Consider the following 144,179-nt stretch of genomic DNA (forward strand, 5'->3'; position numbering starts at 1 on the left):
AACAGAGCTTTCATAATATCGGGTTTCTTCCTCGATCTAGAGTGACTCGTGTTCATACCTCCAGCTCTACTGTGCTGTAAATGAAACCAAAGAAGTAATTAGGCCACTTGCCTTTTTAAACCAAACATTTGACTGAAAGAACTAAATAAACATGTGTTCAAAGTTTCACCAATTTAAAGTTGCCTCAACACGTGGTCTTTACTATGTACACAACTGAATTAGTCATTTACAATATTTAATAATGGTTAACGACACTAACGTGAACTTCAGTAGCAAAGAAAAACTGTTTCCAAAGTTCTCAAAATTAATTAGTTATTATCTTGATTATTATTATTATTATTATCATTATTTTTGTCATACTGTTAACCTGTTTCATTGTAACACGATCGTGTTCTTACTAATTCTCCACCGCATCATTTATCTAATGTTCATCATTAATATTTCAGAGTAATGATTTTTGATTAATTATTAATGACTTATTTTTACAATGTTTCAAAGCAATCATGCGGCTGACAAAATTTCTACCTTTGATCTTTGCATTTCATTTCTATTCAGATTAATCTTAAAGTATTTCAGATTTTTAGAAATTTACATTACCAACGTGTGAGCTAGTTAAATAAATTTTTCTTACAAATCGAGTGCCTTTACAAAATAACGAGATGATCTTTCCTTTTAAATCTCGCAAATAAAAATTAAATTCCTTCCTAGTCTTCCTTGACTTAATTTAATTAAACTTTCCCTTAAGGGCATGAAATTATTTCTTAAGGCAACACACAACGATGAATGTGATCCGCGTCACGGCGAGTGCGCAACCAGATCAAAATTAAATGAAATAAACATGGCACAAGAGAAATATACACATTTACACACACATTCACACTAGGGAAACACGTTTTATGTACACTATTTACAACGAATCCTGACTTGGCAATTTTAGTTATGATTTTTATCGATGGTCGGGACGCGTAATGTCTCGCAAAAATAATTCGTGCACAGAAATTCTCTTACATTAATGGTGGCTAGTGATCGAAGTCATGGGTATCACTTGATAGAAATATATTTCATATATCAGCGCAAGTTCATCTAGTTCATGAGATTATAATGGAAGATTCTAGTAAAATCCATAAGCACTACCATCATGTGGGCTACAGGTTGAATTTACCGCAAGCGTGAGCCTTACTCGCATTATTTTTACTTCCTACCTGTGAAATACACTCACAAACACGTGCTCCACTAATTATAATCTATCTTGCGCTCCAAGTACACAAGAATAAATCAATATCACCACTAATTCATCATTTACTCAATTATGCAACAAATATCCCTCAGGATAGGCCATATTCCAGACCCTTCATGAACAGAGCACATTCCAACTCACATTTAGGAATTCTACAGTAGTTTTATGGCTCACGAGCGTTTACTTCTGTTTTACCCGATCTTTAATCAACATTATTATTATTTTAGTGATTATTACATCTACTGATTCTCCTGGAATGTCGTAAAATTAGATGACTTCATTATAAAAAACAACAGGTGATTTCAAAGACACTAGGTTCGACCCTATTCACTCAAAATGTACACGCGAATTTTCCGTCCGGTAACTTTCAATATTACCAATAAATAGATTTATCGTGTGGTCAGTGATTATTAAACTTAAGCTCCTTAAGCATGGGAAGTCAGTCAAAGACAACCTACATGTCTACTCTAATAGATTCCAAAATCTCATTCACACGTACCTAGTCTACCATGACACCTTAAGAAGTAGGAAAATGAAACATTTCTAACTACAGCAAACTGATAGATCTACGACTTAAGAAGAAAGATCTCTAGTTGTACAAAAGATAGGACAGATAAATTAAATCAAAAAGGTACTCAAGTTTTTGTAGAGTTCGATTCCCGTCGACAGTCAGTTATTTCAGCATACTCCGGCCAGTCTTCTTCCAATTACCAGAGACGCCTTACATTTTTACAGCTCCATGGAGGCTCTGTGATGGATGTCCCTCGATGAAATGATGTTGGTAGTTGCGGAATTCTTCATCTTGAGATCTTCAATTCCAGGACGTCTTCGTTGATTGCTGGTCACAAGCTGTAACTGAGATGACAAAATTAAGTATTTTGCACAAGCACACGCAGAATATAAACAGCTCGTCTACACTGTCACACTTAACTTGGCTCCTAGGTGTTTTTATTCCACAGAATTCACTAGTTATCAGACTAAATTCTGGTAGAACGGACGTCGACTTGTCTTGAAATTTCTCCTTCCACGTGGTCCGGTGATGTGATGTCTCTCACAGCGAACAAGCATTAAGAAGAGCGTAAAGCGAAGAGCATTAAGCATTAAGAGAGCGATTCACTCGAAGCAAGGCCTTTTATAATTAGCCCAGGGAGGCGTGTTCTTCAGCAAGTACGGTAATTGGCTGATGATCACCTTTAATTTGCGCAGACTATTCCAGAAACAGGCTGAGTCGCGCGTGCGAAGGTAGTCACGTGGTTAGCTATAACCTTGACACAGTCCTGCCGGTGACGTATCGCACCCCTCTGAACGACAAAAAAAAACTCGTTCACGGCTCGCCACAAGTTCCCAAGTGATGTGTTGCGGCTTCAAGCAGACAATAAAATCTTTGCTTTCCACATGTTAAAATATTCGTAAGATCGCCAATTTTCACGGGGACAATATGGATGACATAATTCTTTGCACCCAAAATAGTCAGTGTTCCCTCCTCTTGTACGCTGACGACCTGAAAATCCTAGATGATGATCATGATGATTTTGGTTTTAAGGGGCCTAACATCGAAGGTCATCGGACCCTAATGGTACGAAATGAAATAACAAAAGTTTCAAAGGTATCCACTGACCAAAATAAAAATAAAATATGTCATGAAGAATGAATGGATGGACAGGAACCCAACAAAAAACAACAAAAAACTAACAAAAAACAGTGGATCAAACTCAAAACAGATCGAAAATAACATTATTACCGACCAAGAAACCACTTATAAAGCACAATGATGCTTGGTGTCTAAAGGCGTGCAAAATCCACGTCTAAGGCCCCACAGAATGGTACATGTCACGAGTAAAACAGAAGCATGGTATGTGTCATGTTGGGGTACTAATCAGAAGTAGCGAAGACTCACGGTGTTCCACGAAAGATGGTGCTACTCACAAGTATTGCAATACGTACAAGTAACGCAGACCTATGGTGTGTCTCACACAATGGCACAACTCATAGCCAACGCAAACCGAGAAGGTTCCCCACCTAGGTGTACTAAACACGGGCGCCGGTATTCCCGTGGTGTTCCTCACATAGTGAGTACTAATCACAGGCAACGCAGACCCACGGTGCTGCTCATATAGTGGTACAACTCACAGGCTACGCCCAGACCCGCGGTGTTGCTGACATGGGTACGACGCACGGGTACTGGAATCCACCAGGCCAGGCTTTTACTGCTACTAATCACAAACCTATCTCGTACCGAATTTAGTGGTACTACTCGCAAGTACAGGCAACCTACGGTGTTCCCCGCGTGATGGTACGATTCAAAATTAGTTGCATGGTTCTAATTCAGTCAGCCCTTGGTCGCCCCTTTTAGTCGCCTCTTACGACAGGCAGGGGATACCGCGGGTGTATTCTACATGTGCGTTCCCCACCCGCAGGGGGTAGTGTGTTTGGTCCGCGAGAGGTATTTTATTTCCCTCAAGTCCGCCGGCAAGCCGGTTAGGACCCCCCTATCCGCCACCTGGGGACGCGCCACGTGGGAGTATCACCTCTCCCCCTGCTACACCAGCGTAGTAGGTTCGTGGTGAAAATCCTAAGAGAAGTGTCTACGCCTGATGACTGTGTTGAAATACAGACTGTTCTCAATTCGTGTTGTGACTGGTTTAAGAAATGGAATCTTTCTCTCAATGTTAAGAAGTGCAATACAATCTCCTTTTCATTGCTAAAGCAAATAATGAACACTGCATATACCATCCAGGGAAATACATTGCAATCGGCTTCTCAGGTAAGAGACCTAGGTGTTATAATAGACTGTAAACTAACCTTCTCTGCTCACATTACTCTATAAAATCCCGTGCTATGCGTGCTCTAGGCATTCTTTACAGGTTTACTGAACGCCTTAAAATTATACTTTGTCTCGTATGTTCTCCGCATTATTGACTTTTGTTCCCCTATTTGGTCCTCATCTGCTATCACAAACATATCTCAACTAAATAGTATTTTTAACTTTTTCACTTTCATTGTTAAGACTCGCAATCCTGTTTTTAAGAACAAAACTAAATCTGACATTATGACCTATCCGGGTATACTTGACCTGAGGTGCCGTTTACAGTTCTCTGATGTATGTTACCTTCACAAAATAATCAATGGCTACACCAAATGTAATACTCTTCCGCCGTACTTCCCTATACAGGTTCCTCCCCGCCCTACACGCAACAGGCGCACTCATCATGTGCCTATCCGCGCCTAACTTTACAACAATGCTCTATCTTCCACCGTCTCCCTATTCTTCGTAACTCACTACCCGATATTGACATATTCAGACATTTTGCATCCTTCAAACAAAAAATTAGAAGATTCCTCTAAGTCCTCCCAAGATTTTCACTTCCTTCCGTCCCTCCAACCCTCGACCTTTCTTCTTCCTAATTTCAGTAATCGACACTTGCCAGTTACCGTTGTAATTGTTGTTACATTGTTACTGTTAAAATTCTTAATTTACTGTTCTTACATAATATTGTTGTTTATACCTATGTTATCTTTTATACGTATTTAAAATTATTATTATTAGTGTAAAATGGCCCTCCATAGGCTGTATCTAATAAATAAATAAATAAATAAATAAATAAATAAATAAATAAATAAATAAATAAATAAATAAAATACGCAACACAAACAAAAAAGAAGTCAATAGGATAAAAGCGCGATTGACACAAAGACACTAACAAAAAGGACATCATTACATACGATAAAAACAGACCAATATCCCTCATAAAGCGGATGACGAGGTCTGCTGACTGCTCGTCATCTCGCAAGATAAGGGAGATTGTACTCGGAAGGTTCAGACTACGGCGAAAATCGACCAGATCCATACACTCCGTAAAGATGTGTACCACGGTAAAATGATCGCCGCAGGTACACACCGGACGAGGTTCTCCTTTCAAAAGGTGCGAGTGAGTCATGATACCGCGGCCGATCCGAAGACGACATAATACCACGGTTTCCCTCCACACCTTCGTTGTTCCTTTTACCGCTCTCAGGTTATTTGGAAGTGCAATGGCCTGCCACTACAATCTCTCAATGGGACATAACCAGATGTCTCAGCTGAGTGCGAATATCATTTGCTGAAACCCTGAAAGGCAATGGGGGAAGTGTAACTGGCCCCTTGGCAGCCTAATCGGCTAATTCACTTCCCTCTACACCCATGTGGCTTGGAACCCAGTAAACTTGATTCTGGTGCCGGAATCCGAATACCCGGCCAGCAGGTCCTGGACCCGCTGCACCAAAGTCAGTACACAGAAGAAAGTGTCGGCGTTCATTGGACAGTGCGTACCGCAGAGCTTCACAGATAGCATAGAGCTCTGCAGTGTACACACTAAAGGTTTTTTGTAAGAGCAAAAAGAAACCTATCATTGTCGACAACGAAAGCACAGCCCACCTTCGTTTCTGTCCTTGAGCCGTCCGTGCAGACGACGATCGAACCTGCATAGCGGCCAACAACGGACAGGAAGAGCCTCCGATAAATCGAAGTGTCCGTGTTTTCTTTCGGGCCAGTGTGCAGATCCAGGATTATTTCAGGTCGTCGTACTACCCACGGAGGTACCCCACTTGATTGTCTGACAAGGCAAGGAACCGAAGGAAAGTAAAACACTCTGTGACTGCTAACCAAGCGTATTCCAACCGAGCACAGGCAGCGTACAGCAAACGGTTGCCATTGTTGAAGACGCAAGGATAGCCTGGATGAAGTGGCATCAATCGCAAATTAGCAACATAGGAAAGAAGCATTTGCAGGCGCCTCGGCAGTAAAGGCGGCACACCGGACTCAGCGAGCAGGCTATCTATGTCGCTTGTACGGGAGGTTGCCGTCTACAACCTTACCCCGCTGTGGTGTACGCTATTCAGCTTCGCAAGCACGCTTCGTCTTGCTGAGCCTTATGCTGCACCAGCGTAGTCTAACCTGGATAAAATGTGTGCCCTATAGAATCGCAGGAGCACCGCGCGGTCTGCTCCCCAATTAGTGCTACTAAGAAACTTCAAAGATTAAGCCTCTTTTAGCTCACGCACGTGTTGCTCCCACGATAATTTACTAGCATAAAGGAGCCCAAGAAATCGGTAAGTGTCAACTACGGGAAGAGCGACATTTCCTAGATAAAGTTCAGGCTGTGGGTTAAGTGTATGTTGACGACAGAAGTGGACAACAGAGGTCTTTGCGGTAGAAAACCGAAAGCCATGTTTTAAGGTCTCTGCTCCACCCAACTAATACCTTGCTGTAATTGTCGCTCCGCGACTGCCATACTACGCGAGCTATAGTGCAGAGCGAAATCGTCCACATATTGCGACGGTATTGCTGCTGAACCAGCAGCAGCAACATTACCGCTTATGGCAATCGCGAACAGAGTGACACTAAGAACCATGTGGGACTCCATTTTCTTGAACGTGGTATTGCGAATATGTCCTCCCTATTCGGACACGGAATAGACGGAGGGACAAAAAATTCGCAATAAATACCGGAAAGTTACCTCGAAATCTCCATTGATGCAGGACTGAAAAGATACCATATCGCCATGTGGTGTCGTAGGCCTTCTCTCAGTCAAGGAAAACAGCTACCAAATGCTGTTTGCGGATAAAACGCATCCTGGATAGAGCTCTCCAGGCGTACCAAGTGGTCAGTGGTCGATCCAGCGGCTCGAAAACCACACTGGTACACGGACAAGAGTTCTTGTTTCTCCAGACACCACCCAAGTCGGCGATTTCCCATCCTCTCAAATAGCTTACACAGGCAGATTGTAAGACAAATAGGTTTGCAACTTCCTGCATACTTAGGATCTTCGTCAGGCTTGAGGACAGGAATTACTCTGCCCTCTCGCCACTGAGACGAAAAATCACCCGCCATCCAGATTCTGTTGAACACACGAAGGAGATATAGGAGGCTGCCCTCACTAAGGTGTTTCAACATCTGGTTTTGGATGTTGTCTGGTCCACGAGACGCGCCAAGGCACTGCGGAGTTCCCACTCCGTAAAGGGCACGTTGTAGTCCTCTGACTAGCTAGTTGGTTAGCAATCGAGAGTGGTTCCCTGACGACACTGCCTGCAAGGGAAATTCCCGGTACAGGAGATGACCCTTGGATACGCGAAATGCGTCGAAGTTAACTCCACACTTGAGATGATGGAGTAGGTGACGTCATAGGCGACACATATCTCTCCTACGAAACTTTCCTACTTTGGCAAACAAGAACTCGCGCCTTAGCGCGGAGTTTCTTAAATGTTACCAAGTTGGCCTCAGTAGGCTGTCTACGGTAACGCTTATGAGCGCGACGGCGTTCTTTGATGGCTGCTGCTATTCCATCGTTCCACCAAGGAACGAGTTTACGGCGAGGAGTCCCCGAGAAGAACGGAATGAACTCCTCAGCAGCCGCAAGAATAACTTGGTTGATGTAAGTTATTTCCTCGCCGACAGCCCGTCTGATATCGTCATTAAAGACAGCTAGTGATGTGTACTTTGGCTAATCAGCATGTTTAAGAATCCATCGAGGAGGAGTCTCGACGGATTTATGTTTCAACAAAGTAAGGATGATGGGAAAATGGTCACTGTCACAGAGATCAACGTGTGTATTCCACCGAAACAGCGGAACCAACGTCTATGCGAGTTATGTGCCGTACACTGAAGTGAGTTGGTTCTCGTGTTCAAAATACATTAATCCAGCTCTGCTACTAATCTTTCCAGCTCTAGTCCCCGGGGGCAAGGCGCCTCAGAGCCATATAACGGGTGATGGGAGTTAAAATCTCCCTATAAGAGGAAGGGAGGTGGAAGCTGATCTAAAAGATCAGTGACATCATGTATGTTCAGAGGCTGGCCTGATGGAAAATAAACATTACACACTGTAGCGAACAGCTACAGCCTCAAGCGGGGTCCTTAATGGAACCTCTTCGCTGTAGGTATCGGAACGTACAAGAATGACAACGCCAAGAATGAAAGCCCGGTGAGCAGAATATCGTTCTGTCGAGTATAGTCTAAATTTTCTCAAGACCATATGATACCAGGTCAGAAGGTGGTCTCCTGAATACAGATTATACTCGCTGCGTACTCATTAATGAGCTGACGAAGCTCAGCAAGATGCCTGTCATGGCCGTTACAATTCCACTGTAACAGTGCCACAGTGTGCACTATGAAAGGGCTGTTAGGTAATAAGCGACAAAATGCTCACAAGCCTACAGACTATCAACATCTACATCCGTAGATGTAGATGACATTGCGACATCCATCCCGTCATCAACAAACGGAGATGCCGCCAAGAAGTACGACGCTTTTCAGGGGCGCGCAGTTCCCATACGAGGTGAGCGCGCAGGCGGTGGCATGGTTTCTCCTTCGCAGGAGAAGTGCGAGAGCGCTCAGCAAGTGCGCTGATCTTCGCCACCTTCTTTTCAGGTTTAGACGGGCTGGGAGACGGTTTCCCACCCTGGTCGACGATGCCACCTCCGCCGGCCCGGGCACGGCTTTCGCCGACCTCTTAGGCGGGGTGGACTCTTAGCCATCCCCCTTCCCAGCCGTCACAGACTTCTGGATGGTAGAAGGTGGGGTGGTCCCCCTCTTCGAGCTTTTACTCTTTGCGACGATGCTCGGAGGAGCAACAGTCGCCATGGGCGCAGCGATCAGCACAGGTGACGATGTAGTAAATGACGAATCTGGAAGACTCCGAGCTATCATGCTACAGTAGAGTGTACGGGCAGGTGTATTCGTGGAATTAAACTTACGACGCGCATCCTGGTAGGAAAGACCATCCAGGGACTTGATCTCCTGGATCTACTTCTCACTCAGATATGTCGGACAGTTTCGATCCCGAGGAGAATGAAAACCGAGGCAGTTAGTGCATTTGTACGCAGTTGTGCACTCCTCCGCGCTGTGAGCTACTCGTCCACATGTACCACATAGAGACTGATGCGAACAACGAGATACCATATGTCCGAATCTCTGGCATTTATAGCATCGCATAGGAGGCGCGATGTACAGCCTCACATCGCAACGATACGTTGTTAACTTGACTTTCTCTGGTAACACTGACAACTTGAAATAGACAATGGAGGCACCAGTTGCAGCGCCTTCACTGTTGCCCGTGCGCGTAATGCGCCGGACGTGTGTCACGCCACGGTTCTTCATGTCTTCCATCAACTCGTCGTCAGTGTTCAATATAAGGTCGCGGTGAAAGATGAATCCGCGAACCAGATTCAAGGACTTGTGCTCCTCCTCTTTGACGGGGATTTCGCCAAAGTGGTCACACTGAAGCAACTGATCAACTTGCACTCCTGTACGAGTCTTCAAATGCAAACTACCGTTGGGCATTTTCTTGAGGTCCTCAAGTTCGGCGTAGTCGCCTTCAACGTGTCTACTAAAAAGAATCGACTTTACCAGCTTAAAATCATGCCCATCGGTTCTGGTAGCGACCAGAAACCTAGGGAAGCTAGATGCCATTCCCTCACGCTGCGCGTGTTCCCAGAGAGTTGAACCTCTCAGGGAAGCAAATATTGAAGACTTCGGTGGGGGACAACCTTGAAAGGGCGACTTCGTTTGCTGCTGCTGATGATGAAGATGATGATGCTTGTTGTTTACAGGGGTCTAACATCTACGACATCGGCCCCTATGGTACGAAATGAGACGAAATGCGATGACAATTTAAAAATTTAAAAAATTCAGACACTGACCACAATTCAAAACGTGATGATAAGGAATGAACTGATGAATATGAATTTTAAACAATCAGTTGATAAGACGCGTAATGCCTCACATTCCCAGAAGCAGTATTACCGACCAAGGAACTGCTCCCAAAGTCCAAAACTGAATCGATGATGCTTGTCTACATGGGCCAATATCAATGACAACGATCCCGCATAATGGCACTTATCGCTAAAAACTGAGAACCATGGAATTTCTCAAGTTGCGGTACTAATCAAAGGTAGCGTAAACTCACGGTGTTCAAAACATTGCGGTACTACTCACAAGTATTGTACCTCGTACAGGTAACGCATACTTATGGTGTCTCTCACAGAATGGCGCCAGTCACAGCCAACGCAAACCGATGAGGCTCCTCACCTAGATGTAATAATCACGAGCGCCGGCATTCCCGTGGTGTTCTTCACATAGTGGGAACCATTCACAGGCAACGCAGACCCACGGTGTCACTCATATAGTGGTCCAACTCACAGGCTACGCCCAGACCTGCGGTGTTGCTCCCATGGGTACGACTTACGGGTACTTCAAACCCACAGTCCACACCTACTGCTGCTATGATTCACAAACCTATTGTGTACCTAATATAGTGGCACTACTCGCAAGTAAAGGCGACCCATGGTGTTCCCCGCGTGATGGTATTAATCGAAAATAGTTTCATGGTTCTCTGACAATCATCCCTTTGTCGCCCCTTTTAGTAGCCTCTCACGACAGGCAGGGGATACCGTGGGTGTATTTTTCCTCTGCCTCCCCCACCCACAGGGGTAGGGAGAGAGACAAGAAAGAAGGGATCCGTCACTTCGAAAAATGAAGTAACGGACGAAGATAGGCAAGAGCAAAGAAGGGCGTGAAAATGAAAGACTCCCTAGGTCTCGAATGCTCTAATAACGTCGGAGTCGGAAAAGAACAAGGGTTGACCAAGGGAGGGCGGACAGGATAGACGAAAGTGAGGAGCCTGGCACAAGTAAGTGGAAGCAATGCCAAGACTCAGCTAAGGGCACCGTGTTCGCCAACCCACGCTCCCAAGTTGAGAGCCCCTTGGGCCCCTGTTAGTCGCCTTTTACGACAGGCAGGAGATACCGCGGGTGTATTCTACATGTGCGCCAGCATAGCAGGTTCGTGGATATTATGTATTTGTGCGTGAGCGAGTGTGTGTGGTATGCAAGGTTACATGATATAGATATTGATTCCCATGGGGAATCATAATATTTGTCCCGAATGTGTAAATTTATAATACCAATACAAATGGTCCGTTATTGGACATTATAAATTTTCCAGCTAACTCATTCCTGGTTGCAAGTGACTAATCTCAATATAATTTTGTAATAAACTAAGTAAATTCAACTTACAACCACAACATAAAATGGTTTCATTTGATGTAACCAACATGTATCCAAATATACCGGTTATAGAAACTATCAATATCATCATCATCATATCATCACATCCTTAGACACAGTAAATTAAGTAAATGCGAAATAGAAGAAGTCATTAACTTATTGAAATTTACTTTAAACAGGAATTATTTTACATTAAATAAAAAGATTTACCATCAAACATGCCAGGCAATGGGAGACCCCACATCGGGTATAATGGCAGACATATATATGGACAATTTAGACAAAACAAAATAAAGACAAACATAGAAGGACTTTGTCTTTGGATCAGGTATGTAGATGATACTTTTGTCATAATAGATAGTCGAAAGCGATAGTGAAAAAACTCTAAATTTCTTAAATAATATTGACCCAAATATAAAATTTACGAAAGAACACGAAAGCAACAACTCAATTAATTTCTTGGAAATTAATGTAACACGAATAGGAGATAGGTTCGAATTTCAAATATTTAGAAAATCATCATACGCTCCTTTAACAATACAAAACGATTCACTCCATCCAAAATCGCATAAACAAGCAGCTTCTTTCAGTTTGGTTTATAGAGCCTTTAAAATTCCCCTCTCAGACAGTAACTTAAGAAAAGAGGTCAAATTTATAAAAGATCTGGCCTCAATTAACGGATACAAAATAAATATGATCAACCGGATCATCAATAAAGTAAAACAAAAGTTAGCAACTAATCTTACTCCCGAAAAAACTAAGGAGTCTAAAATCGCAACAGTTACATTCACTAATCCAGCAATTTATCAAACAACTAATCCTATTAAAAAACGGGAAGTTAATATAGCGTTCAAGACAAAAAATACAAACACCACAATAGTATAAATTCTAACAATAACCCTTATCTAAATTCTGGCATCTATAGATTAACATGCGTAGATTGTAAATGTTCTTATGTTGGCCAAACTGGTCGTAGCTTTCTCACAAGATACTTAGAACACGTTAACGCTGCAAAACACAACAAACATTCTGCGATGAGTGCTCAGATGAGAGAATCGGGCCACCATTTTACAACTACAGAAAAGGACTTAAAAATTATCAAAAATGCAGAAGAGGGAAAATTAATGACAGAATTAGAAAATATCTATATCCATTTAGACCAGCATTTCAATAAAGAAAAAAATTAAATGACGGAATCGAAATAAGAAATCATTTACACGAACAATTACCTAAAATTTTACAAACGCTTAATCTAGAAAAAATCAGTTCTGCCAAAGTTTTCATCACCAAAGCAAATAATAATCATGGAACATTAAATAACACAAACCCTCCCTGTGACCCTACTAGACATTCCCCATCCAAAACCACACCTATTAACAGTTCTCCTCCTACCCCTACTCCTTCCCCTCAACTCCTACCACCTCACTCATACAACACAAGGAGTTGACGCGGAACAGCAAGCAATCGTCATAAACCTTATCTAAGACCAAACTGTCAAACGGCCGTTGGAGGGGTAAGTAAAGTTCAAGAAGTACGCAATTAAATAATTGTTTAATAGCTCTTGAGTCATTGTTTACAAAAGTAACCATTCTTCGAGATTCAGATTTGGTTGATCCAGTCACAAGTTCAATATCAAATCGACGATATCTTTGAATCTTTATAGACTCTTATCCTTAAAATATACAAAACTTTTTTACCAAATCTCATTACAAAGAAACTTACAAATTTAGCTCTTAAGATTGAATGTCACCTATTTCAAGGATGATAAACATGCTACTTGTTTTAAGTGTTTTAGAATAACTCATTCTACCACAATTTTAATGTATATCTCCTACTAAGCCTATGTTTTTAAGGCATGATCAAGGTTTATGTATTTTATGATATTCTAATAGAGTAGATTTAAGTTTGTGAAAAAATGTTTCATTAGTTCTGGAGTCATTGTTTTCGAATATAACCATTCTTTGAGATTCAGATCTGGCTGATGATGCTCTGTAAGGGAACGAAGCATGTCCCACAAAAAACTTGTAAATTAATGAAGATATTTTAAATGTGACAACATTATAATGTATTGAACAGGTGGATTAGAATAAAAAAATTGTTATTATCATTCGTGGTTTGCAGCGTTTCGCTCCCGTGTGCTAGGTTGGGCTCATCAGTTGGTACCTAGCACATTTACCAATTTTTGGTAGCGAGACAAAGTCTCTCATAGTGCATTGGCACTGCCGATGGCTTCAAGTAGCCTACGCAGTGGCCTCGACGGTAAGCAGTAGCCAGGCGTCTTGGTAGGTGTGCTAGGTACCAACTGATGAGCCCAACCTAGCACAAGGGGGCGAAACGCTGGCAACCAGGAATGAGTTAGCTGGAAAATTTATAATGCCCAATAACGGGCCACTTATATTGGTATTATGCAAGGTTACAACCACTAAATGAACTTTTTCCTTGCCGTGCGGGTAGTAATCGCCGTGGCGATAGATAGAAACCTCTCGAAGGGAGTGTGGCCACTGTTCTCATAACACGAGCTTGGCCTGGACTTGCAAACATAGTTTACAGTTATTAAATTACATTTTTTCCTTGTTGTGCAACCAGTGTACGCCGCAACTATAATTAAGAGCCTTTCGAAGGGAGTGTGACCCCAAAGGGGCCACTTTCCTCATGGCAGGGATTGGTCGGGATTTGCAAAGATAGGTTACAGCTACTACCAGAGCTTTTTGCTGTGTTTTTATTTTGCGCGGTTTGGAAACTGAGCAGCGAGTTAGGACTTCTTGGAATGACGTCACATCGGTCAATGGCGCGTGAACTCTTTCATTAGGTTATAAAAGTAAATGTACCACTTTGGGCGGGGTGGTGGGTCCCCGGCATTCATAATGAACACATCTCTCCTCTAAAAGGATTTTAAAGGAAAAAATCATACATATTTCTTCGCAAACTTATGTGTTATATACTGGAGTGCCTACACTAGGTGTAAACATGACCATTGCAAGACTTGTTTCTTGAATTTGAAGGACACGCATGAACAGTGTGTAACTCTTGCAAACAATTGTAGCTGAGCTTGTGCTGCTTAACTAGAGAATTTCTGCAATCAGCATCATAACTTAAACATGTTTGGAATCTGTAGATTAGGATGCTGTTCCTTGCATGCCTTACATCATCATAAACCGCAACGTAGGAACTACTATGCGACAGTTGTTTATCATGCTTGAAACTATGTTGGATGGTACTACTTCGAGAATGTCTAGTATCCTTATAATCCAGTTGGACCTTGTGAGGAGAAAAGTCAATCAGTTCAAGTGTTTGCGCTACCATTTGAAGATATTCAAACAATTCACAGAAAGTAGCTTAGTCCTTGGATTTGTTACTAATCTCACACCCATTTTCTGGTACCTTCAGGAAGCTTATCTAATAGCAGTTGACTAATCAATATCTCATGGAGGGGTCCATCTCAGTTGAAAGAAATGACAGCCTTTAAATTGGACTGTATGTGTTTCAGAAGTATACATAAGCTAGATGCGGACTCCTTGTGGACAGCGTCAAGATAACAGTAACCTTATGGGAGCCTTCACTATCATTTTAGGATTCCTATATTTCTTGCAAATTGTTTACCTAGCTACAATAAAATTATCTGCAGTTATGAGCGCATCCTAATAAGTTGATGAGCAGTTCTCACTATAACCTAGCAACTGATTCTTCAAAATGAGTGAACCAAATTACAAATTAAGTAACGTCACCTGAGAATTTGGGTAAGTGAATCTTTGATAAGCTGGATGAACCCGTAACTTACAGTATTATTGTTTATAGGCTCCTTGTATTCACTGTTTTCAGGAGAGAAACTGGTACCCCGTGCACTGATTATCTGTTGTAGTTTCGCCCTAATTGCATCATGCTTATCTTCAAATTCAGCTCAGACTTGTTCATGAGAAATTGATTCATCCACTCTTTCTGACAGGCATTGAACTTCATGAAAGTCTATGACCCTAGCGCCAACGAAAGTTCGTTCTTTACATGTAACTATTAACTAATGCCTTTCTCTCCTCTTACGTGGACATGGTGAGGCTTGTTAACATGTACTACAAAGGAACGACAGAAATGAAAGGAATAAAGATAGGAATGTCTTTGGTAACTTGACTTACATCAGGTTCCTTCGCTAAGAGTGGACTCTTGTACACCTGGATACCAAGTTTGGACTGCTGCCTGGAACGGGGCAGACATTGCAATGCTGCGAGTGGATTCCAACAATGGGCCGCCGAATGTGAGTGGAATAGAACCACTGAGCTCCAGCTGCGAGATGAACTGGAACTGAGTAGAAAAGACGAAACACTGGATAATATCGGTTACAGGTTATGAGAACGAATCCGATCCACTAAATGTTACTGTAATATTTGCCCCTAATGGAAGATAATAATATTGCTTTCATTCAAATAAAGCGTAAAATCTGTTCTCTAGGAGGTGCTGGTAGAGCGCTGGCCTTCTTAGCCCAACTTGGCAGATTCGATCCTGTCCTCAGTCCGGTGGTGAAGGTGCTCAAATACGTAGTTAGTGGGACGTAAAACAAATGACATTATTATTGTGTGTTAATAACTTATATTTCTGAATATGTTTCGAAGCTCGTGAAATAATACAGTATCCCTGATCTGATGTACATTAAATGGGATGAAAGAGACAAAATGGTCGGTCGGTCACTTGCTTTCTTGGCTTACGCTGCGTGAACCGTCAACGATAGACCCCAAGTGTAAGCGTACGTATTGTAGAGCACAGAAACCTCTACAAAAAAGTCCGGGATGGTATATACCTATTTGCAACCGGTTGCCCTCTAGAAGCGATTTTATGTTATAGTCCGCGGTAAAAAAATAACTCCTTAAAATTAAATAAATATTTCCATATTGTCCTCGAATTCCTCACCAAAATAAATTGTTTGAACTCCTCCACTATTTCATAAGGATTGCAAAAACATTGTCAGGACATTATTTGCATGACTGGTTCAGAAGTTATGACAATTTTAGACTGTAGTGGTAATACGTTCCCTGTTGTCTGCTAGCAAGTTACCTCTACCTCGCCGCTAGAGGTGCTAGTGTCGCTCCAGCTGTCAAATGGATGTACCTTCCTCTTATTAGAGCTTCGCGACTGTATTGAGTAGCCTAGTTACAAACATGGCCAACTCCATCTTTTTAAAATCGGGGTCATGACCGGCTCATGTAGTAAATAAAATAATACGGGGAATCTAATTATGAGACTAGGCAGTAATAAAATCGGCCATAACAGTGTTAATTTAGCATTATGAAATCAACCTAAGTTACAGAAACGTCCATCTCCTTAAGGCATTCTTAACAAAATCGACCAATTCCACATCGATCAATCATAAGTTTCAATTTAATCACGTGACTGGCACAAATGTTTGTGGGAACTGGGAGTAAACAGTGGCTGTTGTTGATATTGAGTGATATGAACGATTGCTGTACTAGAAATTTTTGACAGTTGTTAATAGTTTTATTGTACCGTAAAGGGAATTAGGTAATTATACATCGAAAGGTTACTTTGTGATATGGAGAAAAATATAGAAGAGACTCCTCCCGATAAAAGCAGGAAGAAAGTCGCCAGACCAGAAGAATGGAAACGTGCAAAAGAGAAGAAAGTGAGGTTAGTAGTTTCATTTCTTAGAAAATTAATAATGCTCCACCTAACTTTTATTATGGTAATAGATTGGTAGAAACACGAGTTTGTGTCACTGTTGAAATTCATTGTCTTTTTGTAGGTATGGACCAAAGAAATTACCAGTTTTTCCAAGCTGTGGTCATAGAGGAAAGAAGAACTGCAGTCTCCTGAGAATGATGGACATAAAGCAATTCCACAGAGCATTTTGTGCTGTACTGACAAAGCAGAGTCAAGATGCGTTCATAACGAAGTACTTTTCGTCAAATTCTCCAGCTATACACCGACCAGATAGTGGGGAACGGGGTGAGAAAGGCTACACTTTTGAATAATTCATAGAGAACATGGCAGGAAATAAAATTCAAGTTTGCAGAAAATCCCTTTTAAGAAAGAAGGATGCCTTATACCCATTGAAACCCGTGGAGGTTACAGAAAGACTGACGTTTACAGTAGCAAAATTCTGTCACTGAAAAGTTTTATTAAACAGTTTGAAGGAAGTGAATCGCATTACTGTAGGTCAAGAAGTGCCCGTATTTATTTGGACTCTAATCTGAGCATAGCTAGAATGTGGAAAATGTACCAAGAAACAGTCTCTGATGATTCAAAAGTTAAACAATCGCTGTTCCGAAAGATTTATGTTACCAATTTTAATGCCAGTTTTAAAGCACAATCCACAGACGTTTGTTCTATTTGCCTACAACAAACCGAGAAAATAAAGCATGAAAAGGATGAGGCAGTATTGAAGAAACTACAGACTGATTTGACGTTACACACAATGCAGGCTAAAGGATTTTTCAAGCGTCTAAAACAGAAAACTCCTGGTGTGTACATCATATCATTCGACATGCAGAAGAATTTACCCATACCAAAGTTGCCTGATCAACTTGCATACTGTACTGTGAAGGACGTTTAATCTCCCCCCTCCCCCTTCCTCTTATTTTATTTGTTCTCCGTTTGTGATCGTGCTTGCAAGCTGTGTTTTAATTGTGTTCTTATTTGTACGTGTTATATTCTATAATGTATTTTTGGATTGCCCTTTGCTTCCTTAAATATAGTCTGGTCCTCATCCCCAAATGGCCTCAGGATAAAGGGAAATTTCTTCCCGTCCTGGGGTATATACCAGCCTTAAGTTGGCTATCTTCCTCTTGGCTCCACGTTCTGGTGAGAAACTCCCCGCCCACTTTTGGTGCGCCAACCAGAGGCAGGTCACCTTGCGCGTGCCTTTCCCCGGTCCGGGCAGGGTAGCGCTCACTTGAACAAGTCGTCATTCTGGATTATTAGCTCGTTCGCTACACACTTGCAGGCAGGCCCTGCCGCAGCCTCGAACCGAGTACTCACTAGACGTGGAGGTAAGACTTATAGATTTTCCCCTTGTGTAACTCGATATGAGGAGTTTGAGGAAGCGGATCGCAATCTTTAAGCTATGCATATGTTGAGTAGGTGTAAAGCCCCACTTAATGAGTTTTAAAAGGGTTCTTGGCCCGTGTATGCTTCACTCTTAAACATGGTATGGATGTTAGATTTATATTACGGTCTTACGACCTGTGTTTAGCTTAGCTATGTTGTCTCTTGACTATGGACAGATCACTTTTAATTGTTGTTTGTAAATTTAAAGTTGCAGAATGTTTTGGTAAATAGGGCGAATATTACTGTATTTTTTAATTCTAGTTGTAATGAGTTTAACCTATCTAAGCGTGACCTTAATAACGCTTCATCACACTTCACGGTACCTCTGGATTCAACATTACGAATATTTAGCTCATATAGTAGCTCCACCATTCGGAGCGCCCCCGGGTGGGGAACGATTGATTGATTGATTGAAGATTGATGTTTGTTGTTTAAAGGGACATAACATTGAGGTCATCGGCCCCTAATGGTACGAAATAAGATGACAAATTAAAAGTCAAATATCCTCCAACGACCAGAATTCAAAGCGTCAGGACGAAGAATGAATGGATGGATTGATATGAAGTTAAAACGATCAGTGGATCCGACCCACAGTGCCTAACATGCACAGAAGCTGGCACAAAACAATAGTAGTACGAACCAAGGGACTGATTCCATAGCACGATGCCGAATCGATTAGAATATGCTCGTTCTCGAAACGGGTCCAAAATCCAGGTCATCGGCCCTCATAATGGTATTTATCGCTAGAAAAGTAGAATCAAAGTATTTCCCATGTTGCGGTACTAATAAAGCGTAGCGTAGACTCGTGGTATTCCATACATTATGGCACGACTCACAGGTAATGGAATTCACATATGTATTACAGACCTAATGTGTGTCGCACATTGCGGCGCCCTTGACAGGCAACGATCCCGTGGTGTTCCTCATATAGGGGGTACTAATCATAGGCAAGCCAGAACCTTGGGTACCTTCATACCATGGTGTCGCTCATATAGTGCTACTAATCATAGGTACTGTAAAAGCCGTCGTGCGCACGTTTGCTACTAATCACAAACCTATTTGGTACCCAACATAGTGGTACTACGCGCAAGTAAAGGCGACTCATGGTGCTCCCCGCTTGGTGGTACTAATCACAAATAGTTTCATGGTTCTAATTTGATCATCCCTTGGTCGCCCTTTTAGTCGCTTCTTACGACAGGCAAAGAAAAAAGAAGGGATCCGTCACTTCGAAAAACGAAGTAATGGACAAAGAAAGGCAAAGGCCACGAACGGCGTGAAAATGAAAGACTCCCTAGGCCTCGAATACTCTGATTCCGTCGGGGTCGGAAAAGAACAAGAGTTGACCAAGGGAGGTGGGACAGGTTAGCCAGAAGCGAGGAAACTGGCTCAAGTAAGTGGAAGCAATACGAGGACTCAGCTAAGGGCCCCGTGGTCGCCAACCCACACTCCCAAGTTGGGAGCCCCTTGGGCCCCTTTTAGACGCCTCTTACGACAGGCAGGGGATACCGTGGGTGTATTCTTCATCTGCGTCCCCCACCCACATGGGGTAGTGTGTTTGGTCCACAAGAGTATTTTATTTCCCTCAAGTCCGCCGGCAAGCCGGTGAGGACCCCCCTATCCGCCACCTGGGACGCGCCACGTAGGAGTATCACCTCTCCCCCTGCTACGCCAGCGTAGTAGGTTCGTGGGGTAGGGAACGTCACGAGTAGACATTTTAAGGAAGGCTAAAACTCAAGAAACACCCGAGGAAGAAACTTCCGTACTCCACCCCTACACAAGGCAACTGACACAAGTATAAGTAAGGCCAGCCCCATTCAACCACGCTCTGCTAGCAGATCTTGTACTGGGTTTATACCCGGTAGCTTTTATGGGAAGAAGAGGTGGGAAAAGGGAATGGGGCGTAAAGGCACGTTAAGTTTGCCAGATCACAATTTATTACATAAATGGAAGCCATTGCATTACTTCGATACACAGTTTTTCAAACAGCACAGGGACATGCCCCATTTCAAAAGCCAATTTACTAAAATACTATAAACACATGTGTCTAGGACAATTTACTAGTTAACATAATATTCAGGAGTAACGGAGCTAGCCCTAAAAACACAAGACATTCCCTTCTCACAAACACCACCTTGTAGGGTTTCTTGTGTACCGTATCAGAGCCATGAATTAAGGACTCAGGCACATACATTCAAAATTTTATTAAAACATGTTCTGTATTTGGTGCGCGCGGATCCGAGAGGGGAAACGTGTGAGCACTGAAAGCCAGGGGAAGTTCCTGATGATGATGATGATGCTTGTTGTTTTTGTACCGGGCGGTACACCTCCACGCTGCTTATTTAAACTTTGCGCCAGTTGAAACTCCCCTACTGGGAGAAGTCTGAACTTTGTCTTATGTGTTAATTTTCAAGTTACCCTGAAGATGCCACTACTTGGAAATTTTGACGTTTCTGAACTGTGTTGTTTTCGATGTAATTTTGTTTTGCTTGTAGTAAGAAGTTTGAACTTTCTCTTCTAGAGGACACTACTGAAGAACTACAACGGTGCACCCTAGTGCGAAGTGAAAGAACTGTTTTTATTGAGAAAATTTAATTTCAAAAGTTTGTTCTTTGCTAAATTTCTTTCAGTCATTGTTTAAGTTGGCAATATTAACCCTTTCTTTCCCCTTGTTTTGAATTTAGCCAATCCCGAATTTCTCGAATTAATTTTCAACCAATAATATGTTTCTTCCTCGTATTGTGTAGGGGGTTTCTTGGTGAACCAATAAAATCCTTGTGGGAGGGTGTTCTCATTTCAAAAACGCCTCGAACTTTCCGCGAGAGTATATAAACTGCTGATTTTAGGGTCTCTGCGCCACTTCAGTACCATCTTTCAGTGTGTAAAGTGCATAGCAGGAGGCGGGAAGCGCCTCTTTCTTCGGGGAGCAGTTCAACACCAAGGTAATGGCCTTTAAATAACTTCTTTTCTTGCTAGCTCAGCAGTTTAACTCTCGGGGCGGGTCCGAAGCGTCTCTACCATGTAACTTTCCCTAAAATGTAAAGACTCTTAGCCTCTATTCTCTTTCGAAACTACATATTGGGATAGAGAGTGCTTAACCCTCTCGATCTCCCACTCATATTGTTCTGAGGTGAACTTATTTTTCTCAACCGATTCTTCCGTAACAGTAAAGTAAATTGTTTCTTTCTTAAGTCACCTCTTTAGTAGGGGATTAGCCCTTGCATTAGCGGCCTAGTGCCAGATTAGGGTTTTAAACAAGTGTATTAGGAGTGCAGATCGCCTCCTCTCAATTGTTATGTTAGAGGTCAAGTAATTAACCTTTTCTCACTTAATAGACCTCAGTAGGTTGGGTATGTTACCCCTGTGTATATGTCCTTCGAGGACAACTTGAAGGTGGAGTTTGGTGTGGCCTTTGATAGGCTTAAAGTTGAGAGCGAGTGGCTCTTTTTTTTTGAAAACTGAGTGTTGTATGCCTCGAGGAGGCTTTACTGTGTAATTTGGAGCAAGTGCTCCTGGGCTTGATTGGGGTCTTCTGCCCCTTTGTTGAATTCTGTATATCGTAAAGTTGGGCTAATTGCTCAGAATTGTGTGTCTGGCTCTCGGAGCCCAAATCCTGTAATTGTACATTCTCGATTAGTGGTTTTGCTACTCTGTACCTGCCATTATTGTTATGTCTTGTCTTTTTGCTAAGAAAATATAACCTTGTTAAATTTTACATTAACTTTAATTTCGTAGTATGAGACCCGTTCACACCCGCACCTTCTTTCACCTCTACCTACCACAAAAATACGGTACAGTTTTAAGGGGCCTAACATCGAAGGTCATCGGCCCCTAATGGAACGAAATGAATGGCATGAGACATGAAGTTAAAATTTTAAAAAGTATCCACTGACTAGAGTTAAAAAAATGGTGATGAAGAAAAATGAGGGTGAGATTAAAACAGTCAGTGGATCTAATACGCGATGCCTTATGTTCTATTAAAATAAGAGAAAGTACAGGAAATCGAAGGAATAAGGCATTACCCAGTAATACAGATATTAACACAGAATTTACGTTAAACGTTCAAATAACACATTAAAATGCGCAACACAAACTAAAATAAAGTCAATGATATAAAAGCGCAACTGACATAAACAACACTAGGACAAAGGACATCATCACACACGACAAAACAGACCGCTATCCCTCATAAAGCGGATGACGAGGTCTGCTGACTGCTCGTCATCGCGCAAGATCAGGGAGATTGTACTCGGAAGGTGAATACTACGGCGCAGATCGATCAGGTCCACGCACTCCGTAAGGATGTGTACCACGGTAAGATGGTCGCCGCAGGTACACACCGGAGGGGGTTCTCCTTTCAGTAGATGGGAGTGCGTCAAGATACCGTGGCCGATCCGAAGGCGACATAATACCACGGCTTCCCTCCGCGAAGCCCGAAGGGAAGTCCTCCATACCTTCGTTGTTCCTTTTATCGCTCTCAGCTTATTGGGAAGTGGGATGGCCTGCCACTCCATCTCCCAATGAGACATAACCAGATGTCTCAGCTGAGAGCGAATATCACTTGCTGGAACCTTGAAAGGCAACGGCGGCAGTGTAACTGCCTCCTTGGCAGCCTGATCTGCTAACTCGTTTCCCTCTATGCCCATGTGGCTGGGGAGCCACACAAACGTAATTCTGGTGCCGGCATCCGAACACCCGGCCAGCAGGTCCTGGATCCGCTGCACCAGAGGGTGTCGAGGGAAACAGGTATCAATAGACTGAAGCGAACTCAAGGAGTCAGTACACACAAGAAAGTGTCGGCGCTCATTGTCTAGTGCGTACCGCAGAGCCTCACAGATAGCATAGAGCTCTGCCGTGTACACACTACAGGTGTCCGGGAGAGCAAAAAGAAACCGATCATTGTCGACAACGAACGCACAGCCCAACTTCGTATCTGTCTTGAACCATCTGTGTAAACGACGACTGAACGTGGATAGCGGCCAAGAACGGACAGGTAGATCCTCCGATAAATCGAAGGGTCCGTGTCTCCTTTCGGGCTAGTGTGCAAATCCAGGATGATTTCAGGTCGTCGTACAACACACGGAGGTACCCCACTTGGTTGTCTGACAAGGCAAGGAATCGAAGGTACGTCAAACAATTCATAACTGCTTTCCAAGCGTATCCCCACCGGCCGCGTCGCACGAGGATGAGCAGCGTACAACAAACGGTTGCCATTGTTGAATACGCAGGGATAGCTCGGATGAAGTGGCATCTGTCGCAAATTTGCAGCATACAAAAGAAGCATTTGCTGGCGCCTCAGGTGTAAAGGCGGCACATCAGACTCAGCGAGCAGGCTAGCGATGGGGCTAGTACGAAAAGCTCCCGTCGCCAACCTAACCCCGCTGTGGTGGATACTGTTCAGCTTCGCAAGAACGCTTGGTCTTGCGGAGCCATATGCTGCACTGCCGTAGTCTAACCGGGATAAAATGTGTGCCCGATAGAATCGCAGGTGCACCACGCGGTCAGCTCCCCAATTAGTGCTGCTAAGAAACTTCAAGAGGTTAAGCCTCTTGGTGCATTGCACTTTTAGCTCCCGCACGTGTGGCTCCCACAATAATTTACTGTCAAAAAGGAGCCCAAGAAATCGGTAGGTGTCAACAACTGGAAGAACGACATTTCCTAGATAAAGCTCAGGATGAGGGTGAAGAGTACGTTGACGACAAAAGTGGACAACGGAGGTCTTTGCGGCAGAAAACCGAAAGCCATGTTCTAAGGTCCACTTCTCCACCCTCCTAATATCTTGCTGTAACTGTCGCTCTGCGACTGCCATACTGCACGAGCTAGAGTGTAGAGCAAAATCATCCACATATAGGGACGGTATTACGGCTGGACCAGCAGCAGCGACAATACCGTTTATGGCAATCGCGAACAGAGTGACACTAAGAACCGATCCCTGTGGGACTCCATTTTCTTGAACGTGGTATTGCGAATATGTCCTCCCTACTCGGACACGGAATAGACGGAGGGACAAAAAATTCGCAATAAATACCGGCAAGTTACCTCGGAATCTCCATTGATGCAGGACTGAAAGGATGCCATATCGCCAGGTGGTGTCGTAGGCCTTCTCTAAGTCAAAGAAGACAGCTACCAAGTGCTGTTTGCGGAGAAACGCATCCTGAATAGAGCTCTCCAGGCGTACCAAGTGGTCTGTGGTGGATCGAGCGGCTCGAAATCCACATTGGTACTCGGACAAGAGTCCTTGTTTCTCCAGACACCACACGAGTCGGCGATTTACCATCCTCTCAAATAGCTTACACAGGCAATTTGTAAGACAAATCGGTCTGTAACTTCCTGCATACTTAGGATCTTTGTCAGGTTTGAGGACAGGAATGACTATGCCCTCTCGCCACTGAGACGGAAAATCACCCTCTGTCCAGATTCGGTTAAACACACGAAGGAGATATAGTAAACTATCATCACTAAGGTGTTTCAACATCTGGTTATGGATGTTGTCCGGTCCAGGAGACATGTCCTTGCAAAGCGCTAAGGCGCTGCGGAGTTCCCACTTCGTAAAGGGCACGTTGTAGTCCTCTGAAGCTTGGGTGGCAAAACTAAGGTGATGAAGTTCTGCCTCCCGCTTCAGAGAGAGGAAATCAGGATTGTAATTCCCGGAGCCAGTGACATCCGCGAAATGACTGGCGAGATGATTAGCAATCGCGAGGGGATCAGTGGCGACACTGCCTGCAATGGAAATTCCCGGCACAGCAGATGATCCTTGAATACCCGAAATTCGTCGAAGTTTCATCCACACTTGAGATGATGGAGTATGTGACGTCATGGACGACACATATCTCTCCCATGAAGCCTTCTTACTTTGTCGAATAAGAACTCGCGCCTTAGCGCGGAGTTTCTTGAATGTTACCAAGTTTGCCACAGTAGGCTGTCGACGGTAACGTTTATGAGCGCGACGGCGTTCTTTGATGGCTGCTGCTATTTCATCGTTCCACCAAGGAACGAGTTTTCGGCGAGGAGCCCCCAAGAAAAACGGAATGGACTCCTCAGCAGCAGCAAGAATAACTAGGGTGACGTAAGTTACTTCCTCGCCGACGGTCCGCCTGATATCGTCATTAAAGACAGCTAGTGATGAGAACTTTGCCCAATCAGCTCGTTTAAGAATCCATCGAGGGGGAGCCTCGACGGATTTATGCTTCAACAAAGTAAGGACAATAGGAAAATGGTCACTGTCACAGAGATCATCGTGTGTACTCCACCGAAACAGTGGAACCAATGTTCGGATGCGTAGACTTAGGTAGATCCGAGAATACGTGCCATAACGTACACTAAAGTTAGTTGGTTCCCCTGTGTTCAAAATACATAAATCCAGCTCTGTTGCTAGTATTTCCAGCTCTCTTCCCCGGGGGCAAGGCGCCTCAGAGCCCCACATGGGGTGATGGGCGTTAAAATCTCCCAATAACAGGAAGGGAGGTGGAAGCTGATCTATGAGATCAACGACATCAGTTATATTAAGATGCTGGCCTGGTTGAAAATAAACATTACACACTGTTGCTATGACAGGCAGTGAAACGCGAACAGCTACAGCCTCGAGCGGGGTTCTTAATGGAACCTCTTCGCTGTAGGTATCAGAACGTACAAAAATGCCAACGCCACCGGAAGCCCGGTGAGCATAGTATCGTTCTGTAGAGTATAGCTTAAAATTTCTCAAGACCGTACGATGACCAGGTCTGAAGTTGGTCTCCTGAATACAGACTATACTCGCTGCGTACTCACTAATAAGCTGACGTAACTCAGCAAGATGCCTGTCATAACCATTACAATTCCACTGTAACAGTGCCGTAGTGTGGACTATAAAAGGAGTGTTAGGTTATGAGCGACAAAATGCTCGTAAGCCTAAACACTATCTAGTTCTACATCCGTAGATGTAGAGGACAGCGCGATATCCATCCCGTCATCGAAAGATGGCAGGGGTGCCGCCCAGAACTTCGACGCTTTTCGGGCGCGAGGGGGTCCCCTACGAGGAGAGCGCGCAGGTTTGGGAGCAGGAGTGCCCCCTGGCGCAGACTCATATCTCCCAGATGGGGGGCATGACTTCTCCTTCGCAGGGGAAGTCCGAGAGCGCTCAGGACGGACGCTCTTCTTCCCCTGTTTCTTTTCTAGTTTAGACGGGCTGGGAGATGGTTTCCCAGCCCTGGTCGACGATGCCGCCTCCGCCGGCTGGGGCACTAATTTCGTCGACCTCCTAGGGGGGGGAGACTTAGTCTTCCCCCCTTGCTGTGCCAGCTGGCAGTTCCCAGCCGGCACAGACTTCTGGTTGGTCGAAGGTGGGGTGGTCCCCCCCTTCGAGCTTTGACTATTCGCGACGTTGCTGGGAGCAGCAACAGTCGCCTTGGGCGCAACGGTCTGGACAGGTGTCGAGGTTGTGAATGTCGACCCTGGAAGACTCTGATGATGATGATGATGATGCTTGTTGTTTTAAGGGGCCTAACATCGAAGGTCATCGGCCCCTAATGGTACGAAATGAAAGAACAAAAAATTCAAAGGCATCCACTGACCAAAATAAAAATAAAATGTCATGAAGAATGAATGAATGGACAGGAACCCAACAAAACACAAAATAAACAAACAAAATCCAGTGGAGCGGACTCAATGCAAATAGAAAATAACATTAATTCCGACCAAGGAGCCACTTACAAAGCACAATGATGCTTGGTGTCTAAAGGGGGTGCAAAATCCACGTCTAAGGCCCCACAGAATGGTACATGTCACGAGTAAAATAGAACCATGGTATGTGTCATGTTGGGGTAGTAATCAGAAGTAGCGAAGACTCACGGTGTTCCACAAAAGATGGTACTACTCACAAGTATTGTACTTCGTACAGGTAACGCAGACCTATGGTGTTTCGCACACAATGGCGCCACTTACAGCCAACGCAAACCGATGAGTTTCCTCACCTAGGGTACTAGTCACGGGTGCCGGTCCCAAGGGCCCCGTGGTGTTCCGCACATAGTGAGTACTAAGCACAGGCAACGCAGACCCACGGTGTCGCACATATAGTGGTACAACTCACAGGCTACGCCCAGACCCGCGGTGTTGCCCACATGGGTACAACGCACGGGTACTGGAATCCACCAGGCCAGGCTTTTTACTGCAACGAATCACAAACATATTTCGTACCATGTCAGTGATACTACTCGCAAGTACATGCAACCCATGGTGTTCCCCGCATGATGGTACGAATCAAGAGTCGTTTCATGGTTCTAATTCATTCATCCCTTGGTCGCCCCTTTTAGTCGCCTCGCACGACAGGCAGGGGATACCGTGGGTGTATTATTCGTCAGCCTCCCCCACCCACAGGGGGTGTGTGTTTGGTCCGCGAGAGGTATTTTATTTCCCTCAAGTCCGCCGGCAAGCCGGTTAGGACCCCCCTATCCGCCACCTGGGACGCGCCACGTGGGAGTATCACCTCTCCCCCTGCTACGCCTGCGTAACAGGTTCGTGGGGAAGACTCTGAGCTATCAACCTATAGTCGAGTGTACGGGCAGGTGTATTCGTAGAATTATACTCACGGCGCGCTTCCTGGTAGGAAAGACTATCCAGGTTCTTGATCTCCTGGATCTTCTTCTCACTCAGGTATGTCGGACAATTCCGATCCCGAGGAGAATGAAAACCGGAGCAGTTAGTGCACTTGTATGGAGTTGTGCACTCCTCCGCGCCGTGAGCTACTCGTCCACATGTACCACATACAGCCTGATTCGAACAGCGAGATACCATATGTCCGAATCGCTGACATTGATAGCATCGCATAGGAGGCGGGATGTACGGCCTCACATCGCAACGATAAGTTGTTACCTTGACTTTCTCTGGTAACACTGACAACTTGAAAGAGACAATGAAGGCACCAGTGGCAACGTCTTCACCGCTGACCTTGCGCGTAATGCGCCGGACGTGTGTCACGCCACGGTTCTTCATGTCTTCCAACAACTCGTCGTCAGTGTTCAAAATAAGGTCGCGGTGAAAGATGACTCCGCGAACCAGGTTCAAGGACTTATGCTCCTCCACTTTGACGGGGATTTCGCCAAAGTGCTCGCACTTAAGCAACTGATCAGCTTGCAGTGCTGTACGAGTCTTTAGAAGCAAACTACCGTTGCGCATTTTCTTAAGTTCCTCCAGTTCGCCATAGACGCCTTCGATGTGTCTACTAAACAGGATCGACTTCACCAGCTTCTTGCCTATCGGTTCTGGTAGCGACCAGAAACCTAGGGAAGCTGGATCCCATTCTTTCACGCTGCGCATGTTCCCAGGGAGTTGAACCTCTCAGGGAAGCAAAAGTTAAAGACTTAGGTGGGCGACCACCTTGAGAGAGCCGACTTCGTTTGGAGGCCATGCCCGATAGCATCCTCCCCGAATGCCACCCACTCCGATCAGGGGTCTCTGTAGCCGAACCAAGCAGCCAAGGCAATACCCACCTGGTCATAGCAGGTACTGCCCGGGGTCCGATGTTGGACGATGCCTAATACGGGATGACTGAGGCAATGAGCACTAAGACTCCCTTCCTCCAGTCACCCGCAATAGCATGTACCCCATAGCGTGTACAGAGCACTAAATATAGAAAAAATAAAGAAAAATAATTAATTAGAATATGTCCTTCTGATATTCGGCTGTGCGGGGACCTGCGTTGTCAGACGGATACTACTGCCCGGGTACATGACACTCCCACCCGCCGCGTCCTGGGTGGTTGCTGGCACGGGCTTTCGAGCGTAGTCGCACACATAGGAGCTCCATCGCCGAGCAGCACGCACATCAAAATTTCGAATGGTCTACATCTGACCCTCGGAAAAATAAAAAAAATAAAGAGGGGACCATGGCCACATGACCCTTTAAGTCGCCTTCTACGACAGGCAGGGATTACCTATGGATGTATTCAGCCTCTCCCATCCACAGGAGGTCCATCACATTATACCAAACTGCAATCCATGTCCGCGCCAAGGTCGCCCCTTTTTGTCGCCTCTTACGACAGGCAGGGGATACCGCGGGTGTATTCTACATGTGCGTCCCCCACCCGCAGGGGGTGCGGTGGTATTTAGACTTGCCGAATTTGCTCTCATCCATTTCCACAATAACATTCGGTACACCTATTTTTTTTCTGTTGCGATCTACCCATGCTACACAAACTTCACGGCAAAAGCTACTCCAATCTACCAAAGTTGTGTGACCGAAACCTAGTTCTGTCTTTAGAACAGCATATCTCGGCTTAGGTAAAGTGCACCAAAGTACAACGAAATATCCTATGTCGAAAAGGGAAAGTTTTGATTTCTCAAAAAAAGTATTTCTTTTTCCACTAACCCACCATCCACATTTCACACCGTTGTATCTACGAGAGCACGTTAAAAATATATCGCTGCCTCGCCGAACACTGAGTTTGGTGCTTTCTCCATATTTTTCACATTTTCGCTCCCTCGTGATGAGGCCGTGATTAACGTAAAACGATAATAAGTCTTCTAATTTAGACCTAAATTGGGCAAAATCTACTATTTTCACACAGGAGTTTCCACAACCCGCGACATCCATTTTAAATAGTAAATTGTTGATTACCACACCAACGAAAAACTATAATTAAACATCGCGCGCATTTGGAGCCGAAGGCAAAGAATAATTAAACATCGCGCGAAATCAGTGTCCAAGGAAAATAAAGAAAAAAGGAATAATTAAACCTCGCGCGCAATGAGTGCCCAAGACGAGGAAAGGAAGTTGGTACTTCGTGCTACCGTAGTATTAGGAACTAAGAACTAAGTTTAGTTGTTGGTACGTCATACTAGAAACTAATTCAAGTTGGTACCACGAACTATTGAAGTGACCTACATCCCCAATGACAAACAATGACAAATGAACAATAAACAGCGGTTCTGCGCTGGTCAACCTTTACGGGAGTTGTACCGTGTATTATGTGGGTCACGCAGAGTTGAGATTTTAAAAGGGAACTTGTGAACGAAAGAAGACTGGTGGGCGTTGTTTCCCATCTGTTTCGGCTGTCACTCTGAAATGTATGGCTGAGGGGAGAACTGTATTACGATAAAGACAGACCAGTGACCAAAATCGTATTCTCTGTCACAAAAGAGTTGTAAATGCATTATGTTAGTGTCGTATATAAAGAAATTTTTCGGCGGTAGGGCCAGGTAATTAATTAATGAATTTAGGTGACAGGAACCCTTTTGCAAATAAAATGGATAGGTTTTGTCTTTCAGCAACCCGCTACGATACCAGAAGATCCATTATTCGAATTCCGGCACATCCAACATGGAATTACCCGGGTTTCTTTGACATGGACAGATGCATACAGCCAGTGATTGAATGTGTGTTTTTAAAAATTGTTTTTCTTTGTGTCCCTTGACTGCTTATGCAAGTGATTTGATTGTGTGTTCTGAGTAAATTCTGATTTTAATAATAATAATGTTATTTGTTTGACGTCCCACTAAATACTTTGTAAGGTCTTCGGAGACGCCGAGGTGCCGGAATTTAGTCCCGCAGGAGTTCCTTAACGTGCCAGTAAATCTACCGACACGGGGCTGTCGTATTTGAGCACCTTCAAATACCACCAGACTGAGCCAGGATCGAACCTGCCAAGTTGGGGTTAGAAGGCCAGCGCCTTAACCGTCTGAGCCACTCAGCCCGGCAATTCTAATTTTACTCACGTAATGATGATGGTTCGTGTTTCTCTGCGCTGAGTAGTGGGTCACTCTATTATGTCTATAATTCCATTTCATTTTTTGTTTTTGTTTATTAATGGTAAAGGGGTGGAGGGTGGGGCATTGACCACTCAACCAGTTTCAAGTGTTTTCCTTGTTTAGTTGTAACTTGGGTCCCATTGTCGAGGGGAATGTCATGTAGGTTTCGCTGACGCATTCGTAATTACAGTAATTTATTAGATAATATATTGGGGATGCATTATTTCGAGTGCTCTAATTCTGTACGGAATGCTTTGAAAATAGTAGGTACTACATTCTCCCTAAAAACAAATTTCTTCATGGACCGATCAAACAATTCCGGTTTGAAATGTGCTGAACATATTCTGGTGAAAGGAGAACGTATCCAAATTTCCCTTCATCCATTCCGTTCTCTTTCCTTCATGAACAGGAAACCTCAGGAAAAATTGACGATAAACAACAAGTCTAACCTAAAAATTGTTACGTGGTTTCCCATTTTCACACCAGGCAAATGCTGGGGCTGTACCTTAATTAAGGCCACGGCCGCTTCCTTCCAACTCCTAGGCCTTTCCTATCCCATCGTCGCCATAAGACCTATCTGTGTCGGTGCGACGTAAAGCCCCTAGCAAAAAAAAAAAAAATTGTTACGAAAAGTGGACGGTGCTTCTGAGACTCTGAAATACTAGCACAATAACAATGGAGGTAATATAATATGCTGTAGTACATATTACAAGCCGTACTTAGAATCTTACCTGTGAAATGTTCTTCCAGGAATATTTTTGGATTTCCGATTCTTGCAACCGTATGCACAATACGACATTGTAAGAGCTAGGGCCTACAACATCAACTAAATATTAGTATCTTTTTTTACGTTTTAGCGTGTCGTACAGTGTTTGCACCTAAGAATTCCCGCAATTACAATTTGCACTCACCGTATTCACTTCAATGAGCTGTGACAGATTTGACTATAAAAAAATACCATGCGTTCTCGCGCCTATGTACGACCACGACCCCTATGTACACCACTGTCATTCGGCCTCACTCTCAGAGCCCGAAGGCATATCCCTGTATTCTTTTCTCCCTGGCTTGAATTTTGTTTGCTCGTGCACACACGGACGCGATCGTCCGAGCTCGTACCGACACCGTCCGATGTAAGCCGAAGTGAACATGAACAGGCCATCCTGTCTCTTTCAAAACGGACAGCCACTCGCGAAAAAATCCGCCATTGCAATAAATTTTAATTGCACTGTTTTGAACATATATACTGACATGAAATAATTGCACTCGCATCGTATACGTTATAGAGTCGAGAATTAAAGTTTTCCTGTTGTGGAATCACACTGGTTCACTTGAATGCACACGACAGTAGCAGCTTTTCAAGTGCATCAGGTAGAGCCCGGCCGCACTAACATTTCTCAAAACAATTGTCTATCATTTTCTGCTTCCCTATATTTTGTCTTTAAACGTATTCGTTCAAAAAACCGAAGCCTGTGCCTTATATGTTGTGATTACTCAACCGGTGTAGCTCTCATAGCCAATCAAGCAAGCACCGCAGTTCGTGCGTCTTGCGGTCTGAGTGCAGCCCTCTCAATGCTCACAGCAGTCCGGGCTGACTTATGACGTGTAACACAACGGTTGCCATAACAACGCTCAAGACTGCACTCAGTACGCATACAGCTGTATTTTGCTTGCTCTGAAGAACCAGAGAAACTGAGAAAAGCCATTATGGTCTCAGTTTCAATGATGGTGAAATCCTGACACTCACCTGCCCCCGGTAGAGAGGGGGCAACGACTGTTTATGACAATTTTGTTATATGCAGGCGGCTAACGAATGAAGGGACCGAGTATCTTCCGGTATAAGAAGATCCCCTCTACCAGGTGCCAACAGTCTCCTTGAGGGTGGATGAGCGGGTACAGGTTAGGGCACTCTATTGTCCTTGGGACAGGAAATGGTCGCAAAAGGCGGAAGAACCTACGACTGGTCAACGGCATTAGGATGCGCAAGGCAACGGGAAACCACTGCATTAAAGATCCTGAAGGATATCCCTTTAAGTTCATGTGGCATGGCTCTGTTTAACGTAAAATTATTATCCGGAGATTCTATTCCCCCATTCGGATCACCGAGGGAGAATGCTTTGAACGCTGCTATGACTAGAAAGCCCGGCAGTTTTGGGAAGATCAAAGTGTACGACAACAAAGTTCGAATTGAAGAACATTCGAAGATGGCACAACTGCACTTCAGAAGATGCTTTCCATGCTGCAACATCGCGTTCGGAGCTGGCTGTGTGGGCCACCAATCTCTGCTAGGAGTGAGGCGCCTCAAGAAGAAGAAGCCCATTGAGGCACTGGGATATTCGGCTGCTTGGCACGAGCTGGGACGATATTATCCGAACACACCCGAATATGTAATGCGGCCTCTCTGGCTAGGTTGAACACGTGCCGGCTCCTACAGCATTGCTGCCTATGTGCGTATCTCAATCTCACGTTAACACACAATCAAACAAAGACACATTTACTAGTATATTTGGTCGCGAGAGTTGTGGCTGCTGTTACAACACTTGTAACAAAAAGCTTGTTATAAATTTGAACGTGTGGCGCACGGAGTATTCTTTTATAGTGAAAATAAATGTCCGTTGTTATAATGTGAATCGTGGCTGTGTGGCGGATTAATTGTGAGTGAACTGTAAATAAAATACCCGCTTTTGAAGAGCATCTTACCAGCACAGTTCAACGCTCTTGGCGTTTTTATAGTTACTGTGTGAACCGTAGCACAATTATTGTCGCATGGGAGTTTGGAGAGGAAGTGCGTTTGAAAATCATTAGGGATGTAAATGTGTAACGCGCGAGGTCGTACTTATATATAGTATTTAAATATTTTCTTCTAGTGTGAAAGAATAGTGTTCCCTCCAAGGCATGTTTTAACATAGAATCCTCTGTGGATTTAGTTTGTATTTTAAGAGAAACTCCATTTTCGAAATGGAAAGAGAAGGATAAACAAGAAATTTTATCAAGCAATCGTCCCCAACCAGATTTGATTTAGCAGAAAATAACTGGCTGTGCCTCGAAAAGATGCACACACGAAATTTCCAGGTATCTTGGTATAATAGTTATCCGTGGTTATGCGGCAGTCATTATTTGCAGAAACTCTTTTGTTGGCCTTGTCTTATTGTTAGAGTGAAACAGGGAGTCTGGAATCACAGAGGATTTGAAAATATGTCCTGTGTTACTAGGTCTTTCCAAAAGCACGACGGTTCCTCGGAGCATATAAAAATGATGTGGGATTTAAAGAAAAAAATCTGAATCAAATCGCTGACGCTTTAAGAGAAACTGCTCGCCTATACATCACAACATTATGACAGTGTGAGGCTTTTTTTTATTTATTTTTTTTTTGCTAGTTGCTTTACGTCGCACCGACACAGATAGGTCTTACGGCGACGATGGGACAGGGAAGGGCTAGAAGTGGGAAGGAACCGGCCCTGGCCTTAATTAAGGTACAGCCCCAGCATTTGCCTGGTGTGAAAATGGGAAACCACGGAAAACCATTTTCAGGGCTGCCGACAGTGGGGTTCGAACCTACTATCTCCCGAATACTGGATACAGGCCGCACTTAAGCGACTGCAGCTATCAAGCTCGACAGTGTGAGGCTTAACAGACTATTCATGCGAATACCAACCAATGCAATTTTATTTCTTTCTAAGCAGGAAACGCATTTAGAGGCCATGGTGAGAAGGATTCCTCCCTAAATAGAGGGAATTTCAAAGAACTGTTGACTGAAACTTCTGTTTCCATCAGCTCATTAGAAATGCAATAGCATTTTGCTTCTATAAAGAAAGTTTTTAGCGGAGAATCGAAAACTATACAATATGAGTTATTAGGCTGCATCTGTACCTTCATTAGGGATGCTGTGAAAGAGGAAATTTTAGAAACCTCTTTCTTTTCAGTTCAGGTCGGCGATAAAACTGATATCACAAAGAAATCGCAGTGTTCCGTGATGCTTCGGTATGTTAACCATAAATGTGTGCGAGTTGAACGCTTTCTTGGTTTTTTCGACGTTAGATCGGACCGTACTGCCATTACTTTATTCATCTTGCTGCACTGTTTTGAGTGAATTTTCCTACAAAACTAAATTGATTGCCCAGTGTTATGACAGAGCTAGTGTCATGCCAGGTCATCTAAATGGTCTTCAAACTAAGGCCACGGAAGATGCCCCTCAAGCGTTATTTATACATTGTTTCGCACACCGATTAACTCTAGTGGCAAAGAAAAATATTACCAACATATCAGAGTGCCGTACCTTCTTTTTGCGAGTCCTGGTGGTATTCTGTTATTTTTTCATTCATCAGCCAAAAGAACTTTCGTCGCTGATTCAGTAATTGCGAAGCGAATACCATCTGGTGTGGATACACGTTGGTCGACACATGGAAAATTTTTGAACGTGGTTGTCGAGGAGTGGGAGGGATTGAAATAAATTTTTGAAATACATGTACGATCCTCAGTCAGACGAAAAAAATCATTCTTCAAAAACAGGGATTCTTTAATAATTTGAATAGCTTCTAGTTCACATTTTTATCAATAGTATTCAATGGAATGTTTGAGCTTGTTAATATATTATTTAAAGTGCTCCAAAAGAAGTCTCTGGACGTTTACTTCTGCCTCTCAAAAATAAACACCAGACGACAACTGATACCAGGTAAAAGGAATGAAGAAACATTTAAAACCTATTTTCATACGGCTGAGTAGAACACCAAAATAGAACTAAAAAGGCATTCTAGTATAAAAACAGAAAGTGAAATTTTACTAAAGTATCGAGTGCTTTATTTTCAGATACTGAATTTAGTCTCCATAGAAGATTTCAAGATATGCAGAAGCTCCAATTTCTTTGCTTAGGAGATAGCTCTAAGTTTGAAGAATTTTATAACATTCTCCCTCTTGATGCTCTAGAGAACTGAAAAATCTCTCATCCCACGATATTTAACATACACAGGTTAAAAAATGAACTTCAGTACATGGGTATATCTATTCTGATTCTACCTACAAAAATACCAGCTTGGAGGAAATAATTCTGTTGTTCAATAAAAATTAACTCAGAGACATGTTCAAAGAAGCGTATCAATCATTCTGTTTAATACGTACCATACTGTCTACCAGCTCCTCAGTAGACAGAAGCTTTTCGTGTTTCAAGTGGATAAAATCTAATTAAGGAATTCAACATCCCAGGAGAGGATGACTGCGCTGGCAACCATATCCCTGGCGAAGTCACTGCTGAATGCCTTGATGGATACAATGCATTTTTACGATGACATTATTGCTAAGTTCGCTGCTTCAAAGGACCGAAGAATAATAGATGTAACGTACAAGCAATAGACGTTACCGAATGTGAGTAATATTTGTTTTTTAGTTAATTTTATAGTTGCATTGTTCTTTTTAAACTAAAGGCATGACAATCATACAGCGCATAATTTGTAGACCAATATCTTCCCAAAACATCACCCCAATACCTTATTTTCTCCTAGCTAGATTATCCAACACACCTACTCAAAGTGTATGTTTACTGCACACGCGCGAGTTGGGCTGCACCAAACTTACACCCCAAGAGCCGCCACTGGCACACGAGTTCCTCTTCGTTATTGTCACGTGTTCAAGCGATAATTTATGGCAGCAGTATCAGGCCCGGAGGATACATGTGCCTCAGGGGATATAACACGAAAACCACACGTAACTAAAGAACTGAAATGAAACTTGAACATTATCTATATAAACTATTAATATTTCTTAGGATTGAGCTTGATGCTGCGTACAACCATGACCACTCGCCCTCACTATGTAGCGTCTGGAAGCAAGTGTCTCCGAAAGAGAATGAGTGACTGCAAGCTTACTTCTTCTTCTTCTTCTTCTTCTTCTTTATAATTTAATGGGCTTCGCTAATAGCGATTTACCCAGTCACAAGCCTTTGAAAGATCACCAAATTATGGAGGAGACGAAAACACAAGGGATAAAGTTAGGCATAGAGGATAATAAATCTACCACGATTATACAACACACAGGAATTGCACACGGACACACGGTACAAAGCTTCACGCCAGAGTGATCCTTCTCGGCGATTTTCTACCACACGAACATGACTGGATCAACATATAATAAGGCGGCCACACACGCTACGTTTTGCATGCGCAAGCCAAAGTCGCAGTGTAAAACTGAACGTGTGTGTTAACAAGTCGTACGATTTAGTAGGCTTGCGCAGTCTTGAAATGGCATGATAGAAGTCTGGAGCTGCTTGAAATTTCCCCGCGTGTGCAAGCAAGACGCCGTGCAAGTAGTAGCGTGTGTGGTGACCGATTGCGTTCAGTTCCAACTTGAGTTAAAACTGCGTACGGAAATGTGTGATTTACATGTGTTACCGCGAACATTCTTATGAGAGTTCATTGATATCTACAGACAAAATACTTGTCTGTGGAAAATTAAATCAAAGGAATATTCAGATCGGAATAAGAAAAACGTTACTTACGATTTGTTGATAGAAAAACCCAAAGAGGTTGATCCCGAAGCAAATAAAGATATGGTTACTAAATAAAATTAACTCGCTTTGAACCTGCTTCCGGAAGGAACTAAAGAAAGTGAGCGACTCAAAGAGATCGGGAACTGGTACTGATGAAGTTTATCATCCTACGCCATGGTATTTTGATGAACTGTTATTTTTGGCAGTTCAAGAAACCCCAAGGTCAGGGGTCTGTACATGATGATGATGATGATGCTTGTTGTTTAAAGGGGTCTAACATCGAGGTCATCGGCCCCTAATGGTACGAAATGAAATTACAACTAAAAGTACAAAATCATCCACTGACCAAAGGAAAAAAGTCATGAAGAATGAATAGATGGACATGAAAGCAAAAAACAAAAAAACACAACAAAAACCAAAAAAACTAAAAGTATTACTGACCAAGGGACCACTTATAAAGCACAATCGTGAATCGAGTATGCTTGATGCCTAAAAGGGTTCAAAATCCAGGTCTAATGTCCCTCAAAATGGTGCTTATGGCTAGTAAAGGAGAACCATGATATTTCTTAAGCTGCGGTACTAATCAAAGGTAGCGTAAACTCACAGTGTTTCAAACATTAAGGTACTACTCACAAATATTGTACGTCGTACAGGTAACGCAGACCTATGGTGTTTCTCACACAATGACGCCACTCATAGCCAACGCAAACCGATGAGGTTCCTCACCTGGGTGTACTAATCACGGGCGCCGGCATTCCCGTGGTGTTCCTCACATAGTGGGTACTAATCACGCAGACCTACGGTGTCGCTCATATAGTGGTACAACTCACAGGCAACGCCCAAACCCGTGGTGTTGCACACATGGGTACGACTCACGGGTACTGGAAACCCACACTGAACTTCGCTTGAGTGCTACGAATCACAAAACTATTGAGTACCTAACAGAGTGGTACTACTCGCAAGTAAAAGCGACCCATGGTTTTCCGCGCGTGATGGTACTAATCAAAAGTAATTTCATGGTTCTAATACAATCATCCCTTGGTCGCCCCTTTTAGTCGCCTCTCACGACAGGCAGGGGATACCGTGGGTGCATTCAACCCCTCGCATCCACAGGGGGTCCAACACATTGTACCAAAACGGGGTCCATGTCTGCGCTTAGGTCGCCCCTTTTACTTGCCTCTTACGACAGGCGGGGTGTACCGCGGGTGTATTCTACATGAGCGTTCCCCATCCGCAGGGGGTAGTGTGTTTGGTCCGCGAGAGGTACTTTATTTCCCTCAAGCCCGCCGGCAAGCCGGTTAGGACCCCCCTATCCGCCACCTGGGACGTGCCACGGGGGAGTATCACCTCTCCCGGCTAAGCGCCATGATGGACGCGTTTGGAGGAGTTGTTGTGTACAAGACTGAAGTGAAAGTTGGCAGAATGGAGTCTGATTCTCCAGGCTAATAACCATTGAAATAGGCCGCTGGCCTTAGTTATAGTGTAATTAAATATCCACTGTAGTTTCTATTCATCGTTCTTTCGTATTTGTGTTGTGGAATGAATATCTGAGTGAGTGTACCTTTGGCAATATGGCCTAGAACGAAAGCTATTGGATTACCGTATATTAAATTGGACACCCAAAAATGTAACTACAAGTATCATCTTAATTGTTTCGAAAAGGTTCTACTGCCGGATTATTTGGAGAAGAAGAATGTGTGTAACTTGATATCTGTGACATCTATAGTATAAAAAAAAATCGGCAACGCTGCTAATATTATTCCGTGTCTACTCCGCAAATGTAATTGAAATTAAGACTATAGTTTATGGACATGTCCGCCACCGTTTATTCATTAAATTATGCTGGATTTTCTTTTGCATCGGGCGATTTAATGATATAAATTGAATCTCCAAAAAAATTAAAATGTAACTTAACATGATTTTGTAAAGTTCTATATCCAAATTATTAGAGTGGAGTAATTCTGGAACATGGTATATCGGCGGATAAGGGGCAAATTATTCCATTCGTTTTATTTAACTGAGATTATCGTTGTGATACCTTTTTCTGTTTCTTAAAGTTATTATTATTATTATTATTATTATTATTATTATTATTATTATTATTAATTTAGTTGGTGGATTTCCTTCTACTTTTCTTGGTTCATATTTGTGGTATCCGTTGGACTGTTGTCAATGTTTTGAAATATGTTAGGTGCTAGTATTGTTTTCGTCATGGATCATTGTTTAATTACTTAATGGGATGGTTTATTTCCGGTCTTATTCGGCCATTACCGTTTTCCAGAGCCTCCTAAAATAAAAATTTAACAACCGGCTTTTAAATCCTCTATTTATATTTGGTTGGAGGAAATGTTAAATTCAAAATATTATATATTATTGTAATATAGTGGTTGCAGGAAGCTGAAATTTGTTTCTACCATTCCTTAAAGATACTTATGGTCTCCCTCGTCATATTATTCGCGCCCGTATTTTCTTTCCTTCTTTCTTTCATTATTGCGTGTCATATTTTTATCTTATCTCCGGTGCGCTAATTTTGTGTGGGCCTTGCCTATTGTCTTTAGTGGGATGTTGGCTTGGTTTTGGGAAGCTGCATGCTTCGTGTGGACCATTGGTCGTTTTTTGTGGAATTTTAAGTGTTTCCCTTCGTAATTTGTAAATTATTTGAGACATATTTTTATTCGGGTTCGTGCGATTTTCTCTTGTGTTCTTTTAATTATTTACGTGTGGTATATTTGGTTGGCTATCGTTGCCTTAAATATTGAGCGTGTTTCCGTGTTGACTGAAATCCTTTTGTACAGGTTCTGGAAACAAATTTCAGTTTAGTGAGATTAATTGTAGTATACCTACTTACAAAGAAAAGCTGGCCAGTTGTGTAATTAATATTTAACGCACGGATCCGTTTTAACATTTGTCCTTGAGTGATTCTGATGCGAGCTGCAGACTCCGATTACTTCTTGGTACTGTAAGAGTTACTTTAGTGTATAATCTGAGTGTGTTTTCACGATTTTAATTATTTGAAGAAAAAAAGACGTTTCTCTCCTTTTTCAATGAATTAATAAGGAATTTTTCTTCGACTTATTTTATTACAGTATAAGAATTATATTTCATTGTGATCTGAGTGTACTCATTTTAAAAATAGATTTGGTTTAATTAATGCATAATTCAAAGAGATTATTTAACATTCAATTATTTGTTCTTGATTTTGTTTATTTTTCAACTTATTACAGAAAGTTATAGATATTTAAGTATCACTCATAAATTTTATCTTTTTCCTTAAATTTTAAGTAAAGGTTGATTTATTGAAAATTTCGCTTTCATTTAGTAGTTAGCGATATTGACCTGGCTACACCTCAAGTAGCTAATTTGATCCTGCCCTTTTCCTTTACGCTCTGTGCCCTCCACGCTGGTAAATCCTCGTAGAGGTAAAAGTAGGATTCAAATTGAATTTCACGCCCGAACTACCCAGTTAAAATGGCGACCAGTGCTTAGTAGCGTGTGTTTTAGTCTCCAGGTTTATCAGTGATTTGAAGGTGTAAGATCGGCATTTACGTGTGGAACTTTCAACCAAGTGATAAGTAAAACTACGTGCTACGAACATCCAGTTCAAAGTGTATCACAAGTAATTAAGAACATAATCCTTCTTATAAACAGCCATGCCAGGGAAAGGAAAGGTAGCAACAACAGACAGCCCAGTGAAGCGCGCCGTACAGGAAGCTCTGAGATACAAAGAGTAGTATAATACAGGGATTCGGCCGCCTCCTCCTCCTCCGGCTCTCGGGAGAGGCCTCCTCCTCAGCCAGTGGCCTCCTCCTCCTCAGCCAGTGGCCTCCCAGTGGCCACCTCCTCCTCCTCCTCAGCCAGTGGCCTCCCAGTGGCCACCTCCTCCTCCTCCTCAGCCAGTGGCCTCCCAGTGGCCTCCTCCACCTCAGCCAGAGGCCTCTTCCAGTGCTGCCAACTTAACCTAACTAGCGCGAGATAAACAAAGCCACGTGCTTTTTGACAGACAACAACGCATCGCAAACCTCAGTACTGCCATCTTGACGGGCCTAAACCTTAGTGGTACCAACTTAACCTAACTAGCGAGAGGTAAACAAAGCCACGTGCTTTTTGACAGCCACATGCTTTTGACAGCTGCCATCCGCCATCTTTGAGCACCGTGCTGCCCTCTTTCGTCACCTGTCATCGGCAGTGCTGCCATCTTGACGGGTCTAAACCTTAGTGCTACCAACTTAACCTAACTAGCGCGAGGTAAACAAAGCCACGTGCAGCCGTCATCCGCCATCTTTGAGCACAGTGCTGCCCTCTTTAGCTACTTACCTTTGAAATGTGGTGGCGGATAATTTGAAAAATGCTTTTTTGACAGCAGCCATATTGCATTGCAAACCTCAGTGCTGCCCTCTTTAGCTAGATACCTGTGGTAGCAGACAATTCCACGTGACAGCAGCCATCTTTATTCAAGAGAGCACCGTGCTGCCCTCCATGTGGTGACGGCAAATTCCACGTGCTCTTGTTTGGAAACAAACCCACGTGCTTTTTTGACAGCTACCATCCACCATCTTTAATCAACAGAGCACAGTGCTGTACTCTTTAGCTAGATACCTTTGAAATGTGGTGGCGGCAATTTGAAAAATTCTATGTGCTCTTGTTGGGGAACAAAGCTACGTGCTTTTTCTGACAGCTGTCATCCGCCATCTTTAATCAATAGAGCACTGTGCTGCTATCATGCGGGCAATTTCGTTAGCTGTCATCCGCCATCTTTAATCCAGAGAGAACAGTGCTGCCCTCTATGTGGTGGCGGCAAATTGAAAAATTCCACGTGCTCTTGTTTGAAAACATACTCACGTGCTTTTTTGACAGCTGTCATCCACCATCTTTAATCCAGAGAGAACAGTGCTGCCCTCTATGTGGTGGCGGCAAATTGAAAAATTCCACGTGCTCTTGTTTGAAAACATACTCACGTGCTTTTTTGACAGCTGTCATCCGCCATCTTTAATCCAGAGAGAACAGTGCTGCCCTCTATGTGGTGGCGGCAAATTCCACGTGCTCTTGTTTGAAAACATACTCACGTGCTTTTTTGACAGCTGTCATCCGCCATCTTTAATCCAGAGAGAACAGTGCTGCACTCTATGTGGTGGCGGCAAATTCCACGTGCTTTACAAACCTATGCGCTTTTCTGTCATCCACCATCTTTAATCTAGAGAGAACAGTGCTGCACTCTATGCGGTGGCGGCAAATTCTACGTGCTTTACAAACCTATGCGCTTTTCTGTCATCCACCATCTTTAATCTAGAGAGAACAGTGCTGCACTCTATGTGGTGGCGGCAAATTCTACGTGCTCTTATTTGGAAACAAATTCTACTCGCTCTTCAGCTGTCATCTACCATCTTTAATCAAGAGAGCACCGTGCTGCCCTCTTTGTGGTGGCGGATAATTTGAAAAAATTCTTTTCGACAAGCAGCCATCTTTAATCCAGAGAGAACAGTGCTGCCCTCTTTAGCTACTTACCTTTGAGGCGGTTAATTTGAAAAATTCTTTTCGACAAGCTGCCATCTTTAATCCAGAGAGAACAGTGCTGCCCTCTTTAGCTACTTACCTTTGAGGCGGTTAATTTGAAAAATTCTAGCTGCCATCTTTAATGAAAAGGGCATCGTGGTGCTATCTTGCGGGTAATATTTTACGTCACAGCTGTCATCCACCATCTTGCATTGCTAACCTTAGTGCTGCCCTCTTTAGCTACTTACCTTTGACAAGCTGTCACCCGCCATATTGCATCGCAAACCTCAGTGCTGCACTCTATGTGGTGGCGGATAACTTGAAAAAATCTTTTTGACAAGCAGCCATCTTTAATCAACAGAGCACCGTGCTGCCATCTTTAGCTACCACCATCTTACATCGCTTACCTCGCTGCTGCACTCTATGTGATGGCGGTTAATTCGAACAAGTTTAATCACGCATCGGGTAAGCTAGAGTAAGCACGTGCTGTTGTGATGACATCATCATACATGTTTAGACTTGTCCGTTTTCTTAAGAGTAAGTCGATGTAAAGGAATGTGGTAGCGGTAAATTCGAACGAGTTTAAACATGCATCGGGAAAGCTAGAGTAAGCAAGTGCTGTTGTGATGACGTCATTGTGCATGTTTAGACCTGATCGTTTTTCTTAAGAGTAAGTCGGTGTAAAGCAATGCAATAAGTACAACATTTTTTGAATGCGATCAAATATTTATTTACAAATGTACTACAACAGTGTTCGTTTTTGCTGCTGACAAGGTTGGTGTGCTTCTTAACAACGTATGCTTCCGAAATGCCTCCTGCAACATTCAAATTAAACAAAGCATTTAGAAATATATCATACTAAGTATGTTATGCTTTACAGAGAAGATCATGTACTTCTTACCTTGCTGTTATTCCTTTTCGGAATCATCATCATCATCATGAAGTACTAGAGAAAGTTCATTCATACACTGTGTACAGTGTTCAATCCTCGGATTTGGTCCATCCCAATCATCATCACCATTTTCTCCTCGATGCTTGTAATGTCGCTCACAAGTTCTGCATAAAGCTACTTCGATTGACATCTTACTGTGTAGAGGAAGGATGTCCCAAAAATTATGTACGTAAGAGGCAGCGTACGTATATAAAAATCCTGGTGGTAAGTATTGAATAAGATGTTTCGGCATCGATGATCTACGTTTATAGAACATCTTAATAGCCTCACTCACTCGTGAAACATAAATAAGATGTTGCGTATGAGCATGCAAACAGCATGCACATTTACAGTTTTGTTCCATAGCGTACGATGTCGAAGCACACACTAATGAAAATGATAAAGATCTATTCTTATTTATAGTCTCGTAACAATATTCGTTAGCGGATGGTAAGTAACATCACTCATATGAATAATAAGACAATAGGCTGCTGTGTTAGCAGGAATGTTTTCAGATGTTTCAAATTCTAAACGAATATCAACTGGAGATTCTTTTATAGATTCTTCATGATAAGAGCAGTCTATAACTACAATCGGTGCTTTATTTTTAAATTCTTGAGGTGTAAATAGCGGACGATCTTCTTTCTGATAATACGATGATTGAAATTTACAAAACATGTCATAGAGCATCCCAAACTTATTTTTCTCAAAGTTAATGTCGATGTTTTCGTAGGGATACGTAATTCCATTGAGATATAGTCTAACGTGTCTTAATTTGCAGTGATCAAACAGTGAGCTATCTTTTTCGTGATTGAATTTACGATTAGTTTGAAATCCAAAAATAATGTACAAGGGCTTCTCAGTAAAACGTGATGTTTTAACTGCCCAGCTATGCTTGTTTGTAGGTGGTAACACAGGATATTCATGCAGCTCCCAACTTCTAAAACGTATAGGTAATGGTGTATCATTTTCTACAATCTTGAGCAATCGAAGTTTTTCACGATCAGATAAGGTTACATGTGGGATCCGCCACAGTATACGATGCAGTGTTATTTTCGATTCTACAGGTGTTTCTACTGCTTTAAGAGAATTGTAATCACTTCGATCACGGATTAGAATAAGCTCTTGTTTTACGTTGATTATAATACGTGTAAAGTCTTCTGCGAATCCAAAAATATGTTTCAGTGATAACATACCCGTAAAAGTTCCATCCTCATTAATCATCCAGTTGTTAGTAGATTTTGGACACCATCCAGCCATCCGCAAAAGATTACTTTCTTCATCACAGAAAGAAGGGTAGAGTTTCATTGCGCTTGTAATACCAACATTCTTCGTTCGATCTATTTCAACATTATTTACTTCATATCGCGCTTCAGAAAAGAGAAAAGCTAGAGCATGGTTGTTTAGTTGTGAAGTGCTTGGTCCACTTCCATCAGACTTTTCTAATCGTCCTTCAATATAGAGGTAGCTTTCGTGTGGTAAGGTGTAAACATCTTGTTGATTAATAATAAAATGAATTTCATCATTGTTATTTAATCCAAACGTAAAAGGTTGATAAGAATGAAGCTCACTTCGTACTACACCTTCACGACTTTCTACTGTATTCGTAATGTCTAGCATTTCTTCCATTCTGTTGTAGTAGTGTATATCCTAAATCTTGGAGTATCTGCTTATGGGTATCTGTTAACTCGATGAGTCTCTGCACACATGTAGTATGCCTTCGGAATGTACACCGTGTTTTATAGATGGTTTTCATACTGGTTTAAGATGTAGTTTGTAAGCTACGTACGCGTGCTGATCTAAATGAATAAGCTGATTATGTTTATTTACAAGTCTAAGAGTAATGTTGCTAATGTGTTTTACAGACACAGGATGATAAAGAACTACTGCTGGTTTCTCACAAATAGTATATCCACGTTCCTCTGTAACAATAAAGTCGTGCAGGACGTGCGAAGGTTGTAGATTACTATTCAAGTCTGTAATAATATTACAAGTAATGTTCACATTATAATCATCGAAGAGTTTTATAGGTTGATCAGACTCGTAACGTACGTTCGGTAGGAGCTCCCTCGATGAAAATCCAAGCAGTGGTCCAATCGAATCAGGTTGTGATTTGAAGTCAATCTTAAATGATGATTCAATAACACATTTGTGCGTAATGTTGCTTATAGTGATTGAGAACTTGTAATTATGATTACTAAAACTATCTTCCCCAAACTGATCAATTAACGTACTTTCAATATAGTCGTGAATATCATCTACTGTATAACTACCTGAGGGTAGTGTTAGCACATACTCATCGTAATAGAACTTGTTTAAACCATCACGCACATTATAGATTTTATTGTAGCTTTCAAACGATACTAGTCCAAGACTATGCGGCTGATAACCAAGTTCGATTGGTGGATTAAAATAGACGGTTGTTTCAGGTCCTTCTCCACGTACAGCAAACGTTCTTTCACTGTTCGTCATCACGCATACACTAATGCACTTTCTCTACTGTCTGGGTTTGATATAAGAACATAAGACATAATCGTCCGCACATGCGTGTATTAAAGTTTTGCACACGGTTTTTATTGTAAACAATGTCTGCACTGCTTCCGAAATAACGTATGAGCTCAAAAGGAGGAGGTAAATCTCCATAGCTATCAAAATACCATACTTTAGATTTACGTTTTACATAAGCAACGTAATGAGTTCCAGGTCCACGACTGTCGTCCAAGTTAATTACGGCACTTTCACGTTCACGTGGACGTGCTGGTAGTTGATCACGCATATACACGCCTCGAAAATAATGAATTCCTAGTTGTTTAGCAAACGTAAAAACTTCATCATGCGTTAGAGCTCGATATGGCAGTGCATTCAGTAGACGTTTTTTGGAGAAATGTAGATACCAAGCCCTTTCTTGTATGGCGCTAGCTTCATGTTCACACCTTTGCCTCGTAACGCAATTGCCTCCATCGTCTTGTTATGACGTTCACTCTCTTTCAACTGTTGTTTCGCTTCTTCTACAGCTTTGACAGTTCTCGCTACAGCACTAGCACCACCTAGCAATGACCCTAAAGCTGCTAAGCCAGCAAACAGCGCAGGAAGAAATCCTCCTCGTTTTGGTACAGGAATAATTCGCGCACGTTTACTAAATATTGCTCTGCACTTTGGAGAAATTCTCGCTCTTGCTGCGCGTAACGCCTTAGTAATAGCTACACGAGGATTGTATTCCCCTCGAATAGCTTTTTGCGCAGCCTTTATAACATCTTTCCATCCAACAGTTTTTACTTTCTTCTTCTTCTTCATGTCGTTTGGATATCGTTGTTTCACCATGCTGGACACGACTTTACTAGTCAAGAGCAAATCATAAACTAACCGTTGCCTCTTGTTTCGTTTAATATATATATATATTACTATTACGTACTTTATGATTCAGTTATCATGAAGATTATAAAGCAGCAAGACACGCTACCTGTTACCGACATTGTACCACATCTCTTACCTAGTTCTAGTACAACTACAAGAAAACGTCATGGAACGTTGTTTCCTTTTACTGTGCGATGTATTATATCAGGTCCGTCGGGATGCGGTAAAACAAATCTTTTACTCACACTTATTACTTCTGTAAATGGTATACGCTTCGAGAATATTTACGTTTTCGCAAAGTCACTCTATCAGCCGCTATATACTATTCTACAAACTGTAATGCACGATCTAGTTAAAGATGGAATAAGATATTTTAAATTTAATTCACATGAGCAAGTACCATCACCAGACGATGTGCTTCCTAATTCTCTAATGATCTTTGATGATGTCGCAACAGAACAGCAAAACGTTATTCGTGCATTCTTTAGTATGGGTCGACATAAATATGTTGATTGCATCTATTTGTGCCAAACCTATTCTCGTGTGCCCAAGCAGTTGATACGCGACAACGCAAATGTTATTGTGCTTTTTCGGCAAGATGAGCGCAACATGCGACATGTGTATAACGATCATGTTAACACTGATATGACATTCGATGACTTTAAACGTATGTGTGCTAAATGTTGGTCATTACACCGTTACAGCTTTTTAGTTATTGATAAAGAAAGTGATGTACAGCATGGACGATATCGCATGGGTTTCGATCATTTTATATGCATTAACACAGAATTACAGTAACTACTTGATTAAAAACCACCATCATGTTAACATCTAGCAAGGAGATCACAAAACATATCATCCAAGCTCGAAACAATATTCGACGGAAATTTAAAGAGCTTAAACGTATTCAAGCAGACACGGATTTATTTTTAAAAACACAACTAAGTACACCACTCAAAGAAATTTTTAATTCTACTTCATTACCGCAGTCTACTTCAAGTTTTGCTTCTATGCAAACATCATATCATAAAGAGAAGCATGAAGAAGAAAAGCATGAAGAAGATACGGAAGAGAAGAAGCAGGATGTAGATCAAGAAGAGGAAGATAAGGAAGAAGAAGAAGAAGAACTTAATGATGCATCACCATCTAAGCGTGTTGAGTTTTTAACTACAGATGTTATTGCAGAAACACCTACTACATCGACGCAAAATCTACCATCTTTGTCTGAGGTTATGATTACACCAGAATATCGCAATCAGTTTAGAACTTTTATTCAAGATACCTATGGATCTCTCTTTGCACCTTATATAGAAAAACTTTTTACAGGACAAACTGACACTACCTATGGTATTCGCTACGAAGATGACTGTTTCCGGATAGGAAATTCAAATGTTAAGATTAATAGCAACAAACTCATTGTAAAAGGTGTTACCTATAAACCTACGAAAGGACTCTTAGAACTTCTTTTCTCACGAATACCTGACAAGGATATAATTTTACAAGATGATCTTAAAAAGTATAAAGCAATACTTTTTGCTACCGATGCAACACGACGTAATTACAAGAGAACAGAAGCTGTAAATGCGAATAAGAGTTACAAGTATCGTGAGTTTATTTCTAAGCTGTTTCCGACTGCACGTAGTCTAGACGTTATCTACAAGCCTTTGTTGCCGTATGTGGATGTAAGATACTGGAATGACCCAAACTTACTCGTTGAACGATTACAACTTTTAAGAGCATCGCAAGAGGCTGGTCACACTGGTCACGGATCAGAAATTCTAGAAATAGAAAGAGAACTACGTTATGCCGGTATTATTTTATAATGGCTCGTCAAGAGAAGATCTCACCTGTAAAGGTAAACATCGCACATGAGTTACATAAACCAGCACGTCGCACCTACTGTCGCAGACGCGTTATTACACGAGGAAAAGATGATCTCTGGCAAGCAGACTTAGTAGAAATGATTCCATATGCTTCTAGTAATAAGGGCTATAAGTATCTACTTACTGTTATCGATGTGTACTCAAAGTTTGCTTTTGCACAACCCGTGCGTTCTAAAACAGCAGCTCAAGTTAAAGAAGCATTTAAACATATTGTTGAAGAATCGAAACGCTGCCCAAGGCTTCTTCAAACTGATCAAGGTAAAGAGTTTTACAACAAGGATTTTTCTTCTTGCCTCAAGTTACTTGGCATTCAACACTACTCTACGTTCAGTAATCTCAAGGCAAGTGTTGTAGAACGCTTTAATCGTACACTCAAAACAATGATGTGGCGAGAATTTACAGCGCAAGGTTCATATCGTTGGATTGATCTGCTACCTAGACTTTTATCTACCTACAACGATACACCTCATCGCACTATCGGAACAAAGCCACGTCTTGTTACAAAGAATACACCTCGTCTAGATGCTATTCATCTTGTAATCAAAACAGCTGATCCACGTCGCTATCGCTTTAAAGAAGGTGATTTCGTTCGCATCAGCAAACACAAGTCTATCTTTGCAAAAGGATACACACCTAACTGGAGCACTGAAATTTTTCAAATCAGAAGTGTTAAGCTTACTAATCCAGTTACGTATTTACTTCGCGATCTCAGAGGACAGCCTATTGAAGGAGGATTCTACATCGAAGAACTGCAGAAAACAAAATATCCTGATCACTATTTAGTTGAACGTGTTATTCGACGTCGTGGTAATAAACTGTATGTTAAATGGCTTGGTTTTAATAACAGCTTTAATTCATGGATTAATAAAGAGGATGTACTTTAAATCTTATGTGTGTTTTCTTTTAATCCTCTACGTTTCCTTTCTTCTAAGTCACTAGGACATGCTGTAGGATTAAACAACACCTGTAATATGTTTTGACAATTCATATTTATTTTAGACTATATACATACATTTTTATCCTTTGTTCATGTTACGGTCTTTGTCACTCAGTTTTTCGTTTTATTGCACCAACAACGACAAGTGCTGCTATATTCTTCTGAGCAGCTAAAGCACTAGGTAATAACACATACACACACATACACAGCATAACTTTACGAAGCAGATTTTAACAGCTACACTCTATGCAGGCAGCATGTAACTACGTATCAGGCGAACGTGTTCTAGGGCCGCAGGGGAGATGAAGCACGAAGAAAAGAAGATCAATCACTCTATTGATGAGTCCACGCCCAACATGCTTCCTCATCTTTCTCCCAGCACGTTTCTTCACCTTTTCCTTGTTTACTCTCTCCACAGCCATGATAAGTGTTTATAAGCGAAGACAACTCGTTAGTTTTAGGTCCGTGATACAGTTTAATTAGTTGACATGTACGGCACTGTCTCACAGAAGGTCTTCTAGCTAAACTCACGTGTTCATGATGTAAACTACACGTTTGAAGCTCTGACAAAACAGGATCTTGAGTCCACTCACGAGGCACCTTATCCCAAATCTTCTTTACAGCATTCGCAGCTACATTGACCAAAAATGCCTTTGGTAATGCATTTAACTCTTCTTCAGTAAAAGTGTTTAGTTTCTTTTTGCATGCATAAAACTTTACGATCGCCTTTTCAACTGCGTTACACTTAGTATCTGTTAGAAATGACATGATGTCTTTACTCTACAAATGTTTCTTTTACACTAAGGTTATTTCGACACTGCACTTTACATATGTTGTTCACTTCCCGACATGCACTGCGACACAACCAATCAAAGAGCATGCATACATGTTGTAAAGACTGTTTAGTTGTTTCTCTACTATGCTCTTTCGGAAGAGTTTTAAATGATGGGCACCCCAATTCATGCATGTCGATAACTTCACATGATGATGGTAGAAAATCACGCAACCATTCTTTCTTTTCACAACCCTTTAAAAGAACAAGATCTGCTCTTGACAAATGTGCATTCATCATTAAAGGTAGAAAACGATAAGGTATTCCTTTTTCTTCCCACTTCAAACCTAAATTGTTTTCAATCCACTGAGTCTGCTTTTTATCTTCATCTGTTTGCAAACAGTAAGGGAACGGTGGACTAAATACTAAACTAACAAGTTTTGGTGCCCACAACACACAGCAATCTAACACAGCCACCTCTTTAAACACAAACTTGTTTCCGTTTACTTTAAAGCCTTGCACATCAACTATTAATGTTTTCGTCATGTTTGCACTCCACACTCTATCACTGTTTCCCGAAGACTAAAGCTTTTAGTCAACGAACGGGTTTAAACATGCATGATAACGTCATCACTGCAGCACGTGCTTACTCTAGCTTACCCGATGCGTGATTAAACTTGTTCGAATTAACCGCCATCACATAGAGTGCAGCAGCGAGGTAAGCGATGTAAGATGGTGGTAGCTAAAGATGGCAGCACGGTGCTCTGTTGATTAAAGATGGCTGCTTGTCAAAAAGATTTTTTCAAGTTATCCGCCACCACATAGAGTGCAGCACTGAGGTTTGCGATGCAATATGGCGGGTGACAGCTTGTCAAAGGTAAGTAGCTAAAGAGGGCAGCACTAAGGTTAGCAATGCAAGATGGTGGATGACAGCTGTGACGTAAAATATTACCCGCAAGATAGCACCACGATGCCCTTTTCATTAAAGATGGCAGCTAGAATTTTTCAAATTAACCGCCTCAAAGGTAAGTAGCTAAAGAGGGCAGCACTGTTCTCTCTGGATTAAAGATGGCAGCTTGTCGAAAAGAATTTTTCAAATTAACCGCCTCAAAGGTAAGTAGCTAAAGAGGGCAGCACTGTTCTCTCTGGATTAAAGATGGCTGCTTGTCGAAAAGAATTTTTTCAAATTATCCGCCACCACAAAGAGGGCAGCACGGTGCTCTCTTGATTAAAGATGGTAGATGACAGCTGAAGAGCGAGTAGAATTTGTTTCCAAATAAGAGCACGTAGAATTTGCCGCCACCACATAGAGTGCAGCACTGTTCTCTCTAGATTAAAGATGGTGGATGACAGAAAAGCGCATAGGTTTGTAAAGCACGTAGAATTTGCCGCCACCGCATAGAGTGCAGCACTGTTCTCTCTAGATTAAAGATGGTGGATGACAGAAAAGCGCATAGGTTTGTAAAGCACGTGGAATTTGCCGCCACCACATAGAGTGCAGCACTGTTCTCTCTGGATTAAAGATGGCGGATGACAGCTGTCAAAAAAGCACGTGAGTATGTTTTCAAACAAGAGCACGTGGAATTTGCCGCCACCACATAGAGGGCAGCACTGTTCTCTCTGGATTAAAGATGGCGGATGACAGCTGTCAAAAAAGCACGTGAGTATGTTTTCAAACAAGAGCACGTGGAATTTTTCAATTTGCCGCCACCACATAGAGGGCAGCACTGTTCTCTCTGGATTAAAGATGGTGGATGACAGCTGTCAAAAAAGCACGTGAGTATGTTTTCAAACAAGAGCACGTGGAATTTTTCAATTTGCCGCCACCACATAGAGGGCAGCACTGTTCTCTCTGGATTAAAGATGGCGGATGACAGCTAACGAAATTGCCCGCATGATAGCAGCACAGTGCTCTATTGATTAAAGATGGCGGATGACAGCTGTCAGAAAAAGCACGTAGCTTTGTTCCCCAACAAGAGCACATAGAATTTTTCAAATTGCCGCCACCACATTTCAAAGGTATCTAGCTAAAGAGTACAGCACTGTGCTCTGTTGATTAAAGATGGTGGATGGTAGCTGTCAAAAAAGCACGTGGGTTTGTTTCCAAACAAGAGCACGTGGAATTTGCCGTCACCACATGGAGGGCAGCACGGTGCTCTCTTGAATAAAGATGGCTGCTGTCACGTGGAATTGTCTGCTACCACAGGTATCTAGCTAAAGAGGGCAGCACTGAGGTTTGCAATGCAATATGGCTGCTGTCAAAAAAGCATTTTTCAAATTATCCGCCACCACATTTCAAAGGTAAGTAGCTAAAGAGGGCAGCACTGTGCTCAAAGATGGCGGATGACGGCTGCACGTGGCTTTGTTTACCTCGCGCTAGTTAGGTTAAGTTGGTAGCACTAAGGTTTAGACCCGTCAAGATGGCAGCACTGCCGATGACAGGTGACGAAAGAGGGCAGCACGGTGCTCAAAGATGGCGGATGGCAGCTGTCAAAAGCATGTGGCTGTCAAAAAGCACGTGGCTTTGTTTACCTCTCGCTAGTTAGGTTAAGTTGGTACCACTAAGGTTTAGGCCCGTCAAGATGGCAGTACTGAGGTTTGCGATGCGTTGTTGTCTGTCAAAAAGCACGTGGCTTTGTTTATCTCGCGCTAGTTAGGTTAAGTTGGCAGCACTGGAAGAGGCCTCTGGCTGAGGTGGAGGAGGCCACTGGGAGGCCACTGGCTGAGGAGGAGGAGGAGGTGGCCACTGGGAGGCCACTGGCTGAGGAGGAGGAGGAGGTGGCCACTGGGAGGCCACTGGCTGAGGAGGAGGAGGCCACTGGCTGAGGAGGAGGCCTCTCCCGAGAGCCGGAGGAGGAGGAGGCGGCCGAACCCGTCTATTATACTACTACAAAGAAACACTCGCCACACTAGCAATCATCATACAAGACCAGGTAGCCAGAGCCGTTATAGACCAACTTAAAGCTACGATAGATTTTAATACGAAAGTAATCGAGGAGATGAGGGAAGCGCTCGAAGCCAGAGACAAGACAATATCGGCCTCAGGGAACAGCTAGAAACTAAGACCGATGCTCTCGAACAATATCAGCGGCGGCAATCAGTGCGTGTGTTCGGGGTGCGGGAATCGAGTGGCGAGGACACGGACAAAATTGCCATCGAGCTAGCTGACAGTATTGAAGTACATTTAACGCACGAGGACATAAACAGAAGTTACAAGGTAGGCAAGATGCGTACAGATAAGCCGCGTCCGATAATAGTGAAGTTCGTGTCGTACCGCAAACGGAACGAACTATTCAAATCTAAAAAGAAACTGAAAGGAACGGGTAAAATAATTAGAGAAGACCTCAGGCCAATCAGGATGAAACTGTTGCAAGAAGCGATCACTAGATTTTCTGTGTCCAATTGTTGGACAATAGACGGTTCAATTATTGTGAAACACAATGGTGTGAAATATCGTGTGTCGAGCTAAGCGGAATTGGACAGGATTAAATAAACCGACAGACCGAAACTAACATGGCACTACACATTTTGTAGTTTTAACTAACTTAGACACTAGACTTTTAATTACTAGACTATAATTACTATTCAAACTATTACTTTTAGATTGTATCTTCATTAGATTTACATGTAATAAATAGGCAAAATAGCGTACAGGTTGGCAACTCAAAGTGAGAGTGCCTAACATGCTTCTGTTTTCGGCACGGTTACTGGTGGTCAGCTGAGCGGAATCTCCGCTCCCATACCTACACAGCCCCCTAATACTAATCCCCTTACAAATGCTTTTAAAAACTTTCCAAATTCCTTACAGGTAGTGTATCTTAACGTTCAATGTCTAATTCCTCACTTCCACGAACTCCGTAACATAACTGCTAATGTCAACCCTCACATCGTCATGAACGGAGAAACCTGGATGAAACCTTGGTTGTCAGATTCTCTTGTCCACCTCGAAAATTATACCTTGATCCGAAATGATCGCACAGGTAAAGCCGGCGGCGGAGTAGCTATGTATATTAGGAACGACCTAAAATATAAAATAATTTACAAAACAATTAGTGAATACTGCGCAAGGCCTGAGTTCATATTCATTGAAATTGAGGCCTTAGGTGTAAAGTGCTTACAGAGTGTTGTGTATCGCCCACCAAAGATTGGATATATCACCGACCTTGAAGACATCTTACTTGACCTCCTACCCAGGTATGAGCATGTTTTATTACTAGGAGCCCTGAATACTGACATCTTTAACGACAAAATGACTGAGACTAAACAACTAATCAACATATTTAAATCTTGTAACATGACGATTTTGCCACTTAACCCAACACATCACACAGCCACGTCACATACATTACTGGACTTGTGACGAATAACCCTGACAGGGTACTGACCCACGGGCAAATGTCTGCTTGCGGACTATCCAATCACGACTTAGTTTATTTAGCTTATTCATTTAAATGCCCAAGTACAGACCTAAATTAATTATAATCCGAGACCTAAAACGTATAAATAGCGAAGCCCTATTAGAAGACGCTGCAAACATACCTTGGCATAATGTCCATATTTTAGATAATATACATGATAAAGTGGAGTTCTTAAACACACAACTGCTAGCTCTTCTTAATAAACACGCGCCAAAACGCACTGCCCGCGTAACACGCCCTGCGGCTCCATGGATGACTCAGGAAATACGAGACTTAATGACAGAGAGAGACAAAGCTTTCAGAAAATTTAAAACTAGCCAAATAAAAAAACGATTTTGACCTGTACAAGACCCTTCGTAACAGGACCACACAGGCCGTAAGGAATGCTAAAATAAGACCCTCACAGAACATTTTGCTAACCCAAAACACGACAACAATCTGGAAAACCGTTAAAAATGGTCATAGGTGGAAATAAAATACATACTGCTGACATTAAACTATCACTGTATGATTAAAAACAATACTTTACTACAAGACCCGTTACCATTGACGAGACAACCAAAGAACAGACGATTAACAAAATTCTACACAATGGCAATACTAACAATGGAGGAGAACAGTTATATTTTCCCCTCGTAACTCCTGCAGAAGTGAGACAAATTGCACGATCAATAAAGACAACTGTAATGTAGTTTGAATAACTACTCGCCTTGGTACTATGTTGTCTCCATTACATTCATGCGTTCATATCATTTGTCTGCATCTCCGCGTGTTGAATATCGTGACTGTATGGCCTTTCCATTAATTGCTGATTGTGAGCCATCTAGTGGTGGATTTAGTACTAAAAATTCGAAGTGACTAGTTGGTCCTGCTATCTGGCCGCCAAAAGATAAGCTTGCTCGGCCGTGAACGGTGGCTCTAACAATCAACGTGGGCAGTTGTTCTAATTCTTGGCTTTTAACTGGAAGACGCGTTGAGCTAATCTCTGCTGGTTCTGCTTTAAGGATACAAATTATCTTACAAGAAGGGAAGATGGTGTGGACATTTGACCCCGGCTGATGGATTCTCCATCTGGCATAAGTGCCGAAGATGTGGTTTGTTTTTGAATGATTTAATTTCTCGTAAACACCGACCTCGTAAGTAGCTTCATTGGATGTCATGACTGTTTTAAACTGAGGGACTAATCCTGTTATTTAATGATGTTAAGACGCTGAGTACGTAAGTCTACGATATGTGAGAATTTCTAAAGGTGATTTTTGGGTCATTTGTGGTTTAAAAAAAATCTAAGTCTAAAAAAGTCTAAAACAGGTCATCGTCGTCAACTTGTAATGTGAAAATGTTTGGGGTTTCAATTTAATTTAAGAAGATAATTATATGTTAATTTTAGCTTCTGCATTCAGTTATATTAGGTTTCGTGCACGAAAGGAATAATTATGTTCAAGGAGCTCCGACAAGATGGTGTACGAATTAATTGTATAACCTTAAAAGCCTGGTTTTATTTCATTTCCTGTTTTAAAACATAATCGAATATTTATTATTTAAAATATTTTCAAGCCATTTCGGGCTATTAAAAGAAAAACTAGTGGTTTAAAAGAAAGCTGATCTAATGACTTACTCGGTACATCGTGTTCTCATTTGATCATGGCGGTTGTCTTGTATAACACAGCTGTGTAATAGCTGTGTTGAATCTGACATTTGAGTATCAGCTTATTATTGTGGTCTTGACATTTATCTGAATTGGAATTTTTTTCGTGCATGGATGATTTCTGCTGTGTTTGACTTACTCTTTCGATTTTAGTTATCGTCTCTGGCCGATATTGGATTATTCCATCCTACTTCTGGATTTTATTGCACGTTCTTGAATTATTTCTTCGATTTCTGACATAGTGTGCTTTGTGGGTTCTTACTGTTTTCACGCAACCTTCGAAAACCGAGATAGTCCATTAGATAGGTGAGATGACGATGTGACGAGATTGTTCCACAGTTATTGTTAAAAACTCCAGACGTAATCGTACCAACTCTAACCCACATCATTAATACCTCACTGATAACTGTCATATTCTCTTCCCTTTGGAAATATGCAATTGTTCGCCCACTCCCCAAGACCAACAATCCCGTGGAACCCAAAGACTTTCGATCCATTTGCATTTTATCATTTCTGTCCACAATTTTGTAGAAAATAGTTCACAGACAAATAACCGCATATTTAAATAACAATATGCTTCGTGACAAATACCAGTCTGGTTTTAGAAGCAATCATAGCACAACTACTGTTAAAAACTGCTTAAAGTTACAAACGACATAGGAGTAGCTATGGATAAGGGAGAAGTTACTGTTTTAACTCTTCTAGACCTTAGTAAGGCCTTCGACTGCGTTGACACGGACATACTAATAGCAAAATTACGTGCTCTTAATTTCTCACAAAGCACACTATCCTGGATGTATTCCTATCTCTCTAATCGCCGGCAGTGTGTATCTACAGGTGAAAATTTCTCTTCATGGCAATCTGTAGAGACTGGAATACAACAGGGGTCAGTGCTAGCGCTAGATACCTTTGAAATGTGGTGGCGGCAAATTCGAAGTGCTTTACAAACTCACGTGCTTTTTTGACAGCTGTCATCCACCATCTTTAATCAAGAGACCACAGTGCTGCACTCTTTAGCTACATACCTTTGAAATGTGGTGGCGGCAATTTGAAAAACTCTACTCGCTCTTGTTTGGAAACAAACCCACGTGCTTTTTTGACAGCTGTCATCCGCCATCTTTAATCAACAGAGCTACATACCTTTAACATTTTCGATCTTCATTTCAGGACTAACACAAGTAACTAAACATTGTCAACATCATGTGTACGCAGACGACATACAGATATATACACATGCACATCCTCGTGACTTACCGACTGCAATAAATAATATGAATGACGTCCTAGGAAGAATATGTAGGTGGACCGATGACCATGCACTAAAAATCAATGCCCAAAAATCGCAGTGTATTCTTTTAGCTACCCAAAAAACCCACGCACGACTTACAGACGTCTATACCCACTCAGTAACATTAAGAGGCACTAAGGTACAATTCAAAGACACAGTTAAAAACTTAGGGATGATAATGGATAAAAACCTTAGTTGGAACGATCATGTAATAGGTATATGTCAGCGAGTGTTTTATTCCTTACATTCCCTTAAAAAACTCAGAGATTTACTCCCCCAAAATGTAAGAAAACTTCTTATCCAAAGTACGGTAATGACAATATTCGACTACTGTGACGTAGTATACAGTAACCTGAACGCCTCACTTTCCATCAAGCTCCAAAAGGCACAAAACGCATGCGTTCGATTTATTTTACATATACCAAGAGCAGTATAAGTCAGGGATTCTGCCGCCTCCCCCTCCACCGGGCTCCCAGGGACCTCCTCCTCCGCCGCCGCACGGGAGGCCTTCCCAGGGGCCTCCTCCTCCGCAGCCAGGGGCCTCTTCCAGATCTGCCAACTTAACCTTACTAGCGCGAAATTTGAATTTGTATACAATGCCACGTGCTTTTTTTGATAGCCACGTGGTTTTTGACAGACAACAACGCATCGCTAACCTCACTGCTGTCATCTTGACGGGCCTAAACCTCAGTGCTACCAACTTAACCTCACTAGCGCGAGATTTGAATTGATAAACAAATCCACGTGCTTTTTTGACAGCCACGTGCTTTTTGACAGACAACAACGCATCGCTAACCTTAGTGTTGCCATCTCAACGGGCCTAAACCTTAGTGCTGCCAACTTAACCTTACTAGCGCGAGATTTGAATTGGTAAGCAAAGCCACATGCTTTTTTTACAGCTGTCATCCGCCATCCTTAACCAACAGAGCACGGTGCAGCCCTCTTTAGTTACATATCTTTGAAATGTGGTGGCGGATGATTTGAAAAAAGTTTCTTGATAGCAGCCATCTTTAATCGACAGAGCACCGTGCTGCACTCTTTAGTTGAAATGTGGTGGCAGGCAATTCCACGTGACAGCAGCCATCTTTAATCAAGAGAGCACAGTGCTGCACTCTTTAGCTAGATACCTTTGGAATGTGGTGGCGGCAAATTCCAAGTGCTTTACAAAGTCACGTGCTTTTTTGACAGCTGTCATCCACCATATTTAATCAAGAGACCACAGTGCTGCACTCTTTAGCTACATACCTTTGAAATGTGGTGGCGGTAATTTGAAAACTTCTACGTGCTCTTCTTCGGAAACAAAGCCACGTGTTGTTTTGGCAGCTACCATCCACCATCTTTAATCAAGAGAGCACCGTGCTGCACTCTTTTGTTGAAGTGTGGTGGCGGTAATTTGAAAACTTCTACGTGCTCTTGTTTGGAAACAAAGCCACGCGCTTTTTTGGCAGCTACCATTCACCATCTTTAATCAAGAGAGCACCGTGCTGCACTCTTTAGCTGGATACCTTTGAAATGTGGTGGCGGAAAATTCGAAGTGCTTTACAAACTCACGTGCTTTTTTGACAGCTGCCATCCGCCATCTTTAATCAAGAGACCACAGTGCTGCACTCTTAAGCTACATACCTTTGAAATGTGGTGGCGGCAATTTGAAAAATTCTACTCGCTTTTGTTTGGAAACAAACCCACGTACCTTTTTGACAGCAGTCATCCGCCATCATTAATCAACAGAGCACCGTGCTGCCCTCTTTAGCTACATACCTTTAACATGTGGTAGCGGACAATTTGAAAAATTATTTTTGACAACAGCCATCTTTAATCAACATAGCACCGTGCTGCTATCTTTATCGTAGTAGTGCAGTTGTAATCATGCAAGCGAAGAGGAAGGTTGTTGAGTGAGCGAGTGCTGACATGGGGATTTCAATAGAATTGTACCGGGCGATGATAGGTCGTTGGCACGGTAGAGCCAGGAATACGAGACGCAATATGAGTGGCAGAACCGGACAGCAGGTGAGTTTGGTTTCAATTTTGATGGCTGCTTCAGTGATGGCTGTGTTGTTGGTTATTGGAGGGGTCGAGATGAACCCTGGACCTGATCATGAGAATGTGGTTGGTTGGGAAGACATGGAGAAGATAAGGGAATTTAGTAAGGCCCAAACTGAACAAATGAGAGAGCTATTACGAGAGCAATCTAGTGATCTACGAGAAATGGTGAAAGAGATAGGAAAAGTGACGGAAAGGGCGGTCCATAATAATAAAGAAATATCAAGTTTGAGGGATAAGGTGAGAAGAATGGAGGAAGAGATAAAAGAGTTGAGATGGCAGGAGAAAAAAGACAAGAGGAAACCCGCAAGAAAAATATTTTTATATATGGGCTACCAGAGAACACTAAAGAAGACCTGGTATTCAAAGTGCTGGAGCTAATTAACGAGAAGATGAAGATTAGCTGCAGAGAGGCCGATATAGAAGAACTACACAGAATGAGGAAAACAAAAGGAAAGAGACCAGTGAGAGTGAGATTTGTATCAAACCTACTAGTGAGAAAGATTCTGCATAGTACAAGCCGGTTGAAAGGTGAGAACATATGGGTCAAACAGGAGATGGAAAAAGAAGCCCTCAGGAACCAGAAAACGCTACAGTTTCACCTAGGGAAAGCTAGACGTGAAGGATTAAGGGCCTACATAAGGCGCAACAAATTAGTGGTGGCGGACAGTAAATGGACGAGGACCTGGGGAGTAGAGCATTTAAAGAATATGTACAATACAGCGGGTACATTGGCCGAGGAGGAAGGTGAACGTACGAGGCAGCTGAGACCAGCAGAATGCGGAGCAGTGAGGGACAACCAGCTAACGATGCAACAAGGACAGAGAGAGGAAGTAACAGATGCTGAGACAACGAATAGCGAAGGTAGTCCAGGCGACCTTCAGAGGCAGCTGAGTGCAGACTCTATGAAAGAAGCAACACCGAAACGCAGACGTGTGAGTATCAAGGACTTCTTGTTTAGAAAATGTAATGCAAATGAGGGTAGCCTTGATAGAGAAGGTGTTAACACTCTAGATGAGAACACTGAAGATCTATGTGTAACAAGGATTACGAGGTCCAAGAAGATCAGCCAGAATGAGGGACAGGGGAGAAAGACATAACTAGAGATAAGAGTAGGGTGTATCAATATTGAAGGCCTTAGGAGTAAGTTACAGAATGAAGCTTTTAAAGAGTTATTACATAGCTTGCATATTCTCGCATGTGTGGAATCCTGGATTCCACCGAAAACTATTATAGAAATAAGAGAGCTCACAGTCTATTACAAGTCAAAAGAGAGACGAACCGAAAGGGACAGATACCCGGGTGGGATAATGGTGATGGTTAGGGATGATTTGCAAGCTAGAATAATTCAGATAGAATCAGAAATGGAGGAAATGATGTGGGTCAGAATAAAGATGTATGATGAAAATGAGTCAGACTTATGTATTGGTTTTGTCTACAACCCTCCTGAAACCTCGCCATTTGCGAAAAGGGTTTTCTTTGATGAGTTGGCATTAGAAATCAATAGAGTACAAAATATTTTTGAGGATACAGGCATACTAATAATGGGGGATTTCAATGCGAGGGTTGCAGACCAGAAGCCGGTATACGACAAGGAGACAGAAGCTGTTTATGTAAAAAAGAGAGTGAGCCAGGATAAGGGTTGTAATAAAAATGGAGAAAAGTTGCTAGAGCTATGTGGTACGATAGAACTATATATTTTGAATGGATGGTGGCATGGCGACGAATTACGGAACCTGACATACATAATGGAAACAGGGGGTAGTAGCATAGACTTGGCGTTATGCTCCAGGAATGTGTTGCCTGTGATTAAAAGTATGGAGGTTAAGGAATGGGGTGAGTCACATCATCTCCCAATTATTGTCAGAATAAAAGTTAGGGTAAGACACCAACAAGCAATATGATAAAATACAAAGAAACGATAGTCACTAAATATAGGCGGAGAGAGGAGCTAAAAAACGAGTTTATGAATTATTACGATGGAGAAATAGGACAGATAGTGAAAGCTGGAATAGATTCAATGATCGAGAGTAACCAAACGAGTACAGCAGTTAAAATAATTGAAAATTCTGTAAAGATGGCAGGGGAGAAGATGAGGATAAAGGAGGGGCAGAATATAATAGGAAAAGGCTGGTACAATGACGAATGCAGGCATAAAAAGTATGAAGTGATGACAGCATTGAAGGAGTTTCGGAAGCATGGGGGAGAAAACCATAGGATGGGATTCTGTAACTTGAGAAGAGAATATAGGGAATTACTGTATGAAACTAAGTCTGAATGGCAGGAGCAGAGAGTTGTCGAATTAAATAGCAATGCAAAACAGAATGATAGTAGAAAAGTATGGAGTGCAATTAAGGGGATTTGTGGAATACGGAAGCTGCCGCGGCAGACGGTAATAAGTCAGGCTATCTGGGTGGAGCACTATAAGAAACTATTAGAGGCTGAAGATAGGTGGAGACCGAGATTAAACGATACCGGTATATCGGTAGGGCTAGGGTGTACGGTGCCGGCATTAGACAAGGAAATATCGAAAGAAGAAATAAGGGAGGTACTAGGGAAAGCCAGGAAAGGCAAATGAGGAGCGATTTCGGGTATCACTAACGAATTTTGGAAGCAGCTGGCGCAAAATAAGGATATCCTAGAAAGTATGGCGAAACTATTTAACAAAATATTTGAAGGAGGTGAGTTCCCAAAATCTTGGCAAGAGGGAGTGATCTGCCCAATCAAGAAGAAGAAGGGAGATAAAAATAACCCTAACAACTACAGGGGTATAACGTTGCTAGATACATTAAGTAAAATATAAACAACCGGGCGAGTTGGCCGTGCGCGTAGAGGCGCGCGGCTGTGAGCTTGCATCCGGGAGATAGTAGGTTCGAATCCCACTTACGGCAGCCCTGAAGATGGTTTTCCGTGGTTTCCCATTTTCACACCAGGCAAATGCTGGGGCTGTACCTTAATTAAGGCCACGGCCGCTTCCTTCCAACTCCTAGGCCTTTCCTATCCCATCGTCGCCATAAAACCTATCTGTGTCGGTGCGACGTAAAGCCCCTAGCAAAAAAAATATATACAGGTGTGTTAGCAAAAAGGATAATGAAGTGGGCGGAGGGGGAATTGATTCTGATTGATGATGATTGTTGTTTAAAGGGGCCTAACATCTAGGTCATCGGCCCCTAATGGTACGAAATGAGACGAAATGGAATGACATATTAAAAGTCTAAAATTCTCCACTGACCAGAATTCAAAAACGTGAGAACGAAGAATGAATGGATGGACATGAATTTAAAACAATCAGTGGTTGCGACCCGCAATGTCTCACATTCACATAAACAGACGTGACAATATCGTATTACTGACCAAGGGACTACTGCTAAAGCATAACACGGAATCGATTATGCGTGCAGTCAAAAGGGGGTCCTAAATCGCAGTTATCGGCCCCTCATGACGGTACTGATCGCTATCAAAATAGAACCATGGTATGTGTTCTGTTGCGGTACTAATCAAAAGTAGCAGAGACTTGCGGCATTCCACACATTATTGTACTACTCAGAGCTTATGAATTCGACATATAATACAGACCTATGCTTCTCTCACTTTGCGGCGCCATTTACAGGCAACGCAAACCTATGGTGTTCATCACATAAGAGTACTAACCACAGGAACCTCTCCCTATCCCGTGGTGTTCCTTATATAGTGGGTACTAATCATAGGCAAGGCAGAACCATGGTAGCTATCATCCCATGGTCCTGCTCATTTGGTGGTACTAATCACAGGTACTGCAAAAGCCGACCGCGCGGTGCTCCTGTGTGCTACTAATCACAAACCCATTTCGTACCTAATGTAGTGCTACTACGCACAAGTAAAAGCAACCCTTGGTGTTCTCCGCGTGGTGGTACAAATCACAAGTAGTTTCATGGTTCTAATACAATCAACCCTTGGTCGCCCCTTTTAGTCGGCTCTCACGACAGGCAGGGGATACCGTGGGTGTATTATTCGTCTGCCTCCCCCACCCACAGGGGGTGTGTGTTTGGTCCGCGAGAGGTATTTTATTTCCCTCAAGTCCGCCGGCAAGCCGGTTAGGACCCCCCCTATCCGCCACCTGGGACGCGCCACGTGGGAGTATCACCTCTCCCCCTGCTACGCCTGCGTAGCAGGTTCGTGGGGAATTGATTCTGGAGAGGCTGCAAGCAGGTTTTAGAGAAAGGATGAGGACAACAGGTAATATTTTTGTAGTGAAAACAATAATAGATAAGTATGTAAAAAAGAAAGGAGGAAAAGTATACATTACTACTATTGACTTGGAGAAAGCATTTGATTCTGTGAGCAGCGGGGCGGTCGTGGCCAAGATGAGAGGGATAGGGGTGTCCCAGAAGATGATAACAGCGGTTGAAAATATATATTCCGAAGTAAGGTGCGCAATAAAAACTAAGGAGGGCGTAGTATTTGGAGAAATATTCTCTATTGTAGGATTAAAACAGGGTTGTAAATTGTCACCAGTACTGTTTCTACTCTTTATAAATGATATCTTTCAATCGAAAGGCTTCGAGGCAGGGGTTTACCCAAGTCTTGAGAACCGGGATATTCCGGGCCTCATTTTTGCTGGCGACATCCTTCTGCTCACTTTGACACCCAATAGTATAAATATGGTGGTAAATTACTGTCAAGAATGGAACTTAAAAATCAATGTACAGAAAACCAAGGTAATGGTGTGCAAAAAAGGACATAAATTATCAAAGAATTAAAAAATGGTGGAAGGGCGAGACGAGGTTAGAAGTTGTCAAGAAAGTAGAATACTAGGGTATGATTTTAAGTAGAAACGGAAAGTGGTCAGAGCAAATAAAAAGATCAAAGCTAAAAGGCATGAGTGCACTGTCAGCCATTAGCATACTGGAGAAGAAGATGCCCAACACAGACTACAGAATGTATAAAAATGTTTTTAATGCAGTAGTTAAATCTAGAGTGTTGTACGGAGCGGAAATTTGGGGAGATGAAGAAAGGATTGACTCACTTGATACAATTACGAGTAGATTTGGGAAAATAATTATGGGTCTACCCAGCTGTACAGCTAATTGTGGAGTGAGAATGATGTGCAAAGATATAAGTCTGCGAGTGGACATTATTAAAAGGATAATAAAGTATTGGTTGAGAATGAAGTTGCGAGAAGGGGGCGAAATTTTACAGATAGCATATCAACACCAAATGAAACATCAGAACCAAGGATACTGGGTGGGTGGGGTACGGAATATTTTAGAAACGATTGGAATGGGATGTTACTGGGAAAAAGAATGTATAGAGAAGTGGAAAATATGTAAAAAAAAAAAAAAATAGTTCTAAGAATTAAGGATATTGAAAAACAAGACATTGATGCACAATGTAGAAGTAAGAGGTCATTAGAAGAATTTGGTAATATATATGGGAGAATGAGAATAAATGTAGAGTTTATAACAAAAAAGAGAATGAGGGGTATAATATGGTGGTTAATGGGGATACATAAAAATAAAGCATATAGAAGGAACAGGGATGAAAATAAATGCTTAATATGCTCTGAAGAGATGGGATGGACACACCTTATAAAAGATTGCCCTATGACAAAGGAAATACGAGAAAAACTCATAGACGATGAGGATGTAAAGAAAATTGAGAACGAAAATCAGTTGTATACAATTGTAAAGTTATTGAACAGAGAATGGATGCACCCAGATAGAATTGCAAAATTATTTAACATTATTAGGGGAAGGTGGAGCAGGAAATTGAAGGAAGGAAAGGATGTGATACATGTCAGTCAGGAACCGAATTGTGCCTAGGGTAACCTAGACAATATAACTCCGTTGAAGTCTAGAGCCATTAGGTACATAGGCTTAAGGGATAGCATGGAACTACCTCGTTACAGTAGTTCTACTAGTTTTATGTTTCTCGAGTAAGAATTTCCGTTTTCTCTCTTTTCTTAACAGCCTGCAAAGGCAATATTATCTTTGATAATCTGAAAAGATATCACTATAAATATATGTTTTGGTTTTTTTTCTGCCATAATACTATATATGAATGGAACTCCAACATTCAGTTTATAGTATTCTTTCTCTGTTCAATTTCTATGCACCTGCTTTATATGAACATTCATCGCATGTACCAATTATTAACACTATTCACAACAGTTATTTAAGTTACTCCTTCTAATTTTGTATACGGCATGTATCACAAATTATGAAATTATGAAACGATTACAATAAATAATACCCTCTCCCTAATCTATGATTTTCGAGATTAAGGGAGACGGGTATCTTGAATCGTGAATCTTGAATCTCGTAGTAGTGGACAATTTCTACGTCACAGTTGTCATCCGCCATCCTGCATCGCAAACCTCAGTGCTGCACTCTTTAGCTACTACCTTTCAAATATGGTGGCGGATAATTTAAAAAATTCTACAGCAACCATCTCTCGACGCTAATTGCACAAGATGGTGGCTAAACATGATTCCTTAAGGGTGCTTACGCAAGATGGCTGCTATACATAGGTTCTTATGAGAAGCCCTTGGGATGCTTGCGCAAATGGCGGCTATACATGGCTCCTTATGAGACACCCTAGGGATGCTTGCTCAAGATGGCGACTGCTCTTATGAGACGACTTAAGCGTGCTTGCGCAAGATGGCTGTTGCTGTTATCAAGAAAACTAGCTTACAGGCTGACGTGTCGTGCTGGTTCGATTAATTAAATTTGGGGCTTAAATGCAAAATGTTAAATATCTCGAAAAAGATGTATCGTAGAGCAAAGCGGACAAAATGTTTCTGCCCAATACCCAGGTTCGCAGTATCAGGAATATGATAGCATGATGATGATGATGATGATTGTTGTTTAAAGGGGCCTAACATCTAGGTCATCGGCCCCTAATGGCACGAAATGAGACGAAATGGAATGACATATTAAAAGTCTAAAATTCTCCACTGACCAGAATTCAAAAACGTGAGAACGAAGAATGAATGGATGGACATGAATTTAAAACAATCAGTGGTTGCGACCCGCAATGTCGCACATAAACAGACGTGACAATATCGTATTACTGACCAAGGGACTACTGCTACAGCATAACACGGAATCGATTACGCGTGCAGTCAAAAGGGGGTCCTAAATCGCAGTTATCCGCCCCTCATAACGGTATTGATCGCTATCAGAATAGAACCATGGTATTTGTTCTGTTGCGGTACTAATCAAAAGTAGCAGAGACTTGCGGTATTCCACACATTATTGTACTACTCAGAGCTTATGAAATTCGACATAATACAGACCTATGCTTTTCTCACTTTGCGGCGCCATTTACAGGCAACGCAAACCTATGGTGTTCATCACATAAGAGTACTAACCACAGGGACCTCTCCCTATCCCGTGGTGTTCCTCATATAGTGGGTACTAATCATAGGCAAGGCAGAACCATGGTAGCTATCATCCCATGGTCCCGCTCATATGGTGGTACTAATCACAGGTACTGCAAAAGCCGACCGCGCGGTGCTCCTGTGTGCTACTGATCACAAACCAATTTCGTACCTAATGTACTGGTACTACGCACAAGTAAAAGCAACCCTTGGTGTTCTCCGCGTGGTGGTACTAATCACAAGTAGTTTCATGGTTCTAATACAATCAACCCTTGGTCGCCCCTTTTAGTCGCCTCTCACGACAGGCAGGGGATACCGTGGGTGTATTATTCGTCAGCCTCCCCCACCCACAGGGGGTGTGTGTTTGGTCCGCGAGAGGTATTTTATTTCCCTCAAGTCCGCCGGCAAGCCGGTTAGGACCCCCCTATCCGCCACCTGGGACGCGCCACGTGGGAGTATCACCTCTCCCCCTGCTACGCCTGCGTAGCAGGTTCGTGGAATATGATAGCATAAGAAAAACATAGTATAATGATGAGATCAACGGTTCGGTTCATATTTAGGCCCTTTGGCATTAACGGCTATCTAATTCTACAGCTTAAGGGTGCTTGCACAAGATGGCTTGAGACAGCAACATGCTGCTATCTTTAGCTACCACCTTTGAAATGTGCTAGCAGGTAATTTGTGACAGCTATCATCTTTAATCAACAGAGCATCGTGCTGCTGCTATCTTTACAAAACTAAATCTCATACATTTGAAATGTGGTGGCGGGTAATTAAAAAATTCTTCGTGCTTTTTTGACAACTATCAGCGGTCATCTTTAAACAATAGCGGTTATACATAAGCTGTAAAGGCCTTTTCCTATGTCAAGGCATTGCTCCATCGAACAAGTTTAAACCTGCATCGCGAAGGCAAGACTGTGCAGCGATAACATTATTGTGCTTGTTTAGACTTGCAGATCACAAAAGAAACATAACAAGATTAGAATCAAACGCTGTAGTCGATACAACATGTGTTTAGAACATTGCTTGATGTGTTCAGAACACTAAATAAGTGATCAAGACTAGAATAGAACACTGTACTCGATACAACATGTGTTTAGAACATGCCAGGGGATACCTGAAGATCAGATTACAAAAGAAGTGATTGAAACATAACAAAACCGGAATCGAACAGTGTACTCGATGTCGTTAACTTTAACATGTGATCAGAACATTGATTGATGTGTTCAGAACACCAAATAAGTGATCAAGACAAGAATCGAACACTGTACTCGATACAACATGTGTTTATAACATGTTAGGGGTTACCTTTGTTCTAAGAAGATCAGATTGAAACATATCAAGACAAGAATCGAACACTAATCGATGTTGTTAACTTCAACATATGATCAGAACATTGTTTGATGTGATCAGAGCAAACGTACAATTTCAATGATTTGCTTAGTGTAAAATCAAAAACTATGGAAACACAATGTGCACATATCGCGTAGCTAACTCGCTCAGTAAACGATATAGCAAAACTACAACTTCAATGATTTGCCTAGTGTAAAAATAAATAACACTGTGCACATACTGCGTAGCCACCTCGCTCGGTAAACGATAGAGCAAAAGTACAACTTCAAATGATTTCCCTTCCATCATTCGTCTTGTGGGAAAATCAGTCGAACAAGTTATCGCATAAACATAAAATATCAGTCAATCTATTAGCATGGGTTACAAGTATGTAGCTTGTGTAGGAGAGGACTACTATGCAAAATGCTGAACCGAAAAAATAATCGTGATAGGGAATGGAACCCAGGGGTTACGTCTTATCATAAGAGCAAGAGGACTCCTCCTCTACCTCCTCCCCTAGGGCTAATGGGCTAATGGGCTTACGGGCTAATGGGCTAAAGAGCTAATTGGCTAAAGGGCTCCTCTACTACCTCACCACACCCTCCTCCTCCCGGAAGGAGTTAGCTGAAGTTCGTACATTTTTAACGTAAAATCCCCGAGGTGCGATCAGTTGCGTTTTTCTAACAGAAATCAGTATCTGCTTGATTGTTTTTAGTGTTTGGAACGCTGAACTTTTCAAGATGGCGGCAGTGAGGTTAGCGATGTTCTGTTGTTGGATCTTAAATTCCGCGCTACGACATGCATAAGGTGACAGCCTTGAGGTTTAGCGCTGTAAAGATGACAGCAGTGAGGTTAGCGATGTTCTGTTGTTGGATTTTAAATTCCGTACTACAACATGCAATTTAACAATATGCAATAATGAAATGGCACACAGTACTGAGTGGGATGTAGTGAAGGACACTCATTCTTATTGACCTTGCTGATTGTCATCAAGCAAATATACACCCGGTCAAAATGGGCAGGAGATCGCTGCACTTAATACAACCCAATTTGAACGGCTTTTGGTGGACAAGTTATCTGGTATCGACTGTCAACGTATGACCTATAATACCTTCACTTCCCTGATTACTAGGGCAAGGTATTTTATGATTTTGCATCTTTTTTGTATGAAGGCCGAAAGATAGCTCGAGTATATTATACATGTGTTTCATGAATTGACTGATTAAATAAGGGCAATTTGTTAGGGCATTTTTTGCATTTTTGCCGTTTACAAAAGATACGTCATTTCTGACAGTATTAATTGTTTTCTGGTAAGTGTTATATTTCGTTATATTTGGACATTTAGTTAATATTATTTATGTTTACAATACTTGCCCATTATGTTTAACTTAGACAAATAACTTGCTCAAGAAAGAAAGTAGACTTGCAACATAACCTGCTGTCACTAGTTTTCAAGGAAAGAGTATTTTCAATTCGATTACACTTCCGAGAAAGCATACAATAAGCAGTACCCGCTTCCCCTAAATGTAAGACGCATAATGGATTCGCCCAAGCTGGGCATTGCTCCTTATCTTCAGCTAGCTAAGAAGGATGTCAGTCGCCCGCGCGCTGAGAGAGGAGTGAGTTCTTTGTTGACAAGTACTGTAAGATGCCCAAAGCAAAAGGAAGTGCAATTGTTAGGCTCCTTTCACACTACACGGTTTCGACCGTACGGCAAAAAAACCATACGGCGACATTCCTTTAGTGGCGTGAAGAAGAGCATTAGACCTTTCACATTACACGACACGGCAGCCGTGCCGTTGCCGTGCCGTGTAGCAGCCGTGTCTTGCCACTGGAATGGACGGCTGCCGTTTACTCAGTGGCGCACACAGCTAAATGCGTGCTTTCACACTGTACGGCTTTTTAATCGTACGGCAGCTCTCGAGCAGCTGTAGAGGAGATAACGCGAGGTTATCTAGACACAATTTATACGCATTAGTATCGTTGTGTTTTATTCCTTTACTTTGTTGTTAAAATGTTCAGTGCATTGCTTTGTAGGATTTATCGTTGGTTTTGTGAAATGGCTGACGTAGATTCTGAAATTCTTATTACTCTGGTCCATACTGTTGCGAGCTGATTGTGCTTACCTTACGTAAAAAAAATTCTCCCCTTCGAATTTGTGCTCTTTTCTCCGTCTGCTGTTACGAACTGTCGGCTTCCCGGCTGCTTGTACTACTGCTGTCACTGCTCGCCTGCATGGCGCATCCACTCTGACGTCACGCCTATAGTATGTTCTCGATCTACGCCGCTGGCATATATATAATTATATATATGGCCTTGTGTCGTTCATTCGGCAGGTCAGTTGTGGTATAACCTTGTTAAAGACAGTGGGAGCTGGAACTCTGTACACGGCTGGACCGTGTCCATTTTACTTGTAAGCTTCGTGCTGGACTTCTGTCAAGGGTGAGCAGACACTGTTTCTTTCTATTATTTAACGTGCCCTACCTTGCTGTACTTGGGCTTCGCCGTAGTAACGAAAATTGAAATTTGGTCGCTTCAGGACACATCTGAGTATTCGTGCAGCGCAAATGTTCTGCCTTTTGGACATTTATATTCCTAAAATGTGGTGTAAAATGGTGTACTGGACAGCTGATCTAAAATTCTAGCCCATACACATTCCTACCTTCTGAGATGAACTTTTGCATCGCGTCCGTTAGTGCTGGGGACTTGGCGGCTTGATCCTTATCCTATCCCATTCCTCCGTTTCTTATTTCCTTGTTTTCTTTTCTTATCCCATCTATCTGTTAACTTTGCGTAAAAATGGTGCTTGCTCAAAAGATGTGGTCTGCTAATTTAATTTGTATGTTCATCGGTTAGCTTCAATTTTATTATCGCCTCCGCGCCTGCATGTGTGTTTTAATCCCTTCTGGGATGACTTGTTAGAATTCCTATTTTTCTCTCTAATCTACCAAAAGGATCACTCCCTGGATTGGAGATTGGTTTATTTCTATTCTGAATCTCTAGAATTGTTTGGCATGAGGTTACATTTTTTGATGTCCTATTGTACACATTGTATCAATTTGTGAGCTTATCTAGCAAGTGTATGACACTACTAACTTTGTATTCTACTGGCACGAGCCTGAAACTTTATTTGATGTACCTCCCTTCTAACGTATTGTGTAATATAATGCAAAGAAACTGATTTCAGAATCTATGGGTTCCCTCCCCCTTTTTCTCTTTCCCCTAATTGAAGTGTCGGAACATATGTCCAAAGGTTGTAGTGATTGGTGCTTAGGAATTCGATTATGACGATGTAATAAAATCTTGTATCACCTACGTGTTTTAAAATCAAACTTAATGCTTGTATTACGCCATATGCTGGTTCATACTATTTGTTCTGATGTAAAGATAATTTTGTTACCCCTTTGAGATTGGTATAATATATTTGTTATTTTCAAACTTGTTTTCCAAAATTCTCTTTCACGAGTTCCTTTCCCCTATTACTTCTGTTTTCACGTGTACCTACCACGGCAATTCTCTCGGGTAGTGGCCCTTTAATTTCTCTATGCACATGTATGGAGCTGTGAATTGCACTGTTTACGGTAATGTTGACACGATGTATTGAACTGTTATATTCTCATGTTGCACGCTTCTCGGCACTCTGCGCGCTTGTGTACTGTCAGTTCTGAGTACTTTGATATCTTGTTGTCTAGTATCCCGATCAAGGGCACTCTCCTAAAAACAAATCTCACTTACAACGCTATTTCTAGCAAGTTGATAGTAAGCAAAGACACTATCAAGTACAAAGAGCATTACAATACTGGGACATTACTCTAGACATTTACACAGTAGTGGCGATTGGGTATTGGACGTGTCTGTTGGGGGAGGGAGGCGAAATGTACAAACAACAAAACGTACCCGGGTTTGTGGTGTGCAGCGCAGTGGAAGAGGGAGGTATATACATCAAAACTTTTAAAAAAGCTCAAAGTGGTAGGCTAATTTCGACACAGAGACTACCAACTTAAGTGCGGTAATAGTTTTTTTAAGATATTGATTCAATACCATACAATAAAACTTTCATCAAAGGAACAACTTTACACATTCACTAAAATTAAACAGAAGTACGGTGTGATAATACAATTTAAATTCGTTTAGTATTTGACTACACATTACGAAACAAACACACTAAATAGATTGCCAGATAGACGAATGCGCGCGGCAAGCGAGTGAATCATACCTCAGTGTCCATGACCTTGGCAATAAAATATACCCCTGCCAAACTTCCTCACAGGACATGCAAAGTCTCCCGCTACTTGGTATGGCGCTATACAAATCGGTTAGTCGCGACAAACTACATTTTGTGCGCATTCCCCCTAATAATTGTATTGATAATTAAAGAAAATAAAAAAAAGATTTATCTGATAAGACAACATAGCTTGTACAAATTGCTTTTTAAAATAATTAAAATAAGTCCTAGTTTCAGCCACCTACAACAGAATAATAATGTAATGTTTTCTCCACAAATTGGGGCGGGGGCGACCGCAACCCCTCGCCCCCCTAATCACCGCTACTGCATTTATAAAGATCGGAATGTGATAAGTAATGCCTGACTGAATTTACTTAGAAATGAAACCAGATTTTGATCCAAGTTAAAACAAAGAAAATTTTTTTTTGGCAGTTTAAGTGTATTTTCAGTATATTACATATACTGTATATTGTTACATAATACAGATTCACAAATATATACTTATGATACAATTTCACAGTTTAATATTCAGCCACAAACTACTAATATTAAGAAATCATCCTATTATTGAAACGACTCTCTTCTATGACTATCATCAAGAGATGCACTGAGCTTCCCACGGCAAAAAAAGCGTACGTCAAAAAAGCGTTGTAGTGTGAAAGCAACATCTCCACGGCAAAGAGCCGTACGGTCGAAACCATGTAGTGTGAAAGGAGCCTTAAATTAAAACAATTTGTTACGCAATATGGAGAATTTTTTTTTCCACTGATGGGAAAATATTATGTTGCAAAGTGTCTGATAAGCGAGTTTCAGCAGAAAAGAAGTTTACAGATGAACAACATGTGTCGGGAGAAAAACATAAACGTGGTGTGCTGCGACTTGAATATAAAAGAGACCGTGGCTTACACCAGAAACTACTGGGTGAATCTTCAACATTTTCTCCGTTTTGTGAGAAACTGTGTACAGCATTTACTGAACAAATTCAACCATCGAAAGCTGTGTACATTCTTAGAAGAGGAGACTGGATAATCTACACCAAATCCCAGAACGTTAAGAAGGACCTACGTTGGAAGGTGCAATGACAAAACGTTACAAGAAATAAGGATAAGGGTAGGAGACGGAAACGTATGGATATATGAAGATGGAAGAACAGACAGTATGGGACGACATATAGCCAACGTTATTGTAGGCGTCCTGGAAGCAGCGAATACTGGGGAACCATTTCTACTACATTGTGAGCAATTGGACGAAGCTAAGTGGTCAACAATTATCAAACTGTTTGACCAGACTTTGAGGCTATTGTGGCCCGATGGCATTCGGAATGACAATATGTTGCTTTTAATAACAGATGCAGCACCCTTCATTGTGAAGGCTGCAAATTCGTTACGTGCGCTCTTTTCGATAATGGTACATGTCAAGCCGGGTATCGATTGCACGCGGCTGCCACGCGTATCTGTTCGAGCGCGGCAAACTCTTTCGTTTGCGTTACGTGTAACACCATGTTTGTGATGCCAGAGTCGAGCGCGGCATCCTCGCGCGGCAGGTGATCGACCCTGGCTCCTCAGTTCTCGCGCGAACACTGTGAGTACTGCAAGTGCAGACGTATTGTAATGAAAAAAATACGTACATCACACAAAGTATCCACAGTACGGTATCGCTGGGTGTATTTTTGTCGGCCATGAAGTCGAATTCCTTGAAAGCAAACCACTTCGATACGTAAACAGTACCTGCATCTGAAAATAAAAAAGACAGGATTAGGGCATTAGCATAATTGCATATAACACGGGTGGTATACTGTAAGTCAGTTTAATAAATATGTACGTACCAGAACCACTTATGAGAGACTTTTTAATCCGGGACTTTGCTCTTCTGTATGAGGCCAATAAAGTTGTCATTTTCTTCTTTAACTCTTGAACTGGCATTTTTATTTCTTCACCTATGCCCTTCCATGCGTCCTCGCGCATACTTTTATTGTGATAACTAGTACTTTCAGGATTCCACAAGATCTCTTTACATTTATACAGCTGTATCAGAGCTATACAAATTTCACTCTCCATTTCGCTGCGGTAGTACCACCCCAACACCCGTCTCAACCGAACGAGCACAGCGCTCTGATATCCTTTTGCCGCGGGACAAAAAAAAACGCTCCGATTTTGCTCGACCCGCGCCAAGTTCGAGTGCGGCAGAGTTCGTCTTGCCGCGCGAGGCAACATGGTATCGACTTCGCGAGGCAAAGCAACGAACATTGCCGCGTGCGGTAGCCGCGCGCAGTCGATACCCGGCTTCACATCGGACCGCGGAAGAGGTACTGAGCCATTCCCTGAATGCCTCAATATACGTAATATGGTAATCTTAGCAACGCATCAATTATTCGCATGCAAGAAGCAGGGTACGAACTCTGAAGTTCCGTTATAGGCAAGCTGGGAGCGGAACTTTCCAGAGGGTAGCTTTCCAGTTTGAATTTGAAGCGAGTCGTTGCCATGGTTACTATGCACGCTACCCGCGTTCCAACTTTCAAACTTTACTGATTTTTGTGTGGGAGTGGCTAGATTCAAACGAAGAGAGCTCTACAACAAGGTGCCCGGATGACCAACTTCGAACTCGCAGTAATGCATATCGAGATTGTCAGCGGTCATTTCCCCATTAAGCTAGGATTCCGCAGTTCTAAACTAAATATCACCTGCAGTCATAACTATCATTCACTCTTCGATCCTAATAATGTCATCTCGAGTCTCTATTTAATAAAATCATTTGAACAAGAAGTCGTTGACAAGGAGAAAGCCGGTCAACCATCACCCAGACACCGTTAGCCGTGGGTGCGCCTCGTGATACAAATGGGTAGACAGTTACTTAAGGAACCCTGGTGGGGTAAGCGTCCTCACTCTTCTGAACTTGGTCATGCGAGTAACACGTTGTCCGCGAAAGGGAGACTTTCTTTGTATTACCAAAGGACCTTTATACACCTGTGCGCGTTTATAGTTAACTTTATTTTCATCTCGAGCAAGACAGTTACAGGACTGTTTTAATGTCCTAAGTTATAATTCGCCGTGTTCATAGACCACGAGTTGGTCACGCAAAGATTTTACTTAGAAAACCAAATTAATTAAAGCTCGAGCGCTGCGCGTGAGATCGATGAACTGTGACCGGTATCTCACAGCGGTTCGTGAACGGGTTACATGTGTATCGTGTGCATCTCGTACATTTAGCCGCTACATATACTTATGTCGATTGGGTTTGAACCCTTAAATTGATGACACATACTTCGGACTAATATTTAGGTGTAGGCTGAGCCAATTACAGCCTAACATCAGGATCGGCACCGTGTAAAGTGTACAAGTTAGGCGGTGAAGAAGTTGGTACTAATCTACTTGTATTCTGCAGAAACCCAGGAGACAATCATGGATGAACGTGGTATCAACGTCTGGACCTACCAACCATTGTGTAGCACCGGAATTATGAGCAGCAAAACAGCCTAGACATGTGGCTGTGGAATCCGGGGTGAATGACGACTGACTACGAAAGATAAGTGCCTAAATCCAATATTAAATGCCATGATATCAGTGTAGGAAAAGTACATTCAGGTTACGGAATTAGCTACTATTTATTCATGGTCTGGTTTGTTTCATGTAACGGTAAATATTTGGCAAATAGTTAAAAGCGTAGAGGGTCACGCATTAGGAATTATTTAGTCTGTTTGTGTTCATTTTTGCTTGAGTGTTTTTATGTTATTCCACGTCTGCTGTAGTTATTTGGGGAAGAGAGTCATTGATATGAACAAAGGCCATCCGCCAACACCGTTGGGTAATTCACATAATTAGCAGCATAATGTTAGTCAGGTAATTCTCTGCATGCAATATTAATATTATTTCAGCTGTCTCGGAAATTGTTGTGGGAGCTTGTCCTACGTTGAGATAGTTAGTTTCTTTTAAAATTGCGGGAAGGCAAGTCAGGGACGAACCCAACATAATTGAGATGAGAGGCTTGACATGCTTGAGGCTTGAAATGAGCCCTAATATATGTGTTAAGGCGAGATATGCCTTTGAGAATTGAGGGAACCTTATATACGAGAGTGCTAAATTAGCCAGCAGAGAGAGGTAAAGAATGCATCGGCTAAGTAGAGAATGTGTTTGTCATTTGTTTTGCCTCGAGAATATTTGTGGAGCAGGCCAAGACCTGACCACTTGCAGTACCGTTAGTTCAGTTAACCACTGGCAGAGAACATGTCTCCCCCACTGCGTGAAAGTGAAAGTTGCCTTGAGGGTGCCTTCCCTCGACAGCTCAGTGTTTGTTTTCCTCAACAGCTGACAGTTACAGAGCCGAGAATACTGACAACTTTGTGTCTGTAAAACGCAAAACCTGACGCCATCTGCATATCACGAGGTCGACTTCCCAGATATCATCATTAGTGTGTATATATATGTTACCGTGTTTTTGTGGTAGTTATGCATGAAAGAAGGTGCTGGGTGGTGAATAGGTCTCAAGCTACTAAAGTGAAATTAATTTTAAAATTTAACAAGGTTATATTTTCTTTTCAAAATTAGGTAACAACAAATAGAACAGGTACTTAGTAGCCGAAACACGATTGAAAAATACATTTACATAGGTACCCCATTTGGGGCTTCAAAAGTCAGAAACATAATTCTTGAGCAATGAGCCCAACCTTACAATGAACACCATACAACAAAGGGGCGAAAACCCCCAAACATGCCAGAAACATTTGCTTCCAATTACACCCAAAAGCCTCCTTGAGGCAGAAACACAATTTTCAAGAAAGGGCAACTTCCCCCTAAAATACAAGCCTATCATAGGCCACTCCGAACTCCACCTTTAAGCTGTCCTCCAAGGACATATACACAGGGGTAAAATACCCAACCTACTGAGGTCTGTTAAATGACAAGAAGGTTAATGCATGACCTCTAAAATACAATTTGAGAGGAGGCGAACTTGCACTCCCAATACACTTTGCTTAAGACCTACTTGGCACTAGGCCGTTAATACAAGGGCTAATCCCATACTACAGAGGTGACTTAATAGCAATTTACATTACATTACGGAAGAATTGGTTGAGAAAAATAAGTTCACCTCAAGACGATGTGAGTGGGAGCTCGAGAGGGTTAAGCACTCTCTATCCCGATATGTCGTTTGAAAATAGAATAGATACCAGTTGTTTTTACATTTTAGGAAAAGGTTACATGGTTGAACGCTTAGAACCCGCCCCGAAAGTTAAACTGCTGAGCTAGCAAAGAAAGAAGTTATTAATCGGCCATTACCTTGTTGTTGACCGCTGCCGAAGAAAGAGGCGCTTCCCGCCCCCTGCTATGTACTTAACACACTGAAAGATGGAACAGAAGTGGCCCGGAGACCCTAAAATCAGCAGTTTATATCCCCTCGCGGAAGGTTCTAGTCGTTAGGGGAAAGAAAACACCCTCCCACAAATTCTTTATTGGGTAGGACCCCGCAACCGATACAAGTTGGGGGAAGATACACCAGATTGGTCAGAAATTAATAGAAGAATTTCGGGATTGGATACATTCATAACAAGGGGAAGAAAGGGGTAAATATTGCCAACTTAAACAATGACAGAAAGAAATTTAACAAAGAACAAACTCTTGAAATTAAATTTTCTCCAAAAAAATAGTTCTTTGACTCCGCACTAGGTTGCACTATTGTAGATCTTCAGTAGTGTCCTCTAGAAGAGAAAGTTCACACTTCTTACTTCAAGCGAAACAAAAACACATCAAAAATGACACAGTTCTAAAACTCCAAAATTTACAGGTAGTGACATCTTCTGAGAAGATAGAAAATTAATACCGTCAATAAAGTTCAGACTTCCTCCAACAGAGGAGTTTCAACAGGCGCACATTTTAAATTAGCGGAGTGGAGGTGTACCGCCCGGTACAGACCTCCCCCCCCAAAAGTTCCTCCAGGGATGACACATGAAGTCAGTTTGAAACAAGTTCCAAGTTTTGATGTAGATATGGAGATTAATTGCCAAAACAATTTATAAGGTTTTCTTAATTTGGTTTGATTTAGTTTCAAAATTTTGTTGTTGCAGATGAAGAATAGTCTTTATATTTGTAGAAGTTGAATTTCTGAAGATAACCTTTTAATACTTAAAAGTGATGAAAAATTTTGCATAGTCCACCAAATATTGCAGTTAAATTCCCATGCAACGGAGTTCCCAAGAGAGAGGCCCCAAGTGGATGGCATATATTGCGTTTTTTTGCAGCTTGATGGAGAATTCAAAGTCTTGTGGATGCGTTGCATCAGTGCAGGTGAAGCGATCTATGAGAAGAGCAGTACACAAGTAAGCAAATTCGTCGCTGTGTATGTTGATTTTGTGGCAAAGACGATAGTGGAGCGAACTGATTGGGATCCTATACCAGGCACATCTGGGACAGCAATGTTTAATTCGAGAGGCGCGGTTGTAGGTGTGCTCGGCTTTTCAGCTACTCTCGTTCATGACCATCAGCCTAAGGGAGTTGTTATGACAGTCACCAGTCGCCAAGTCGAAGCTATGGAAGAGATTATTGATCGAGCGGCCCGTCGACTGCTGGATCTGAGCCGAGGTAGTATTGCCCATTTAGTGCTGCCAACTGGCAGTGGAAAGACACAAAAGTTCCCTGTCAGGTTGATGTGTATGGCTAGTGGGCAAATCACCAGGTTCCATCTGTTGTGTCCAACAAGGGTAGTGGCGGCTGGTGCGTATGAAAGCATAAAATTGTACCTAAAGCTCAATGTTCAGTTGTTTAGGGATGTGTCTGTGTCATTAAGAATGGGTGAGCAAATATCTGATGTTCGCCCAGAGGAGTACCCAGACAGTAAGCGACCTTACAAGATTGTAGTATATACTGCCGGCAAATTTTGCCAAGACATTCTTTCTAATGTCATCGTCAGCATTTCGGATCGAGAGGTCATAATGGTGGATGAGTGCCATATGCGTGACAATGCTGATCTTGTTTGCGCCGAGATACTTTTGGAATTAATGAAGCGAGCGAGCAGGATGAATGGACGCATGGTAATGACAACTGCAACACCTGTCGGAGAGTTAGAACATCCCCTTGTGAGCTCAGAAGAATCTGTAGGTGAGACTTTGTTCAACATCAACACCGTCGTTCTTGATGACGTTTATCAGTCCCAAGACGCTGTAGAGTTGGATTTGTCCAAATTTTCAAGTGCCAGCCTATGGCAAAGGAAGGTAAAATTGGTCAAGTCAGACTTTGAGAATGCGCGTAGTATTATGTTTGCAGCCACAAAAAACCAGGTGGAAAAATTGGCAACGTATCTCAAGTCCAAACTCCCGGTAGAAGTGTTACCTTATTACGCAAACCACCCGAGCACGAATTTAGCTGAGTTGCCTCAATATTTTCTTTTAGTGGCAACTGATGTGTTAGGGGCGTTTCAACACAGTATTAGAGCGTACAGAGTGGCCGCACTTACGGCGCTGAATCTGACTTCTGAATTTGCTATCACTATAAGCAACATCTCAGATGCTTGGAGGCACCTTATTGTTCAATTAGAACAGGAGGATGTAGACAAGTTACAGCAAGTTACAACCCTAAGCAACCAGGCTAGAGAGATAGCTCATCGAAACTATCGATCGACTGAGGATTTGGATTGGACAAGAGTAGTCGACACCATGCAACAGGCAAACATCATTCTTAAGGAGATGCATGCTGAAGCATATCAGTATGTGCTTCAGGCATATCACTATCAGGGTAATTCTAGGGGAGTAGATCACAAGGCTTATTATCTCCTGGCATTGTCGTTATTCTTCGCGCCAAGGCAGATTTCACTACTCTTGGGCGTGTTATTCTTTGCGATGCTTACGGGGGCTGCAACAACAGTAAGACCCGCGCTCACGGACATCGAGGTGAGGACTTATGAAAATGGGACCGTTCGAGGTGAGTCATTGACAAAATTGCCAGCGATAGGTAATGTTTCTGAAAGAGATTGTAAACATGATGATGACGTTTGCAGAGGTCGTCAATATCAATACTTCATTGGCCAGTTAAACACAACTGATTGTTGCACTCATGACATGAGGAAAGCTTCTGAAGTTTCTTCAGACCCGATAGCACGTTGTTTAGGTGGAAAGACACAACCCACCCGTTATATTGGTTGTGCGAAAGGAGCGTTCCCTCAGGTGGCTTTTTCTGGGCTTTATCAGAACACCCTTGGGAGATTACAACAGAGCCTAAAGGAATGTGCTGGGTATTTGGCACTTGGTTGTTTGAACGACGACATATTAATCAGTCTATTAGAAAAACAGCCCATTCATGCAGCCTGTACCGTGCCAATCGTGCGATTGCTCACGAATGAAAAGTGTGTAGTAGAAGAACGACCAGGTGTGAACGTTTTTCACGACTACATCTGTGATGAGACGATTAAAGTCTGCTGCGAAACTCTGCGGAACTATGACCGAGCATGTTGTCCAGAGGGCATGGTGCTGGCAAAGAAAGGCGATGTGGCTGTGCGAGTAGACAGTATCTGTTGGTGCAGTTACCGGGCTAGAGACACTCCTATCAAGATTGATAGCAAGTTGGCTTATGAAATTGTGCATGTGGTGTCGTTGGTATTGCTTGTTGCAATCTCATCGCGACTGGTAGGACCTTGGCTAGGAGCCGGCACAGTGATTTTGTGGATAATTTATAACAAGACCGCTGATGCTGAATGTGCTAATGATATGTTTGGTGTAGCGATTCAACCAACGGCTTACACGGATGGGAGGACCATTTATCAAGGTAGTGTAACTTTACAATCTGGAACTTGCTTTACTATTGGAGACGACGTATATCGAGTCACGGACATAGTAGAACACCGACGATATACGTACGTTGGCACTGCTTTCTCAAAGTTTGTAATAGTAGATTCAGACACCACATGGTGTTGTAGGAGCGGTTCTGTTGGCGTGACGAATTGCTGCAAGTATTATGGCAAGGAATATCGTGCTAGATGCAATGAACCAGGTGTCTTCATGCAGTTCAATTGCATAGATCATCCACTTTTTGAAGGAAGTGGTTGCAGTGACCTTACTACAACAACTCTGAGATTAGTAAATTATTATTGTCTTAAAGGCAAAGAGCCTATATATCATCTATATAAGGCTAAGCAAGACAGGGAGAGTGTGAGTGTGTTGCTGAAGAAAATCAGTGGTGGAAAGTCTGAGGCTCTCACTGTTGAAGTTGGTGTACAGTATAGAGAGCATGGCTTATCTTTTGTATTATATAATGCCGCAGGTTATTCAGCGCCAACTTATGTGGCTTATCAGGAAGGCGACGAGTCGGGCAAGTTGTTAGCGACAGAAGAAGTGTTCCAGGTTGACGAACTATGTCGCAGTATGGACCCTAAAAACGCATCTAAGTTAGTGAATGGTAGGTGCTTGGATGGTAGGTTTGAAACATCGTATGACGGAATCCAATTCACCTTCGCAACTGACCAATTCAACCAAGTTTTGAAGAAGTTTGTGCAAGCGAGTTATTTGCAGAAGGTTCAAGAACAACAGGGATCTAATGTTCTTATCAGACATCCCTTGGCGAGTGCCGTGCTAGGTGTAAAATCGGTGTACGAAATCAGAGACAAGGATCTAACACAGTGCGTTGCTGTAAAGAAAGCCACTTTTACTGTAATTGGGAATGCGGCTGACGACAGTTGGCAAGAGGTGGAAGGAGAGATAGAAGTAAATAGCGCTTGCTATGTGTTGATAGATGTCTATCCTTGTAGTAAGCAAGGTGGGACAAGGCTCTCTGTTGCGCCTCTAGTGCCGGTGAAGTTTTATGTTAGCTGTGGCGTCAGAGTGGCTGCGAAATTCTATCTTAGACTCTCAGCTAACGTGGTTAAAAGCTATCCAATAACCGGACTGGAGCGCAAGTGGAAGCGTGCTGGGCCCATAACCCAGAGGTCCGTGGATCGAAACCACGCTCTGCTACCACTTGTTACCGTGTTTTTGTGGTAGTTATGCATGAAAGAAGGTGCTGGGTGGTGAATAGGTCTCAAGCTACTAAAGTGAAATTAATTTTAAAATTTAACAAGGTTATATTTTCTTTTCAAAATTAGGTAACAACAAATAGAACAGGTACTTAGTAGCCGAAACACGATTGAAAAATACATTTACATAGGTACCCCATTTGGGGCTTCAAAAGTCAGAAACATAATTCTTGAGCAATGAGCCCAACCTTACAATGAACACCATACAACAAAGGGGCCGAAAACCCCCAAACATGCCAGAAACATTTGCTTCCAATTACACCCAAAAGCCTCCTTGAGGCAGAAACACAATTTTCAAGAAAGGGCAACTTCCCCCTAAAATACAAGCCTATCATAGGCCACTCCGAACTCCACCTTTAAGCTGTCCTCCAAGGACATATACACAGGGGTAAAATACCCAACCTACTGAGGTCTGTTAAATGACAAGAAGGTTAATGCATGACCTCTAAAATACAATTTGAGAGGAGGCGAACTTGCACTCCCAATACACTTTGCTTAAGACCTACTTGGCACTAGGCCGTTAATACAAGGGCTAATCCCATACTACAGAGGTGACTTAATAGCAATTTACATTACATTACGGAAGAATTGGTTGAGAAAAATAAGTTCACCTCAAGACGATGTGAGTGGGAGCTCGAGAGGGTTAAGCACTCTCTATCCCGATATGTCGTTTGAAAATAGAATAGATACCAGTTGTTTTTACATTTTAGGAAAAGGTTACATGGTTGAACGCTTAGAACCCGCCCCGAAAGTTAAACTGCTGAGCTAGCAAAGAAAGAAGTTATTAATCGGCCATTACCTTGTTGTTGACCGCTGCCGAAGAAAGAGGCGCTTCCCGCCCCCTGCTATGTACTTAACACACTGAAAGATGGAACAGAAGTGGCCCGGAGACCCTAAAATCAGCAGTTTATATCCCCTCGCGGTAGGTTCTAGTCGTTAGGGGAAAGAAAACATCCTCCCACAAATTCTTTATTGGGTAGGACCCCGCAACCGATGCAAGTTGGGGGAAGATACACCAGATTGGTCAGAAATTAATAGGAGAATTTCGGGATTGGATACATTCATAACAAGGGGAAGAAACGGGTAAATATTGCCAACTTAAACAATGACAGAAAGAAATTTAACAAAGAACAAACTCTTGAAATTAAATTTTCTCCAAAAAATAGTTCTTTGACTCCGCACTAGGTTGCACTATTGTAGATCTTCAGTAGTGTCCTCTAGAAGAGAAAGTTCACACTTCTTACTTCAAGCGAAACAAAAACACATCAAAAATGACACAGTTCTAAAACTCCAAAATTTACAGGTAGTGACATCTTCTGAGAAGATGGAAAATTAATACCGTCAATAAAGTTCAGACTTCCTCCAGCAGAGGAGTTTCAACAGGCGCACATTTTAAATTAGCGGAGTGGAGGTGTACCGCCCGGTACAGACCTCCCCCCCCCCCCAAAAGTTCCTCCAGGGATGACACATGAAGTCAGTTTGAAACAAGTTCCAAGTTTTGATGTAGATATGGAGATTAATTGCCAAAAAAATTTATAAGGTTTTCTTAATTTGGTTTGATTTAGTTTCAAAATTTTGTTGTTGCAGATGAAGAATAGTCTTTATATTTGTAGAAGTTGAATTTCTGAAGATAACCTTTTAATACTTAAAAGTGATGAAAAATTTTGCATAGTCCACCAAATATTGCAGTTAAATTCCCATGCAACGGAGTTCCCAAGAGAGAGGCCCCAAGTGGATGGCATATATTGCGCTTTTTTGCAGCTTGATGGAGAATTCAAAGTCTTGTGGATGCGTTGCATCAGTGCAGGTGAAGCGATCTATGAGAAGAGCAGTACACAAGTAAGCAAATTTGTCGCTGTGTATGTTGATTTTGTGGCAAAGACGATAGTGGAGCGAACTGATTGGGATCCTATACCAGGCACATCTGGGACAGCAATGTTTAATTCGAGAGGCGCGGTTGTAGGTGTGCTCGGCTTTTCAGCTACTCTCGTTCATGACCATCAGCCTAAGGGAGTTGTTATGACAGTCACCAGTCGCCAAGTCGAAGCTATGGAAGAGATTATTGATCGAGCGGCCCGTCGACTGCTGGATCTGAGCCGAGGTAGTATTGCCCATTTAGTGCTGCCAACTGGCAGTGGAAAGACACAAAAGTTCCCTGTCAGGTTGATGTGTATGGCTAGTGGGCAAATCACCAGGTTCCATCTGTTGTGTCCAACAAGGGTAGTGGCGGCTGGTGCGTATGAAAGCATAAAATTGTACCTAAAGCTCAATGTTCAGTTGTTTAGGGATGTGTCTGTGTCATTAAGAATGGGTGAGCAAATATCTGATGTTCGCCCAGAGGAGTACCCAGACAGTAAGCGACCTTACAAGATTGTAGTATATACTGCCGGCAAATTTTGCCAAGACATTCTTTCTAATGTCATCGTCAGCATTTCGGATCGAGAGGTCATAATGGTGGATGAGTGCCATATACGTGACAATGCTGATCTTGTTTGCGCCGAGATACTTTTGGAATTAATGAAGCGAGCGAGCAGGATGAATGGACGCATGGTAATGACAACTGCAACACCTGTCGGAGAGTTAGAACATCCCCTTGTGAGCTCAGAAGAATCTGTAGGTGAGACTTTGTTCAACATCAACACCGTCGTTCTTGATGACGTTTATCAGTCCCAAGACGCTGTAGAGTTGGATTTGTCCAAATTTTCAAGTGCCAGCCTATGGCAAAGGAAGGTAAAATTGGTCAAGTCAGACTTTGAGAATGCGCGTAGTATTATGTTTGCAGCCACAAAAAACCAGGTGGAAAAATTGGCAACGTATCTCAAGTCCAAACTCCCGGTAGAAGTGTTACCTTATTACGCAAACCACCCGAGCACGAATTTAGCTGAGTTGCCTCAATATTTTCTTTTAGTGGCAACTGATGTGTTAGGGGCGTTTCAACACAGTATTAGAGCGTACAGAGTGGCCGCACTTACGGCGCTGAATCTGACTTCTGAATTTGCTATCACTATAAGCAACATCTCAGATGCTTGGAGGCACCTTATTGTTCAATTAGAACAGGAGGATGTAGACAAGTTACAGCAAGTTACAACCCTAAGCAACCAGGCTAGAGAGATAGCTCATCGAAACTATCGATCGACTGAGGATTTGGATTGGACAAGAGTAGTCGACACCATGCAACAGGCAAACATCATTCTTAAGGAGATGCATGCTGAAGCATATCAGTATGTGCTTCAGGCATATCACTATCAGGGTAATTCTAGGGGAGTAGATCACAAGGCTTATTATCTCCTGGCATTGTCGTTATTCTTCGCGCCAAGGCAGATTTCACTACTCTTGGGCGTGTTATTCTTTGCGATGCTTACGGGGGCTGCAACAACAGTAAGACCCGCGCTCACGGACATCGAGGTGAGGACTTATGAAAATGGGACCGTTCGAGGTGAGTCATTGACAAAATTGCCAGCGATAGGTAATGTTTCTGAAAGAGATTGTAAACATGATGATGACGTTTGCAGAGGTCGTCAATATCAATACTTCATTGGCCAGTTAAACACAACTGATTGTTGCACTCATGACATGAGGAAAGCTTCTGAAGTTTCTTCAGACCCGATAGCACGTTGTTTAGGTGGAAAGACACAACCCACCCGTTATATTGGTTGTGCGAAAGGAGCGTTCCCTCAGGTGGCTTTTTCTGGGCTTTATCAGAACACCCTTGGGAGATTACAACAGAACCTAAAGGAATGTGCTGGGTATTTGGCACTTGGTTGTTTGAACGACGACATATTAATCAGTCTATTAGAAAAACAGCCCATTCATGCAGCCTGTACCGTGCCAATCGTGCGATTGCTCACGAATGAAAAGTGTGTAGTAGAAGAACGACCAGGTGTGAACGTTTTTCACGACTACATCTGTGATGAGACGATTAAAGTCTGCTGCGAAACTCTGCGGAACTATGACCGAGCATGTTGTCCAGAGGGCATGGTGCTGGCAAAGAAAGGCGATGTGGCTGTGCGAGTAGACAGTATCTGTTGGTGCAGTTACCGGGCTAGAGACACTCCTATCAAGATTGATAGCAAGTTGGCTTATGAAATTGTGCATGTGGTGTCGTTGGTATTGCTTGTTGCAATCTCATCGCGACTGGTAGGACCTTGGCTAGGAGCCGGCACAGTGATTTTGTGGATAATTTATAACAAGACCGCTGATGCTGAATGTGCTAATGATATGTTTGGTGTAGCGATTCAACCAACGGCTTACACGGATGGGAGGACCATTTATCAAGGTAGTGTAACTTTACAATCTGGAACTTGCTTTACTATTGGAGACGACGTATATCGAGTCACGGACATAGTAGAACACCGACGATATACGTACGTTGGCACTGCTTTCTCAAAGTTTGTAATAGTAGATTCAGACACCACATGGTGTTGTAGGAGCGGTTCTGTTGGCGTGACGAATTGCTGCAAGTATTATGGCAAGGAATATCGTGCTAGATGCAATGAACCAGGTGTCTTCATGCAGTTCAATTGCATAGATCATCCACTTTTTGAAGGAAGTGGTTGCAGTGACCTTACTACAACAACTCTGAGATTAGTAAATTATTATTGTCTTAAAGGCAAAGAGCCTATATATCATCTATATAAGGCTAAGCAAGACAGGGAGAGTGTGAGTGTGTTGCTGAAGAAAATCAGTGGTGGAAAGTCTGAGGCTCTCACTGTTGAAGTTGGTGTACAGTATAGAGAGCATGGCTTATCTTTTGTATTATATAATGCCGCAGGTTATTCAGCGCCAACTTATGTGGCTTATCAGGAAGGCGACGAGTCGGGCAAGTTGTTAGCGACAGAAGAAGTGTTCCAGGTTGACGAACTATGTCGCAGTATGGACCCTAAAAACGCATCTAAGTTAGTGAATGGTAGGTGCTTGGATGGTAGGTTTGAAACATCGTATGACGGAATCCAATTCACCTTCGCAACTGACCAATTCAACCAAGTTTTGAAGAAGTTTGTGCAAGCGAGTTATTTGCAGAAGGTTCAAGAACAACAGGGATCTAATGTTATTATCAGACATCCCTTGGCGAGTGCCGTGCTAGGTGTAAAATCGGTGTACGAAATCAGAGACAAGGATCTAACACAGTGCGTTGCTGTAAAGAAAGCCACTTTTACTGTAATTGGGAATGCGGCTGACGACAGTTGGCAAGAGGTGGAAGGAGAGATAGAAGTAAATAGCGCTTGCTATGTGTTGATAGATGTCTATCCTTGTAGTAAGCAAGGTGGGACAAGGCTCTCTGTTGCGCCTCTAGTGCCGGTGAAGTTTTATGTTAGCTGTGGCGTCAGAGTGGCTGCGAAATTCTATCTTAGACTCTCAGCTAACGTGGTTAAAAGCTATCCAATAACCGGACTGGAGCGCAAGTGGAAGCGTGCTGGGCCCATAACCCAGAGGTCCGTGGATCGAAACCACGCTCTGCTACCACTTGTTACCGTGTTTTTGTGGTAGTTATGCATGAAAGAAGGTGCTGGGTGGTGAATAGGTCTCAAGCTACTAAAGTGAAATTAATTTTAAAATTTAACAAGGTTATATTTTCTTTTCAAAATTAGGTTGATATGTTTTACGGGTGTTAATTGAAAGCGTGTTTTATTACAAGACTAGCTGATCGTGATTTTTTATTACGTCTCGTGAACCATACAAAATAATAATCTACTGTCAACTGTTTCGTCATTATCTATATCAACTGTCAACATACAAAAGTAAAATTCTCTAATTGTACATGTTCATAATCTTCAACATCCTCCCCACCCTGGTCGGTCGATTTCTAAGGGAACGACCAGCTGCACTAGTCTTGTGACCATTGAGCGATCCGGGAGCTGAAGAATGACTGTTCGGATTCTGTCATCTCGTCCTCGGTGCAGTTCACAAATTCGGCCTCGTTTCCACGCCAGTCTAGGCTTCAGATCCTCTTGTAAAAGTACTACATCACCTATCCGTAGTTCGGTTTCTTTTTTGATCTGCTTCACTTCGTGGTAACTCCTTAATTGAAGGAGGTATTCCCTTTTCCATCTTTGCTCAAAGTGTAAGATTAGCTTTTGTCTCTGTCTGTACACCTTAGTCAAATCTTGATAGATGGAAGTATCTGCTGTACTTGGAAGAGATATCAGCCTTTCTCCTATGAGGAAGTGTGAAGGTGTCAGGATATCAGAGTTACTGTCATCTACGGTAATAGGGCGCGAGTTTAGAGTGGCCTCGATCCCCACCAAAATAGTATTTAGCCCTTCCTCGTCTACTTGAGCTCGTCCGAGTATCTTCTTGAGGCACATCTTAGTGGACCCTACCATCCTTTCCCAGAAGCCTCCCCACCATGCGGCTCTTGGTACTATAAATTTCCATGTAACATGGTGGTGTGACAAGTGAGTTTGTACTCTTGAATCTTCTAATAATTCCTGGAGTTCGGATATTTCTTTGTTGGCGGCGTGAAACGTTCGAGCATTGTCTGAATTCATGGTGTTCGGAAGTCCACGTCTTCCTACGACGCACTGAAAGGCAAGTAGGAATTTATCAGTTGACAAGTCAGTTGTAAGCTCGAGATGAATGGCTCTTGTCGTTGCGCAGGTAAACAACACGATGTAGCATCTCTTCTCTGCAGCTCCAGCCTTCACGAACAACGGGCCTGCAAAATCTACACCACAAACGGTGAATGGCCGTTGAAACTTAACACGGTCCATTGGCAAAGGAGCTTCTATCTGTTCACATCTCTTGGCGTGTGTTATTTTGCAGGGAAGGCATGAGTAAATGACCTTCTTGATTACTTGCCTAGCTTTCAAAATCCAGAATTCACGACGCAATTCTGATAACACAACACGAACTCCCATGTGATGAAGTCTTACGTGCGTTTCTTGTATCAATAATTTAGTGAAATGATGAGAGCCATCAAGAAGTAGGGGGTTTCGCTCATTCTCGGAAAGATCTGCAAACTGGAGCCTACCACCAAGTCGAATCAGGTTGTCTTCTAGAAGTGGATGGAATCGTGCAATCTTGGATGTAGCCGGTACCGGTTCCTTTCGTGTCAGGGCAGTAAACTCTGTACAGAAACATTCCTCCTGAACTCGGCGTATCCAGTAGAGCCTTGCAGCTTCTAATTCTGTGGTTGTCAAATGGCGTGGATACTCCACTCTTCTCCGTGTCACCTCCACGAAACGTAAAATCCAACAGGTGATATGTATTACCTTCCAATACGAACTATATCGTAAAATATCTATCAGTGATTCATTGGCGCTGATTACAGGGACTTGAAGGTTTGCCTCCTTGGATTCGGGTAGTGATACCTTCTGACGTGAGATTTCCTGTGGCCAAGAAGTGGGAGCCTCAGCAAGCCATTGTGGTCCATTCCACCATAATGAAGAGGAATTTAGATCTGTCGCTAACATTCCTCGCGTCAGAAGGTCTGCGGGGTTGTCTTCACTGGGACAATATTGACACTGAACCGGCGACAGATAGTCTTGAATTTCTGTCACGCGGTTGCATACGAATGTCTTCCAGCGATTTGGGTCACTCCGTATCCAACCGAGGGCCACCATAGAGTCCGACCATAGGGTAGCTCGCGTGCTGTCAAATCCTGTTGACTGGCAAAAATATTTCAAGAGGCGGGAACCTATCAAGGTAGCCAGAAGTTCTAGTCGTGGGAGTGTAATCCTTTTAACTGGAGACAATCTGCTTTTACTGCAGGCCAAGTGTATTGATATATTATCGTCTGTTACCGTTCTAGTGTACAATGCGGCTCCATATGCTCTCTCAGAAGCGTCACAAAACACATGGATATGCGTAGCGTTTGGCATCTGTTTACACATTCCAATCCACCTCGGGACGTTTATAAGTGACAGCTGTTTGATGCTCGAGATCCAAAGTTGCCATTTTAAGGCTATATCCTGTGGAAGAATCTCATCCCACTCTATGCCTCGACACCAAGTATCTTGGAAGATTAACTTTCCAACAATTGAGACGGGTGAGAATAACCCCAGCGGATCGTAAAATCTTGCTGTTCCTTGTAAGAGCTGACGTTTCGTGGTAGGAATGTGAGCTAGCTTTTCAGTAATTTCTCGATGATCGAAAAGGATACAGTCCAATTCTGTGTTCCACCTGATACCTAATACTCCAGTTTCTTGTTTGATATCTCGTCTCTCAGACTGCCATACGCTCTTAAGTGTTTCTGAGTTCGTTGCCCATTTATCCATTGGTAGTCGTATGTGCCTGAGCATGGAGCTTACTTCGTAATATAAGCTTATGACCCCATTGTCGTCGTCAGCACCAGCAACGAAGTCGTCCATAAATGTGCTCTGATCTATGAGTTCTGCTGCTGTGTTACTGCACCTTGAAGCCAGTTCACGTAGAGTCGCAGATAGAAGGAAAGGACTGCACGTAAGACCAAACGGTAGCCGCGTGAACCTGTACGTGACAATTTCATCTGCTGTTTGCCAGTTACCATCTTCCCCCTTCTGGACGTGATACCAGAAAAATCTGGTTAAGTCTCTGTCTTTTTCATCTAGGTACAGTTGCAAAAAGGCTTGAGTTCCATCCCCGACTATTGCTTTTCGATATGTACGAAAGCGGATTAGCGTTGACAGAATTTCAGGAAGGAGGTTTGGTCCTGCTTCCAGAGCGTCGTTAAGAGATGGCGAGTCTCTCTCGTGTGACGAAGCGTCGAAAACAATCCTCCATTTGATAGCTCCATTCCTCTCTTTCTTGACAGCGTGGTGTGGTAGGTAGAAAACATCGCTTATATTATCTTCTGCAGCAGTCATTTCAACATGACCCTTCTCAATATAGTCAGTCATTTGTGAACAGTACATTTCTCGAAACTCAGCATTGTCGTGAAGTTTCCTTTCAAGTGATCTAAAGCGATTCTTGGCGTTGACGCGGTTTGATGGTAAGATAACTTCCTGTTTTCTGGGTAGAGACACTACTCTCCGCCCCTCTTTCATACGAAATGAATCGTGAAACTGTTGAAGAATGGTAGCGTCCTTCCTAGAAAGTGTTCTACCTTGCTGCTCTCTTATTCCCATGGTCTCTAAATCCCAGAATTGTCGCATGCTGTCATCTTTAGGTTCAAATTCTTGACTTGTATGAACATGATTTATGGCGACATGATGGACTGTGATTCCTGACTTGTTTCCGCTAAGAACCCAACCCAAGTTAGACGGGAGAAGTACTATGGACTCAGAAAGGCGTATTGGTTGGCCATCTCGGATCACCTTCCAGTAGTGATCACCACCTATGAGAAGTTCAATAGGGAGGTCGCTTTTATTGTCCTTGGGGTCTGCTAATTGCAACGTTCCGGCGCATGATAAAGAATAGACATCGTGTGGAACAGCAGGATGCGGGGAATACTTGTTTTCGCTCTCGAAAGCTGTTATCATTATATTAGTTTTCGACCACACGCCACTGATGTTAAACTGGACAACCCTACGTGTTGTAACCGTGTGTCGATCACACTCAAATGCCGTAACAGACAGTTTCCTTTTTTCGACAACAGTAAGCTTGAGCTGATCCACGAGGCTTGTTTCGATAAAACTGGACTGACTTCCAGCATCTAAAATACACCGTGTAAGTTTGGTCAGTCCAGTCGGGCCAGTTATCCAAACCCGAGCAGTTTGAAGATACGTGAAGTTGGAGGGCGTGCTTACATCTATCTTGCCCACCGCTACAGCTTCTCTCTCATCTCCTCCACAAATTGACACGTGGTGTGTCTTCTTGCATATGGAACATGATACCTTATTCTTCTTCGCACAGTCTTTAGAGTGATGGCCTCGTCTAAGACAAAGGAAGCATCTGTTCGCTTTCTTCAGTTTTTCAGTTCTCTCCTGGTTGTTCGTTATTGTTTGACAATCTTGACCCCAATGACCTCGATTCTCACAAAAAACGCAATACGGTTCTGTGACTTGTTTGATATTCTTTCTCTTCGGCTTGTTAGGTCTGGTGTTAACATGGAGAGCCGCTGCCGTCGGAGTATAAGTAGTCGAAAATGGCCGGTCGCAACGTATCTTCTGCGTAGTCAAGGCACACTCCACCTCTTCGTTCAAAAACTGCATTAGACGCGAGATACTGCTTTCTGGTATTTCCAACCTCTTGGCGTTAAGTAGCCATCGGCGACAAAGATCGTCAGGAAATGCGCGAAGAATTTTAGGGGCTAGCAGTTTTCCATAGACGTCTACATCTTCACCTAATGCTGTCAGCGCTTGAATCCGTCGGTGGCACTCATTATACGTGGCATTGAGAATCTCAGGACTGTCTGAATGTGCAGGTTGCAGATGCTCCAAAAAATCCAGGTGGGATTGAATAATTCTGTTTTTATCCCCATAACGGGACTCCAGAATCTTCTTCACCTGTTCGTAAGTATCGGCCGTTACTGATATTCCATCCACCAGATGTTTGGGTTCACCGTCGAGATATCCTCGAAGGAATACATGTTTGTTTATCATCGATACCGCTGAGTTCTTGTCCACCGAAGCCTGAAATTGCTCCCAGAACCGTGGCCATGATTCTATGTCTCCTGAAAAGGTCTCTATTCTAATAGTAGGAAGCTTAACTTCGGAAGTAGCTATGGGTGACGTAGTAGTAGCTGAGCAAGCATGTGCGTCTTGTGAATTCTTTGCCTTTATAAGTTTATTAGCCTTCCGCATTGCACGTTTAGCACTGTCTATGTAATTTTCACAGACTTGTATATCCTCGTCATACTCGTCATTCTCAATCAGATCGTGTATAGCATCATCTAGAACGATTAAGCTCTCAAAAGTGTCTTTAAGGCGTTCCAAGCAGTGTTCTACATCGTCCAGCGCCGCAGTATCGCTGAAATCATTTATCTGTTTAGTAAAACGTGTAACGTTGGAACGCTGAGTAGTGCGTTTCCTTTTTAGCTTGTCAAGCGAGGACTGAGACATTCTTTCTTGTTAGTCGGTTAGTGTAATAATGTTCCGTGAATTTTCTCGTGACGTGTGTGACAATGTGTTTTCTTTTGTAGTTACAGAAATGCTCAGGAGATAGCGCTAGTTGTCACCCTGTCGTTGTTAGAGTCTCCTAGAGATTATGACCTCTTTGCAGGTTATATGACAACATGGCGGCTAAAATATATTGCAATCAAATATAGTATTTTGAGATGATTGAAAATCAAGGAGCACTCAACCGTGTATAAAAGCAAGTTTTTAGTGCTCTAACAACATTCAAAATAGTATTAAAACCGTGTAAGTACTTATCTGTTCCCTTGTCGTAGTGAAACGTAGGTTGACGAAGGGGCCGATAGATACAGGTTTTTCAATCAACACCTTATTATGTATTACACAAGATTAAAGATTGTTATATGTTATTTTCTTCTGTATTCCGTGTTCCCGGGGTTTCGGCACCATGATATGTTTTACGGGTGTTAATTGAAAGCGTGTTTTATTACAAGACTAGCTGATCGTGATGTTTTATTACGTCTCGTGAACCATACAAAATAATAATCTACTGTCAACTGTTTCGTCATTATCTATATCAACTGTCAACATACAAAAGTAAAATTCTCTAATTGTACATGTTCATAATCTTCAACATAGGTAACAACAAATAGAACAGGTACTTAGTAGCCGAAACACGATTGAAAAATACATTTACATAGGTACCCCATTTGGGGCTTCAAAAGTCAGAAACATAATTCTTGAGCAATGAGCCCAACCTTACAATGAACACCATACAACAAAGGGGCCGAAAACCCCCAAACATGCCAGAAACATTTGCTTCCAATTACACCCAAAAGCCTCCTTGAGGCAGAAACACAATTTTCAAGAAAGGGCAACTTCCCCCTAAAATACAAGCCTATCATAGGCCACTCCGAACTCCACCTTTAAGCTGTCCTCCAAGGACATATACACAGGGGTAAAATACCCAACCTACTGAGGTCTGTTAAATGACAAGAAGGTTAATGCATGACCTCTAAAATACAATTTGAGAGGAGGCGAACTTGCACTCCCAATACACTTTGCTTAAGACCTACTTGGCACTAGGCCGTTAATACAAGGGCTAATCCCATACTACAGAGGTGACTTAATAGCAATTTACATTACATTACGGAAGAATTGGTTGAGAAAAATAAGTTCACCTCAAGACGATGTGAGTGGGAGCTCGAGAGGGTTAAGCACTCTCTATCCCGATATGTCGTTTGAAAATAGAATAGATACCAGTTGTTTTTACATTTTAGGAAAAGGTTACATGGTTGAACGCTTAGAACCCGCCCCGAAAGTTAAACTGCTGAGCTAGCAAAGAAAGAAGTTATTAATCGGCCATTACCTTGTTGTTGACCGCTGCCGAAGAAAGAGGCGCTTCCCGCCCCCTGCTATGTACTTAACACACTGAAAGATGGAACAGAAGTGGCCCGGAGACCCTAAAATCAGCAGTTTATATCCCCTCGCGGAAGGTTCTAGTCGTTAGGGGAAAGAAAACACCCTCCCACAAATTCTTTATTGGGTAGGACCCCGCAACCGATACAAGTTGGGGGAAGATACACCAGATTGGTCAGAAATTAATAGAAGAATTTCGGGATTGGATACATTCATAACAAGGGGAAGAAAGGGGTAAATATTGCCAACTTAAACAATGACAGAAAGAAATAGTTCTTTGACTCCGCACTAGGTTGCACTATTGTAGATCTTCAGTAGTGTGCTCTAGAAGAGAAAGTTCACACTTCTTACTTCAAGCGAAACAAAAACACATCAAAAATGACACAGTTCTAAAACTCCAAAATTTACAGGTAGTGACATCTTCTGAGAAGATAGAAAATTAATACCGTCAATAAAGTTCAGACTTCCTCCAGCAGAGGAGTTTCAACAGGCGCACATTTTAAATTAGCGGAGTGGAGGTGTACCGCCCGGTACAGACCTCCCCCCCAAAAGTTCCTCCAGGGATGACACATGAAGTCAGTTTGAAACAAGTTCCAAGTTTTGATGTAGATATGGAGATTAATTGCCAAAAAAATGTATAAGGTTTTCTTAATTTGGTTTGATTTAGTTTCAAAATTTTGTTGTTGCAGATGAAGAATAGTCTTTATATTTGTAGAAGTTGAATTTCTGAAGATAACCTTTTAATACTTAAAAGTGATGAAAAATTTTGCATAGTCCACCAAATATTGCAGTTAAATTCCCATGCAACGGAGTTCCCAAGAGAGAGGCCCCAAGTGGATGGCATATATTGCGCTTTTTTGCAGCTTGATGGAGAATTCAAAGTCTTGTGGATGCGTTGCATCAGTGCAGGTGAAGCGATCTATGAGAAGAGCAGTACACAAGTAAGCAAATTCGACGCTGTGTATGTTGATTTTGTGGCAAAGACGATAGTGGAGCGAACTGATTGGGATCCTATACCAGGCACATCTGGGACAGCAATGTTTAATTCGAGAGGCGCGGTTGTAGGTGTGCTCGGCTTTTCAGCTACTCTCGTTCATGACCATCAGCCTAAGGGAGTTGTTATGACAGTCACCAGTCGCCAAGTCGAAGCTATGGAAGAGATTATTGATCGAGCGGCCCGTCGACTGCTGGATCTGAGCCGAGGTAGTATTGCCCATTTAGTGCTGCCAACTGGCAGTGGAAAGACACAAAAGTTCCCTGTCAGGTTGATGTGTATGGCTAGTGGGCAAATCACCAGGTTCCATCTGTTGTGTCCAACAAGGGTAGTGGCGGCTGGTGCGTATGAAAGCATAAAATTGTACCTAAAGCTCAATGTTCACTTCTTTAGGGATGTGTCTGTGTCATTAAGAATGGGTGAGCAAATATCTGATGTTCGCCCAGAGGAGTACTCAGACAGTAAGCGACCTTACAAGATTGTAGTATATACTGCCGGCAAATTTTGCCAAGACATTCTTTCTAATGTCATCGTCAGCATTTCGGATCGAGAGGTCATAATGGTGGATGAGTGCCATATGCGTGACAATGCTGATCTTGTTTGCGCCGAGATACTTTTGGAATTAATGAAGCGAGCGAGCAGGATGAATGGACGCATGGTAATGACAACTGCAACACCTGTCGGAGAGTTAGAACATCCCCTTGTGAGCTCAGAAGAATCTGTAGGTGAGACTTTGTTCAACATCAACACCGTCGTTCTTGATGACGTTTATCAGTCCCAAGACGCTGTAGAGTTGGATTTGTCCAAATTTTCAAGTGCCAGCCTATGGCAAAGGAAGGTAAAATTGGTCAAGTCAGACTTTGAGAATGCGCGTAGTATTATGTTTGCAGCCACAAAAAACCAGGTGGAAAAATTGGCAACGTATCTCAAGTCCAAACTCCCGGTAGAAGTGTTACCTTATTACGCAAACCACCCGAGCACGAATTTAGCTGAGTTGCCTCAATATTTTCTTTTAGTGGCAACTGATGTGTTAGGGGCGTTTCAACACAGTATTAGAGCGTACAGAGTGGCCGCACTTACGGCGCTGAATCTGACTTCTGAATTTGCTATCACTATAAGCAACATCTCAGATGCTTGGAGGCACCTTATTGTTCAATTAGAACAGGAGGATGTAGACAAGTTACAGCAAGTTACAACCCTAAGCAACCAGGCTAGAGAGATAGCTCATCGAAACTATCGATCGACTGAGGATTTGGATTGGACAAGAGTAGTCGACACCATGCAACAGGCAAACATCATTTTTAAGGAGATGCATGCTGAAGCATATCAGTATGTGCTTCAGGCATATCACTATCAGGGTAATTCTAGGGGAGTAGATCACAAGGCTTATTATCTCCTGGCATTGTCGTTATTCTTCGCGCCAAGGCAGATTTCACTACTCTTGGGCGTGTTATTCTTTGCGATGCTTACGGGGGCTGCAACAACAGTAAGACCCGCGCTCACGGACATCGAGGTGAGGACTTATGAAAATGGGACCGTTCGAGGTGAGTCATTGACAAAATTGCCAGCGATAGGTAATGTTTCTGAAAGAGATTGTAAACATGATGATGACGTTTGCAGAGGTCGTCAATATCAATACTTCATTGGCCAGTTAAACACAACTGACCGGGCGAGTTGGCCGTGCGCGTAGAGGCGCACGGCTGTGAGCTTGCATCCGGGAGATAGTAGGTTCGAATCCCACTATCGGCAGCCCTGAGGATGGTTTTCCGTGGTTTCCCATTTTCACACCAGGCAAATGCTGGGGCTGTACCTTAATTAAGGCCAAGGCCGCTTCCTTCCAACTCCTATGCCTTTCCTATCCCATCGTCGCCATAAGACCTATCTGTGTCGGTGCGACGTAAAGCCGCTAGCAAAAAAAAAAAAAAAAAAAAAACACAACTGATTGTTGCACTCATGACATGAGGAAAGCTTCTGAAGTTTCTTCAGACCCGATAGCACGTTGTTTAGGTGGAAAGACACAACCCACCCGTTATATTGGTTGTGCGAAAGGAGCGTTCCCTCAGGTGGCTTTTTCTGGGCTTTATCAGAACACCCTTGGGAGATTACAACAGAGCCTAAAGGAATGTGCTGGGTATTTGGCACTTGGTTGTTTGAACGACGACATATTAATCAGTCTATTAGAAAAACAGCCCATTCATGCAGCCTGTACCGTGCCAATCGTGCGATTGCTCACGAATGAAAAGTGTGTAGTAGAAGAACGACCAGGTGTGAACGTTTTTCACGACTACATCTGTGATGAGACGATTAAAGTCTGCTGCGAAACTCTGCGGAACTATGACGGAGCATGTTGTCCAGAGGGCATGGTGCTAGCAAAGAAAGGCGATGTGGCTGTGCGAGTAGACAGTATCTGTTGGTGCAGTTACCGGGCTAGAGACACTCCTATCAAGATTGATAGCAAGTTGGCTTATGAAATTGTGCATGTGGTGTCGTTGGTATTGCTTGTTGCAATCTCATCGCGACTGGTAGGACCTTGGCTAGGAGCCGGCACAGTGATTTTGTGGATAATTTATAACAAGACCGCTGATGCTGAATGTGCTAATGATATGTTTGGTGTAGCGATTCAACCAACGGCTTACACGGATGGGAGGACCATTTATCAAGGTAGTGTAACTTTACAATCTGGAACTTGCTTTACTATTGGAGACGACGTATATCGAGTCACGGACATAGTAGAACACCGACGATATACGTACGTTGGCACTGCTTTCTCAAAGTTTGTAATAGTAGATTCAGACACCACATGGTGTTGTAGGAGCGGTTCTGTTGGCGTGACGAATTGCTGCAAGTATTATGGCAAGGAATATCGTGCTAGATGCAATGAACCAGGTGTCTTCATGCAGTTCAATTGCATAGATCATCCACTTTTTGAAGGAAGTGGTTGCAGTGACCTTACTACAACAACTCTGAGATTAGTAAATTATTATTGTCTTAAAGGCAAAGAGCCTATATATCATCTATATAAGGCTAAGCAAGACAGGGAGAGTGTGAGTGTGTTGCTGAAGAAAATCAGTGGTGGAAAGTCTGAGGCTCTCACTGTTGAAGTTGGTGTACAGTATAGAGAGCATGGCTTATCTTTTGTATTATATAATGCCGCAGGTTATTCAGCGCCAACTTATGTGGCTTATCAGGAAGGCGACGAGTCGGGCAAGTTGTTAGCGACAGAAGAAGTGTTCCAGGTTGACGAACTATGTCGCAGTATGGACCCTAAAAACGCATCTAAGTTAGTGAATGGTAGGTGCTTGGATGGTAGGTTTGAAACATCGTATGACGGAATCCAATTCACCTTCGCAACTGACCAATTCAACCAAGATTTGAAGAAGTTTGTGCAAGCGAGTTATTTGCAGAAGGTTCAAGAACAACAGGGATCTAATGTTCTTATCAGACATCCCTTGGCGAGTGCCGTGCTAGGTGTAAAATCGGTGTACGAAATCAGAGACAAGGATCTAACACAGTGCGTTGCTGTAAAGAAAGCCACTTTTACTGTAATTGGGAATGCGGCTGACGACAGTTGGCAAGAGGTGGAAGGAGAGATAGAAGTAAATAGCGCTTGCTATGTGTTGATAGATGTCTATCCTTGTAGTAAGCAAGGTGGGACAAGGCTCTCTGTTGCGGCTCTAGTGCCGGTGAAGTTTTATGTTAGCTGTGGCGTCAGAGTGGCTGCGAAATTCTATCTTAGACTCTCAGCTAACGTGGTTAAAAGCTATCCAATAACCGGACTGGAGCGCAAGTGGAAGCGTGCTGGGCCCATAACCCAGAGGTCCGTGGATCGAAACCACGCTCTGCTACCACTTGTTACCGTGTTTTTGTGGTAGTTATGCATGAAAGAAGGTGCTGGGTGGTGAATAGGTCTCAAGCTACTAAAGTGAAATTAATTTTAAAATTTAACAAGGTTATATTTTCTTTTCAAAATTAGGTAACAACAAATAGAACAGGTACTTAGTAGCCGAAACACGATTGAAAAATACATTTACATAGGTACCCCATTTGGGGCTTCAAAAGTCAGAAACATAATTCTTGAGCAATGAGCCCAACCTTACAATGAACACCATACAACAAAGGGGCCGAAAACCCCCAAACATGCCAGAAACATTTGCTTCCAATTACACCCAAAAGCCTCCTTGAGGCAGAAACACAATTTTCAAGAAAGGGCAACTTCCCCCTAAAATACAAGCCTATCATAGGCCACTCCGAACTCCACCTTTAAGCTGTCCTCCAAGGACATATACACAGGGGTAAAATACCCAACCTACTGAGGTCTGTTAAATGACAAGAAGGTTAATGCATGACCTCTAAAATACAATTTGAGAGGAGGCGAACTTGCACTTCCAATACACTTTGCTTAAGACCTGCTTGGCACTAGGCCGTTAATACAAGGGCTAATCCCATACTACAGAGGTGACTTAATAGCAATTTACATTACATTACGGAAGAATTGGTTGAGAAAAATAAGTTCACCTCAAGACGATGTGAGTGGGAGCTCGAGAGGGTTAAGCACTCTCTATCCCGATATGTCGTTTGAAAATAGAATAGATACCAGTTGTTTTTACATTTTAGGAAAAGGTTACATGGTTGAACGCTTAGAACCCGCCCCGAAAGTTAAACTGCTGAGCTAGCAAAGAAAGAAGTTATTAATCGGCCATTACCTTGTTGTTGACCGCTGCCGAAGAAAGAGGCGCTTCCCGCCCCCTGCTATGTACTTAACACACTGAAAGATGGAACAGAAGTGGCCCGGAGACCCTAAAATCAGCAGTTTATATCCCCTCGCGGAAGGTTCTAGTCGTTAGGGGAAAGAAAACACCCTCCCACAAATTCTTTATTGGGTAGGACCCCGCAACCGATACAAGTTGGGGGAAGATACACCAGATTGGTCAGAAATTAATAAAAGAATTTCGGGATTGGATACATTCATAACAAGGGGAAGAAAGGGGTAAATATTGCCAACTTAAACAATGACAGAAAGAAATAGTTCTTTGACTCCGCACTAGGTTGCACTATTGTAGATCTTCAGTAGTGTCCTCTAGAAGAGAAAGTTCACACTTCTTACTTCAAGCGAAGCAAAAACACATCAAAAATGACACAGTTCTAAAACTCCAAAATTTACAGGTAGTGACATCTTCTGAGAAGATAGAAAATTAATACCGTCAATAAAGTTCAGACTTCCTCCAGCAGAGGAGTTTCAACAGGCGCACATTTTAAATTAGCGGAGTGGAGGTGTACCGCCCGGTACAATATATATACGTAGTTCTTTCCACAGGTGTGATCTTCTGCATTGTTTATGTGATTTTATGTCTTCTTGTGTAAATTTTGGTGCATGTCAGCTCGTCGGCTGATTTCATTGATATCCAGTTCCGCCTGGACTGCTTTGGTGAGCCCGCGAGCTCATGGGCGAAGCTGTGTAGTACATAAATTAATTAGGGAACCCACTAAGCTATAGTGTCTTTATATGTTTGTATCCGCAATTTAGACGGACTGTAAATATTTGTATTAGCTATTTCACGAATGTATTAGTCCTACCGGTTCATCACAGAGACCTTGTGTTACAACAAGGCCTACGGGCAATCATATTGGATTTATGGCTCTTATCCGGAGTAGTCAACCATAAAAATACGATGGGTCAAATAATTTAGTCGTCAAATAATTTAATCGTCAATGAATTTTGTCGTTAGATGTTTTATTCGTCATTTTTTTAGGTCGTTGACCGTTCGTATGTCAGCTGTTATAACGTCAGCTCATAAAATTAACCTGTAATTGCTAAAATTTTAATCAATCAGCTTAATTATATTGACGACTAATTCCCCTGTATAGTCACGAGGATTCACCGTAATTCAACGGGCCTGAACCCGATTTTGTTTGCTTGTTTATATTATAATAATTCATGTAGGCGCTTTAGTAGTATAATAGGACAGTTCTGCCGCCTCCTCCTCCTCCGGCTCTCGGGAGAGGCTTCCTCCTCCCGCGGGAAATTTGTATTTTGGCGGGAAATTTGAATTTTGGCGGGAGATTTAAATTTTGGCGCGCGATTTGAATTTGTAAACAAATCCACGTGTTTTTTGACAGCCACGTGCTTTTTGACAGACAACAACGTATCGCAAACCTCAGTGCTGCCATCTTGACGGGCCTAAACCTCAGTGCTACCAACTTAACCTCACTAGCGCGAGATTTGAACTTGTAAACAAATCCACGTGCTTTTTGACAGCTGTCATCCGCCATCTTTAAACTACAGAGCACCTTGCTGCCCTCTTTATCGCAGTAGCTGCAAATTCGTCACCTGTCATCCGCAGTGCTGCTATCTTAACGGGCCTAAACCTCTGTGCTACCAACTTAACCTCACTAGCGCGAGATTTGAATCGGTAAACAAAGCCACGTGCGTTTTTGACAGCTGTCATCCGCCATCTTCAATCTATAGAGCACAGTAATGCCATCTTTAGCTACTTACCTCTGAAATGTGGTGGCGGATAGTTTGAAAAATGCTTTTTGACAGCAGCTACCTTTGAGCACCGTGCTGCCCTCTTTACCTAGATACCATAGAAATGTTGTGGCAGGCAATTCCACGTGACAGCAGCCAGTTCTTGTTTGGAAACAAACTCACGTGCTTTTTTCTGACAGCTGTCATCCGCCATCTTGCATCACAAACCTCAGTGCTGCACTCTTTAGCTAGATACCTTTGAAATGTGGTGGCTGCAATTTTAAAAATTCTACATTCTCTTGTTTGGAAACGAACCCATGCGCTTTTTTGACAGCTATCATCCGCCATCTTTAATCCAGAGAGCACCGTGCTGCCCTCTTTAGCTACTTACCCTTGAAATGTGGTGGCGGCAAATTCTACGTGCTCTTGTTTGGAAACAAACCTATGTGCTTTTCTGACAGCTGTCATCCGCCATCTTTAATCCGGAGAGAACAGTGCTGCACTCTTTAGCTAGATATCTTTGCAATGTGGTGGCGGATAATTGGAAAAATGCTTTTTGACAGCAGCCATCTTTGAGCACCGTGCTGCCCTCTTTAGCTAGATCCCTTTGAAATGTGGTGGCAGGCAATTCCACGTGACAGCAGCCATCTTTAAGCACCGTGTTGCCCTCTGTGTGGTGGCGGCAAATTCTACATGCTCTTGTTTGGAAACAAAGCCACGTCTTTTTTTGACAGCTACCATCCACCATCTTTAATCAAGAGAGCACTCTGTAGTTGAAATGTGGTAGTGGCAAATTCCACGTGCTCTTCAGCTGTCATCCTCCATCTTTAATGAAGAGAGCACCGTGCTGCCCTCTTTAGTAGACATGTGGTGGCGGATAATTTGAAAAATGCATTTTTTTCAGCTGCCATCTTTGAGCACCGTGCTGCCCTCTATGTGGTGGCGGTAAATTCCACGTGCTCTTGTTTGGAAACAAACCCATGTGCTTTTCTGACAGCTACCATCCGCCATCTTTAATCAAAAGAGCACCGTGCTGCACTCTGTATTTGAAATGTGGTGGCGGCAAATTCCACGTGCTCTTGTTTGGAAACAAAGCCACGTGCTTTTTGTCATCCGCCATCTTTAATCTAGAGAGCACCGTGCTGCCCTCTTGCGTCAGCGGGTAATTTGAAAGGTTCTGCTCGATACAACATATGATCAGAACATCGAATGGGGGTGTACATTTGTTCTAAGAGAAAACAAGACTACAGTTTTGAAGAGCTTGCTTAAGATAGCGATTGTTTGCTTAGCATAACTTGCACCTAACATGCTTGTTGTTACATCAGGAATGTTAACTAGCTAAATCCTGGTCTTTCAGCGCTAGGAGGGGCATCTAGCGGCAAGACAATAGTTCAAGAAACTGTAATTTAAATTTCTAGTTGTAAAAACAGATTCTTGCGTCTTACAACTTGAAATCTCATGTTAGGAAAGGGCAACCGGTTGTAAAAAGAGGAGGAGAGCAGCAGCTAGCTGCTTCTTAGTGCATTTCAGGTGTTATGCCTTACGAGTAGCTATGTACTAGCACCGGATTTAGAATAAGCAGACTCTATAACGAGGAAAAATATCTGGGATGTGTTTTTGAAGCATGCCTACACACAAGCGCGCGCAAGCTGCATCCGGCTAGCGAGCTCCTACCTGGAATGTGTTTGCCTCAGCGGAGTACGAAGCCCACTGCACGCGTACATATCGCATTAAAATTATTAGCAGCTTGTCGAGCTGAGCTCAAACCTTTCCGTTTAATCGTGGTACAAATACGTCTGCTTGTAGAACTTGTATACTTCGGTACCTCAGCGGTTCGTGTTGTTGCCAACAGGTAGGGAGTACTGTGGATGTAGGCTTAGCTTAGTGCTCCTGAGGATTACTTCTCAGCCTAGCGCCTTTGAAAATCGCTTCTTAGCCTAGTCCTCTCTTTGTCTACTTACAGGTAGGGAATACCGTAGGTGCAGTCTTAGCTCGGTACCTAAGGCAAGGAATACCGTAGATGTCGGCTAAGCTGAGCACCCTTACAGGCAGGGGATACCGTAGATGTGATCTTAGCTCAGTACCTACAGGTAAGGAATACCGTAGATGTGGGCTTAGCTCAGCACCCCTGCTAAGTACAGGTAGGGGATAACGTAAATGTGATCTTAGCTCAGCACCCTGCTAAGTACAGGTAGGGGGTACCGTAGATGTGAACTTAGCTCAGTACCTTCAGGTAAGGAATACCCTAGATGTAGGCTTAGCTCAGCACCCCTGCTAAGTACAGGTAGGGGATACCGTAGATGTGATCTTAGCTCAGCGCCCTGCTAAGTACAAGTAGGGGATACCGTAGATGTGATCTTAGCACAGTACCTACAGGTAAGGAATACCGTAGATGTAGCCTTAGCTCAGCACCCCTGCTAAGTACAGGTAGGGGATACCGTAGATGTGAACTTAGCTCAGCACCTTGCTAAGTACAGGTAGGGGATACCGTAAATGTGACCTTAGCTCAGTACCTACAGGTAAGGAATACCGTAGATGTAGGCTTACCTCAGCACCACGTGCTAAGTACAGATAGGGGATACCGTAGATGTGATCTTAGCTCAGCACCCTGCTAAGTACAGGTAGGGGATACCGTAGATGTGATCTTAGCTCAGTACCTACAGGTAAGGAATACCGTAGATGTAGGCTTAGCTCAGCACCCTGCTAAGTACAGGTAGGGGGTACCGTAGATGTGACCTTAGCTCAGTACCTACAGGTAAGGAATACCGTAGATGTAGGCTTAGCTCAGCACCCCTGCTAAGTACAGGTAGGGGATACCGTAGATGTGATCTTAGCTCAGCACCCTGCTAAGTACAGGTAGGGGATACCGTAGATGTGATCTTAGCTCAGTACCTACAGGGAAGGAATACCGTAGACGTAGGCTTAGCTCAGCACCCTGCTAAGTACAGGCAGGGGGTACCGTAGATGTGATCATAGCTCAGTACCTACAGGGAAGGAATACCGTAGACGTAGGCTTAGCTCAGCACCCTGCTAAGTACAGGTAGGGGGTACCGTAGATGTGACCATAGCTCAGTACCTACAGGTAAGGAATACCGTAGATGTAGGCTTAGCTCAGCACCCCTGCTAAGTACAGGTAGGGGATAGCGTAGATGTGATCTTAGCTCAGCACCCTGCTAAGTACAGGTAGGGGATACCGTAGATGTGATCTTAGCTCAGTACCCACAGGGAAGCAATACCGTAGACGTAGGCTTAGCTCAGCACCCTGCTAAGTACAGGTAGGGGGTACCGTAGATGTGATCTTAGCTCAGTACCTACAGGTAAGCAATACCGTAGACGTAGGCTTAGCTCAGCACCCTGCTAAGTACAGGTAGGGGGTACCGTAGATGTGATCTTAGCTCAGTACCCACAGGGAAGCAATACCGTAGACGTAGGCTTAGCTCAGCACCCTGCTAAGTACAGGTAGGGGGTACCGTAGATGTGATCTTAGCTCAGTACCCACAGGGAAGCAATACCGTAGACGTAGGCTTACCTCAGCACCCTGCTAAGTACAGGTAGGGGATACCGTAGATGTGATCTTAGCTCAGTACCCACAGGGAAGCAATACCGTAGACGTAGGCTTAGCTCAGCACCCTGCTAAGTACAGGTAGGGGGTACCGTAGATGTGATCTTAGCTCAGTACCCACAGGGAAGCAATACCGTAGACGTAGGCTTAGCTCAGCACCCTGCTAAGTACAGGTAGGGGGTACCGTAGATGTGATCTTAGCTCAGTACCTACAGGTAAGGAATACCGTAGATGTAGGCTTAGCTCAGCACCCCTGCTAAGTACAGGTAGGGGGTACCGTAGATGTGATCTTAGCTCAGTACCTTTAAGTACCTACAGGCAAGGGATTCTGCGGGTGTCAGCTTTTTTGCTTAGCTTAGTACTTTCCCGTTTAAGTTCAGAGGTCGAGGATCGCGCGCTGGCTTTCCTAGGTTCGTTCCGCTGCAGAACTCCTAAATTCTAGCACCTCGGCATCGACAGCAGGTTCGATCCCGGCTTGGTAAACACGTCAGCCTGCAGAACTCGGTGTAAGGCAGTCAGGAGAACTCTTGTTGCATAAATATTTCGTTCTAACTGTACTGTTGATGTCTGCAACTCCCGATATCCGCTTAGTGATAAGCTGCATATTTACTCGGTGCAGCTCTGTGAAGTGCTCCTCGCAGTTCTCTGTGTGCGTTTATTGTGTACGTATCCTTTACTTGCTCACCTACCGTCTAGTAGTCAGATTAATTCCTTGATTATTATTATTATTATTATTATTATTATTATTATTATTATTATTATTATTATTATTATTATTATTTACGATTTCTTTTTTCTTTGTTTTCAGAAAATCACTGTCTGCTGAAAATATTTTTCTCCAGTTTACAGCCTTCAACTTAAGGTAAGCCTAAACTGTTAGTTAGTGTGTAACTTCAAACTCACAACAATGTCTGGCCTCAATAGGTTGAAACTCGGTTTCTTCTAAACATCGCAACTCTAGGCTAGCTGACTTATCCTTTTGATATCCTATTATTACATATGCTTTTATGTTAGACAATAAAGGTCTTTGAGTTAAAGATAGCTAGGTTAGCTGTTAACAAACTAAGTATCTCTTGCAACCTTCATTGTTTTAGCATTTTACGATAGGAGGATTAGAAGGTGTAGGCAAGGAGGAGGTTAATCTCGTAACTTCAAAATCAGAACAATGTCTGACTTCTATAAGTTGAAACTTGGTTTCTTCCGAACATCGCAACTGTAAGCTAGCTCACTTACCCTTTCATATCCTATCATCGCAAGTGCTTTTACGTTAGGCAATAAACATCTTTAAGTTAAAGATAGCTAGGTTAGCTAACTTGCTCTTTCATATCCTATTATCACTATGTGTGATACAAGTGCTCTGTGTGTGTGTGTGTGTGTGTGTGTGTGTGTGTGTGTAAACATGAGAATGTACTAACGCTACTTTTAGTTAGACGACATTTATAACAGGCCAGTTGCTGACGAACCAAGTAACTTTTGTAACCCTTTCATATCCGATCATCGCTATGTGCGATGCAAGTGCTTACGCTACATTCATATATTTTTGTTCTTTTCTAGGTACATCGAGAGTTATCGTCGACATTTGTTCGAGTTACAGGCTTGAACGTGCACATTTTATTTATTCAAGTAACAGTTTGCAGCCTGCAGCGTGAACATTTTTAAGGTATGTTTCGATCTTTTTTAATTTTTTATATGTTTACATTGTTTTTTAAAAAATCCAAAAAATAGTATTCCGCTTTTTTTTGTAGAAAAAACTATGGAGAAGATTAACCAGATACGTCATCATTCAACTCTAACTGCCAAGCTGCTGACTAGGTTAGCGCTAAATGAGCAATTTAAAGTGATTTCACTACGAAGGTTAAAAACGAAATTTGGAGAAAGGATTTTATGCGCCTGCAAAGACTTTCAAGTTTTTTACCCAACAGATTTAATGTGCTAACTTGTTAAAGAGCTTCTCTAGTTGCTAGGCCTTTTCTAGTAAAGTAATAATAATACTACAGCTTCAAAGTTAAGTGTTCAGTTATAGCCTTGTTCGCTGTAAAAGGGGAGACAGCTAGGATATAAAACTGTAAAGAGTGTAGTACAAGTAAAATAGACATAAACATTGCAACAGTATGACTTCTGTCCTCTGTGACATTGCAACAGTATGACTTCTTCCTTCTGTTCAACAGTATGACTTCTTTCCTCTGTGACATTGCAACAGTATGACTTCTCTCCTCTGTGACATTGCAACAGTATGACTTCCTTCCTCTGTGACATTGCAACAGTATGACTTCTCTCCTCTGTGACACTGCAACAGTATAACTTCTTACTTCTGTGACATTGCAAGAGTATGACTTCTTTCTTCTGTTCAACAGTATGATTTCTTTCCTCTGTGACATTGCAACAGTATGACTTCTTTCCTCTGTGACATTGCAACAGTATGACTTCTTTCCTTTGTGACATTGCAACAGTATAACCCTTTACTTCTATAACGATAGACATTGCAACAGTACGAATTGTTTCCTCTGTGACATTGCGAGAGTATGACTTCTTTCCTCCGTAACATTGCAGCAGTATAACGTCTTACCTCTATAACGATAGACATTACAGCAGTATAGTCACGTAAGCCCAGTGTTAACAAAGACTTTACTTTTAGTACTACATTAATTACAGGAACGTAAACGCTCCCTAGTATGTGTTCGTAGGTGCCGCTAAAGACGCGACTTCTAGAAAAAGATCTTATGAGTGTAGATGCTCACTAGTATATGTAAACACGCGTTACCGAAGACTTAACTTTAAGTACTACATTAATTACAACAATGTACACGCTTGCAAGTATGTGAGTTTTGTATCGCTCGGTTTTTAGTTATAGCATTGTTTACTACAGCATAACATCAACTAAAACTCATACACACAAGAATTGCGTTATTAATTGTAAGATAAAGCATGTGCATTCGATAATAAAATCGCGAAGTAAAAAGTACGTAAACATTACTACAAGTAAAATCATTCAAGATAAAACTTGTACATACGAGATGTAAATAAATAATGTAGAATTAACATATTCTTTTATTTTAGATTAGGTATTACCTTTGCCTTCTCCCACTCCTTTCTCTTAAAAAGTTTTGTTTATTACTTGTAGAAGAAAAGTATGTTAAGAAAGAAAGTGTTTAGCAAATTCGTAAGTATGTTTTCATCTTAGAAGAGCAGCACTGTAAGTATGTTGAGAAGAGATTTTTTTTACAGTGTTTGATTCTAGTCTTGCAATGCTGTGTACTACAACAATGAACTATAGTATGTATATATGTTGTTGAACGGTAGTATGTGTTCAAGTCTAAACTTGCACACTCTTGCTTTTGCAATGTATGTTCGATAGAGATGTACCTTAACAGAAGAGGAGGGGGAGTTGCTCAGTAAGTATGTTGAGGAGAGAATTTTTTGTTTTTCTAAACAGTTTTTGATTCTAGTCTTGCAATGCTGTGTTTTTAAACGGTAGTATGTGTTTAAGTCTAAACTTGCACACTCTCGCTTTTGCAATGCATGTTCGGTAAAGATGTACCTTGGCAGAGTAAGTAAAGGTAAACGATGTTATAAGAGTTGCTATCTTGCGTAAGCTGTTCAGAATTCCAGTCTAATTTCTTTCTTAGAACAAAGGTATACCCCAGACATGTTGTAAACACATCAAACGATTCTGATCATATGTTGTATCGAGCACAGTGTTCGATTCTAGTATTGATCACTTATTTAGTGATCTGAACACATAAATTAATGTTCTGATCACATGTTAAAGTTAACAACATCGAGTGCAGTGCTCTATTTTAGCCTTGTTATGTTTCAATCTGATTTCCTTAGAACAAAGGTACCCCCTAACATGTTCTAAATACATGTTGTATCGAGTACAGTGTTCGAATCTAGTCTTGACAACATTTTTAGTGATCTAAACACATGAATTAATGTTCTGATCACATGTTAAATTTAACAAATCGAGTCTTGTTATGTTTTAATCTTCTTAGAACAAAGGTATCTCCTGTCATGTTGTACAATGTTCGATTCTAGTCTTAATTACTTGTTTAGTATTCTAAACACAGCAATCAATTTTCTAATAACATGTTGACGTTGACGGTATCAATTCTAGTCTTGTTATGTTTTAATCTGATTTTCTTAGAGCAAAGGTATCCCCTAACATGTCGTACAGTGTTCGAATCTAGTCTTGATCACTTATTTAGTGATCTGAACCCATCAATCAACGTTCTGATCACATGTTAAAGTTAACAGCATCGATTCTAGTTTAGTTATGTTTCAATCTGACTTTCTTAGAACAAAGATATCCCTTGACATGTTCTAAACACATGCTGTACCGTGGATGTCAACATCGATTTTAGTCTTGATACGTTTTACAAGTCTAAACATACGCAATAATGTTATCGCTGCACACTCTAGCCTTCGCGTTGTATGCTCAATAAAGCTATGCCTTGACAGAGCAGGGAAAAAGGAAGTTATAACAATCGCTATCTTAGGCAAGTAGTTCAGAACTGTAGTCTTATTATTTTTTCTTTCAGAACAAAGGTATTCCTTGACATGTTCTTTTAAATTGTCCGCTACAACAAAGAGTGCGTCACGGCGCTCTGTAGATTAAAGATGGCGGATGTGGAATTTGCTACAACCACAAAGAGTGCGGCACTGCGCTCTCTTGATTAAAGATGGCGGATGAGAGCTGACAGAACTTTTCAAATTACCCGCTACTACAGAGAGCAGCATAGTGCTCTGTAGTTTAAAGATGGCGGATGACAAAAAGCACGTGGCCACCACCAGATGTCAAAGAATAAAGATGCCAACACGACGCTCTCTTAGTAGCTTTTCAAATTGTCTGCCACCACAGAGTGCAGCGCGGCGCTCTGTAGATTAAAGATGGTGGATGACAGCTGTAAAAAAATCACGTGAGTTTTTTCCAAACAAGAGCACGTGGAATTTATCACCACTACAAAGATGGCAGCACGGTGTTCTCTAGCTTAAATATGGCGGATGTCAGCTGACGCAAGAGGGCAGCACGGTGCTCTCTAGATTAAAGATGGCGGACGACAAAAAGCACGTGACTTTGTTTCCAAACAAGAGCACGTGGAATTTGCCGCCACCACATTTCAACTACAGAGTGCAGCACGGTGCTCTGTTGATTAAAGATGGCGGATGGTAGCTGTCAGAAAAGCACATGGGTTTGTTTCCAAACAAGAGCACGGGGAATTTACCGCCATCACATAGAGGGCAGCACGGTGCTCAAAGATGGCTGCTGAAAAAAGCATTTTTCAAATTATCCGCCACCACATGTCAACTAAAGAGGGCAGCACGGTGCTCACTTGATTAAAGATGGAGGATGACAGCTGAAGAGCACGTGGAATTTGCCACCACCACATTTCAAGTACAGAGTGCTCTCTTGATTAAAGATGGTGGATGGTAGCTGTAAAAAAAGACATGACTTTGTTTCCAAACAATAGCACGTGGAATTTGCCGCCACCACATTTCAAAGGTATCTAGCTAAAGAGGGCAGCACTGTGCTCTGTTGATTAAAGATGGCGGATGACGGCCGTCAAAAAAGCGCGTGAGTTTGTTTCCAAACAAGAGCATGTAGAATTTGCCGCCGCCACCACATAGAGGGCACCACGGTGCTTAAGGATGTCTGCTGTCACGTGGAATTGCCTGCCACCACATTTCAAAGGTATCTAGCTAAAGAGGGCAGCACGGTGCTCAAAGATGGCTGCTGTCAAAAAGGATTTTTCAAATTATCCGCCACCACATTTCAAAGGTATCTAGCTAAAGAGTGCAGCACTGTTCTCTCCGGATTAAAGATGGCGGATGACAGCTGTCAGAAAAGCACATAGGTTTGTTTCCAAACAAGAGCACGTAGAATTTGCCGCCACCACATTTCAAAGGTAAGTAGCTAAAGAGGTCAGCACGGTGCTCTCTGGATTAAAGATGGCGGATGATAGCTGTCAAAAAAGCGCATGGGTTTGTTTCCAAACAAGAGAATGTAGAATTTTTCAAATTGCCGCCACCACATTTCAAAGGTATCTAGCTAAAGGGTGCAGCACTGAAGCTTGTGATGCAAGATGGCGGATGACAGCTGTCAGAAATAAGCACGTGAGTTTGTTTCCAAACAAGAGCACGTGGAATTTGCCGCCACCACAAGGAGGGCAGCACTGTGCAAAAAGATGGCTGCTGTCACGTGGAATTGCCTGCCACCACATTTCAATGGTATCTAGCTAAAGAGGGCAGCACGGTGCTCAAAGATAGCTGCTGTCAAAAAGCATTTTTCAAATTATCCTCCACCACATTTCAAAGGTAAGTAGCTAAAGAGGGCAGCACTGTGGTCTATAGATTGAAGATGGCGGATGACAGCTGTCAAAAAAGCACGTGGATTTGCTTACAAATTCAAATCTCGCGCTAGTGAGGTTAAGTTGGTAGCAGTAAGGTTAAGGCCCGTCAAGATGGCAGCACTGAGGTTTGCGATACGTTGTTGTCTGTCAAGAAGCACGTGGCTATCACAAAACACGTGGATTTGTTTACAAATTCAAATCTCGCGCTTGTGAGGTTAAGTTGGTACCACTGAGGTTTAGACCCGTCAAGATGGCAGCAGTGAGGTTAGCGATGCGTTGTTGTCGATGACAGCTGTCAAAAAGCACGTGGCTTTGTTAACAAATTCAAATATCGCGCCAAAATTCAAATCTCCCGCCAAAATTCAAATTTCCCGCGAAAATTCAAATTTCCCGCGGGTGGAGCAGGCCTCTCCCGAGAGCCGGAGGAGGAGGCGGCAGAACTGTCCTATTATACTACTCGCTTTACGCAGTGTAATTGATTATATTTACGACTGGTTTGAGGTCGATTTCAGTAATTCTTATACTATGTCAATTAGCATGGACCATTTATATGTTTTTCTCGGGATTAATAAATCCGTTTTACCCCATAAGCGTTTCTCATTCCAATATATATGTCGATTCTTCCTGTCAAAATACTCATTAGTGTAAGTTTAGATTAATTTTTTTGAGTCGCGTAAAATTCATCGAACAGGACCACCGCTTTACCGAACCCTGAGTCTAGTCGGCAATAAAGACAGGAAATGGTACATATATTTTCTGGCGCCTGTACAACGTTGGGGCAATCGTCATTTGGGCGGCACCTGACGTTATCCTTTTCGTGACGTAATGTTAAGATTATTTTAACGTGCGTGACCATAATATTGTATCCACTGTGCGACATTTTGATACAGCGCATCTTTAGGATAGATATTTATGTAATGACCCTAAGTGTGGATGCGTTATTATGATTATTAGTATTTGGACAGAGCTTATAATCTTGTTCGGAGTAAACCATGGAATTCGAACGTGAGGCGAGTGCCAGTTGTGCTGTGTCTGCTTTCTCTAGCGCCATAGCTTAAGACGCCCACAAGTGTAATTATTACATTTATTTCGTTAATCATGTTAGGGCATTGGTTCGAAGTCAGGCATTTAATGTTTAGTATAGGAGTAGTTAACTTCGAACCGGGGTACACTAAAACCTGGCAATCTAGCGTTAGACATCTTGAGTCTAGCAGACCTATGTGGGGGTATATATATTAGTATGCGGACATAAGGGCAAGGTTTCGATTGAAATTGTGTGTTTAGGAATAATCTGTAAGGTCTAAATACATTAGATAACGTTAGATCTGAATCGGCATTTAAATTTTAGTGATAGGTGAAATGAGAAACATGAGCCGATAAGCAAGACATGTCAGACAAATTAAATGACTCTATTTGAGCATGAGAACAACAAAATGATTTCTCAATGATTTAAAGTGGACGATGACATATCCGTCAGATATGAATCGACACAGGCATAGCCCGAATATTTGTTTGCGTAACAAATGTTAATTGCCAGTATCTTAGATAGTTTTCCAATTAGAATAAGGTTAGATACATGGGATGACCTCAGTTCCATGTGAAGTATTATGATTATGCTTGCGTCTATGTCAAAGGTTTGTGGCCGATAAACCTCTGTTTGGAATATTCGCCTCAAACCGGTGATGTGTTGTAGGTAGGGTCATCTGCTGTTGTCTAGCACTTAGCCTTGAGCCCAAAAGTTAGGATATTTAGAGACTTTTATTTGGCTGAAATATTTGGGGCTACAACCTATGTATTTTTTAAAATAATTTCTCGTGATGTTACTTTTATTGTGTTATTGCGGTATTAGGAAAACATAAATTTGGTCCAATAGGAAGCTTCTAAGTGGTGAGTTACTGAGCCACATTGATTGCTGTCTGATTAACGTAAGGTATTAGAAGCTTAAAATTTAATAATTTTTTAAAAGTACAGTAAAATACAGGGAATAATTGACCCGTACGTATAGCGCATTCGTCTCAGTGACCCAGCCGCGCCGTCGCATTTGTAACAGTATAATCATGTCGATGACCTTAGAAGATTTGTTGGCGAAGTTGGAACTGAACGCGCAGGAGAGTGAACGCCGCATGGAGTTAGCAGCGCAAGAGAGTGCACGTCGTATGGACGAGGCGGTAGGAAAGCTAGGAGAGGAACTTTTAAACAGGATGGGCCAAAAGACGGAGGAGGCGGATAAGCGCGAAAGGGAGCGTATGATGGAAATCACAAATAGAATAGATGAACAGTTTAAGCAAGTTGCGGATAATAGTGAGAAATTATGTGAGGAACTAAGCGCGCAATTAAAGCAGGCGACAGGAGAGTTAGTGGTGAGAATAGACACTGTGCAGAAATGCTGTCGTGAAGGGTTAGAGAGAGTAGAGAAGCGACTAGACGAGGTAGAAATTAAGACTCAAATGCAGGTTGAAAGGATAAGGAATTCTGTTGAGGAATTATCTAGCAAGGTGGCGGAAAATGCTACTAAGACAGACAAGCGCTTAGATGAGATGACGTCAAGCTTGGATGAGGCTCGAACGGAAATAGGTTTAAACCGAAGTGCTATAGATAAGTTATCTAAAGATACTGAGACTCGATTTGAAACCATGTCGGCCGAGATTAGTACTAAAATTGCTAACGCCCAGCAGAAGACGGAAGACAAATTAGAAATCAAAATTAAGGACAGGCAACGGGAAACTGAGGAAAAGATGTTGGAGATGGAGAAACAATTGAGGGAAGAAATCGAGGATGAAATAGCTGAAAAGGGGAAGGAAGTGAAAAGCATGATATTGGTGGACCGTGAATTAGTGAGGGTAAACAATCAGGAAGTAGGTGCTAGTATTGAGGCTTGGAGTGAGGTCACATAGAAGAATCAGTACACGCTGAGCTCAATGGAGCAGGAACTAGCACATATGAAGAATAAAACAGAGCTGATCGATTAACGTACTAATAAAGAGTTCAGCCGTTTCTCAGCAGAGACCTGCAAGCCAGAGCAGCGAGCCCGCATTATCCAACGATCTATTACATCTCCCTAGACCCGAAGAACGAACCTAGACTCCCAACGTGACAGGAGGGACGCTTGTATATAATATTATTCGTGCTCCTGAGGACAAGCCGAAGATATTCACGGGGAGAGATGATAGGACACCACGGGCATTTCTACGTGAGCTTGAGGACTATATGTCTGACTTAAAGATATCTCCAGAGAGAAAGCTCAGAACTGTGGAGAAATTTCTAGGAGATGACGCCCTAAAGTGGATGAGTGCGTTCAGATATACGTTCAGCACGTATGAAGAGTTTAGGGAGGCCTTTCTAAAGAAATTTTGGGATGTCAATGTGCAACAAGGACTTCGGATGGAATTATACACGAGGAAATATCCAACCACGTGGCCAACCAAGTATTCTCCTTTCTTCGTGGCCCAGGTCATTAAGTTTAGGGATCTAGACGTGCCCCCAAGCAAGAATGAGATTATCGCTGCTATATCCAGGCAACTACCGGTAGAAGTTCAACGAACGCTAATCGCTGCGAACGTTAAAACCGTGGCAGAGGCCGAAATCACTTTGCGTCAGCTCGACCAAACGTCTAGCCGGAATCAACCTCGCATTAGGAACTCAGAGGCCGTACATACCGTGACAGTAAGCGAAGATGAAGGTCCTCCGCCGAAATTACGGAAAAACGGCGAGCGGCAAAATTCAGGCACACAAACCACGACTCGAGATGCGTGATTTGGGAATAATCAACCGAGGAATTCGAGTTGGCAATCATGGAGTCCGATAGATGACAGGAGAAGCAATGGACAACCGCAGGAAGAGAGAGGAAGAAATTACCCTAATGACAAATATGGTCGGACGAACAGGTATAAGTACGGGAATTGGTCAGGACCGAGAAGACCTTATTATAGCTAGGATGAGAGAGCGCCAAGGAACCGAGGAAATACGGGAAACTTTCGGACAAGCTACGAGCAGCGTAATAATGAATCTCGGAAATATGTGAGAGGAGTTGAGAAATAGAAGACAAGGAGAAGCTAGATGGCAAGAGGCAATTCAAGAAACAGGAGAAGAGCCATGCCATGGAGCCGAAAGTGCGTCATATCGTGAGTTTAGAAGGGAACAACAAGGACCAGATTTGAACCCGAACGCTCCGAGTTCCAATGCAGCAGGTTAGACGTACGGAAGAAACAACAACCCCAGTAAAAGGATGTAAATGGTGATGGCGAAGAAGATGAGGGCATCGAGGAAGAGGACGACCCGGAAGCAGGACCTATTCTGGTAGAAGGAGAAGAAGAAGTCGCTGAGGACGTCAACATCATTGTAAATGGAAATCTGGAACAATCTGCAGAAGATACATGCAAGGGATGTGCTAGTAACCAACGTAAATTTCAAGCTTTACTTGACTTGTATTACCACAGTAGGATGGACAATGAACGTATGAAGGAGGAATCTGAACGACTGCGAAATGAGAAACGAGAGTGCCTTAGCGACCCACAACTGTGTTAGAGATGATGCGTTGTATTCCTGCTAAATTACCCAGAGTGGGCGGAGGATGAGCCATTCCCTGAATGCCTCAATATACGTAATATGGTAATCTTAGCAACGCATCAATTATTCGCATGCAAGAAGCAGGGTACGAACTCTGAAGTTCCGTTATAGGCAAGCTGGGAGCGGTATGGAATGGAACTTTCCAGAGGGTAGCTCTCCAGTTTGAATTCGAAGCGAGTCGTTGCCATGGTTACTATGCATGCTACCCGCGTTCAAACTTTCAAACTTTACTGATTTTTGTGTGGGAGTGGCTAGATTCAAACGAAGAGAGCTCTACAACAAGGTGCCAGGATGACCAACTTCGAACTCGCAGTAATACATATCGAAATTGTCAGCGGTCATTTCCCCATTAAGCTAGGATTCCACAGTTCCAAACTAAATATCACCTGCAGCCATAACTATCATTCACTCTTGGATCCTAATAATGTCATCTCGAGTCTCTATTTAATAAGTTCATTTGAACGAGAAGTCGTTGACAAGGAGAAAGCCGGTCAACCATCACCCACCCACCGTTAGACGTGGGTGCGCCTCATGATACAAAGGGGTAGACGGTTACTTAAGGAACCCTGGTGGGATAAAAGTCCATCTCCTTTCCGAACTCCGAAGTGTCACGAATCACACATCCCGAACTTTTTTCTCGGCCGGGTGGCCCTCATCTCTACTAGCAGCCTAGGCGAGCCCAATAAAGCATAAATAGGCAGACGCCTAGTTGGCAGTCGCCTCCACACTACCACCAAACATGCCCTATGTGCTCATCCCATGGGTAGATCTTTCTATCCTAGAGAGAGAAATACACCAAGAACTCAAAACATAAAATGCCCAGATTATGAATTCTTTCCGCGTAATAGATGGCCGCATGAAGAAACCCTCAGAACACCTACTAGTGCAAGTCATGACTGATCAAGATGTGAGCCGCCTACTCATCGACGAAGCCAACATAAGGAATTACAATTACGCCGTTATATCACCACCGCAGTCAAGCTAAGCCCGAGTACATTCCCATCCTCCATGAGCCCCCAATAAAAACAAGACCCCTCCCACTTTCTCTCCTTACCAACACTACCACCTTAACCATCACAACTACTGCCAGCACCCATTCCACAACTATAACCACCACCAGTACAACCTGCCATTCCTCCCTGGTCATGACAACAACCCTCACCCTCCCATCTACCAACTCCTCAGCCCCCAGCAGGCAACGTCTCAAATAACCCTACAAGATTACACCGCTGACCACGCAACGCCGACCGAGCAGCCACCATTTTCCACGTCTACTTACAGTTGTGTTCTACGAGACATCACCCCGGACATCGCTATAAGGGAAATCATCCATGAACCCCGCGCCACAGGCGTCCCTGTGAAGAGAGCCATAAGGATACGTAACAACCATGGCCCTACATATATGGTCCGGCTTCAACTAGCAACAGAACGAGACGTCCAACAACTTATCACCACAGGAGCCCAAATTTTCGGCGAACACCACCGAGTGGAACCCTCCTATTCACCACCCCCATCCACCCGCCACCCATCAGTCACTACGCATCCTCACCCCCGGCCACCCCCACTCCAATCCCATCATATCGACAAGCTCTCCCACCACTCCCTCACTCCAGCCCCTACTACCCGCCCACACCCACATTGGATCTCCTTTACTTCCTCATCACTTCCCTTCACAACTGTACAGCCACCTTACAACTCCTAACCTCACACCTGATCCCAACCATTTTCATCCCACCATACTCAGAGTCTAGTTTTATTCAAAATAACGTGTATTAACAATTGTACCCCTAACGTAAGCACAAATAATTGTAACCCTAATGTAAAATCTGTAAGCTTGTAACACCTATGTAATCAAACCAATAAAAAGCACAAGAACAGACGCTGCACCCTTAGCCAAGAGGCGATACACCTTCAAAATACCAAATCAAAGCTCCCTCCTTTTTATCATCTAACCACACCAAATCACCGAACCCCGCCAAATCTCCTGGCCAGAGAGAAGGCGTAACCTTCTAGGTGGCCCGCCCCTTCCCTTCGGGAAGGAGAATGAAAACATCCCCCTAAGTCCTAGATAAGCGTCCTCACTCTTCTGAACTTGGTCATGCGAGTAACACGTTGTCCGCGAACGGGAGACTTTCATTGTATTACCAAAGGACCTTTATACACCTGTGCGCGTTTATAATTAACTTTATTTTCATCTCGAGCAAGACAGTTACAGGACAGTTTTAATGTCCTAAGTTATAATTTGCCGTGTTCATAGACCACGAGTTGGTCACGCGAAGATTTTACTTAGAAAATCAAATTAATTAAAGCTCGAGCGCTGCGCGTGAGATTGATGAACTGTGACCGGTATCTCACAGCGGTTCGTGAACGGGTTACATGAGTATCGTGTGCGTCTCGTACATTTAGCCGCTACATAAACTTATGTCGATTGGGTTTGAACCCTTAAACTGATAACACATACTTCGGACTAATATTTAGGTGTAGGCTGAGCCAATTACAGCCTAACATCAGGATCGGCATCGTGTAAAGTGTACACGTTAGGCGGTAAAGAAGTTGGTACTAATCTACTTGTATTCTGCAGAAACCCAGGAGACAATCATGGATGAACGTGATACCACCGTCCGGACCTGCCAACCATTGTGTAGCACCGGAATTATGAGCAGCAAAACAGCCTAGACATGTGGCTGTGGAATCCGGGGTGAATGACGACTGACTACGAAAGATAAGTACCTACATCCAATATTAAATGGCATGATATCAGTGTAGGAAAAGTACATTCAGGTTAGGGAAATTAGCTACTATTTATTCATGTTAAATATCAGCTATTACAGCTGTAGTCTGGTTTGTTTCATGTAACGGTAAATATTTGGCAAAGGGGGTGTGCATGCTCTTCACCCATGCCACTTCTACTGTGCCCTTCAAACCTGGTAAGTAATTTACTGAAAGGGAATATTTTAATATCACAGTGGGCTAGTACATTATTTCGTCAGCCAGGACGGAAATTTTAACATTTCAGTATCTCCGTGAGGCCAGCAGCCTAGAACAGGTTTTTCCCAACCAGACCAGCGAGCGAGGGTGCGCTGGGATCTTTTGTCATGTCTTCTACAGAAAGCTGAGTGCCACGTGACGACAGCGGAATTACCAAGGCCGATCGATCAATACTGTCAAGGCCGCTGCACGTCTAACTGTTCTCCAATGAAATTGTAACACCCGCTGGATCGCAAGATTTCGACCAATCACGAGTGATACAAAGACACACCTTCGTCTCAAAATAATTAAATAGTGGCGTTTTCTGTGGGATTTCTCATTCTTCTTCTTACGCTGGTCCTGACTGCTACAATTTGACATTTTATTCTGCTTCTGGGGAAATTTACTCCGTAGAACTTTGAAAATTCAGCAGTTCAGATTAATTTCAACTCTACGAAATATAGAAGATTCTTAAAAGTTAGGTATTCATATCTGACCTAACTCATCGCGTGTGTGTCTTGAACAATATTTAAGACTGATTTCTTAGTTTCAGCTCATTTCACGAGGAAGACGGAAGGGGAAGACTGCCAGCAGTTCGTGAAATTTTCAAGATGCAGGCACACCTGTATGAAGGAGTCCACTAGTATTCCATGCTTGTCCTAACTCCTGCCATGACGTACTAAACATGTGAGGCATCTTCAGCCATGGAGAAGGACGGAGTTCGATGATAGGGTGACCTGACCTATTTCCTTGGTCATCCGCTGAAATCCAGATTCCATATCCACATGAGTACCATGTTTCAATTTCATTTCTGTGAATCTTTGTAAAATTAATGTAGACGTAGTCCTCGTTTATTCATTGCAGTAACTTCTCATCGTTTCAGTAGTTAGAATTTTCATTCCTTCTTTCTATGGTGGAAGGTAGTTTGTGATTGAACGTGAATGCATAGGAGTGTGATAAAACTAATTGACCCCTCCGATAATAATAATATGATTTATTAATTAATTTGAAATTAATTTGGAGTCATACGGGACAGAACATCGACACATTTCACTACGTTAGGATTTTCCTTGATGATTTTGCGATCTTTTGTGGAACTTAAAATATGTTAGTCATCTGTAAAATTTATTGTACTTCAGCCTACGTGAATATGACCACGCGCGGATAATAATAATAATAATAATAATAATAATAATAATAATAATAATAATAATAATAATAATAATAATAATAATAATATTGATTGTACCGGGCGGTACACCTCCACGCCGCTAGTTTAAAAATGTGCGCCACTTGAAACTCCTCTGCTGGAGGAAGTCTGAACTTTATCTACGGTATTAATTTTCTACTTTATCAGAAGATGTCACTACCTGGAAATTTTGGAGTTTTTGAACTGTGTCATTTTCGACGTATTTTTGTTTTGCTTGTAGTAAGAAGTGTGAACTTTCTCTTCTAGAGGACACTACTGAAAAACTACAATGGTGCACCCTAGTGCGACGTGAAAGAACTATTTTTTTGGAGAAATTTTTATTTCAAAAGTTTGTTTCTTGTTAAATTTCTTTCTGTTATTGTTTAAGTTGGCTGTATACCCCTCTCTTTCCCCTTGTTTTGTATTTAGCCAATCCCGAATTTCTTTTATTAATTTCTGACCAATCGGATGTATCTTCCCCCAACTTGAATATGTTGCTGTATCCTACCCAATAAAGAGTTTGTGGGAGGGTGTTCTCGTTCCCCTAACACCTCGAACTTTCCGCGAGAGTATATAAACTGCTGATTTTAGGGTCTCCGGGCCACTTCTGTTCCATCTTTTCGTGTGTAAAGTACATAGCAGGGGGCGGGAAGCGCCTCTTTCTTCGGCGGCAGTCAACAACCAGGTAATGGCCGATTAATTCCTTCTTTTCTTGCTTGCTTTCGGGTCCGAAGTTTTCCATTATGTAACCTTCCTTAAATGTAAAGGAACTTGTATCTATTCTATCTTTTAAACTACATATTGGGATAGAGAGTGCTTAACCCTCTAGAGCTCCCACTCATATTGTTTTGAGGTGAACTTGTTTTCTCAACCTATTCTTCCTTAACATTATGTAAATTTGTCAATTTCTAAAGTCACCTCTTTAGTATGGGATTAGCCCTTGCATCAGTGGCCTAGAGCCAAATTAGGTTTTGAAACAAATACATTAGGAGTGCAAATCGCCTCCTCTCAAATTGTTGATTTAGAGGTCATGTTATTAACCTTCTTGTCATTTAACAGACCTCAGTAGGTTGGGTATTTTACCCCTGTGTATATGTCCTGAGAGGACAGCTTGAAAGTAGAATTAGGTGTGGCCTTTGACAGGCCTGAATTTTGAGAGCAAGTTGCTCTTTTCCCGAAAATTTTGTTTTCTGCGCGCCTCAAGGAGGCCTTACTGTGTATTTTGGAGCAAGTGCTCCTAGGTATGAATGGGGTTCCCCCCTCTCTGTTGACACTTGTGTTTGGGGTAAAACTGAGCTGATTGCTCAAGGATTGTGATCGCGGGGCTCGAAGCCCAAATCCTGTAAATACTGTAATTGTACTTTTGTTGCCTTGCTACTCTGTACCTGCCATATTTGTTAATTCTTGATTTTGAAAAGAAAATATAACCTTGTTAAATTTTAAATTCACTTTAATTTCGTAGCCTGAGACCTATTCACCACCCCGCACCTTCTTTCACCTCTAACTACCACGGAAAACTCCGTAACAAGTGGTAGCAGAGCGTGGTTGAATGGGTCTCATTTTAGCCCCTTTTGACGGCTAAACATTGCTTTGATTACAACTTTAACTATTTTCTCAGTTGCTGGAATTTTTTTGATTATTTCTTTTTCAAAATTGTTCTGTCATCATGCCCGGCCCTCGCGATGTTCTCCATCTTAACTATTTGCGCAAGGAGGAGTTGATCTATGAGTTAACTATCAGAAATGTGCAATCTGGAGGCACGGTTGCGATAGACTCCAACAAGCTTAGAGAGTCCCTTGACTTGCCCATTTCCATCCCCGCTTTGGGAGAGAAAGAAATTGACGACTCTCTTTCCACGATCGTCGAGAATATTACTGGGCTAGCATCTGTAGTTAGTTTTTTTGATGAAAATGATCCTTCTCCTAATCAAATCAAACGTGTGCAAGCCAGGCTGTTTCATTTTTCAAATAGAGTTAACGATCTGTTGTCTCTAAAGTTGAAGGACGTTCAGAGGAAGGAAGCTAGTACGCTGCTTGAAAATATTTCTGAATTATCTAGCAAGGTCACTCAATTGTTAACTGGGGAGGTTCCTCCCAAAACTGATCAACCTGTCACGATGAATGTAGGTAGCGAGGAAGAGCCTCCTAAGGGAGAAGTCAATAGGATAACCGTTGCTGCTCAAACTATCTCTGCCCCATTGGACAACGAGTCTGAACGCCGTAACTCATTGAATAATATACGTTCTGAATTAACTTCCTTGCCACTGAAACCTTTACCTACTATGTCACCCGGGTTCAGCAGCTTGCCTCATCCATTGGCAATGTTGCTCAGAGGTATATCGAAGTTTTCCGTTAATACCACCAGTGAAGTAATTTCATTTTTAAGATTTCTAGTTGAATTTCAGGATCATGCCCTTGTGTTTTCTCTTTCCCCATGTCAAATTTTGCATATCATCTTTCCTTATGCAATTGGTATTCTCTCCGACAAAATAGTAAGAGCCATTGCTGAACAGTCATCTATTGAAGATTTTCACGCACACTTGCTTGCAAATGTTATTCCTGCTCGCGCGAGGTCATCTCTGATTCAGAAGTACTATTATCGTGTACAGCGCTTGGATGAAAACTTGGCTGATTTCATACAGGACATTAAGTTTTATACTAGGGTGTTTGCTCTTCACTTCCCTGAGGATCAGATTGTACAAGCCATTGTGGAAGGTATCTCACCATCCTATAGGTCATATTTGTGTTTCGCGGCGTGCCCGCAAACTTTCTCTGAACTTGAAGCATTGGCCGTCTCAACGGAAGGAGTTAGATACGCCGATTCTTTGCGTGTCGCGAAAGAACCCCCTCCTTCTTTTAGTAATCCTCGGCCTCCACCTCGCCGACCAGTCCATCCCCGTAAATGTTATGCTTGCGGGTCGCCTGACCATCTTCGCAATAAGTGTCCACTGATCAAGTCGAGTGGGACAAGGAATGGGGCTGGTTCATCACAAGGCTGTTTTAAATGTGGGGCTTTCTCACATATCGCTAAAAATTGCCCAAATTCAAATAGCACCCCCTCCTGCTCAACTTCTGGTGCAACTTCCAACAAGAATCAAAAGTGACTAGTGGCTTCGGCTGAGTCAACTAATCCATCTTCCCGAGACTCAGCCCCGGGTAAACAGGTTGTAAATTCAGGGAACGATCAGTCTTCAAATTCGTCTTTTGAATGCCCTAAAGATTGTCTTAGGATTGCGGCGGGTTCCCCCGCGCCTCTTCCTTTTCTTAAGATTGAGTTAAATAATGAACCTGTAAGAGCTCTCTCAGATTCAGGCAGTGTTTGTTCAAGTATTTCGGCTGAATGGTATTCTAAATTGAAATCTGTTTGTAAACTACCTGACTATGTCACATCTCCAGTCCAATATGTTTCGGCTAATTCATCTCCATTAGAAATTCTAGGTTCTTTACATGTCAAAATTCGTATTTTTAAATTTACATGGAAAATTAAATTGTTTGTGGCCAAGCACTTGTCTTGCCCCATTATCTTGGGAGCTGACTTCATTTCCTACACTGGTCTTGTTCTCGATCTCCAGAGCAGGTCGTGCACATTCAAATTTGCGTCCAATTGTAAAATTCCGTTGTTAAAGTGTAATTCTGTATCATGTTCATCTATTTCGCCTACCCAGGATGAGATGTTGTTAGACCTTAGACATCTACCTGAGGAGCAGGCTGATAGTATTCGTAAGTTGTGTCAGTCGTTTCCAGAGGTGTTCTCTGATACTCTTGGTGTTACTGACCTTATTGAATACAAAATTGAGGTCACGGATTCGATTCCTGTCCGTTTTCCACCTTATAGGCTATCTCCACCGAAAATGAAGGCTCTGAAAGAAATCATCGATCAGATGTTGAAGGATGGTATTATTAGGCCCTCTAAGTCGGCGTATTCGTCGCCTATTTTTCTAGTCCCGAAACCCCAGGGGGGCTTCAGGCCTGTCATTGATTATAGGGCTCTCAATCGGAAGGTGGTGTTGCAATCCGTCCCCTTCCTGACCTTCATTCTTGTTTTTCATGGTTTCGAAAGACCAAGTTCTTTACTATCTTGGACTTGAATCAGACCTATAATCAAATTCCACTTGCCGAAGAGTCTAAACATCTTACAGCGTTTGCCACGGACTGGAACTTACACGAATACAACCGCGTGCCTTTCGGGCTCCCCACAGGAGCAGCTGTACTCACTAGGCTACTAGATAGGGTCTTCTCCGACATCAAATTTGAGTACTTATATCACTACTTGGATGATGTCGTCGTATTTTCAGAGACTTTTGAAGAACATCTAGATCATCTGCGAGAAGTTCTCGATCGCCTTCGTAAGGCTGGGTTAACTGTCAAGTTGTCCAAGGTTGCCTTTGCTAAGCCCTCTATGTCATTCCTAGGGCATATTGTGTCACCTGATGGTGTAGCAGTCGATCATTCTAGAACACAGGCCATCCGTGATTTTAAACCTCCCAAGGACATTAAAGGTATCGCCAGGTTCATTGGTATGGTGAATTTCTTCAGGAAGTTTATTACTAACTTCGCTAATAGAGCGGCGCCCTTAAACGTTCTTCGTAGGAAAGGCATCAAATTCGAGTGGGGACCTTCTCAACAAGCCGCTTTTGAAGATCTTAAATTAGCTCTCTGTAATGCCCCTGTACTTGCTATGCCGGATTTCTCAAAGAAATTCATTGTCCAAACCGACGCGTCGTCGTCAGCAGTAGCTGCAGTCCTTCTTCAAGAGACTGAACTAGGGAGGCGACCCATCGCCTATGCATCTAGGACCTTGTCGGCTCAAGAAGCCAAGTATTTCATCTATGAGCTCGAAGGTTTGGCAGTCTTATTTGCCTTAGAAAAGTTCCGTCTCTATCTTGAACATGTCAAATTCGACCCGGAGACAGATAATCAAGCCTTAAGCTGGGTCTTAGGTAGGCCGCGTCGTACTGGTCGTATAGCCCGTTGGGCCATCCGAATTTCTGCCTTCCAATTCGATGTCAGGCACATTAGAGGTACCGAAAATGTTGTTGCTGATGGACTCAGCCGAATGTTTTCCAACGACGTTGAGAACCATGAACCGGACGATAGTTCATCTCCTCCCGAGTCCATGCTATCTGATGTTAATGCCATCTTAACAGATGCTCCCATGCTCTTTAGGGATATCGAGAAATACCAACGTGAAGATCCGACGCTGGCTCCGATAATGGAAACCCTTTCTTCTGGGGAACATGTTGTCCCTTATGTTCTGAGGAATGGTGTTCTATGTTGCCCTTCGAGGCATGATAAGATGGTGAAGGTTGTCGTTCCAGCTGTTCCTGTGCCTATGATCTTCAAATACTATCATGCGACCCCATTAGGGGGGCATCTTGGAATAATCTTTAAGACTCGTGAAAAGATTCGTGAAAGGTTCATCTGGAAAGGTATGGACAGTGAAATCCGTGAACTAGTAAAAGCTTGTAAATCTTGTTTGCTTAGTAAACCAACCATGTCCACCAAGGTAGGCCTTTTGTCTTCGCATCAAGCGTCGCGCCCCATGGAACGCCTGTATATTGATTATGTAGGACCCTTCCCCCAGTCAAAGGGAAATGCCAACAAGTTCATCTTTGTATGCGTAGATGGTTTTACAAGATCTTCCTGGTTATTTCCGACTAAGCTGGCTACCGCTCAGTCCACCATTACTTGCCTAAATTCTATTTTTGCTTCTTTTGGTCCGTGCCAATATATTGTGTCTGATAATGCTAAGGCGTTCACATCAAATCTTTTTCGTAAATTCTGTTTTGACTTGTCCATCTCTCATGTAACTACTTCTGCTTATTACCCTCAACCATCTCTGGCTGAACGGGTTAACCGTAATCTCAGGTCCGCGCTTATTGCCTATCATCATGAAGATCATTCCAGGTGGGACACGTCCCTGCATTGGTTAGCTTTTGCTTTGAATTCGGCGGTTCATGAATCACATAAATTTACTCCAGCCTCTTTGATGTTCAAGTTTGTTCCCAACACGCCGCTCTCTAACCTCTGGTCTCTGAGTGACATTCTACCCGAGACAATAGATCCAGACAACATTAAAGATCTTTGGAAGAAGGCTAAAGCCAATCTTAAAGTGTCTCATGAAAAGGTTAGGGAAAGGTATGATCGTGGACGGAGACCCACCCCTTTGAAGGTAGGTGACCAAGTAATGGTCAAGAATTTTGTTCCCGCGGGCAAGCTTGCCCCCAGATTCCATGGGCCGTGCGTCATTCTCGATTTCCTTACGCCGGTTACGTTGTTATTAAGCAATCCAGCCACCGAGAGGATATTTGGGGTTCACTTGTCGCAGGTGAAACCTGTATAAATTCTGTGTTAACTTGCCTCATATTATCTTGAAAGGAATATGAAGGTTATATATATATATATATTTTTTTTTTGAGTTTCACTTTTAAGGCTTTCTGCCCCTTCTATAGTATTTTGTTTTATATGTAAGCTTTTTTGTGAAACCTGCCCCGAACCGTTAAACTGCCATCCTGTCCTTGCCACGGCCATTACCACGCTCCCGTCTCCTGCTCCACTCTATACAGTGGCTTAATTAATGCCATGGATATTTGCACGCCGCTGGCCCCTCAACCTCTCCACAAGCCTGTGCCCTAGAAAAAAAGATGATGGTCCAACAAATTCTGATGATGATGATGATGCTTGTTGTTTTAAGGGGCCTAACATCGAAGGTCATCGGCCCCTAATGGTACGAAATGAGACGAAATGGAATGACATATTAAAAGTCTAAAATTCTCCACGGACCAGAATGTAAAAACGTGAGAACGAAGAATGAATGGATGGACATGAATTTAAAACAATCAGTGGTTGCGACCCGCAATGTCTCACATGCACGTAAACAGACGTGACAATATAGTATTACTGACCAAGGGACTACTGCTATAGCATAACAACGAATGGATTATGCGTGCAGACAAAAGGGGGTCCTAAATCGAAGTTATCGGCCCCTCATAACGGTATTGAGCGCTAGCAAAATAGAACCATGGTATTTGTTCTGTTGCGGTACTAATCAAAAGTAGCAGAGACTTGCCGCATTCCACACATTATTGTACTACTCAGAGCTTATGAAATTCGACATATAATACAGACCTATGTTTTTCTCACTTTGCGGCGCCATGTACAGGCAACGCAAACCTATGGTGTTCATCACATAAGAGTACTAACCACAGGGACCTCTCCCTATCCCGTAGTGTTCCTCATATAGTGGGTACTAATCATAGGCAAGGCAGAACCATGGTAGCTATCATCCCATGGTCCTGCTCATATGGTGGTACTAATCACAGGTACTGCAAAAGCCGACCGCGTGGTGCTCCTGTGTGCTACTAATCACAAACCAATTTCGTACCTAATGTAGTAGTACTACGGACAAGTAAAAGCAACCCTTGGTGTTCGCCGCGTGGTGGTACTAATCACAAGTAGTTTCATGGTTCTAATACAATCAACCCTTGGTCGCCCCTTTTAGTCGGCTCTCACGACAGGCAGGGGATACCGTGGGTGTATTATTCGTCTGCCTCCCCCACCCACAGGGGGTGTGTGTTTGGTCCGCGAGAGGTATTTTATTTCCCTCAAGTCCGCCGGCAAGCCGGTGAGGACCCCCCTATCCGCCACCTGGGACGCGCCACGTGGGAGTATCACCTCTCCCCCTGCTACGCCTGCGTAGCAGGTTCGTGGTCCAACAAATTCTGCCGCCTAGTTTTAATGTTTCAGTGCCACCGCAGCCGCGCGGCGCCGTGCCGCGACTGGGTTAGAGGAAGGGCCCCCTCGGCCCCAGCGAGGACGACATGTGCACGCCGAGCCGGAGCCCTCCTCCCGGCCAAGGCTGATGTGCGGCGCACGACCTGCTACTTGCCGCAGCCTGTATATGTTCACCGCGGGCGCGGCGTGCTTCAACACCACTGCTCCCCTCATAGTGCGGGCGAGCGGTATCTCAGGGTATTTGTGGGGTCCGAACGGCCGCCTTTGGACGCAAGCTGCAACGGCCGGTCTGGCCATCCAACTTAATCAACATCAACTATATGGATATTCCAGATCAACTTTACTACCTTTTCTTGGGTATTCTACTGCAATATTTGGTGGAATTAGAAAATTTTCCTCAACTTTAAAAACTAAAGTTTTTCTTCTGAATTCAACTTCTACAAACATAAAGACTTTACTTCGCCTGTCACAACAAAAATTTTGAAACTGAATCAAACCACATTAAGAAAATCCTATAAATACTTCTGCAATTAATCTCCATATCAACATCAAAACTTGAAACTTGTTTCCAAACAAATTGCCTGTGTCACCCCTGGAGGAACTTTTGGGGGGGGAGGTCTGTACCGGGCGGTACACCTCCACGCCGCTAGTTTAAAAATGTGCGCCACTTGAAGCTCCTCTGCTGGAGGAAGTCTGAACTTTATCTACGGTATTAATTTTCTACTTTATCAGAAGATGTCACTACCTGGAAATTTTGGAGTTTTTGAACTGTGTCATTTTCGACGTATTTTTGTTTTGCTTGTAGTAAGAAGTGTGAACTTTCTCTTCTAGAGGACACTACTGAAAAACTACAATGGTGCACCCTAGTGCGACGTGAAAGAACTATTTTTTTGGAGAAATTTTTATTTCAAAAGTTTGTTTCTTGTTAAATTTCTTTCTGTTATTGTTTAAGTTGGCTGTATACCCCTCTCTTTCCCCTTGTTTTGTATTTAGCCAATCCCGAATTTCTTTTATTAATTTCTGACCAATCGGATGTATCTTCCCCCAACTTGAATATGTTGCTGTATCCTACCCAATAAAGAGTTTGTGGGAGGGTGTTCTCATTCCCCTAACACCTCGAACTTTCCGCGAGAGTATATAAACTGCTGATTTTAGGGTCTCCGGGCCACTTCTGTTCCATCTTTTCGTGTGTAAAGTACATAGCAGGGGGCGGGAAGCGCCTCTTTCTTTGGCGGCAGTCAACAACCAGGTAATGGCCGATTAATTCCTTCTTTTCTTGCTTGCTTTCGGGTCCGAAGTTTTCCATTATGTAACCTTCCTTAAATGTAAAGGAACTTGTATCTATTCTATCTTTTAAACTACATATTGGGATAGAGAGTGCTTAACCCTCTAGAGCTCCCACTCATATTGTTTTGAGGTGAACTTGTTTTCTCAACCTATTCTTCCTTAACATTATGTAAATTTGTCAATTTCTAAAGTCACCTCTTTAGTATGGGATTAGCCCTTGCATCAGTGGCCTAGAGCCAAATTAGGTTTTGAAACAAATACATTAGGAGTGCAAATCGCCTCCTCTCAAATTGTTGATTTAGAGGTCATGTTATTAACCTTCTTGTCATTTAACAGACCTCAGTAGGTTGGGTATTTTACCCCTGTGTATATGTCCTGAGAGGACAGCTTGAAAGTAGAATTAGGTGTGGCCTTTGACAGGCCTGAATTTTGAGAGCAAGTTGCTCTTTTCCCGAAAATTTTGTTTTCTGCGCGCCTCAAGGAGGCCTTACTGTGTATTTTGGAGCAAGTGCTCCTAGGTATGAACGGGGTTCTCCCCTCTCTGTTGACACTTGTGTTTGGGGTAAAACTGAGCTGATTGCTCAAGGATTGTGATCGCGGGGCTCGAAGCCCAAATCCTGTAAATACTGTAATTGTACTTTTGTTGCCTTGCTACTCTGTACCTGCCATATTTGTTATTTTTGATTTTGGAAAGAAAATATAACCTTGTTAAATTTTAAATTCACTTTAATTTCGTAGCCTGAGACCTATTCACCACCCCGCACCTTCTTTCACCTCTAACTACCACGGAAAACTCCGTAACAATGATAATAATGATAATAATTGAATATCATTACGGTTTAAAATGTAGGATAAGGTCATGAGTTTAATTATTGTTTGGACTTGTATGGCATTAATGTGTGCTCAGATTGAATAAATGTGGACCTGGAATACGGTTGTGTCTTGACAGATCACTTATTGCATTTACTGTGTTATTGTTATAATTTTGGACTTGGAAATGGATTAGAGATTTTTGTTTGTAAATCCATTAACTGAGTCACTTAGGACGAGAATATGTCGTTGAACATAAGTTCTTCGAGTAGAGCACGTATTAATCGAGAGACATAATATATTAGGAGAATAATAATAGTGGCGTAACTCATTGACCGCAGACGCGTTTGTTTATTTATTTGACCTGCCTATTAGGCATTTTTGAAAAATAATTTTATTGATGATTTTTATCTCTAACATTTCCTGAAACATCGTTGTGAATTCAGTTTCATTGTTGAAGTGATAATCCTGATACTATCACCTCTCAATTTATCGCAATGGTATTCAATAGCCGATACCGTCATCTAAAATTTTCCCCTGATTTTGACCAAAAATTAAGGGCTAGAATTCGCTAAAATATTTCTTAATGTTACCGTGTACCCGAGTGTGAGTGTGGAATGAATGATTTTTTGATATTTTGTGATTATGATATTTTTCATGGTGATTATATGTGTGATCTCTTGTTCGTTGTGCGCGTATTTTGTCCATTTTTGTGTCATTTTGGGATGATGATGATGATGCTTGTTGTTTTAAGGGGCCTAACATCGAAGGTCATCGGCCCCTAATGGTACGAAATGAAATAACCAAAATTTTAAAGGCATCCACTGACCAAAATAAAAATAAAAAACGTCATGAAGAATGAATGGATGGACAGGAATCCAACAAAATAAAAAAACTAACAAAAACCAGTGGATCAGACTCAAAACAGATCGAAAATAACATTATTACCGACCAAGGAACCACTTATAAAAGCAAAATGATGCTTGGTGTCTAAAGGGGTGCAAAATCCACGTCTAAGGCCCCACAGAATGGTACATGTCGCGAGTAAAATAGAACCATGGTACGTGTCATGTTGGGGTATTAATCAGAAGTAGCGAAGACTCACGGTGTTCCACAAAAGATGGCACTACTCACAAGTATTGCAATGCGTACAAGTAACGCAGACCTATGGTGTAACTCTCACAATGGCGCAACTCATAGCCAACGCAAACCGAGAAGGTTCCCCACCTAGGTGTACTAAACACGGGCGCCGGTATTCCCGTGGTGTTCCTCACATAGTGGGTACTAATCACAGGCAACGCAGACCCACGGTGCTGCTCATATAGTGGTACAGCCCACAGGCTACGCCCAGACCCGCGGTGTTGCTCACATGGGTACGACGCACGGGTACTGGAATCCACCAGGCCAGGCTTTTACTCCTACTAATCACAAACCTATTTCGTACCGAATTTAGTGGTACTACTCGCAAGTACAGGCAACCTATGGTGTTCCCCGCGTGATGGTACAATTCAAAATTAGTTTCATGGTTCTAATTCAGTCAGCCCTTGGTCGCCCCTTTTAGTCGCCTCTTACGACAGGCAGGGGATACCGCGGCTGAATTCTACATGTGCGTCCCCCACCCGCAGGGGGTAGTGTGTTTGTTCCTCGAGAGGTATTTTATTTCCCTCAAGTCCGCCGGTAAGCCGGTTAGGACCCCCCTATCCGCCACCTGGGACGCGCCACGTGGTAGTATCACCTCTACCCCTGCTACGGCTGCGTAGCAGGTTCGTGGCATTTTGGGATGAGCATATTTTACACATTTATGAACCTTTAGTGAATTTTATTGAAAATTAAGACAGATTAGGGTCATGTGCTTTAAAGAAAAATGCATAAGCAAGGACCATGTCCGTGGATCGAATTCACCGACTAAGAATTGTTAACCTTACAAGTTGTAAAAATTAAAGTAAACGAAGAGAACGTTGTGAATGACGCTGCGTCAATTATTTAATTTAAAAATCATTTTTGTGAAATTGAGAAAGGCTTTCTCAGAAATTAATTTGATTTTAGAAAATCAAGTAGGCTAATTTTTATTCGTATATTTACAGAGTCGTATTTTCTGGGGCCGAATTTCCGACTAGTTCAGAGACTGGCCGAGAATAAATATTTTGAAATGTCAAGATCTTGTTATAAATTTTCTTATTGTGGAGAGTGCTTAGTTTTTAATAAATGTTAAATCCCATTTTTAATGTTCCTTTCATTTGTCGCTAGTCCTTAAGCTATCCCTGCCCTTAAAATTTTCTGCACAGCCAGTAAGCGAACGGTCCACTTCTGAGACTCTCGCTCACCGGCTGACCTGCCCGGCAAGAAGGGGGCAGTACATATTTATTTTAGTTAAGAGGGTAGAGGGTCACGCATTAGGAATTATTTAGTCTGTTTGTGTTCATTTTTGCTTGTGTGTTTTTATGTTATTCCACGTCTGCTGTAGTTATTTGGGGAAGAGTGTCATTGATATGAACAAAGGCCATCCGCCAACACCGTTGGGTAATTCACATAATTAGCAGCATAATGTTAGTCAGGTAATTCTCTGCATGCTATACTAATATTATTTCAGCTGTCTCGGAAATTGTTGTGGGAGCCTGTCCTACGTTGAGGTAGTTAGTTTCTTTTAAAATTGCGGGAAGGCAAGTCAGGGACGAACCCAACATAATTGAGATGAGAGGCTTGACATGCTTGAGGCTTGAAATGAGCCCTAATATATGTGTTAAGGCGAGATATGCCTTTGAGAATTGAGGGAGCCTTATATACGAGAGTGCTAAATTAGCCAGCAGAGAGAGGTAAATAATGATTCGGCTAAGTAGAGAATGTGTTTGTCATTTGTTTTGCCTCGAGAATATTTGTGGAGCAGGCCAAGACCTGACCACTTGCAGTACCATTAGTTCAGTTAACCACCGGCAGAGAACATGTCTCCCCTACTGCGTGAAAGTGAAAGTGAAAGTCGCCTTGAGGGTGCCTTCCCACGACAGCTCACTGTTTGTTTTCAACAGCTGACAATTACAGAGCCGAAAATACTGACAACTTTGTCTCTGTAAGACGCAAAACCTGACGCCATCTGCATATCACGAGGTCGACTTCCCAGATATCATCATTAGTGTATATACACTGAGTGACAGAGCAAATGCAACACCAAGAAGGAGTGTTCAGAACTTTATGCCAATTGCAGGGTAGACTGACGTCACTGAGGTATGCTCATGATGTGAAATGCGCCGCTGTGCTGCGCACGTAGCGAACGATAAATGGGACACGGCGTTGGCGAATGGCCCACTTCGTACCGTGATTTCTCAGCCGACAGTCATTGTAGAACGTGTTGTCGTGTGCCACAGGACACGTGTATAGCTAAGAATGCCAGGCCGCCGTCAACGGAGGCATTTCCAGCAGACAGACGACTTTACCAGGGGTATGGTGATCGGGCTGAGAAGGGCAGGTTGGTCGCTTCGTCAAATCGCAGCCGATACCCATAGGGATGTGTCCACGGTGCAGCGCCTGTGGCGAAGATGGTTGGCGCAGGGACATGTGGCACGTGCGAGGGGTCCAGGCGAAGCCCGAGTGACGTCAGCACGCGAGGATCGGCGCATCCGCCGCCAAGCGGTGGCAGCCCCGCACGCCACGTCAACCGCCATTCTTCGGCATGTGCAAGACACCCTGACTGTTCCAATATCGACCAGAACAATTTCCCGTCGATTGGTTGAAGAAGGCCTGCACTCCCGGCGTCCGCTCAGAAGACTACCATTGACTCCACAGCATAGACGTGCACGCCTGGCATGGTGCCGGGCTAGAGCGACTTGGATGAGGGAATGGCGGAACGTCGTGTTCTCCGATGAGTCACGCTTCTGTTCTGTCAGTGATAGTCACCGCAGACGAGTGTGGCGTCGGCGTGGAGAAAGGTCAAATCCGGCAGTAACTGTGGAGCGCCCTACCGCTAGACAACGCGGCATCATGGTTTGGGGCACTATTGCGTATGATTCCACGTCACCTCTAGTGCGTATTCAAGGCACGTTAAATGCCCACCGCTACGTGCAGCATGTGCTGCGGCCGGTGGCACTCCCGTACCTTCAGGGGCTGCCCAATGCTCTGTTTCAGCAGGATAATGCCCGCCCACACACTGCTCGCATCTCCCAACAGGCTCTACGAGGTGTACAGATGCTTCCGTGGCCAGCGTACTCTCCGGATCTCTCACCAATCGAACACGTGTGGGATCTCATTGGACGCCGTTTGCAAACTCTGCCCCAGTCTCGTACGGACGACCAACTGTGGCAAATGGTTGACAGAGAATGGAGAACCATCCCTCAGGACACCATCTGCACTCTTATTGACTCTGTACCTCGACGTGTTTCTGCGTGCATCGCCGCTCGCGGAGGTCCTACATCCTAATGAGTCGATGCCGTGCGCATTGTGTAACCTGCATATCGGTTTGAAATAAACATCAATTATTCGTCCGTTCCGTCTCTGTTTTTTCCCCAACTTTCATCCCTTTCGAACCACTCCTTCTTGGTGTTGCATTTGCTCTGTCAGTCAGTGTATATATATTATATATATATGTAGTTCTTTCCACAGGTGTGATCTTCTGCATTGTTTATGTGATTTTATGTCTTGTGTAAATTTTGGTGCATGTCAGCTCGTCGGCTGATTTCATTGATATCCAGTTCTGCCTGGACTGCTTTGGTGAGCCCGCGAGCTCATGATCGAAGCTGTGTAGTACATAAGTTAATTAGGGAACCCCCTAAGCCATAGTGTCTTTATATGTTTGTATCCGCAATTTAGACGGACTGTAAATATTTGTATTAGCTATTTCACGAATGTATTAGTCCTACCGGTTCATCACAGAGACGTTGTGTTACAACAAGGCCTACGGGCAATCATATTGGATTTATGGCTCTTATCCGGAGTAGTCAACTATTAAAATACGATGGGTCAAATAACTTAGTCGTCAAATAATTTAATCGTCAATTAATTTTGTCGTTAGATGTTTTATTCGTCATTTTTTTAGGTCGTTGACCGTTCGTATGTCAGCTGTTATAACGTTAGCTCATAAAATTAACCTGTAATTGCTAAAATTTTAACCAATCAGCTTAATTATATTGACGACTAATTCCCCTGTATAGTCACGAGGATTCACTGTAATTCAACGGGCCTCAACCCGATTTTGTTTGCTTGTTTATATTATAATAATTCATGTAAGCGCTTTACGCAGTGTAACTGATTATATTTACGACTGGTTTGAGGTCGATTTCAGTAATTCTTATACTATGTCCATTAGCATGGACCATTTATACGTTTTTCTCGGGATTAATAAATCCATATTACCCCATAAGCGTTTCTCATTTCAATACATATGTCCATTCTTCCTGTCAAAATACTCATTAGTATAAGTTTACATTAATTTTTTTGAGTCGCCCAAAATTCATCGAACAGGACCACCGCTTTACCGAACCCTGCTTCTAGCCGGCAATAAAGACAGGAAATGGTACAATACGACATAATTTTCCTGAAGTTGACAAGTTAATTGGGTGCATAAAGAAAGTTTTAAAAACCCCATCTAGAGTTCTAGCATTCAAAACAGAAGTTCCTGATAGTCCCTTGCCCTTTTCACCTGTTTTAACTAGATGGGGAACGTGGATTGAGGCTTGTTGTTATTATTGCGAGAACTTTGAAGATGTAAAGAAAGTAGTCGATTCCTTCGACAAAACTGAGGCTGGATCAATAAAAACAGCGCAGGAACTCTTGCCTGACAAACAAATTGCAGGTAAACTTTCCTACATAAAATCAAATTTCGGATCCCTCCCTAATACAATAAGTGCTCTAGAAAAATCCCAAATGCCACTAGTGGAGCAGCTGCAAATCTATCTATACATAAAATAAGAGTTTTGTCTGTACATTGCTCAGAATTTAAAAAGGATGGTATTTCTGTACCAGTCGTGCCCACAGTAACAAGGAAATGCACTTTTAACTTCTCCGTAATTTCCATCTGTCTGTCTGTCTGTCTGTACGTATGTATGTACACGCATCACGAGAAAACGGCTGAAATGAATTTAATGAAAATCGGTATACAAAGTCCGATAATAAGTCGCTACAATCTAGGTCTGATATAATTTTACTCACGCTCAGTGAAAAGGTAGCTTACGGTAAGGGCTAAAATTTAATTCTCAAATATTTGTTATTAATGGACATATCTTAACGAAATTTGGTAGGGAAACTCGAAGAATAAGTCGCTACAATCTAAGCCTTAAATAATTGTATTCATGCTGAGAAAAATGATAGTTTAGGGGAAGGCCTACAATAGAATTCTCAAGTATTTATTTTATTAGTGGTCCTACTTTAATGAAAATCGGTATGCAAAGTCGGGGAAGAAGTCGCTATAATGTAGGCCATAAATAATTGTATTCACGCTGAATTAAATGGTAGATTAGGTGGTGGTGGTGGTGGTGGTGGTGGTGATTATTGTTTTAAGAGGAAGTACAACTAGGCAACCATCCTCTATATAATACTAATCAGACGGAAAAAATGGAAGGGATCCGACACTTCGAAAAATGAAGAAATCGGCAAAAGGAAGACAAGGGCCACGAAGGGCGTGAAAATTAGTGACTCCCTAGCCCTCGCAAACCTAATAGTGTCGGCGTCGGAAAAGAACAAGAGTTGACCAAGAAAGGTCGGATAGGATAGATGAAAGTGAGGACCTTGACACAAGTAAGTGAAAGCAATGCCAGGACTCAGCTGACGGCCCCGTGGTCGCCAACCCACGCTCCAAAGTTCACAGCCCCTGAGGCTCCTTTGTCACCTTTTTACGACAGGCAGGGGATACCGTGGGTGTCAATATATCACCCCACCCACAGCGGGATGGTAGTTTACGGGTAGGCCTAAAATTTAATTCCCAAATAATTATGGTATTAGTAGTCGTATCGATAAATACTACATAAAAGTTATGTAGTATTATATTTCCGATCATTTATGTCTTATAAATTGTTACCATACCAGCTATGATCAGAAATATTCATGAATTTGGATTTTTGTTACTAAGTCCTTATCAGCGCCGAGTCATGTGAAAATGTGTAAACAGGATTTAATGAAAATCGGTACGTATAGTCGGAGAATGAGAAACTACAATCTACGCTATAAATAATTGTATAATTGTATAAGACGCCTTAATATCGCAGAGAGAAAACTAAATGTGAAGGCCTACAACACAGAAAGCTCATAAAATTGATCAACAATAACATTACATTGACCATTGTTAGTTGCGATGTTAGTTGTCTACTGTTGCCACTCATGTCCGATAGATGGGATTACTGCTGCGCACCGAGTATTTTTTTAAAATTTGCCTTACGTCACACCGACACAGTTAGATCTTAAGGCGAGGATGGGATAGGAAAGGGCTATGAGTGTGAAGAAAGCGACCTTGGTCTTAATTAAGCCCAGCATTTGCCTCGTGTGAAAATGGGAGGGAATCCACAGAATACCGAGCTCGATAGCTGCAGTCGCTTAAATGCGGCCAGTATCCAGTATTCGGGAGATAGTAGGTTCGAACCCCACTATCGGCAGCCCCGAAAATGGTTTTCCGTTGTTTCCCATTTTCACACCAGGCAAATGCTGGGGCTGTACCTTAATTAAGGCCACGGCCGCTTCCTTCCCACTCCTAGCCCTTTCCTGTCCCATCGTCGCCGTAAGACCTATCTGTGTCGGTGCGACATAAAACAACTAGCAAAAAAATCCACAGAATGACATCTTCAAGGCTGCCGATAGTGGGGTTCGATTTCACTATCTCCCGGATGCGCGCCCATGAACACACGACCAACTCGCCAGTTGTGCGAGTATAACAGTCTGCCTAAATATTGGCGGGAAGTAGCTGGGGAGTTAGGTAATTTTCTTCTTTAGCATGCCATTCCTCTGTTTCATAAATTTTCTGATACTACTGGTACGTAACACACTGGTTCATCACAGCATTCGAACTATTCAATCCCTACTGTGAGGCACTGATTGGAATGAGACGTGTGCATATTTAGCGGAATAATGGCAGATAAGTGTTTACGGCTCACTGCGACCTGGTCATTCCAGCTCTGTAACTTTGGACTGTTAGATCGGCACCGTAGTACTGTTCGTTAAAAGTGAGAAAATGTGCAGTTTTTCATTTGATCGAGTATTTTATACGATAAGATTGCTTTTAATCGCTACATTCCTACTGACGTTTTTGTAATGACCTGTGTTGACTTCAGTTAGGAAAACCACAAAGTCACTCCTTCTGAGAATCCCGTAGCAAAGCGCGGGCATATCAGGTAGTTGGGTATTGAAACCGTACAGTGTCCTGTACAGCTCATTGGAATTATAGGTGCCTTTCTACCTCATTAAAATCACTTCTAAAGGTCGCGTCATTGGTAGTAGTATGGGCGATGGGGATCGAGAGGCGTCCGACCAGAACGGAACCCGCAAAATAGCGCCTGGAAAACAAAGGGAAGACCGAACAGGAGCCAAGCCCCGCGAAAAGGCCCTCTGAACTTGCAGAGCGAGTTGGAAATATGACGCGATGCTGGAGTAGTCAAACACGCCCTGAGGTGTGGCCTATTCTACCAGGGATCCAAACTAACAGAAGGAACTTCCTGTTTTTATGCACGTTTCACGAGTGCCAAAGTCGAATTTTGGCGCGTAAAGATAATAAGATATTTTGATCCAGACATGGGAAAATTATGTGAGATACACCAATGAATAGAGCTGAATTTTCTGCGTATCCCAGACTAAAAATATGTAATACTTTATTCAGGGGAAGAAAGGAGGTCACCAGATGTCCAGATTTAATAGATTGTAAACACATGTGAACGAGAAAGCGTCCCCCAAACTAAGAGTCGCCCTCAAAATTGACTCCACACCCAGATGACACTCATGGAATAATTAAAAGCGGGAAGCGAATTACGTGGAATCTGCCGATCGTCGGTAGGGCACGCCTGGTTCAAATAAGAGAGCAAAGAGTGGGTTACAATATGCACAATTTAAATGTTCTGAATTCCTGGGATGAAAGGAGCTGCTGTCCTTAATGAACCGTGAATCGTTTACGCCCACTGTTTTCCGGTGAACAGACCATAAAAGCTGAGCTGACCCTCGCTGGAGACAGTTCTTCGCGGGTCGTTGAGAGGGGACAGTGTGTCCCGTTGTGCTCTAGTTTTTACAGTCCAACCCTCCTTACCGCATACTAAGACAGTGTTATTGTGTCCGTCGCGGCCGTGAAAGACGAAGCCTTTGTGAAGTGTGGACGGGAAGCCAGACGAGCCTAGGCGAATGTCTGTGTGCCGCATGTCATTAAATAAACTGCGGACATAATTTATAAACGAGTAGCGGGTTTCGAATATATACAATGCCGGCCTAAATGAGTCCGTGATATGAGTAAATTGGTATCACCCAAATTGCTACTCTAAGTCAGGGTGCTCAAGTGTTGTGAGCTACCCGATTCATGCTGTGAACGCGCTCGCTGTGATTAGCATGACCTGCTTGTTCGTGGTGTAAACTCTGTTTTCGTGTTGCGGTAAACAGAAGGCCGTGTGACGAGTGGTGAAGTGTTACTCATGTGAATTACTCTGAGATTTCAGCTGTGAACGAGATCTCCAGGATGTCAGACTTGTGTGGACCAGGTGTGAAGGACAGCACGCCCGTTTCCAGCGCCGAGGCCATGCACCAGTAAACACCGCCATGGGTCTCGCGTGGAAGGAAGAACCACGGCCACCAAACAGATGAGTGATGTCAATATATATCTTAGCACGTTAATGTAGAACCGGTATTAGGATGAGCTTTCCTCTGTAATACCTAAATGTCGTAAAATAATGCATGTCCTTATATGGAAATTTTATTATTCTTGATCATGTTAACTTAAGATTCAAGGGAAGCTAACTCCCCGGACAACCCATTTGTTTTCTTCTTAATGACTAGTTTATCGTGAGGGGTTATTCTTAGTAATATGTAGAATATCCTAGCAAGTAAGGGAGACAAGGATAGAAGAATATGAGTTCCCCTAAGGGTGGCTGGAACAATAATAATTGAGCAGGGAAAACTATGTCCAAAGGTGCTAGTTAATGTCCAACATGGCTATCGTATTTGCTGGGGAAACTCATGGGTCAATCAGACGATGCATGCGTAATTTACACTTAATAAGTGCATGTACAACAAGATAGAAGAAATCCTGACCGAGAGATGTGCATACATATGTTATTTAGGTATAATAGTGAGGGACAGATCGCGAGTTTCCCGTGATTCTTGATTAGTTAACCAGATGATGATGATGATAATGCTTGTTGTTTAAAGGGGCCTAACATCGAGGTCATCGGCCCCTAATGGTACGAAATGAAACGACAAAGTAAAAGTTCAAAATTATCCACTGACCAAAATAAAAAATGTCATGAAGAATGAATGAACGAATGAATGAATGAATGAACATGAATTTAAAACAATCAGTGGATCCGACTCAAAAAACTATCATAGTTAATAGTATTACTGACCAAGGGACCACTTCCAAAGCAAATCGAGGATGCTTGATGTCTAAATGGGTCCAAAATACAAGTCAAAGGCCCCTCAGAATGATAATTATCGCTAGTAATGTAGAACCATGGTATCTGTCCTGTTGCGGTACTAATCAATGGTAGCAGAGGCGGTATTCCACACATTATTGTACTACTCAAAGCTTATGACATTCGACATTAATACAGACCTATGTTTTTCTCACTCTGCGGCGCCATTCACAGGCAACGCAAACCTATGATGTTCATCACAGAAGAGTACTAACCACAGGGACCTCTCCCTATCCCGTGGTGTTCCTCATATAGTGGGTACTAATCATAGGCAAGGCAGAACCATGGTAGCTATCAACCCATGGTCCCGCTCATATGGTGATACTAATCACAGGTACTGCAAAAGCCGACCGCGCGGTGCTCCTGTGTGCTACTCGTACTAATCACAAACCTATTTCGTACCTACTGTAATATAGTGGTACTACGCACAAGTAAAAGCGACCCTTGGTGTTCTCCGCGTGGTGGTACTAATCACACGTAGTTACATGGTTCGAATACAATCATCCCTTGGTCGCCCCTTTTAGTCGGCTCTCACGACAGGCAGGGGATACCGTGGGTGTATTATTCGTCAGCCTCCCCCACCCACAGGGGGGGTGTTGATGATGATGATGCTTGTTGTTTTAAGGGGCCTAACATCGAAGGTCATCGGCCCCTAATGGTACGAAATGAAAGAACAAAAATTGCAAAGGCATCCACTGACCAAAATAAAAATAAAAGATGGCGTGAAGAATGAATGAATGGATGGACAGGAACTCAACAAAATACGAAACAAACAAAAAAAACCAGTGGATTGGACGCAATACAGATCGAAAATGACATGATTACCGACCAAGGAACCACTCATAAAGCACAATGATGCTTGGTGTCTTTAGGGGGTGCAAAATCCACGTCTAAGGCCCCACAGAATGGTACATGTCCCGAGTAAAATAGAACCATGGTATGTGTCATGTTGGGGTATTAATCAGAAGGAGCGAAGACTCACGGTGTTCCACAAAAGATGGTACTACTCACAAGTATTGCAATACGTACAAGTAACGCAGACCTATGGTGTGTCTCACACAATGGCCCAACTCAGAGTCAACGCAAACCGAGAAGGTTCCCCACCTAGGTGTACTAAACACGGGCGCCGGTATTCCCGTGGTGTTCCTCACATAGTGGGTACTAATCACAGGCAACGCAGACCCACGGTGCTGCTCATATAGTGGTACAACTCACAGGCTACGCCCAGACCCGCGGTGTTGCACACATGGGTACGACGCACGGGTACTGGAATCCACCAGGCCAGGCTTTTTACTGCAACGAATCACAAACATATTTAGTACCATATTAGTGATACTACTCGCAAGTACATGCAACCCATGGTGTTCCCCGCATGATGGTACGAATCAAAAGTACTTGCATGGTTCTAATTCATTCATCCCTTGGTCGCCCCTTTTAGTCGCCTCGCACGACAGGCAGGGGATACCGTGGGTGTATTATTCGTCAGCCTCCCCCACCCACAGGGGGTGTGTGTTTGGTCCGCGAGAGGTATTTTATTTCCCTCAAGTCCGCCGGCAAGCCGGTTAGGACCCCCCTATCCGCCACCTGGGACGCGCCACGTGGGAGTATCACCTCTCCCCCTGCTACGCCAGCGTAGTAGGTTCGTGGCAGGGGGGGGGGTGTTTGGTCCGCGAGAGGTATTTTATTTCCCTCAAGTCCGCCGGCAAGCCGGTTAGGACCCCCCTATCCGCCACCTGGGACGCGCCACGTGGGAGTATCACCTCTCCCCCTGCTACGCCTGCGTAGCAGGTTCGTGGTAGTTAACCAGAAATGTATCGAATTTTATTTGTATGCAACCGGCTGAGGTCCAGGGAAGTCAGAGTCTTATGGATGGTAAAAATATAAATATAAGCATAACCTTGAGCGGTGAGCAAGCGTGGAATTGAGGAATCATGAGAGTCCTATGCCCAAGGAATGAAGATACGCGATATGAGACGTAATGAGAGGGCCGAATGCCCAGACAGTTTTATGATGAGATGATTCGGAAGTGATCGATCTACGAGGAGAATGAGAATGTATGGAATAAATGAGTATTTCTTGGGAATTTTGCGGTAAGATGAATAAACAAGTGAAGTGGGCCATAGATATATGTCCCCGAAAAGGGAAGGCTGGAC

This window comes from Anabrus simplex, chromosome 4, assembly GCF_040414725.1.
Source record: "Anabrus simplex isolate iqAnaSimp1 chromosome 4, ASM4041472v1, whole genome shotgun sequence".
Classification (NCBI taxonomy): domain Eukaryota; kingdom Metazoa; phylum Arthropoda; class Insecta; order Orthoptera; family Tettigoniidae; genus Anabrus; species Anabrus simplex.